Genomic DNA, 144,179 nt, shown 5'->3' with positions numbered 1-144,179 from the left:
AAACCCATGTTCAATAGACTGGAGCAGCCCTAATCAAGGCAAATTTCAGAAAAACACTAGGGATCTTTTAGGGGAAAAAAAAACAACACTGAAAGGAAGAGGAAAGGACTAGACTATGTATATGGACTTAGTAGGTGAGAAGAGAGTGGAAAAGGGATGGAGATCATATTTCTGGGCTATTAGAATCCATTCCCATGACCTGGGCATTCTGATAACACTGATATACCCTGGACAAAGTGATTTTAAGTCACATGAGTATGACTTAAAAATTTTAGATATAAAATGCTCTAATCAGTGGTACATTGGTAAATTTTTAACAACTGGCTCTCGGGGAAAAAAGGCATGTTTGCACATAAGTACATATGCTTATTATAAATTTTACTGATATAAAGGATGTGTGTCATATAATTTTTAAATAATAATAAAGCATACAATATTCTTTATTGTAAATTTCATACAGCCTTTGGATTCTCACAGGATGCTTTCTTTGATTTCTGTTGAACAATTGTGTCTGTAGCCAAACTAGCTGCTGCAAATGATGAATGAGGGTAGTTCTGATATGAATATCAGAACTTGTATCTTTGTTTATGCAAATGAACAGAAATGAAACAACAAAAATATATATTGGAATTTCTCTCATTTGTCAAAGATGTGAGTGACTTTAAGTGGATAATAGTTCTCCAATACTGAAAGAATAGTCTCTCAATTTTTTTATGCTATTCACAGTGTAATTGCTATAAAGACTTTTTTTTTTTTTTTTTCTTTTTGCGGTACACGGGCCTCTCACTGCTGTGGCTTCTCCCGCCACGGAGCACAGGCTCCAGACGCACAGGCCCAGCGGCCACGGCCAATGGGCCCAGCCGCTCTGCGGCACGCGGGATCCCCCCGGACTGGGGCACGAACCCGTGTCCCCTGCATCGGCAGGCGGACCCTCAACCACTGCGCCACCAGGGAAGCCCTAAAGACTCATTTTTAAGTTGTATCTGCATTATAAAAAACTTCTCCATCACTTTCTGAAATATAGACAATGCACAAAACAATCAGTGATTTATAGCACTTGCCTATTTCTGTAATAAAATTCTCCCACCAGGGTCCATTTCAAAGCTACTAATGTGACGTCACTGAACACAGAGTAGAGGTGTACACACTACACAGAGTAGCACACGGGTATACAGACAGTCCCAGACTTATGATGGTTCAACTTACAATTTTTTGACTTTATGATGGTGCAAAAGCGATACCCATTCAGTAGAAACTGTCCTTTGAATTTTGAAATTTGATCTTTTCCCGGGCTAGTGATATGCGGTATGATCCTCTCTCAAGATGCTGGGCAGTGGCAGGGAAGCAAAGCCCCCGGCCAGCCATGCAGTCATGACGGGAAACAACCCATACACTTAAAACCATTCTGTACCCAGACAGTCATTCTGTTTTTCACTTTCAGTACAGTATTCAATAAACTACTTGCAAGATTGAACACTTTGGTGTAAAACAGACTTTTTATTAGATGATTTTGCCCAACTGTGTGCTAATGGAAGTGTTCTGAGCACGTTTAAGGTAGGCGAGGCTAAGCTACGATGCTAGATGTATTAACTGCATTTTCAACTTAACGATGGCTTTGTTGGGACATAATCCCATCATAAATCAAGGAAGATCTGTATGAGATTTCCATCACATGATTATGGTAGACCTAGACAACAAGAAGAGCACAGGTTAGTAAAATGTAGTATAATAGGAAGTGATAAGTTTTCAGTGTGTCCTTTGCTTCTGGGACTGCTAATTTTATGGGTCAACTTGACTGCACCACGGGGTGTCGTAAGGCTCAGTGAAGCAGATTCCTCCTCAAGGTTGGCGGGCATCATCCAATCTGTTGAGGATCTGAACAGAACAAAAGGTGGAGAAAAAAGAATTGTCCTGGTTTTTCTTCCTGCCTGCCTGCTCGAGCTGGGACACCTCATCCCAACTTCTCCTGCCCTTGGACTGAATTACAGCACCAGCTCTCCTGGTTCTTCAGATGGTAGATCTGGGGACTTCTCAGCCTTCATAACTGTGTGAGCGAATTCCTCACAACAAAATTCAATTTCTCTCTCTCTTACATAGGTAGGTAGATAGATAGACATCTATAAATATAGATGTAGATATGTATTTATCATACGTATATGATAAATAGATATCATACATATATGATATATATCTATCATAAAGAGTGAATAAATGTAAATATAGTATGTATGGTATTTCTCTGGGGAGCTCTAATATAGGTTTTAATATAATGTATTTAATTATACATTTTTTATGGGTTGCTTTTTTAGTAATGGCTGTGTTTTACAACCAATGCTCGCTGTCTCCAGCATGCCACTGGTTATAATCCTTGTAGGTCAAGCAGTTTTACTATAAGAAGCCTCTATCTGAGCATGAGGTAGGGGAGAAATAAACCTAAAGAAACCCTTTTTCCTTGGAAGATTTGGGTGGAGTTTGTATCAGACCAGTGGACAGTTGGGGATATTGACAAGTCCTGGCTGCAGCAGGGCTACCAGCAACATCAGATGTGCAGCTTCATTGTAACACTTGTAGTTACAAACCCACCAATAATAGGGAAGCAAGGAAGAGGGGAAGACAGCCGACAGGAGCAAGCAGGGTTTTCTGGAAGGTTTGCTTGTTTCAAAACCTAATCTTTAGAAGTAGGTTTAAGTTCCTGTTCTCCCGGCCCAGGCATCAGTGGAAATGTGGGCAATTATTTTAATTGTTAAAAAAGGGTTTAGAGAAACTTCAAAAAGAAGTCTAGTCTTGTGTGACTGGCCTCAAGTCATTTCATTTTGGGCATTAAAATATGATGTGACCTTTTCCATCTCCATCACGATGCCCAGCTCTCTGTGGCAATGCTGTCAAATGACCAGAGGGAAGACTGTCTAATTATGTGAGGCTTTAACGTCTAGCACAGACCTATGGCAAAGCTAGAAAATATTCATTTTTGAAAATGACCACAGAAAATCCTCCGAAAGTTGCGCTTTTATTCATTGACATTGTGGTTCATTAAGCCAATAGATGAATGAAGCATTCCTTGGTGGCTAAATTCCAGTGTAAGCAATGCAGACTTCTTCAAATTAATGTTAAATGTGATGGTGAAAGGATTACACATGACAAAATTAAAAATGCTTAATAAGGGGCTTCCCTGGTGGCGCAGTGGTTGAGAGTCTGCCTGCTGATGCAGGGGATACGGGTTCGTGCCCCGGTCCGGGAAGATCCCACATGCCGCGGAGCAGCTGGGCCCGTGAGCCGTGGCCGCTGAGGCTGCGCGTCCGGAGCCTGTGCTCCGCAACAGGAGAGGCCGTAACAGTGAGAGGCCCGCGTACCGCAAAAAAAAAAAAAAAAAAAAAAAAAAAAAAAAGAAAAAAGTGGGGTTAAAACACATGTCACTTACCATTTTCCAATTCTGAATTGAGCCTGCATAATTCAGCAGAACATTTTGAGGTGTTTTAGTCAAAGGCTAATTTCTTTTGTTCTCCAAAGAACAGAGCTAAACAACAGCTTCATGGTCCTTAAAAATACACTAAAGATCAGGCTTAGAAAACATGCAGCTTCTCTAAATACATTTATTGACCTGTTGGCTGGAGTGGTAAAAATATAGGAAGCATAATGACAAGTGAAAAGCAAAATATATCTCAGGGCAACAGTGAGAATATGCAAGATTCCTGGCATGTTTAGATTTCTTGATTCTTGTCCTGGCAAGTAGCATCTCAATGAAGTGGATTTTTGGATTCATTCTCTGATCAAAAGAAAAAAGTTTGGAAGCCATGGTTATTATAAATTATAAAATATTATGTAATAATAATAAATATTTATAGAATTTAAAAAATGCTAACAACCCTACTGAAAGGCAATATCATTAGCTTCATTTTACAGGTGAGAAAACTAATTAAATAACTTAGCTTAAAGTCCCTAGTTTGAGGAAGAACTAAGAAAAGAATTGAAGTTTCCTGAGTCCAAGTCCAATTTTCTTTCCATGATACTAAATTGCCAATCTTGCCCAGTAATGGGGCATGCCCACCTATCATTCCAAGCCCCTAAAGAGTTGAATGGATGTTTTCTGTGATGCTATGCTTCTGGTCTCTGTGACAGAGGAAGAAAATGGGCCTAATGTCTAGCATTCCCTGCAGAGTGGACCACACCAGGGGTTCAGCTGAGTGCAATGATGCTTGGTGAGAGAATGAATGATGTTCCTCATCTTATGACCCCTCTGATCCTTTCCTTGAGGAAGTTATAGTCAATGGTTTTTGAGTCGATTATTCACTTTATAATCTCTCTGCAGTTTCCGTCCCAGAAAAGATTCAGGAAATTCAGGAAAGGGTGGGGATTTGTAAGAATAGCTCCTTTAATATAATTTATCCTGAACCTTTCCCCTATTTATAACTTTTTGTTCTTGTTGCCATTTTTAGATTTGGAGACTGTTTTTCACTGAAAGGAATATATTCAAAACAATTAGGTTTCCTAGTATAACTTATGTAGGAGTGTGTAAAACACAAAAATAATAAGTGAATTATGAATTATTGAGGCATTTTGAAAGGAATAAAATTGCTAAATCTTGTAGTGTGTTCTTAAATGTTATTTTCTGACTACGCTGCAAGTTTCAATGATCAGCACTTAAGAACAAAATTTGCTCTTCAATTGAGACCTTTTTAAATAAAATTTTCTGTTATATTACTTTATATTAAACTTATAACTATCTAATAGAAACTTATACAAATTTTAGCACAGATTACAGCAGTCCTGATCTAGTAGATGATAAAGTAGCCACTTTTCTCATTTCTATATTAGTATACACACAACTCTGAGTTATTTATGTTCATATTGATGGCTTTTTTCATTCCTGAAACTGAGTCATTTAAAAAATGTAAAATATATTGTGTTTTAGTGTATTGTAGAACTCAGTGTCACATCTTTCTTAAATCACATAGAAGTATGAAAATATTTGGAAACAAAGAAAGAAAAAAAAGTCTTACGTGTTATGGTTTACTGGTTTCTCCACAGTCATCTTCAGGTTTTAACATACAGGTCATGGCGTCACAGCAAGGATTGGCACATTCCTTTAGAGCACACACACAATGCAAAAGTGGGTTCAAGTATTTTTTTTCCTGTAGACTATGTGCACATAATTCTGGTACAAGATGACAGTGAAATTTCACTTTCTAAACTAAATTACTCTGCTATACAAATTCCAATGGAAATGACCAAGGAAATTTAATAATAGAAAAAATGCTGAGTAGTGAAAACTACCTCCTAAAAGGACAAAAATAGAATTATCCAAGAATTATCCCAAATAAATTTGCCCACGTGGTATTACATGTAAGTTAATTTAAAAGCTCAAAGGGCAATATTTCTATACTATTCAAACAGCTTGAAGATAGAGAAAAAAATTTTCTTAATCCTCAATTCATTTTACCAAGCCTGCATAATTTCGATCATGAGACTTGGTAATGAATATACACATACATACTATTCTCATTTATGAATATAAATGCAAAAACTTGAATAAAATATTAGTAAAACACTAGCTTATTAATATAACAACTCTCTATTACAAACTATGCAGAGGTTTTTTTGTCACCAAAAATGCAAGAGTGACTCAGCTCTACAGAATAAAGTAATATAATCCATCATATTAAAAGGCTGAGGGGAGAAAACAACTAATATTATAGTGATAGATGGCAAAAATTAGTACAAATTAGGTAGCCATTATTTACTTATTTAAGCGTATATTAGTAAACTATGAACAGATTATGCATCATTATGATAAAATCTATCTGATGAATAGCAAAAATATATTCAATAATATAAACTATAAGACAAGAATTATTTATAAGCTATGTAAAGCAACTATACTGCAATAAAAAGTAATTTAAAAAAATTACTCGTAGTAAGAATGAGATAAACATAAGTCTAACCTATTGTAAGGTATCACGTCATTTGTAAAATTTCATATCTCATTATAATTAAGAGAATATTTGCAATATTCTTTACAAATGATTGTTGCACCATGTAAACTTTTAATATAATTCAATAGCTTAAAATTTCTGAATAAATAAACTCAGGCATAGAGAGATTACATGCCTTCCCCATTGTCATAGAGCCTCTTAAAGTAATGGATAAGTCTTGGGTTGCAGTAGGCTTCACCAATTACTAGCTTTGTATCCTTGGATCTAGTTACTTAAATTTTCTGCGTCTCACTTCTTTTCTAAATTGGGAAAATAACAAACCTATTTTGTAGATTTGTTGTGAGTAATAAGGAGATTGTGATTATAAAAGCATTTTGCAGATTGACACATAAAAATTCTCTTCAAATAGTAACTCATTTTCTCAATCTTAAAAGTAAAAGAAGATTGCTAAGAAAATAGAATGCTTTCTTTTAGAAACCTAATCTGGGATTGCTAGTAAACATTCTATAGAGACATTCTTTAGAGTACACTGATGCCTTGAAGGGGTCAGATTTTTATGAAGATTAGCAGAAGTATAGTAATTATCTTAGACGTTCTATGTTAACCCATTTTCTACAGGTTTGTGTGATTTTTCTCCTGTTTTAATTTCTCCTCGTTTACACACTGGTTTGATGAGAGAAGGCCAGCTCTTTTTCTATGGAGAGAACTTACTTCTAGACTTTTAATTGTTATTGCTCAACAAATGACCGGCTGTGACTTTATGTGATTTAGGAATTTCTGACTAATATATTTAGGAAAGATCATAAGTGACATGTTATAGTTAATGATTTACTTCTTTACACTGAACTTCATACAATCATGTCATAAGTGTATCCTGGCTTTGAAATGCTTTTCAAAAGATTACTAAAAGCAGTACTGAAAACAAGTGCAAGCCTACTTTTTACTAAGATGTCAAGTTTGTCTTTAAAAAGAATTTCCAAAAAAACATTTTAAAGGAAGAAAAAGAAAACAGTATAATTCTTATGCAACAATAACTCTTTAGTAAATTTTTTAAACCGTGGATATTTTCATACCTCAGGAGAGCCACAATCACAGACTTCTCCTACTTCCAGAAGTTGGTTCCCACACACTGGTTTTATCATCATATTTTTAGGAACCAGTGTTTTCAGCAAGCATCTTGGTTTTTGAGATAAAATATATTTTTTATAATGTGAGCGACTGACTGTACTGAAATCCTTTGGGAATTTTGAACTGTAACCAGAAGAAAAATGAGAAATATCATGACACACAGTGATAAGTGAACATGAGAATCTGACTTGTCTAACGATATTACGTAGTTCAATGAAAATTCCAAATTTAGTATAAATGGGCCATGTTATATGTGGAGCTTCATAGAGCAGGCATACTATGCTGGTTGAAAAATTCTTTTCCTAGACACCCAGTTGTAGAGTTGGAAGAATTTAAATTCCCGTGTGGATTCACTTCTGTCCTAAAGGGCAGCAGTGATGAGCCTCGCCATTTGTTATCATTCACTCATCTTGCCGAGGGCTAAGAGGTAGGCGATAATAACAATGAATAGTGAAAGGAAATAATTGCAGAATTAGAGGTTCTATGGACATATTTATCTTTCTATTTATGAACACTTCAAAAGCAAGGTATGTTTTTTCATTTTTCTATCCCAGGTCCTTGCAAAGTGCCTGGAATTAAGAGGCAACTATTAATAACATAAAAATGAATTGATTGGTGATGGGGATTTATAAGGATGTTGTCATCATCTTAATTAGATAAATAGTTTTAGCAAATATATTATTTTAAGCTAAAATTATTTTAAGTTAAAATAACATCACTATACTTATAAGCTCTATCTTGGCATATTTGGAGATCTTAAATAATGAACTCTGCTAGCTGGTAAATCCTATACATCAAGAAGCTGGAGGGTGGGGATTTCCCTGGCAGTCCAGTGGTTAAGGCTCTGCACTTCCAATGCAGGGGACACGGGTTTGATCCCTGGTTGGGGAGCTAAGATCCCACATGCTGTGCGGTGTGGCCAAAAAAAAAAAGAAAGAAAGAAAAAGAAAAGAAAAAAGAAGCTGGAGGGTGAATTAGCAGGAAACAGCCCTACATAAAAAAAAAAAAATTTCCATCCAACTATATAGACTGCATCTGAATTCTTTAAGATTTAAGAAATATTTTTTCTCTAGGGTGACAAGGGCTCACCTCAGATACTCATTCATCACACAACTCCCAGAGAGACACTTGGTGTTATATGGAACATCAGGCATACCGAGGACATGACCCAACTCATGTGCCATCACTCCTGCAAGAGAGACACTATTCTTTCTCTTACCCTGGAAAAAGAATAGAAATATCTATTACTTCTGATTTTATTCAGTTATTTGTTAATTTTTGCCAGTGTTCAGTGTTACAAAAAAATAATTTGACAGATGAAAATTATTGAATCATTGAGCTTCTTGCCCTGTCATTGGTTATTGAAAATTGTTGCATAAACATTTGAAATGATTGCCTCCTGGGAATCTAACCATTGAGCCAGTGCTCAATCAATATTTGCTGAATTAATGATGAATTCTTGATAAACCATGGTTAAATTATGGTAATTCCATTCTTTATAAGAAGTACTAAAATACACCATAGTATGTACTCAAAGACCTCCAAAAACTATTGCCGTGATGCCTATGACATTGGTAGTGTTTGGCCATATGACACCAGCATGCACTTTGTCTGACCTTCCTGGCCACAGATACTAGGGATGATTAATTTGAAGTTGCCTTGGGCCCCAGAGGGCACCTGGATTCCCTTTATGTCCCAGTCTTCCTGTTCTCATTCCCTAACACAAACTAAAGAATGAAACCTCTGGGATAGTCAATGTGAAGAGATATTCTGTTTCATAATCCAAGGAATCTTCAGTGTAGTGATCTAGCAGGAGGTTCATTTCTACTTTTATTTACTGACTCAGCAAATATACATTGTGCTAACTCTGAATAAGGCATTGTGCTTGTCTTCCTGGAGGTTATAGAACCTCATGGAGCTATATTTTTACAAACCTCAATAACGGCAACAGACGATGGGGAACACAAGGAATTCAAGGCTGCCAGTCCTGTAATTCGATTTTTGAAGCCAACTCCACTGTGTGAAAGTTACAGGTACATTGTCACAATTTGAATCTTTGGAACCATCAGCTTTTTTCAACTATGTTTGAGATTTCCCTAGTTCCCCTATCCTTTTCATATTCATGAGGCCCCCGAAAAGCTTCTGCTGTTCTATAGCATTATAATGACCACAGCTGGCTATCCCACATCCAAGAGTCGATTTTACTGTTCTGACATGGGTCTCCAATAATCTCACAGGTGAACTGCTATTAGTAGAACTTTAGGCTCTCTGACAACTGATCAGGGAGGTAGAATTGAACAGGAATGTTTGCCAAGAAACATTTGGGATAACTATCTTCTCTGCCAAAATAGGCCTGGCCCTGTCCAGCATGTGCTCACCTGAGTAGCTGAGCGTGGTCATGGATCTTCATCTTCCCCAGGTTAGAACGATGCCAATCCAGAAAGTTTTTAAAGGTGACAGCTGTGTTGGGTACCACGTTTATCTTATCACCATCAGACCAGACTTCCATACCTATCAAGACCACTTGAACATCTATGGTATTATAAATCTGTGGAAAGAACATTTTTCTTCATGAAAATGTTTGAGATTTCTTTTTTTAAAAGTTTTGATTGAAGTATAGTTGATTTACAATGTGTTAATTTCTGCTGTACAGCAAAGTGACTCAGTTATATATATATATTCTTTTTCATATTCTTTTCCATTATGGTTTATCCCAGGATATTGAATATAGTTTCCTGTGCTATATAGTAGGAGAGATTTATTTAGTATTTTAGATATTTTACTGACCACAAGTGATGCATAAATGTATCCGAATTTTGAAAATAGAAAACCTAGAAGTTGCCTTTGCTACAGTATATGTGATTTTACCTTGATGTTGATCATTATCTGCTAAATTTCCCAAAACTGCTGGCCTTAAGCCATTGTGACTCTCCCAGCTCCTTATTTGGTGAACACATAGGGAAGCCCTAAGCTCCTGTGTGGAAATATATGTTTAGAGAACAAATATCTTACCACATTGAGTAGGTTTATCACATCAAACACAAAGCTTCTTATCAAAGTTACATTCCTGTTATACATGTTATACTGTAAAACACAAAATGCAAAGAGTAATTAAAACCACAAATTAAAGTGAGAAAGCTGATGGGGTACAGGATTTTACATTCTAAGAAAAATTACACGTTTCAATGTAAATAAATGTCTATTCATTCCACGTCTATCTTATATAAGAATCTATTTCAACAAATTCTAATTCAGATGTAAGAAGTTTTTGGCAGGAGAACAATTTGGCATTCATATAAAATTTCAATTCAAACTAAGTTAAATAAATCAAATTAATTTCAATGTTTTTAAACCAATTTAATATTATTAAAATTTGGTTATAAAGCAGTATTTGAGAGTTAGAAGCACAGATTCTAGTATTTTTGAGCATATGAACATAATTTGTAAAGTACATATAGTTTTATGTCTATATTTATGTATTATAGTGAGAACTTTAAAAAGATATTAATAACCCATTCTTTTATGTTTCTAGTTATTTTGGTTGTTTTACTGTTGCTATCTGGCATTAAGTATATTTCCAATATCTGAATATTTTGGCAGAAGATTTTAAAGGGGGGGATGAATGAAAACTATTTTTGACAAAGCAGGTAGAACAGACAAGACAGTCAGGTGGACAGGCTTTGTATTTTCAGCTAGAATAGTTTATTGCTTGTGTCCACTTGATAAGAAAACTTAAAAGTTGACTTAACTGGCCAAAAAGTACTTATATTTCATACTCACAAAGGCATTATCCAGCACCAAAAAGAGATAGATGTATTTCTCAGCCTGAAGAAAGTCTTGCTTTACAAAGAGTGAAAGAACATTGTTAATATCTTCAACCTAAGACATTAAAAAGCTTACAAAGAGATTTAAATAAGTAAAGAAGGGTTGGGCTTTACTCGTACGAGTCATTGCTGGGTGCACCAGTGTTTCATACATCATTGCTGAAATGAATGTTGGTCGGAAAGCTTCACTCACCTCTGGCCTTTTGAGTGACCTTGAGGTTCGAATAAGGCCCTGTTTCCTGCCAACATTTCTTATACCACAGGTGTGATTAGCTGGGTCTAGCTCCTCCTGGTTGTATATGAGGACAGCATGTTCTTCTTGGTCTGTGCTTTTCAGAGGCTTTATCATGTATCTCTGATTGTGATGTGTGAAGTATCCCCTGCGAGATACACAGGCTCATATTTCAAGATTGTCTTCCAGAGTCACATCCACTGACCAGAGTGGAGGGATACCTCTTCCTCAATCCCAAACTCACACATAGAGTTTTCATTTGTAGGCCTTGCAGCTAACTTTTGCTAACTTAAGTTGTACTCAGTATTTGTCAGTACTAAAATAGAGCCTATTTTAATTACCTAGAGAATTCTGAACAAGAAGTACTAAGATGAAGCTATCCCAAAGAATTTGGAATTTACACCATAGTTTATTTTCACATTTAGCAAATATTTCTTGGCAGTTTCCAGACATATAATGGAAAATGCAGTAAAGGCATGTTTAGATACCAAGAACCCCAGAACAGAGAAAGAATGGTGAGCAGATCAGCCAGAGGAACAGTTTATAATTAGTATTAACTTAAAGATTTTCTCTTCTTAGAAGGAAAATTAGTTCAGAAATACAAAGTAAATCCATATGATGGAATATTAGAAAGCCAACACAGCTGTTAAAAATTACATCTATGAAGGTATTTTATGATCTGGGAAAAGGCTTATGATGTCATGTGGTATGTCCCAGGTTGGCAGAAGAATCATGTATATTTTATTTCATATTTCAATCATGTAAAAGATATATTTGTCTATATGTATAAAAGGCAGCAACCATGACAAAATGTTAATAATAGCTATACACAGAGGTAAAATTTTATGGTGGATATTTTTGTATTTGTGCTTTCTCACACGTTAAAAATTTTCCCTAATTGGCAAGAATTATTTTAGTAAACAGAAATACCACACAGACAGACACACACACATACCCATACACACAAACTTCTAAAAATTATGTTCAACCATGACAGTTGCAGGGTAGAATCTTTAAGAAAATGAAACAGGTGGTTTTGAGGAGTGAGTGGTAGAGTGGGTGATAAACATGAAAATTGGTCCAGATATCATCAAGCTGCAGAATGTAGTACTTGTTTAAAAATTGCTAACTTTAACTTTTACTAGAACCGCAGATAATGAGTGCAAGGATGATACATTATTCTTCACTTTAACCACATATATTCAACATTTTATCGATGGAGACAATTTTACCAAGATAGTAAGAAGATATGGTGTTCAGAAAGACTCAATCTTGTGTAACAAAATGGTGCTTGATGTTTAACATTTTTGCAAGTGGCACTCACCTCAGCCCATCACAAGTACAAATGCTGGCAACAGAATCCTTTTCATTTAGGACGTGTCCTTTATAGTAGCAGTGTTCCTAAGGTTGGAAAAAATGTGTTTGTTTGTTTTTTTTTTTTAACTACAAAAATAAACATATCACAGTTGTGTTGAAAGCTCTTATCTTGAATATGTAGGAAAGTTCTTCAAGTAGTGGCTGTGGCCAGACCAGCTCCCAGAAACAAAAACACTGAGAACCTCAGTGGTTTCATGAACTACTCCATGGGGAATTTGAATCTACATGGACTCATGGCAAGAGTGGATGCTGCGTTTGAGAAGTAGCCAGTTCCCCCATGGGATCTATAGCACTCCTCAAGAGCTCTCAGGTTTGAGTGTCAACTTTTGAGAATATAGTTCCCTTATGCAAGCTCCACTGTGCATCACATGTCAATAAAATGAGGTATTCATTTTTCCAGATTCTAGAGTCCTCAGGGGGCCACATCACCACTCCTGAGCCCCTCAGACTAACTGGTCCAACTCATTATTTTAACTAGTGTGTTAGTGGCATCCCTTTACCAGCATCCAAAGCCCAGAGAATTTATCTACAACTAGAGATTCACACATGGTTGGCACTTCGTAGAAGCAAAGTAATGGGTCACTTATGTAGAATGATCCAAGAAAGCTAATGAATAAACTCTTGCTCAAAATAAACTGACTTGCCTCAGGGTCTGAAAATCCATCTGTGTCTTTCTTTCCTTTGTAAGAAACCTTATCATCATAAACATTTTCTTATAGACGACTTGGAAAAGGTACCACATTAAGATATCACTGGCCATTCACACTTGAGCATGAATAAATTTATCAGATATTTTCCCCAGAGGTCAATGTTAGCAACAATCCAGACATCCATGAAATGAGAGTCTTGACTTGAGAAGGGAATGGAGAGTCATTCTGTGGCATAAGTCTTGTCTGTTTTTTTTATAGAAACATAGATATTTGGGGCACCATGGAGGGTGGCTCTGAGAAACTCATTTAGCTTGGTAATACTCTATGAATGAATCCTTTTATATTCTCTTCCTGTTTTTCCCTTGGCCTTGATTCTCTATGTCTGATATCTATACCTTGGCATTATTCATATGATGGTAGTTTAACCAGATAAAAAATTATATTAATTAAATAATTGATATACCTTTTCTGATCTCAGGATAAATGCATACATCATTAGAAAACAGTAAACAGCGACATGAATGACCTTTCAAGAACCTAGGGGACAATATTTCTAACCTATTGATAAGATGGTTTAAGGGAAAGCAGACTTTTGGTTGCTTCTAAAAATGCAACACTTGGAAGCCTCCTACTACTCCTATCTTTTAAAAAAGATACAATTTTTTTCATCTGTTATCTCATTGGTCTTAGATGAGCATCCTGTTTTCAAGTCCTTTAATTTTTTTTAAGTTGCCCTTGAACCTATGAATCTTATGATGTAAGCAGCAGATCCAAGTAAGAGTCCCAGAAAGCATTCCGAACCTACCATGTTCTGAGGGCTTGTTGTGATTTTCTCTCCTCTGGGTGAGTAATATGTTTCAAGGTAGTCTGGCCCCAGGAGATGCCTGTAGAGAGCAGAAAGCTGCATGATACTCTCATGGTGGTAATAAAGGCTAATATTCCTGTAAGATCATCAGTACTAAAGGAATGATAATGTCTACAGTGAGAAAGAGCTGGCATTCTGACCACTGGTCCTTTTCCAATATCAGAAGTCTGCTCCTGAAGCAAACCAAAGCATTAGTTATACCTCTTAGATCTGAGGAAAGAAATACCCTGAAATACTTTTCTGATAGAAAAATCACATAGGAATTTTTCTACCTTCAAATGGATTATTTTGGGATTCTTTGAACCAAGGATATAGCCTCCAAAGGATCTCTGTAGGGTGTTGGGCTGTAAATACACATGAAGGACCATTGCATTCAGGGAGAAGTTTACTGACTATTATAGAACTTGGTGGAGCCCCATACCCTGGGATCTATGTCAAACTTGTGTGCCCTGAATGAGCATTAGATATATGTTATTATAAAAGTAATGGAGGAGAGGACCTTCAAGATGGCAGAGGAGCAAGACGGGGAGATCACCTTCCTCCCCCAAAATACATCAAAAATACATCTACATGTGGAACAACTCCTACAGAACACCTACTGAACGCTGGCAGAAGACCACAGACTCCCCAAAAGGCAAGAAACTCCCCACGTACCTGGGTAGGGCAAAAGAAAAAACTGACACAAAAGAATAGGGACAGGACCTGCACTTCTGGGAGGGAGCTGTGAAGGAGGAAAAATTTCCACATACTAGGAAGTCCCTTTGCAGGCAGAGACTGTGGATGGCAGAGGGGGGAAGCTTCAGAGCCACAGAGGAGAGTGCAGGAACAAGGGTGCAGAGGGCAAAGTGGAGAGATTCCCCCACAGAGGATCGGCGCCGACCAGCACTCACCAGCCTGAGAGGCTTCTCTGCTCACCCGCCGGGGTGGGTGGGGGCTGGGAGCTGAGGCTCCAGCTTCAGAGTTCAGACCCAAGGGAGAGGACTGGGGTTGGCTGCGTGAACACAGCCTGAAGGGGGCTAGTGTGCCACAGCTGTCCGGGAAAAAGTCTGGAGCTGCCTAAGAGTCAAGAGACCACTGTTTTGGGGTGCACAAGGAGAGGAAATTCAGAACACCGCCTAAATGACCTTCAGAGATGGGCGCAAGCCACAGCTATCAGCGCAGACCCCAGAGATGGGCATGAGATGCTAAGGCTGCTGCTGCTGCCACCAAGAAGCCTGTGTGCAAGTATAGGTCACTATCCACACCTCCCCTCCTCGGAGCCTGTGCAACCCGCCACTGCCAGGGTCCCGTGATCCAGAGACAATTTCCCCGAGAGAACATATGACTCACCTCAGGCTGGTACAGGGTCACACTGGACTCTGCCACTGCAAGCTTGCCCTGCATTCCATACCTCTCCCTCCCCCTGACCTAAGTGATCCAGAGCCCCCAAATCAGCTGATCTTTAACCCCCTCCTGTCTGGACGAAGAAGAGTCACCAGAGGGCGACCTACATGCAGAGGCGGGAACAAATCCAAAGCTGAACCCCAGGAGCTGTGCGAACAAAGAAGAGAAAGGGAAATTTCTCTGTGCAGCCTCAGGGGCAGCGTATTAAGTCTCCGCAATCAACTTGATGTACCCTGCATCTGTGGAATACCTGAATACACAACTAATCATTCCAAAATTGAGGTGGTGGTCTTTAAGAGCAACTGTAGACTTGGGGTTTGCTGTATGCGACTGACTAGTTTCTGATTTTTATGTTTATCTTAGTATAGTTTTTAGTGCTTCTTATCATTGGTGGATTTGTTTATTGGTTTGGTTGCTCTCGTCTTTTTCTTTCTTAATTAGAAAAATTTTAAATTTAATACTATCTTTTTATTTTAATAACTTTATTTTACTTATTCTTTTCTTTGTTTCTTTCTTTTCTCCCTTTTCGTCTGAGCCATGTGGCTGAGCGGGTCTTGGTGCTCCAGCCGGGTCTCAGACCTGAGGGGGGAGACACGAGTTCAAGACATTGGACCACCAGAGACCTCCTGGCCCCTCATAATATCAATTGGTGAGAGCTCCCCCAGAGATCTCCATCTCAACACTAACACCCAGCTCCACTCAACGACCAACAAGGTCCAGCACTGGACACCCCATGCCAAACAACTGGCAAGACAGGAACACAACACCACCCATTAGCAGAGAGGCTGCCTAAAATAATAATAAATTCACAGACACCCCGAAACACAACACTGGATGCGGTCCTGCCCACCAGAAAGACAAGATCCAGCCTTATCCACCAGAGCACAGGCACCAGTCCCCTCCACCAGGAGCCTACACAAACCACTGAAACAACCTTACCCACTGGGGGCAGACACCAAAAACAATGGGAACTACGAACCTGAAGACTGTGAAAAGGAGACCCCAAACACAGTAAGTTAAGCAAAATGAGAAGACAGAGAAATACACAGCAGATGAAGGAGCAAGGTAAAAACCCACCAGACCTAACAAATGAAGAGGAAATAGGCAGTCTATCTGAAAAAGAATTCAGAGTAATGATAGTAAAGATGATCCAAAATATTGGAAATAGAATGGAGAAATACAAGAAACATTTAACAAGGGCCTAAAAGAACTAAAGAGCAAACAAACAATGATGAACAACAGAATAAATGGAATTAAAAATTCTCTAGAGGGAATCAATAGCAGAATAACTAAAGCAGAAGAACGAATAAGTGAGCTGGAAGTAAAATAGTGGAAATAACTGCTACAGAGCAGAATAAAGAAAAAAGAATGAAAAGAATTGAGGACAGTCTCAGAGACCTCTGGGGCAGCATTAAACACAACATTCAAATTATAGGGGTCCCAGAAGAAAAAGAGAAAAAGAAAGAGACTGAGAAAATATTTGAAGAGATTATAGTTGAAAATTTCCCTAATATGGGAACGGAAATAGTTAATCAAGTCCAGGAAGTGCAGAGACTCATACAGGATAAATGCAAGGAGAAACACACCAAGACACATATTAATCAAACTATCAAAAATTAAATACAGGGCTTCACTGGTGGCGCAGTGGTTGAGAGTTCACCTGCCGATGCAGGGGACACGGGTTTGTGCCCTGGTCCAGGAAGATCCTACATGCCGCGGAGCGGCTGGGCCCATGAGCCATGGCCGCTGAGCCTATGCGTCTGCAGCCTGTGCTCCGCAACGGGAGAGGCCACAACAGTGAGAGGCCCGTGTACCGCAAAAAAAAAAAAAAAAAAAAAAAAATTAAATACAAAGAAAAAATGTTAAAAGCAGCAAGGGAGAAGTAACAAATAACATAGGCGAGAATACCCATAAGGTTAACAGCTGATCTTTCAACAGAAACTCTGCAAGCCAGAAGGGAATGGCAGGAGATATTTGAAGTGATGAAAGGGAAAAACCTATAACCAAGATTACTCTACCCAGAAAGGATCTCATTCAGATTCGATGGAGAAATTAAAATCTTTACAGGCAAGCAAAAGCTAAGAGAATTCAGCACCACCAAACCAGCTTTACAACAAATGCTAAAGGAATTCTCTAGGCAGGAAACACAAGCGAATGAAAAGACCTACAAAAACAAACCCAAAACAATTAAGAAAATGGTAAATGGAATATACATATCTATAATTACCTTAAATGTAAATGGATTAAATGCTCCAACCAAAAGACATCGACTGGCTGAATGGATACAAAAACAAGATTTGTATATATGCTGTCTGCAGGAGACCCACTTCAGACCTAGGGACACATACTGACTGAAAGTGAAGGGATGGAAAAAGATATTCCATGTAAATGGAAATCAAAAGAAAGCTGGAGTAGCAATTCTCATATCAGACAAAATAGACTTTAAAATAAAGACTATTAGAAGAGACAAAGAAGGACACTACATAACAATCAAGGGATCGATCCAAGAAAGAAGACATAACAATTGTACATATTTTTGCACCCAACATAGGAGCATCTCAACGTAAGGCAAATGCTAACAGCCAGAAAAGAGGAAATCGACAGTAACACAATCATAGTAGGGGACTTTAACACCCCACTTTCACCAATGGACAGATCATCCAAAATGAAAATAAATAAGGAAACCAAGCTTTAAATGATACATTAAGCAAGATGGACTTAACTGATATTTATAGGACATTCCATCCAAAAACAACAGAATACACATTTTTCTCAAGTGCTCATGGAACATTCTCCAGGAAAGATCATATCTTGGGCCACAAATCAAGCCTTGATAAATTTAAGAAAATTGAAATCGTATCAAGTATGTTTTCCATCTACATGCTATGAGACCAGATACCAATTACAGGAAAAAAAGTACAAACACATGGAGGCTAAGCAATGCACTACTAAATATCCAACAGATCACTGAAGAAATCAAAAGGAAATTAAAGAACACCTAGAAACAAATGACAATGAAGACACGACCACCCAAAATCTATGGGATGCAGCAAAAGCAGTTCTAAGAGGGAAATTTATAGCAATACAATCCTACTTCAAGAAATAAGAAAAATCTCAAACAACCTAACGTTACACCTAAAGCAGTTAGAGAAAGAAGAACAAAATCCCCCCACAGTTAGCAGAAGGAAAGAAATCATAAAGATCAGATGAGAAATAAATGAAAAAGAAAGAAGGAAACAACAGCAAACTTCAATAAAATTAAAAGCTGGTTCTTTAAGAAGATAAACAAAATTGATAAAACACTAGCCAGACTCATCAAGAAAAAAAGGGAGACGACTCAAATGAGCAGAATTAGAAATGAAAAAGGAGAAGTAACAACTGATCCTGCAGAAATACAATGAATCATGAAGGATTACTATAAGCAACTGTATGCCAGTAAAATGGACAACCTGGAAGAAATGGACAAATTCTTAGAAAAGCACAACCTTCTCAGACTGAACCAGGAAGAAATAGAAAATATAAACACCAATCACAAGCATAGAAATTGAAACTGTGATGAAAAATCTTCCAACAAACAAAAGCCCAGGACCAGATGGCTTCACAGGTGAATTCTATCAAACATTTAGAGAAGAGCTAACTCCCATCCTTCTCAAACTCTTCCAAAAAACTGCAGAGGAACTAACAATCCCAAACTCATTTGACAAGGCCACCATCACCCTGATACCCAAACCAGACAAAGATATCACAAAAAAAGAAAACTAGAGGCCAATATCACTGATGAACATAGATGCAAAAATCCTCAACAAAATACTAGCAAACAGAATCCAACAGCACATTAAAAGGATCATACACCATGATCAAGTGTGGTTTATCCCAGGAATGCAAGGATTCAATATATGCAAATCAATCAATGTGATAAACCATTTCAACAAATTGAAGGAGAAAATCCATATGATCATCTCAATAGATGCAGAGAAAGCTTTTGACAAAATTCAACACCTGTTTATGGTAAGAACCCTCCAGAAAGTGGGCATAGAGGGAACTTAACCTCAACAAAGTAAAGGCCATATATGACAAACCCACAGCCAACATCATTCTCTATGGTGAAAAACTGAAGCCATTTCCACTAAGATCAGGAACAAGACAAGGTTGCCCACTCCCACCACTATTAGTCAACATAGTTTTGGAAGTTTTAGCCACAGCAATCAGAGAAGAAAAAGAAAGAAAAGGAATCCAAATCGGAAAAGAAGTAAAACTGTCACTGTTCGCAGATGACATGATACTATACAATGAGAATCGTAAAGATGCCACCAGAAAACTGCTAGAGCTAATCAATGAATTTGGTAAAGTTGCAGGATCCAAAATTAATGCACAGAAATCTCTTGCTTTCCTATACACTAGTTATGAAAAATCTGAAAGAGAAATTAAGGAAACACGCCCATTTACTATTGCAACAAAAAGAATAAAATACCTAGGAATAAAACTATCTAAGGAGACCTTTATGCAGAAAACTATAAGACACTGATAAAACATATTAAAGATGTTACAAACAGATGGAGAGATATACTATGTTCTTGGATTGGAAGAATCAACATTGTGAAAATGACTCTACTACCCAAAGCAATCTACAAATTCAATGCAATCCCTATCAGATTACCAATGGCATTTTTCACAGAGCTAGACCAAAATATTTCACAATTAGTGTTGAAACACAAAAGTCCCTGAGTAGCCAAAGCAATCTTAAGAAAGAAAAATGGAGCTGGAGGAATCAGGCTCCCTAACTTCAGACTATACTACAAAGCTACAATAATCAAGACAGTATGGGACTGGCACAAAAAAGAAATATAGATCAATGTAACAGGATAGAAAACCCAGAGGTAAAACTCATGCACATATGGTCACCTTACCTTTGGTAAAGGAGGCAGGAATATACAATGGAGAAAAGACAGCCCCTTCAATAAGTGGTGCTGGGAAAACTGGACAGCTACATGTAAAAGAATGAAATTAGAACACTCCCTAACACCACACAGAAAAATAAACTCAAATTGGATTAAAGACCTAAATGTAAGGCCAGACACCATCAAACTCTTAGAGGAAAACATAGGCAGAACACTCTATGACATAAATCAGAGCAAGATCCTTTTGACCCACCTCCTAGAGAAACGGAAATAAAAACAAAAATAAACAAATGGGACCTAATGAAACTTAAAAGCTTTTGCACAGCGAGGGAAACCATAAACAAGATGAAAAGACAACGCTCAGAATGGGAGAAAATATTTAGAAATGAAGCAACTGACAAAGAGTTAATCTCCAAAATATACAAGCAGCTCATGCAACTCAATATCAAAAAAACAGACAACCCAATCCAAAAATGGGCAGAAGGCCTAAATAGATATTTGTCCAATGAAGATATACAGATTTCCAACAACATATGAAAGGATGCTCAACATCACTAATGATTAGAGAAATGCAAATCAAAACTACAATGAGATATCACCTCACACTGGTCAGAATGGCCATCATCAAAAAATCTACAAACAATAAATTCTGGAGAGGGTGTGGAGAAAAGGGAACCCTCTTGCACTGTTGGTGGGAATGGAAATTGGTACAGCCACTATGGAGAGCAGTATGGAGTTTCCTTAAAAAACTAAAAGTAGTATTACTATACGACCCCACAATTCCACTACTGGGCATACACCCTAGAAAATCATAATTCAAAAGTGTCATGTACCACAGTACTCATTGCAGCAGTATTTGTAATAACCAGGACACGGAAGCAACCTAAGTGTCCATCAACAGATGAATGGATAAAGAAGATGTGGCACATGTATACAATGGAATATTACTCAGCCATGAAAAGAATTGAAATTGAGTTATTTGTAGTGAGGTGGATGGACATAGAGTCTGTCATACAGAGTGAAGTAAGTCAGAAAGAGAAAAACAAATACCATATGCTAACACATATATATGGAATCTAAAAATAAATAAATAAATAATGGTTCTGAAGATCCTAGGGGCAGGACAAGAATAAAGATGCAGACGTAGAGAATGGACTTGAGGACATGGGGAGGGGGAAGGGTAAGCTGGGACGAAGTGAGAGAGTGGTATGGACATATATACTCTACCAAATGTAAAATAGATAGCTAGTGGGAAGCAGCCGCATAGCACAGGGAGATCAGCTCGGTGCTTTTGACCACCTAGATGAATGGGATAGGGAGGGTGGGAGGCAGACACAAGAGGGAGGGTATATGGGGATATATGTATACATATAGCTGATTCACTTTGTTATACAGCTGAAACTATCACACCATTGTAAAGCAATTATACTCCAATAAAGATGTTAAAAAAATAAAAATGCTTTACAGAACAACAGCAACAAAAAGTAATGGAAAGTCACACCAAGGTTTCAGTTTATCTGGGTGAAAAATATTTTCAGTAAATTCCGAAAGCAGCAGGGCATCAAGTCATTCGTGCAGCTCTCTTTGTTTTACTCTTTGCATATAATTTCCTAGGGAAACATCAAACTTCTTAGATAATATTAACACCAATATTAGCATCTAATGTTCAATATGCTTCATGTCTTCTATGTCAAATTACAGTATATAGAGTCTAAAGAAGATTTATTTTTCCACATTCTCTTAGGTATAATCCAGTGATTAGACTGTCAGGAAATACAACTTACTTGGCTTTTTGTAGGCAAAGAATGACTTCTTCTCCGTTTAATATCATCTGATACTGAAGTTCAGGTTCATATCTTCCCTAAAAATATGTAATAATGATAATTTATGAGTCTATCTAAAATAATTATAATAATATAGGTAGCTGTATAGAATAATAATTACAAATGTAATAGAAAGTTAATATCTATAATACATTTAAAAAATGTTAATTAATGAGATAATATGATTTCTCTATTATAGACAAAAGGCAATTCAGGGGGGTCAGGGGGTGAGGGTAGGGAGAAGACATGGGTTTGGTGGGCTTGGCAAGGAATGTCTTCTCCTAGAAATACTGCCGTTCTGTCCTCTTTTTTTGTTGTTGTTCCCCCCACAGACTTGGAGAAACACCCAAACTGTTTTATTTTTTCTGATCCAGTGTGGGAGTTAACTCCCTTCCTGCTGCTTAACTGTAAAAGCATTTAGAAAAATCCTATGCCCTCTCCTGGCAAAGGGGAGCATTCGTGTAAATGGGCTTCAAGACTGAAGTACTAGATGTTGACTGTGACATCACTTCTACTAGTAAAAAGGTCCTTTACTGTCTCTTTAGATGACAGCAAAATCCCACGGTCATCCCATTGCTTACCTCCTTGCCTTGCTTCTCTGTCTGGTTGTTCTGTATCTCTCTTTTGTGTAAAATGTGTAGTTTTTTAGGATGAACTACTTCATAGGGCTCTAGTTCAGGAGTCGGCTTTATGGCTATTGCTAGAAAAAGAGAGGTAATACTGACAAAATATTTAAAGGTTTTTGTTGGTTGGTTTCTTGAAACTGAGTGGAAGACAATTTCCATTGAGAAGGGAAACATTGAGAAGAACAAGTTACTCCTCCATTTCAGCTTTGATAACAAAGAATTTTTCTTTAGTTTTCTCTCCCTATTCTGGAAAGATGTGACAATGATGAAACAATTCTTTGGAACTGTCAATATATTAGTACTTACCTTGAGCTTGAACGATGAGCCAGAGGATGGAAAGCAGGACCAAAGACATGCTGGCTGTAGGTAGCTGAGACGTCCCACACAACATGAAGATTTGGTCTCCCCAGCTGTCCAGTTTTATCTTCCCCTACTTCTCTTTACAAATTGAAAAAAAATAATAAGGATAAAAACCTAAAACCTTCTTTGGAAGATTGAGTAATGTTTCCTAATGACATGGGGAAGCTGCTAAGAAATTGCAGTGTCAAGATTATGAGAATGTTCCTCATCTATGAGAAGTGTTTATGTCTGTGGTTACAGCTTAAGGAGTCACATCTGGACAGCTGCTTGGCCCTGATGCTCCTATAGTAGTGGGAAAGTACCAACTGAGGCTGAGATGTGTGTGCATATGTTTACATATTCATTAAATTCAGCCATTGGTCATGCCATGTGGTAATGTTATAGAAATTGATCCATACTTTCAGAAAATATTTCAGTAGTCTGTACATATTTTGAAAAATTGGCACAGAGAAAACAATCTGTAAAACAAGCACCAGGCAAAGTTTTATAAGCTAGGATATTATAATTTCTCTGACCCTCACTTTCCTTATCTGTGAAAAGGGGATGATGATAATGATACCTACTCTAAGTTTCTTATAAAATTCATACAAGGTAACACACACACATGCACACACACACGTAAAACTATAAGGAAATGTGCAAATGTAAATTCTCTTGACAGGGCTAGCCTCAAATTATACTGCATATAAAGTATTTTTGAAACGCACTATGAGTTCTACTGAAGGAAAATAACTTTTTCTGATTACAAAAATAATACATTTTCATGGTCATAAGCATCAAATCAGTATACTGAGGGAAAGAAGTTGGTCACCCAACAGCCCAACATCAAGAAGTGACTTCTGTTAACATTTTGACAACTTATTTTCATCTCTCTTCCATGCACTAGTAAAAGAAAGGAAAGAAAAGAAAATTAAACTTTATAAACTATAGTTCTTACTGTAGAAAAGGTTTGGGGAACCTGTTATTTTTTGCATAGCATTATAGCATAAACATTGTCATCCTATTGTATATTAATATGTTATTTTAATGACTTTAGAATATTGCCTTGCGTGTAATGTTTTGTATGTCGTTATTTGTATATTTCTATGATTTTCTGATTCTTTTGGATAACTTACTAGAAATGGTATTATTTAGTTAAAAAGGTAGAACAATTTGAGTTTCTTGGTATACATTGATCTGGTAATTCTCAGATAATTAGCTCCAAATTACACCCCCATTTGCAGAGTTTTCCCAATCTAAAAATCTGTGCTCTTTAACTACTGAGTTTAGTTTTTACTGATATATTTGGGAGTTTGCTAGCATTGGACTGTAAGTTTTATAGTTACCTCTCCATGTTTATGCTTCTTTTTGTTCTTCTACGTTCTGTTGTGTCATTTAAGCTTTCTCTTTAACTTTATATATATATATATATATATATATATATTTATATATATATATATATATTTTTTTTTTTTTTTGCTGGTGCAGAAGATCAACAGTCTACATATATCCTATAGTAGTTACCATTAAAATTTCACAAAATATAATCTTAACATCTCTACCGTCAAATAGTACAAGACCTTGGAATGGTGTAACTCTTATCAACATCTCACCCCTTGCCATCTTACATGTTGTTGTCAGGTATTTTAGCTCTACCATGATTTTCACCCCTAAGTTAGTCATTATCATTAGTTTGTGTTTTATACAGATAATACTATTTGAAATTACTCACAATCATACCACCTTCTTTGCTTATAGATCCTTTTAGCATTAGTATTTTTAAAATGTCTTTATAAAACATATTCTCTGACAAATCATTTCTTAGAGTAAACACTACTGTTTTTTTAAAAATTTTTTCTGAGAGTATTTATTTCACCCTATTCTTTAATGGTGGTTTAGCTGGGAATACAGTTTTAGAATGACAATTAATATCTCAGCATTTGTAAGCTATTTTACTGGGGTTTTTTTTTTTTTTGACAACTAGTGTTGCTGTTGAAAAGTCTGCTTTCAGACTATTAAACACCACATTAATATTTGGTTACTTATACAGCTAGTATTTCAAGATAAGTTAAATATTTATTGAGATCATGTTAAATTTGAGTTTATATTAAATTAATGCTACAATTCTGGGCATTTCAAGATGACCCTGATACTATCCTTAGTATTGTGATAGTCCCGTAACAAAGTCTAATAATAGAGATTAATTTACAAATAGGTCAGTTTATACAAATGGTAAACATTATGATTGAGGCTTGTGCACTACATTCAGGTAGATTTTAGAATACATCATTTGGTGCGCAGAGAGAGTCAGATAATATTAGCTGGACAAGAAATCGGGGAATGAGCATTCTGTGAGAGAAAACTATGTGAGAAAAGCCATGGATATGTAGGAAATCATAATATGTGTGTAGAACTACAATATGTTCTCCATGACTTGAACATAACATAAAAAGTAATAGGTATATGGCATAAAGCTTTTGAGATATTCAGGGGGCCAAGTTATGGAGAGACAAATGTTAAAGGGCTTAAAGAAAATGGTACCTATCTGAGAAATATTTAGCTCATAAAATTGTCACACTTGCTAATTGATTGGATGTAACAACTAAGGAAGATAGAAAAATCTGGAATGAGTTCTAAGGGGCAGCTTGAGCACCTGTGTGAATCTTATAGATGACATCTTCCCATTTGGTCAGTTGATCAGACTGTTTACTTATAACCATTAAAGGCAGGATATATATCTCCTGGTGTATCTTTCAAGAGCACAGCACCTTGAAGATAATAGATGTTCAAAAATATTCACATTCAATGAAAAGAAGTTTGTAAACTGAACTGTCTGCCTGAGATACTAATGCTGTTTGTTAAATAGTTGAATATCAGTCTATAAATTAAAACTGTGGAAATAATAGTGAAGAGATTGTTTACTTGATGCATCTGGAGGGAATGAGGAATGACATATCATGTACCCTTATGAACACAATATCCAAGGATTTACTAAACATAGGACTTAATTTATGATCACAAAACTAAGAAATCATGACCAACGTCTTGACCACAGAGAATTTTGTTCCAATAAAAGTTAACAACATTCTGAAATGTTTCATAATAAAGTATACTTGATGACTGGGGAAGATGTTTTAAACAGTGTCTAACTAGAATGAAAATAGAACAGCAACATGGATGAAAATTACAATAATCCCTTAAAATGTGAATATTTTACATACATTCTAGTAGTCACTTCAAAGATTGTGATTCCCATTTTATAGATGACTCAAAGAGACTTACTTCAGATCATCCAGAAGGTCTGTAATATATGTCTCCTAAGTCACTGACATAGGAGAAGAGTTGCTTGATATGAGAACTAAAGTATTTCAAACATCTTATTGTGGGAGGGATCCATGATGGCTTCAATTGCTTCAAGGAAGAAGCCCATTCTAAGAATATGAGAGGATAGGAATTAGTGGGTTGGGTGAGAGATTTGAGATGAGAAGAGAGGGTTTAGAATAATTAAATGTATATATATGTATAAAGGAATCACTTTGCTGTACAGCAGAAATTAACACAACATTGTAAATCAACTATACTTTAATAAGAATAAATAAATAAGTACTCAGAATAATTATTCAAAACAATGGAAGGGGAACTGACTAAGGAAAGGTAAAAAGATTGTTTAGTTAGTATTAATGAAACAACTAAGGTTATAAATCACAAAGAGTTAGAGGTACAAGAGTTTCATATTAGACAATAGATTAGGTACCTAAGTTATCTGAAATGATAGTAAGGCTTGATACCACTAGAGTTAAAGTTTTGCCTTGCAGTAAGATCCAAGAACTATAATGTTAGTATGCTTATGGGTCTTTAAATATTAAAAAGTTCTAAAGTTATAGCAGACTTTATTGATACAGAGAAGTACCACATGCGCTACTAAAGGTCATTCTAAGGGTAGTAACATGTAAATCTTAAATCTCAGTGGCTACACACAACATATAGTTCACTTAAAATCCAGTCAGCAGCAAGGGGCTCTGCTCCACACAGTCATTCGGAGACACTGGATGATGGAGGCCCCGCCATTTTCAACACGTAACTTTCAGTGTTACCATGGACATCAACATCCATCTGAAAGATGGAGGAAGAGAAAGAGTGGAGCATTTATGGAGCTAGGCTTGGAAATAACATCGCATCTTTGGAACTCCATTGGCCAGAACTTACAGGGTCACATTTAATTGTAAGGGAGGCTGGGACAATAGTCCAGCTACACGATTCCAGAGGAAAGGGAAATGGGTTTGGTGGACAGCTACATCACACAGCTTTAATGTGTATTTGTTAGCTATCATCAAGTTGTTAGATGTCAAAGATAAGTAAAAATAGAAGGTGACAGCTGAGCAACATGAAACTTAATGGAAGTAAAAGTGAAAATGCAATCGTTTAAAAGCCATCTTTGGTGAACTAGCAGTTTTCCCAATTAATGTGGGAAATATGTTGGAAATATCCCTAAAATGCATGCAAGGTAACAAGGTCATTGAATGGAGAGTGGGATTTCAGTTATGACAGATAGTAAAGAGATTGAAGATAAGGGGTATGTATATTTTCAGGTGAATAAAGTAAAAGGAATGAGAGAGGGTTCAGTTGGGTTTGCTCATTCATTCAACAAATATTTAGAATTGCTTATGTTCCAGGCTTTGTATAAGGGTTTTGGGAGGTGAGATTCAACAGTATAATTGTGAGGAAAATTACACTGAACAGTAAGTGGAATGGTGCATGAGGGAAAAGAAAATACAGAATTGGGTAAGAGAAGAGTATTTTGGGTATCAACCAAAGAAAACTGCCAACTGTTGCAGACTAGGTTATATCAGACCAGTCCTCCACTAGTAATATGTTCGTGAGCTAGAGAAAAAAATGTATAACACCTATTAAAACGAGTTTGAGAATAGCCAAATAATAAGTCTTGGAATTAGGTAAATTGATCTTTTCACTTCTTCCTTTTCAATATTGTTTTAGCTATACTAATTTCTATGCCTTTCCCTATAAATTTTAGAGTTATCTTGTCTGTATATAGAAAAAATCCTCATGATATTTTGATAGGAATTGTGTTGAACCCATGTATCAGTTTGCAAAGAATTGACATGTTACTATACTAAGCCTCCCTAACCATGAATATGGAAGGTCTCCCCATTTATTTAAATCTTCTTTGATGTACTTCATCAGCATATAAATCCTATATATGTTTGTTAGACTTACACACATGTTTAATTTTTTAAGAAACTGCAAATGGATTGTAGTTTTAGTTTAAGCTTCCTTGTTTTCATTAGTAATATAGAGAAATAAAACTTATTTTTATCTCGTATCCTGCAACCTCGTGGAACTTACTTATTCTAGGATTGTTTTGTAGATTCCTTGAGATTTTCTGTCTAGACTATCATGTCATCTGCAAATAAAGTTTTATTTTATCTTTTCTGATCTGATTCTTTCCCCCTTACTTGCCTTGTAGCACTGGCTAGCACTTCTATTACACTGATGAATAAGAGTGACAAGAGCAGATAGCCTCACCTTGTTCCCAGTTTTAGGAGAAAACACTGAGTTTTTCATCATTAAATATAATTAAATATAATATTATATAATTAAATATTAAAAAATTGTTAGAAGTTCTTTAACAAATTAAGGAAATTCCCTTCTATTCCTTTTTACTGAGGGTTTAATCATGCACTACAGTTGAATTTTGTTAAATTTTTCCTTCATTGATTGATATCATCATTTGATGTTTCTTATTTAGTCTATTAATGTGATTTTTAAATACTGGCTTTTGTTTCCAGCATGTTAATAGTTGCTCTTTCATGCATCTTTTTAATGACTGGTTTAAAATCTTTGTGAGATGATTCTATAATCTCTGTCATCTCAGTGTTTTCATCTATACTGGCTGATTTTTGTTTTGTTTTTTAATCACTTAATTTGAGATACCCACTGTTCTTGGTATAATGAGTAATTTCTTATTAAAACTTGGGCTTTGGAGATATTATGCTTTGAAACTCTAAATATTACTTAAACTTTCTGTTTTAGCTGACTTCTTCTAACACCTCTCTGGCAGGAGAAGGGGGACCCTGCCTCATTACTACCTACTGCAGGTAGAAATCTACATTCTCCACTCTAACTCAACTGACACCTAAAGGTGGGAATGCTTCTTATCATTCCTGGGTAGGAGAGGGGGTTCTGGCTCCCCACTAGGTTTCCACTGACACTACCCTCTCTGGAGAGGTAGGAGCACCTTGTTACTGCTCCCCACATGGTCTCCATTGACACCTCGGTTAGGGAAGGTGGCCTTGTTACACCCGGGAAGTGATGAAAATCTTGACTCTCCATTAAGCTTCCTCTGACAACCCTGCAGCAGTGAGTGGAGGGAGCCCTTCATTTTCCCCAGGTAGGGGTAGAAATCAAGGCTCTCTACCTCATTTCCACTGAGACTAAGGGGAGTGGGCTGTCATGATCATTACCGCCTGGTGAGAATGAAAAAAGCGCAGGCTTCCACTTAGCCTTGTCTGACATCACTCCCAGTATGGTGGGTCAAAGGGTTCATTCAGCTTTTGCTGATGTAGTTGGAGTGTAGCCATAAATATTTGTGTAGTGTTTGGCCGGAGTAGAGCATTTAAAATTTTCTGTGTTGCTAACCTGTCTTATTCCTGGTTGTTTGACTAAAATGAACAGACTTCTGTTGAGGATTTTCTTGTCTGTGTCCATTGACATTTCCAAGTTGATGGCTTCTTCAGATACAGTCTGGGTAAAAGAAAACCCAGGGAACTCACCATTATGTCCTTACTTGCAGCCCAAGGTCCTAGATGTTCTGTCTTCTCTCCACCTTTGAGTCTTATTATGTTTATTTTATATATATTCCACATACGGTTTTTAGTTGTACTTCATGTGAGAAATAGGGAAAAGTACACCTACTCTGTCTTCCAAATTAAATTGTTTTTAAAGGAATTTTTCCGTTTTATCTAAGCTGCTGAATTTTTACTGTAAAGTTTTCGTACTACTTTGTTATTATCCTTTTAACATCTAAAGGGTCTGTTGTGATCACTCTGATTCTTGATATTTGTAATTTCTGCTTTCCCTTTATACTTGATATGTTTGGTAAAAGTTTATCAAACCTTTACCAAATTTCTCTTTTCAAATCAAATTATTCCTTTGTTCATTTCTTTATTATTTTTTGTGTGCCATTTCGTTTTTTCTTATTTTTTTAAAGATTGTTTTGATGTGGACTATTTTTAAAGTCTTTATTGAATTTGTTACAATATTGCTTCTGTTCTATGTTTTGATTTTTTGGCCATGAGGCATGTGGGATCTTAGCTCCCCGACCAGGGATTGAACCCACACTGCCTACATTGGAAGGCAAAGTCTTAACCATTGGACCACCAGGGAAGTCCCTCATTTTTTCTTAATTTTTATAAGTTTAATTTTAATTAATTTATTTTCTTTTTAATTTTTTATTATTTGAATCATTGATTTTAAATTTCTAACATAAGCATTGGGAAGCTATACATGTCTCAGCACTATCCACTATTTCTTTTATTTGAAAGAGATAAAAATATCAGTTAAAAATATCTCCTAATTTTATTTTTGTTATTAATTTATGAGATTTTGAAGCATGCTGCCTAATTGCAAAATATTTGGAGCTTTCCAATATATCTCATTTTAATGAAATTCTAATATATTACTGTTGTGTTCTGAGAAAATTTTTGTAACATTACAGTCTTTTGAAATATATGAGACATTCATCAACATATTAGTGAAAAGTCCATGTTCTCTTAAAAATCATGTATTTTCTGTGGTTATGAATATAATACTGTACTCATTATTAATTAGGTCATACTAGTTGTCTAGTTGGTAGTGTTGTTCGAGTCTTCTATAACTGTACTGTTAAAATTTTCCAGGTTGTTCCATCAATGCCTGAAAGAGGTATTTTAAATCACCTACCATAATTGTGGATTTACCTATTTCTACCTTAATGCTGTTTAGTTTGTGTTTTGTGTATTTTTGTTTGTTTGTTTGTTTTGTGGTACACGGGCCTCTCACTGTTGTGGCCTCTCCCATTGCAGAGCACAGGCTCTGGACATGCAGGCTCGGCGGCCATGGCTCATGGGCCCAGCCGCTCTGCGGCATGTGAGATCTTCCCAGACCGGGGCATGAACCCATGTGCCCTGCATCGGCAGGCAGACTCTCAACCACTGTGCCACCAGGGAAGCGCCATGTTTCGTGTATTTTTAAGCTTTATTACTTGGTGTACAACATTTGAGATTATTATATGTTCATGATGAATGTCCCTTTTTATTTCCAGCTGTATTTCTTGTATAAAATCTATTTTTTCTGATATTTATATAGCCACACTACCTTTCTTAAAGAGTGTTTACATGATACGTGTTTTTACAGTCAATCCTACTTTATAGTACTATTGAGTATATGTCTCTCTGAATGTAAATCAAATTTTAAAAAAACTTTTTCTGGAAATATTTTCTCTACTTCATTTCTTTAATTTACTGATTTGTTGCTTCAATTCCATACATTCCACAATTTATTCTATTTTATTCTGTATCTCAAGTATGAAGTTCTTCATGCCTAATATTTTCCCTTATTTTTAAAAAATCTTTTCTTGTTTTATATTTGGAGTAACTTCTCTTATGCCTATTAATATGTTTATTGTTATTTTTGGACCCTCTCTTCTAATATATCTGCTTAGGCTGCTTTATTTTAGGTGTTTTGCCCATTTTCATTTTAGGTATTGTTATTTTTTGGGGGAGAATATGCTATTTTCCTGTTTCTCTTTTTTTTAAATTTTTTAATTTAATTTTATTTATTTTTTTATATAGCAGGTTCTTATTAGTTATCAATTTTATACACATCAGTGTATCTATGTCAATCCTAATTGCCCAGTTCATCACACCACTATCCCTATCCCCCCGCGGCTTTCCCCTCTTGGTGTCCATACGTTTGTTCTCTATGTCTGTGTCTCAACTTCTGCCCTGCAAAAGCAGATCATGTATACCATTTTTCTAGGTTCCACATACATGCGTTAATATATGATATTTGTTTTTCTCTTTCTGACATACTTCACGCTGTATGACAGTCTCTAGATCCATCCACATCTCAACATATTGACCCAGTTTCGTTCCTTTTTATCGCTGAGTAATATTCCATCGTATATATGTGCCACATCTTCTTTATCCATTCATCTGTCGATGGGCATTAGGTTGCTACCAGGACCTGGCTATTGTAAATAGTGCTGCAATGAACATTGGGGGTGCATGTGTCTTTTTGAATTATGGTTTTCTGTGGGTATATGCCCAGTAGTGGGATTGCTGGATCATATGAAAATTCTATTTTTAGTTTTTTAAAGAACCTCCATTCTGTTCTCCATAGTGGCTGTATCAATTTACACTCCCACCAACAGTGCAGGAGGGATCCCTTTTCTCCACACCCTCTCCAGCATTTGTTGTTTGTACATTTTCTGATGATGCCCATTCTAACTGGTGTGAGGTGATACCTCATTGTAGTTTTGATTTGCATTTCTCTAATAATTAGTGATGTTGAGCAGCTTTTCATGTGCTTCTGGGACATCTGTAAGTCTTCTTTGGAGAAAAGTCTATTTAGGTCTTCTGCCCATTTTTGGATTGGATTGTTTGTTTCTTTAATATTGAGCTGCATGAGCTGTTTATATATTTGGAGATTAATCTTTTGTCCGTTGATTCATTTGCAAACATTTTCTCCCATTCTGAGGGTTGTCTTTTCATCTTGTATATGCTTTCCTTTGCTGTGCAAAAGCTTTTAAGTTTCATTAGGTCCCATTTGCTTATTTTTGTTTTTATTTCCATTACTCTAGGAGGTGGATCAAAAAAGATCTTGCTGTGATTTATGTCAAATAATGTTCTTCCTATGTTTTCCTCTAAGAGTTTTATAGTGCCCAGTATAAAATTTAGGTCTCGAATCCATTTTGAGTTTATTTTTGTGTATGGGGTTAGGGAGGGTTCTAATTTCATTCTTTTATATGTAGCTGTCCAGTTTTCCCAGCACCACTTATTGAAGAGACCGTATTTTCTCCATTGTATATCCTTGACTCCTTTGTCACATTAGTTGACCATAGGTGCATGGGTTTATCTCTGGGCTTTCTATCTTGTTCCATTGATCTATGTTTCTGTTTTTGTGCCAGTAGCATATTGTCTTGATTATTGTAGCTTTGTAGTATAGTATGAAATCAGGGAGTCTGATTCCTCCAGCTCCATTTTTTTCCCTCAAAACTGCTTTGGCTATTTGGTCTTTTATGTCTCCATACAAGCTTTAAGAGTTTTTGTTCTAGTTCTGTAAAAAGTGCCATTGGTAACTTGATAGGGATTGCATTGAATCTGTAGATTGCTTTGGGTAGTATAATCATTTTTCACAATATTGATTCTTCCAATCCAAGAACATGGTATATCTCTCCATCTCTTGGTATCATCTTTTAATTTCTTTCATCAGTCTTACAGTTTTCTGCATACAGGTCTTTTGTCTCCCTAGGTAGGTTTATTCCTATGTATTTTATTCTTTCTGTTGCAGTGGTAAATGGGAGTGTTTCCTTAATTTCTCTTTAAGATTTTTCATCATTAGTATATAGGAATGCAAGAGATTTCTGTGCATTAATTTTGTATCCTGAAACTTTACCAGATTCATTGATTAGCTCTAGTAGTTTTCTGGTGGCACTTTTAGGATTCTCTATGTATAGTACCATGTCATCTGCAAACAGTGACAGTTTTACTACTTCTTTTCCAATTTGTATTCCTTTTCTTTTTCTTTTCTGATTGCCATGGCTAGGACTTCCGAAACTATTTTGAATAATAGTGGTGAGAGTGGACATCCTTTTCTTGTTTCTGATCTTAGAGGAAATGCTTTCAGTTTTTCACCATTGAGAATGATGTTTGCTGTTGGTTTGTCACATATGGCTTTTATTATGTTGAGGTAGGTTCCCTCTATGCCCACTTTCTGGAGAGTTTTTATCGTAAATGCGTGTTGAATTTTGTTGAAGATTTTTCTGCATCTATTGAGGTCATCATATGGTTTTTATTCTTCAGTTTATTAATATGGTGTATCACATTGATTGATGTGTGTATATTGAAGAATCCTTGCATCCCTGGGATAAATCCCACTTGATCATGGAGTATGATCCTTTTAATTTGTTGCTGGATTCTGTTTGCTAGTATTTTGTTGAGGATTTTTGCATCTATATTCATCAGTGATATCGGTCTGTAATTTTCTTTTTTTGTAGTATCTTTGTCTGGTTTTGGTATCAGGGTGATGGTGGCCTCATAGAATGAGTTTGAGAGTGTTCCTTCCTCTGCAATTTTTTGGAAGAGTTTGAGAAGGATGGGTGTTAGCTCTTCTCTAAATGTTTGATAGAATTCACCTGTGAAGCCATCTGGTCCTGGACTTTTGTTTGTTGGAAGATTTTTAGTCACAGTTTTAATTTCATTATTTGTGATTGGTCAGTTCATATTTTCTGTTTCTTCCTGGTTCAGTCTTGGAAGGTTATACCTTCTAAGAATTTGTCCATTTCTTCCAGGTTGTCTATTTTATTGGCATAGAGTTGCTTGTAGTAGTCTCTTAGGATGCTTTGTATTTCTGCGATGTCCGTTGTAACTTATCCTTTTTCAATTCTAATTTTATTGATTTGAGTCCTCTCCCTCTTTTTCCTGATGAGTCTAGCTAATGCTTTATCAACTTTATCTTCTCAAAGAACCAGCTTTTAGTTTTATTGATCTTTGCTATTGTTTTCTTTGTTTCTGCTTCATTTACTTCTGCTCTGATCTTTATGATTTCTTTCCTTCTGGTAACTTTGGGTTTTGTTTGTTTTTCTTTCTCTAGTTACTTTAAGTGTAAGGTTAGATTGTTTATTTGAGATTTTTCTTGTTTCTTTAGGTAGGCTTGTATAGCTATAAACTTCCCTCTTAGGACTGTTTTTGCTGCATCCCATAGGTTTTGGATCGTTGGGTTTTCATTGTCATTTGTCTCTAGGTATTTTTTTATTTCCTCTTTGATTTCTTCAGTGATCTCTTGGTTATTTAGTAACATATTGTATAGCCTCCATGTGTTTGTTTTTTTCCCTTTAATTCATTTCTGATCTCATAGTGTTGTTGTCAGAAAAGATGCTTGATATGATTTCAGTTTTCTTAAATTTACTGAGGCTAGATTTGTGAACCAAGGTGTGATCTCTCCTGGAGAATGTTCCATGCACACTTGAGAAGAAAGTGTAATCTGCTGTTCTTGGATGGAATGTCCTATAAATATCAATTAAATCTGTCTATTGCGTCACTTAAAGCTTCTGTTTCCTTACTTATTTTCATTTTGGATGATCAGTCCATTGGTGTAAGTGAGGTGTTAAAGTCCCCTACTATTATTGTGCTACTGTCAATTTCCTCTTTTATAGCTGTTAGCAGTTGTCTCATGTATTGAGGTGCTCTTTGTTGGGTGCATATATATTTTCAATTATTATATCTTCTTCTTGGACTGAACCCTTGATCATAATGTAGTGTCCTTCCTTGTCTCTTGTAACATTCTTTATTTTAAAGTCTGTTTTATCTGATTTGAGTATTGCTACTCCAGCTTTCTTTTGATTTCCATTTGCATGGAATATCTTTTTCCATCCCCTCACTTTCAGTCTGTATGTGTCCCTAGGTCTGAAGTGGGTCTCTTGTAGACAACATATAGATGGGTCTTGTTTTTATATCCATTCAGCAAGCCTGTGTCTTTTGGTTGGAGCATTTAATCCATTCACGTTTAAGGTAATTATCTATATGTATGTTCCTATGACCATTTTCTTAATTGTTTTGGGTTTGTTTTCATAGGTCCTTTTCTTCTCTTGTGTTTCCCACTTAGAGAATTTCCTTTAGCATTTGTTGTAGAGCTGGTTTGGTGGTGCTGAATTCTCTTAGCTTTTGCTTGTCTGTCAAGCTTTTGATTTCTCCATCGAATCTGAATGAGATCCTTGCTGGTAGAGTAATCTTGGTTGTAGGTTCTACCCTTTCATCACTTTAAGTATATCATGCCACTCCCTTATTGCTTGTAGAGTTTCTGCTGAGAAATCAGCTGTTAACCTTATGGGAGTTCCCTTGTATGTTATTTGTCTTTTTTCTCTTGCTGCTTTCAATAATTTTTCTTTGTGTTTAATTTTTGCCAATTTGATTACTATACGTCTCGGCATGTTTCTCCTTGGGTTTATCCTGTATGGGACTCACTGCGCTTCCTGGACTTTGGTGGCTATTTCCTTTCCCATGTTAGGGAAGTTTTCGACTATAATGTCTTCAAGTATTTTCTCTGGTCCTTTTTCTCTCTCTTCTCCTTCTGGGACCCCTATAATGTGAATTATTGCTGCGTTTAATGTTGTCCCAGAAATGAATGTTGTTTTCATTTCTATTCATTCTTTTTTCTTTATTCTGTCCCACAACAGTGAATTCCACCATTCTGTCTTCCAGTTCCCTTATCTGTTCTTCTGCCTCAGTTATTCTGCTATTGATTCCTTCTAGTGTATTTTTCATTTCCGTTATTGTATTGTTCATCTCTGTTTGTTTGTTCTTTAATTCTTCTATGTCTTTGTTAAACGTTTCTTGCATCTTCTCGATCTTTGCCTCCATTCTTTTTCTGAGGTCCTGGATCCTCCTCACTATCATTTTTCTGAATTATTTTTCTGGAAGGTTGCCTATCTCCACTTCATTTAGTTATTCTTCTGGGGTTATATCTTGTTCACTCATCTGGTACATAGTCCTCTGCCTTTTCATCTTGTCTAACTTTCTGTGAATGTGGTTTTTGTTCCTCAGGCTGCAGGATTGTAGTTCTTGCTTCTGCTCTCTACCCTCTGGTGGATGAGGCTATCTAAGAGCCTTGGGCAAGTTTCCTGATGGGAGGGACTGGTGGTGGGTAGAGCTGTGTGTTGCTCTGGTGGGCAGAGCTCAGTAAAACTTTAATCCACTTGACTGCTGATGGGTGAGGCTGGGTTCCCTCCCTGTTGGTGGTTTGGCCTGAGGTTACCCAACACTGGATCCTACCTGGGCTCTTTGGTGGGGCTAATGACAGACTCTGGGAGGGCTCACGCCTAGAAGCCCTTCCCAGAACCTCCACCGCCAGTGCCCCCATCCCCACGGCGAGCCACAGCCACCCCCCGCCTCCGCAGGAAACCCTCCAACACCAGCAGGTGGGTCTGGTACAGTCTCCCCTGGGGTCACTGCTCCTTCCCCTGGGTCCTGATGCGCACACTACTTTGTGTGCCCTCCGAGAGTGGAGTCTCTGTAAGTCTGATTCTCTAGGAATTCCTCCTCCCATTGCCGGACCCCCAAGTTGGGAAGCCTGACATGGGGCTCAGAACCTTCACTACAGTGGGTGGGCTTCTGTGGTATAAGTGTTCTCCAGTCTTTGAGTCACCCACCCAGCAGTTATGAGATTTGGTTTTACTATGATTGTGCCCCTCCTACCATCTCATTGTGGGTTCTCCTTTGTCTTTGGATGTGGGGTATCTTTTTTGGTGAGTTCCAGTGTCTTCCTGTCAATGATTGTCCAGCAGCTAGTTGTGATTCTGGTGTTCTCACAGGAGGGAGTGAGAGCATGTCCTTCTACTCTGCCATCTTGGTTCCTCTTCTCTTTTGAGTTTTTATGTAAACAACTTTTGGCAGTAGCCTTTTTAAAAGCCTGCTAGTGTTGGAGGGGCCTACTGCAGAGGCGGGGGTTGGCCCTGTCCCACCGTGAGGACAAGGACACCAGCAGCAGAAGTCCCAGGAAGCACTCCCTGGCATGAGCCCCTCCAGAGTCTGCATACATTTGCTTTTTATTCTCTTGTTTTTCCTTTCTTGCCTTCTTTTGGATATTCAAATTTTTTTTAGTGTCACATTTTAGTCCCTGTATTTGGATTTTTGGCTATATCTCTTTGTAATAGTTTTTTAGATTTTTTTCTTGTTTGATGCAGACCTTTATATAATTACATTAGTCTTAGCTTGTTAATTATATTGTCCACATCACCTATATATTCTTCCTAATTTTTTGTCTGTTTGAACTATTCATAATCAAAAGGAAGATGTTGAGACCTCTTACAATGAAGGCAAGTTTATCACTTTCCCCTTGTGGTTCTAGAAATTTATTAGGTGTTCAGATGCATAAAATACTACATTTTACTTTGTACCTTTTAAAATTATACAATAACTCTCTTTGTTCCCTACCCTCTCCATCCCTAATATTGCTTTTTTGCCCATAAAGTATATATTCTCTGATAATTAGATACCCAAGGTTTCTTTTTTATTGTATTTGCCTGATATTTCTATTCCTGTCTTTTCACTTTACATGAAATTATATTTTAGATGTGTCACTTTTAAACTATGCATATTTGCATTTTTATTTTTATTCAGCTCATCCATCTTTGTCTCTTAACTTGTAAGTTTAGTTTAATATGTTTATTGTTACTATTGGTATTTTTTGTCCTTGTTTTCATCTTTTCAAATTATTTCTTACTTTTTAAATAGTGATAACTATTTCTCCCCCCCAAATAAGACAAGAATTCACCTCACTTTCTTATCCTTGCTCTTCCCAAGTCTTACATTTTATTGATATCATCTAGACTTACACTGTCCAAAAGTAGTTACTAGCCACATGTGTCTATTAAGATTAACATTAATTAAAATTAAATACAATTTAAACATTCAGTCCCTAAGTCATAGAAGCCATATCTCAAACATTCAATAGCCATGTGGCTAGTGGCTACCATTTACAGGGTGAAGATGTAGAACTACTTCCATCATAACAGAAAGTTTTCTTGAATAGAATTGATCCAGACTTTCAAATCAGGGCAATTATGGATATACTTTTGGGGAGGGGGCCTATAACTATTTTTGTTTTAGGATACATACATTTATCAAGATGTTCAATCATCTCTGCTTCATATATTTCTTGTGGTGTACTCTGGATTTTTTTTTTGTCTCATTATTAATTTATCCAAAAGGCTTTTCAAGTAGGTCTTTGTGTAGTCAATTTCTGTAACCCCTGATGCTTGAGAATATTGTTGAATCAAATCCTTATAATTAAATAGAGTTTGGTTGGGTATAAAATCCTAGTTCTAAGTTTTTTCCTTCAAAACTTTAAAATTGCTATTGTATTTCCTTCATGAATCTATTACAGCTGTTGGAAAATGCGAGGTCAATGAAAATCTTTTATTTTTTTTTCTGTGTTGATATGCTATTTCTCTTGGAATCACTGGATGTTTTTTCTCTGTTTTTGATATTCCTAAATTTGTCATAAATTGCTAAGGGCAAGATTTTTTTTTTTTTAATTTTTGTTTCCCTTCCCCTTTGACTCTCCATGGCTTTTCTCATATGGTGCTCTTTTCTCTTTAAGTCTGGAAAAATTCATCTCCATTATTCAAATATTTACTTATCTCCCCTTTTTGAGATATCATTTTTTCTGGGATTTTCTATATTTGGACTTAAGCATTTTTACTTCTACCCTCCATAATTTTTGCTCTCCTTTTTTTTTAAAAAAAATTCTTCGTAATTTTTTGGTTATTTCTGGAAAAAACTTTTTATTTGGTCTCTGCAGTTTACTGATTTGTTCCTCAATTCTATCTATTCTACTTATTTATTCTGATTATTCTGTCTATTTCAAACTATTAAGTTTTCTTATGTCTCATATTTTCCCTTGGTTCCTTTCTTTTATGTTTTCTGTTTTAGTTTCATATTTGAACTATCTCCTTTACTCATATTAGTATGTTTATTATTATTTTTTGTCTCCTCTCTTCTAATATTTTCTGCCTAGGTTGGAATCTGTAATCCAACATATTGCTTGTCTTTGGAAATGTTTGTTTCCCTAATGTGTTATTTTCTGGCGTCAGCTACCTCATTTTTACACAAACACTATTGCTTATTCTACTAAGACATGCATATCGAGAAGGACAGCCTCAGATATTTTAGCTAGAAAAGGGAGAAAGTGGGAAGTTGATGCATATCTCACAGGGTGGAAAATCTCAAATACAAGGAAACAAGCCAGTTACTCCCCACCCACAGGACAGCTCTCAGACCTTCACCGTTTGCCCTAGAGAAATAGCATTAGTAAGATAAACTCTTCAGATGTTACTTCCTTTGTCAATTTAGAGCCGGTGAGGTGAGAAAGCAACTGTTAAGATTTAGTCTCATTTCCTCTGGAATCATACTGCTCAGGGTTTCTTACTTGACCTGATTTTATTCCTGAGTCCACCAGGACTAATCCCAGTTGGAGCAGATATAATACACAACACTGTGTATTCAAGGCAAATCTGGCAAACAGCCAGAGAAGCTCAATACATTCTGTTCCTCTTTTACCCTCTCACAGATTTCCAAGCTGCCTCCTGTTCCAAGCCAAAGCAGCACACAGAAATCTACAACAAATCCACCCCACTCCCACATTATCTGGGGAAGTCTTCCAGCTTCCTTAAGTTCTCCTGGGACTAAAGAAATAGCCAGATGTGCCACATCAGCTTATTTCCTTGAAATGACTGGATGATTTTTAAATGTAAACAAGATATGCATGTTTTCTTTCCTCACTAAATTTACCTAGAATTAGATCATTCAGCTGAATGGATCCTTTAAAACCCCTTTCTAATTACAAAACCTATTTCTATCAGCCTAGCTTCCTTTTTCCCTCTTTACTTCTCCATTTTGTGTTTTAAGAAGAAAGCAGAAGTCTAAACCAAACAGCTCGTGTATCTTTAGTTGTGAGACCCACCTATTGCTAATGGAGGTATTATTTGATGTCATCTGAGTCACGGCATGGAAGATTTACCATCTCAAGAGATATTAGAAGGACTCAAATACAAGTTCTATTATGACATTATCTTCAGTTGCAACAAAATAAAAGGTTCCTGGATCAGTTCCAAAGGGTATGTTTGGCAAATAAGCATATGAAAACACTCAACATCGTATATCATGAGGAATTGCAAATTAAGGCAACAATCAGATACCACTACACACCTACTAGAAAGGCCAAAATCCAGAGCACTGACAGTATCAAATGCTGGGGAGGATGCAGAGCAACAGAAACACTCATTCTTTGCTGGTGGGAAAGCAAAATGTTTCAGCCACTTTGGAAGACAATTTGGAGTAACCCTACAATCCAGCAATCTCTTTCCTTGGTATTTAGCCAAATGGATGAAACTTATGTTCACACAAATACCTGAATATGGATAATTATAGAAGCTTTTTCATAATTGCCAGAAATTGGAAGCAACTAAGATATCCTTTAGCAAGTGAATGGATAAATAGACTGTAGTACATCCAGAAATGCAATTTTATTCAGCACTGAAAAGAAATGAACTATCAAGAATGAAAAGACATGGAAGAAACAAATGCATATTGATTGCCACATGACAAGCCAATCTGAAAAATGTTACATACTCTATGATTCCAACTCTATGACATTCTGGAAAAGGGAAAACTTGGGAGACAATAAAAGGGTCAGGGGCTTGGGGGTGGGCAGGGGAGGAATGAATGTGCAAAGTAAAGACAATACTTCGTATGGTACTATAATGGTGGATATATGACATTATATGTTTGTCCAACCCCTAGAATAGACAACACTAAAAGTGGACCCTAATGTAAACTATGTACTTTGAATAATAACGGTGTGTCGTAGTTTCATCGAGTATGACAAATGTACCATCTGGTTGGGGATGTTGATGGTGGGGAGGCTGTGTGCATGTGAAGGGGGCAGGGGTTCCATGGGAACTCTCTGTACCTTCCACTCAATTTTACTGTGAACCTAAAACTGCTCTAGAAAATAAAAGCTTTCTCTTTTCTCTTCAATCATGGGAATGAACCTCAAAAATTTAGTGAACCATGAATGTGTGCGGCAACTAATCAGATTATCCCAATTGCTTTGGGTTCTGCTACAGTTGCATATATTTTGTTGTTTACACTTGACATCCTTATACAACTTTCTTATTCAGTGACCACCAAGGGAGAAAATGATAGCTTCAAATATAAATATTGAATTTTCAATATTGTCTGTAGCCTTTGTTTCTAATACTTAACTTTGGCTTCCTTTTACTTCAGTTAAAGCCCCAAAGTTTTTTATCAGTTGGAATGAAATATCAATACCAATAAAATATCCTATGTTTATAATTTAATTACAGTGTATTGGATAAGAGGTTGTGATGGCTGAAAAACATATATATATTAAAATATTTTTGTAATCTAATAACTTTTCCTGTTCCTGATGCTAATTTCCATGAACAAACAAGACCAGTTAGGATATAGGTAGCAAATGATGGCCGAGATATTCCCATTAAATCTTTGGTTCTTAGTGAAGAGTACACATCGGGATCACCTCTAGAATTTATTAAAAATCTGATGTCTTGATTCCTTCCTCCTTTGTTTAGATTCTGTTGGTGTAAAGTGAGGTCCTTATTATTTTAAAGTAATATAGATGATTTCAATGCTCACCTTTGGTCAAGACTCATTATTGCAGGAGAGAGAATATTGTAATACTCTCTCTAAATATTTTAGTGACCAAAAAATATCAATCCAATGAGGTTAGAAATGATTTTATAGAAAAACAATAGATTCAGGTTTCCAAATAATCAATTGAGATAGGAACATTTATAACTAATGATTGTAAAATGATATAAAATGTAACCAGTGTCACTTGGTGTAAAGCCATCCAGTTTTCAAATATTAAATTTTCTCAGTGGCAAATTTAAATATGCTATGAATGCACATTTAAAAAAACTTTGAGTACTCTTTTTAATTTTAAAAAAATTTTTATTGAAATATAGTTGATTTACAATGTTGTGGTAGTTTCAGGTGTACAACAGAGTAATGCAGTTTCATATGTGTATACATATATATATATATTCTTTTCCATTATAGGTTATTGCAAGATATTGAGTACAGTTCTCTGTGCTACACAGTAGGACCTTGTTGGTTATGTATTTTATATGTAACAATATGTGTGTGTATATATATATATATATATATATATATATATATATATAATATAATATGTATATTTTAATCCCTAACTCCTAATTTATCCCTCTCCCTGCTTTTCCACTTTGGAAAACCCTTTGTTTCCTAGGTCTGTGAGTCTGTTTTTATTTTGTAAATAAATTCAGTTGTATCATTTTTTTAGATTCCACATATAAGTGATATCATATGATATTTGTCTTTGTCTGACTTACTTCACCTAATATGATAATCTCTAGGTCCATCCATATTGCTGCAAGTAGTCTTAAAACAGGTTAAAATATCTATTTCACTTGTTCAGTGATGATATGAGATATTAGCATGAGAAAGATCAATTATCTGGTTTCTCAATTCATGGTTTACAGCTTAGTTAGAAATAATTACTCCATTACTGTGACAAGTAATGGATTAAAGTCACTGGTGAAAAGGTTGGGTCAATGAGCTGAATTAAGCCTACACATTCCTCCCTTTTGGGGTTCTTTTCCTACTGGGTGTGAGTATAGCGTGGGTTAGGGCAAGTAGTTGAGAATCTGTATCTGTGAAATACCTGGGGGATACCAGTGTGAGAGCCCAGGAAAAAGGCAAAGTCAGGTTCTCAAGTTTGATCCAATAATGATACCACCATGAAAACTCTCAGAAACAGGAAGAGCTGTGCTCCTTCTGATTTTTATGTATTTGTTTGGTTGGCTTTGCTCTGTTTATGTAGTTTTATTATCCTTGTTGATAGTATGTTTGTTTTTATTTTATGGGGCTATCCACTCTCTATCAATCCTGTTTACTTCTCTTGTTTGTTTACTACTTTGTCCTTCAGATAGTTTGGAGTAAAACTTAGAGCTCATACTTATCAAACTGTAGGGCTGTATGTTTTATATTCACTGGTCTCATCTTACCCATGGCTCTGGTTTCTGGAACTTTCTTGCTTTCTGTTTTCTAATTCTCTTGTTTCTCTTCCTTTTGTTATACTTTTTGAAACCTCCACAATTTGTGTGTGCACAGTGTGTGTGTATGTTTAATGAAGGGTGGTGCTACTGTAAACTATATTAAAGAGGACCCTTAAAAAAAAAAAAAAAACGCGCTTTAGTTCAGGCTAACCTCGATAAACCTGATGAACATGACTTCATACATGCTACTGTTGAATCTCATTATCTCCCTAGAATGCCCCCTTCTTCTTGTTTTCCTTTATAGGCCTGACAAACCTGCTATTTTAAGGTTTTAAATGGCACCTCCCTGAGAAATTTCTCATGCCCTCCTTTGATAAATATTTCCCCCATGGTCCCTTGTGCTGTTATTTTAGCAATAAATTTATTTCTATATTTATTTACGTCAGTCTTTAGAACGAGGCTGTGTGTCCCAGGACAGCAGGGAAAGAGGTTAATCTTTTCTATCCCAAAGGTCAACATAGTAAATTAACATTTTTGCAATGTTTGCATTAAAGAACAAAAGAAAACGTAAGTGTAAGTTGCATAATGCTAAATCCAGAGTCTTGACCAAAGACTTTTGTTAAGGACTTTTTGCAGTACTTACCATTTTCCAGGCCTCTGTGCTATCAATAGCGGCAAGAATGGGAGAGAAAAATTAAAAGTTATTTCAAAAGGAGTAGACAGCCACTAGGGGCATAAAGTTTGACACCAACATCAGATAAATTTTTCACTGGTAACACTGTAGAAAGGAAATTATAGCGGGAGATAAAGGGGAATTTCTCTACTTAGTACTATAATGTTAATGTGCCTTTCTGTTCAAAATAGTTTTGCCTGCAGACAGTGTGGTTGTGTAGAAGGAACTAAAAACTTGGAGTCAGAATAGTTGGGTTTTGAGACCCCTATTTCAACAACATCCTAGCTGAATAATCTGGAGAAAAATAACCTACTCTCATTTTTATTTCTGTTTTCTCATCTGTAAATGAGGACAATGTAAGGATTAAGTGAAGACACACATGCACAACACATACACACAGGCTTGCATAAATTATATTGTACTCTACAGTTGTAAACTTTTATCATTACCCTGTGATATTCTAACTTTTTAAAAAAAATCACAAATTTACAATCAGGTGTGATTTCATTTTTTTTTCTAATAGTTTTGTGGATTTCAGTGCTGTTGATTTCCCTCAAATATCAATTCCAGGTCATTTTACATGGCAGCCCCAAATCTAGGACAGTGTTTGATTGATCCCAGAAGTTCTGGCTGAGATTTAGAGCTAATGGATAGAGGAGGAATAAAGGTATGGATGACTAAACTCTAAAAGCACTTCATAGACGCAACAAAACCACTAAGAAAAATAGAGGCTCACCAATGAAATATCTACACATAATAAGTAACTTTGCCCTACTTCCTGCTCAAAGATGCATGAAACAGTAGCCTGTACAGAGAAGGGCTCCACCTTTGACAAATCCAAGAACGGAAGCATCTTATGGGTAGATCCATGACAGATGGACATTATCTGCCCTTCTAGACTATGGACATCTCCCTTCTTTTCTCTTTTTCTTTTTATGTTTTTCATACTACCTTTACACATTTCTTAGAAAACCCTCTTTAGATATTGGCAATTCGTGAATTGTTAATTGCATTTCATAGGAAATTTAAAGATGCCCACAGAGTTCAAATTATTTACTAAGTCTAAAAGGCTAGTTAATGGAAGAGCTGGGGTAACTGTCTCTGCTTTTATCCCTGTGTATTGTATATTTCCCCCACATAACATATTTTTTAAAACTTTTCCTTATTCTTTTCTGAACATTTCCATTAAATTTGCTCATGACTTTCTCCGAGTCCCCATCTGACACTTCAGCTTTTCACTGGGTCTGCTCGGCCTGCTATTGACAAGTAGGACTAAAGGAGTCTGCCTAGAACTGGCTGCTGTAGACTCTATTCTAATTATAGTTATAACATGTCCCCAAAGACACACAAACCTCAGTGGGCTACTTCACAGCAGTTGGAGTTTAGAAAGCCAAACAGGTGACACACATTGACTTAGAAGGGAAAATGTTATATACTGAGTCATTATGTACTTGGCCTCTGAATCAGGGGCTTTCTCTATGAAAAATGCAACAATTTTTGCAGTTAGAGGCTGCAGTCACCTTCATCAGAAGTTACTGGGACATCAGGAGGAGACCATTATCTATAGTCAGGTTGTTATCACCCTGTTTTTCACTTAGACAAACTTATCAGCTTCCTTTAGGTCCCCATCAGGGTTGTACACTAAGGACTTCAACACTCAGCTCATGCAGATGCTTGGTAAGGCTAGGAAAGCAACCTAAGACATGGTTCTTGCTAAGAAGAGGCTAGCAAGACCCTTGCTTTAAAACAACGTTCTAAAATACTAAGAATAAAGTGAGTAACATGATCAATTCAAAAGTATGTTCACCAAGAAGCAACGTGTAAAAAGAATTAGTGGGTTAGGAGACAAGCAAGCCTGAAAACAGTGATAATGTGCATGAGGATGTGGAACCCCAGAAGTTGCCTCCAGCTGTTTTAAGGAGAAAAATAAATATATTAAAATGATATTAGGCTCTTAAGTCTTTTAAAGGAATCACATTCTGATATATTCTACAACATGGATGAACCTTGAAAACATTGTGCTAAGTGAAATAAACCAGTTACATGAAAGAAAAAAAATACTGTATAATCCCACTTATTAGGGTACCTAGAATTGGCAAATTCATATGGACAGAAGGTGAAGAAAGGTTATCAGGCCTGGGGGAAGTAGTAATGGGAAGTATTTAATGGGTACAGAATTTCTGTTTGGGATGATGAACAAGTTTTGAAAATGAATAATGGTGATGGGTACACAGCATTGTGAATGTACTTATGCCACTGAATTGTAAACTTAAAATTGGTTAAAATGGTAAAATTTGTATATATATTTTCAGAAAAACAGCCAGGTTTAAGAAAATGGGCAAAGGAGCCTAACAGACATTTTTCCGAAGAAGACAGACAACAGGTATGTAAAAAAGTGCTCAACCTCATTGATCATCAGGGAAATGCAAATCAAAACCACAGTGAAATATCACCTCACACTTGTTAGGATGGCTAGTATCAAAAAGGCCAGAGATCAGAAGAGTTGGCGAGGGTGTGGAGAAAAGGGAAACTTTGTGCACTGTTCGTGGGAGTGTTAATTGGTACAACTGCTATGGAAAACGGTATGAAGGTTCCTCCAAAAAATTTAAAATGGAACCACCATATGATTCAACAATTCCACCTCTGGGTATTTATATAAAAAAATTAAAATCAGGGTCTCAGAAAAAAAAAAAAATCAGGGTCTCAGAGAGTTATCTGCAATCCCATGTTCATTGCAGCACTCTTCATAATACCCCAAATGTGGAAACAATGTAACATCAATGAATGAATGAGTTTTTAAAATGTGGTATATATGTAAAAAGGAATATTATTTGGCCTTTAAAGAGGAAGGAAATCCTGTCATATGCAACAACATGGGTGAACCTGTAGGACATTATGCTAAATGAAATAAGTGAATTATAGAAGGACAAATATTGCATGATTCCATTTATATGAGAGATGTCTGAAATAGGCAAACTCCTGGAAGCAAAGAACAGAATTGTGGTTGCCAGAGGCTGGGAGGGGAAAATGGGGAGTTGCCAATCAATGGGTATAAAATTTCAATTATGCAAGATGAATAAGAACTGGAGAGCTGCTGTCTAATATTGTACTTACAGGTAACAATACTTTGATGTACATTTAAGTATCTGTTAAGAGGACAGATGTCATGTCACATGTTCTTACCACAAAACATTGTTTAAAAATTTATTTTATAAAAAAGAGTATGGACTTCAACACCAGGTGTGAGAGAGAAAAGAGTTAAATTTTCACAAGGAGATACTTTCATAGTAAACAGCATACCATAATTTTCTTCTGCTTAGGGATTCAGTTTCCATAACAATGTTACTTATTTAGAAGATTAAGAATAGTAATATTGTAGTGTTGAGCAGAAGAGCAGACTGCCCAGGGGTAATTGCTAAGCAATGTCTATAGCTGTCATTGGCAAGGGAAGGTCTTTTTCTGGAAGCAGTCTATAGCGGTGATGATGAAGTGGAAAGCATGTGCCCTAATAATAGGAGCAGCTACGTTATTAGGATGGCTTCTGTCACAAATAAGAGCACATTTAACTTGAAATGGCTTAAACAATAAGAAGATTTTATTGGTCATGCAACAGAAGTCCCAAGAAAGTACACGGTGATGCAGGCGGTTACTAATCTACCAGTTCATGACATCATTAAAAGACCAGGTTTTATTCTTTTCATTTTTCTGTTCTATCTTATTCAGTATATCAGCCATGCCCTCATAATCACAACATGGCTGCAACAATACCAGATAGGATATCCAAATAGCCAGAAGGGACAAGGATATCTTTCCTAGAAATTCCCCAGCATATCTCCTGTCTTGCCCATTGGCAAAAAAGCGGGGGGGGGGGGGGGGGGGGGGGGATGGGGGTAGGGTGGGTTAATACACTTACCTCTAAATCAATCAACCACTGGTAAAGGAAATGAGGTTATTATGATTGACTTAGAGTGATGATAGAAATGTATCCAGGAGATGGCGTTAGGATTATCTTTTTTGTTTAATTTTTTATTTTATATTGGAGTATAGTTGATTTACAATGTTGTGTTAGTTTCAGGTGTACAGCAAAGTGATTTAGTTATACATATTCATTTATCTGTTCTTTTTCAGAGTCTTTTCCCATATAGGTTATTACAGAGATGATCTCTTCATGCATGCGTGAAAATGGAAATGCATATGGAAAACTGAACAAAATTTGGCTTCTAAAAAGCAAGAAAGGAGTTTTTGGTAAGGCAACCTACAATGTTTGTTTGTTCCATCACCAGTCAGCTAAGTTGATGGTTGCTGTGGGCAACGTGATTCCAGTGTTGACAAACCATTTGATTACTTTTAAAATGCTGGATCTGGATGTTTATGCAGGATCTCCCAAGTTTTAAATATTGGCAATACATTCAAAACATTAAAAAGTACTTTTTGGCCAAAATCATTGAGGCCAAATAAAATAAATCTGCAGTCCAGACACATCCTGCTGGTCAGCAGTTTACAACTTCTGGTTTACGTTATTAATTTATTTAACTAAAACTTAGTTAGAAAGTACTACTAAGTTTCTACTAAAACTACTTAGAAAGTAATGTTCACTTTAAGCCTACCAGTAACTGAATTATACAAATTTCTATGAAAAAAAATTAATTAATAAAGTCTTAATCAGTTGTAGTGAACTTCCAATGACACAGCTAATAAGAATTCCAGAAGATGATAATGTAGGGTAGGAAAAAGACATGATATAAACCAGAGAATGTTTGTATAATTTTCTTTGTAACTGAGGGTTCTAATTTGACCATTTCAGGGTTAAAACAGTTAAGCTATTGCTAGTCATCCAATGAGGAGTATACAATTTTCTCCCATCCTTTCCAGTTTCCTGTGATTTCTTGTTTTTTGTTTTCATTAGAGGGTGAATTAATTCCTACTGAATGAGAAAATCAAGGTGCTCAAAACCCTTTAACAAATATTAGTCAACATCACAGTAAAAAAGCTGGGGTGGGGGGTGGGAAAGGTTAGGAAATTCACCTAATTAGAGATTTCTGCTTTATAACTCTTTCTTTAGAGCCATCCTCTTTCCCGTGAGTACAGAGAACAGAAAATTTTAATTCATACAAAGATTATCAAGAGTATGTCTATCTTGAAAGTAAGTTTTATGTCTTCAAAGTATAATCAAGAAATAGTAAGGTCCTTGAGTGTCAAGAGCAATATTAGTACATTTCTCTTCCATCCAGTTGGTCCAGTCTTCTAAGCTGATCATTTACCCACCAATCCTTGCTTAGCTGTTACTTCAGACTTTCGGATTGGAGCCCTAAAAAAAGACAGAACTCTTAAATAATGAACTTTTCCTAAAAATTTAGATATTACATAACTTGGAACTATTAAGAAATTAAAATGATTTCTCTGTAGTCACTCTTCCTATTCTGTAGCTTGATACTTCACAGTGAAGGAGTGGAAACATAAGAGGGTAGAGAAAGGAGAGAAAAACATCACAACTGGAATTCAACTATCCACCTGGCCACTTATCAGTTGTAGAGGGTGGGGCATCAGGAGAAGAATTATGCCATGCTGAGTAATTTTTCTGTGGAGAATTTCCTCCATCTCACTATCCCTGGGTAATTTTTCTGAGAAAACAAAGAATATTGGGGTCATCATCACTGTCTAGCAAAGACCCTTCCTTACGTCTTTCTCTTGGTTTTTGTCCAAGCTCAGAAGGAAGACATATACTAGAACCCAAAATATACTCATATAGACACGGTCCTTAGTGAGCATCTTCTAGGAAGACATGGTTAGCACTTCTGTCCTTGATTCTAGAAGGGCTACAAGATTAGAATAGTTTGGTTATAGATCTCTTACCTTAAGTGTAGGCATTGGCTTATCCTTGAAAACAGCAGAGGAAAGTCCTTTTGTGTCTTTATGCTATATTAGGGACAAAAATAATGGGAGGGCGTTAGAAATGCTGTGCAGTTCCCATCTTTGCTATACTTATTCCCTTATTTAAATCCTTCCTACCTCCTTGTCACTTATTTTAAATTCTACCCAACCCTCAGGGTCCAGTACAAATTCCAACCACTTAAGTCAATGGACCTTCCTCTTACTTCCCCATTCCTACCCCATTCATTGTCCCCTCACCATACTTCTCTCAGTAGTATTGCCTGCTTTGGCACACGTAATATATGAGGAGTTAAGTGCTCCATATGCATATGACTTGTTTTCCCACCAAAAATGTAAAAATTATTGAAGAAAATGACCTTAAGTTTTAATTCTCATGTACTCACAACAAAGTACCAAGTATGAGGGGAATATGTTCAGGACCCACTTGAGCGAATGACTACCTGTTACTTCATGAGTGCTTGGCTTTTATTCTGGGTTTGCCTCCATGTGCTCCGTTTTTCATACCCTTCCTCCTCTAGAAAACTGTGAATAATATAGACCTTATTCTGTCTAGAATAAACAAGTACAGTCTAATTTATAATACAATTTTGTATCCTCCAAAATGAGCGTCTAGAAACTAACCTGTGAAGGAGACAGTTCAACTTCTACAGCAGAACCATTTATCATTTCTTAACAATTATGTAACAGTAGAACTATTTTTAACAGTAAAAAATTAATACCCATTCTAATTTGTAGATAGTGAGCAGGCCTTCTTTCTCAGATATTCCCCCCATGGGCTATGATATCTCAGGTTAGCTTAGCATATCCTGAAAGGGAACCCAGAGATCTGAAGACACCCTTCACATGGGGCACAAGAGACATTTAAAACACCGTCAGTGACCATCTGTTACTTACAAGGAAAGAGAATGACACAGATGTAGGAATCAGCGGTGGAGAAAAATCTGGCTTCGTAATGAGCTAGTAAGAAGGTTAAAAAAAAAAATTTTTAAATGGGGCCTCGAAAACAGGTGTGCTTAACGGAAAGGCTTAAATCACTTTCAGAAACGGAGAACTAGGCATCTTCTAAACCTGTACATTTAATTGCTTTCACTAAGGTGCGCACATGCAGTTCAGAAACAAGCTCAATGCCAACAGACATAGGATGAAGACGGCATTCTGTGAAGCAGATCGGTTCTCTTCTTTAATGAATTAGCTTTTCAGACCCAGTAACTCAGGTTGAAGGGTTAAATTTAGTAGCATAATGGAAAGGCAAGCTCGTATTTCGTCTTTTCAAAACGCTTTGCAGAAGAATCCATATTTTCTATGAATATTCACACAGATCTGAACGTTCTCCTGAAGAAATAATTGGGCATTGCGGGTTATGTCTTTCACTAGTATTCCCCTGAGGTGAGATTGGAAGGGATTTTTAAGAGACGTTACCAACTCACGACAGAAGCTGGAGGCGCATCCTTCTCTGCCAGGAGCTCAGGTGTGTCAAGCTTCATCTAAAAAGAAAACAATAAAATTTTTAAATGGGTTTATATGAAATCATGTGTGTGAAAACTTTGAAAATTGTAAAGCACTATAGAATTTAAAGAATGCTTCATTCAATAAATTTTAAAAAATGATCGGTGTCCTAATTTCAGCTTCCAAATAAGCACCCCTTCCTGATGTGAGCTCAGAACTAAGATGACACTAAGAGATTGGATGGAAAAATCACAGTGGCCCAGCTGCTGCATTCTGCTGTGTACAGAGCTATCAGAGATGGGTAAGTTTCCATCAAAAACATTATTACCAATGTCATTGTCATTAGGCAATTGCCACTTAAATTTTTAAACTTGCAGGACACAACTAGGGCATTAAGGATTATACATATTACAGGTGTTGTCATACAAGTATACATATTGTCATTATTGGGATATTGCAAAAGGAATAAGGAATCAACCTAGAATCCCACAGAAAGAGAGCTGGCATCTGCCCTCCCCTTTCTCTTTATTCTCTTTGCATTTTGTGAACCCCAGCAAAGCAGCCCCTGAATTGTAGAGAGACTCTTTTGCATTGAACAAAAGGCAAAGGTGAACTTTCTGAATGTGTAGTTCAGAGCCCACAGTCCTTGCTACATACTAACTAGTGAGATAGATTTGTAAAACACTGCTGAATAGAGATGACAGCTAGCTGGTCAGGACAAGACTGAGAGAATCACAAACTGGGACCCAGGGCAAACACAGTACAGACTATGGTTCACCTCTTGGGGTTGAACAGCCTTTGCCGTCTGTGGTTTCCTCTTCTGCTTGTGTGGCCCGGTGTCAGTGGTAGACAGTAGCCTGTATGTGAAAACATATCATATAAACTGACTTAGAAATTCCTTCCCTGTGAGAGGGAGATTCAAGAGATGTCTGCTAGTATCCTCTGCCCATTGTTTCATACTTGGTAATTGACTGGGTTTTCATCTGCTCCCTAGGGCATACTGCAGGTTTCCTTGTCTTGTAATTAATAATCATTACCACTAATTTTCTTTTCCATTCTCTACCAATCCCTGAAACCTAATAATGAAGATGCTGAATCCAACTTTTATCTAAATTATGCCATTTAATTAAAGATTTGTTTTATTCATTCAGTATTTATTAAAAGCCCATTCTGGGTGAATAAATCAATTTTTAAAAAATGCTAGAAAGAGACTGTAGTGTCAAGATTATCTTTGAAAGACTGACTGATCTATGTGCAAACCTAGACTCCATTACTTACTTTGTAAGACTTTGAACATGTTAGTTTATCTCCCTGAGCTTCTGTTTCCACATCAGTAAACAAGTGAAGTGCCTGACCTTGCAGGATTGTTGTGAGGATCAATCTATAACACCTTTTCATCTATAAAATGGAAATAATAGTAACTATTATTTCCTTATGAAGATTAAATGACATAATATATGTAAAAGGGCTAAGCAGAGTGCTTGTCAGAAAGCTATGATCGATACATTTTAGATACTGTATTTGGATAATGAGCATAAACATCTTTAATAATGAGAGTTATTATTAATTATAAACAGTGATTAATAGAAGAGAAAAAGGAGATCTTACTGTGAAGAATTTCCCAATAAAAAGAATAGCCTCTGGTCCAAGAAAAATGTATCTGTATCTTATTTCTGAGTATTTGAAGTAAACTAAAATTAAATTGGATAATTTGGGTCCTTACATTTAAAGTGAATTAGAGGCCAAAAACGTCCCCAAGGCAAGATAATGCCTACCTCTGGACTTCCTTCTGCTTTCCTCTGGTGCTTTGGTATCGGGTTACTATAGCAACCACCACAAATATGACGGCCACAGGGAACAGCATCCCAACCACAATGGAGAAATCTGCAGCCAGGAGAACGAGGGCCTCGTGAGAATATGGGAAGTTCACAAGTATACATCACACTGGTCCTTATTTCTTTATTTTATTTTTTTTGCGGCATGCGAGCCTCTCACTGCTGTGGCCTCTCCCGCTGCGGAGCACAGGCTCTGGACACGCAGGCTCAGCGGCCATGGCTCACGGGCCCAGCCGCTCCACAGCATGTGGGATCTTCCCGGACCGGGGCACGAACCCGTGTCCCCTGCATCGGCAGGCGGACTCTCAACCACTGCGCCACCAGGGAAGCCCCCTTATTTCTTTATCACAAACTCCGCCTACCTTTTCCCCAAAGGACATGCAGTCCCTGGAACATCTCTCATAGCCAGTAAAATGAAAATATATTTTGATAATGATTATAATATTATTTAGATAGATAGATAGAAGAAATTAAGAGGATGTCTAGGGAAAACATTTTAAATGAGATAGATAGGTAAAGCATCATACTACAGGGAATTCTTAGAAGGGATGGTGTTTGTAATAAATTGAAAACAAAGGGCTGAAAGAATATGAAGTAAGGAGGATGCGGAAGAGGAGGGAAACATTGTTTGTTAAAATTCAGCCTTGGAATAAAACCAGTGAAAAGAATCTGAAGACTTGAAATCATATTCCCCTTAGTAGCAAGAAGCTGAGACGTGAAAAAGAGAATTGATGGATAACTGATAAGATAGGACATAAGTGAGTGTCCTGCTGACGTTTGCTCTATAGTGGAATTATTATGGACAAAAAAATTATGTGACCTTGTGAACTGGGGAATGGTTCTAACAAAGTTTTTTGATTTATAGGGTGTTTTTTACCTACTAATCTAATGAATGAATGCAACTTCAATCTTTTGCTATCTCATGTATTCATTTCTCTTATAATAATCTGAAAGCACAAAGACCAGGAGGTACAAGTTTGAAGAGCAATGCAAACAGCTACTGCTCTCTTATTACAGAGATGGCGGAGATCAGTAAATGAATAATAAGAATGAGTTTTGCATAAATGCAAGAAAAGTTCACAAGTGTGAGCACACATGCGTGCAGAGAGAGACCTCAGAAGTAGAATTCTAGGTAAGATAATAACAGTTCAAATACCTAATACTCTCTACCCTCCATAAAAATTCCTACCCAAAAAGTCAAAGGAAATAAAGTTCTGAGGCATCTGTGTTAGAAACAGTATAGATGCGTTCAGAATTTTAAAAGTGTACTTGCACTAACAACAGAATCGTAGCTATTTTCAAAAGAGTGACACGGTCCAGAGGAAATAAAGAGGAACTTGGCAGTACTTCACAGACATCCATAGTTTGAAAGGATGTGGTCTAGAGGTAAACCCGGGGCATCAGGCAGATGGAGAGTATTATAAAAGGAAGCAGGTTTACAGTTGAAGATGTCAGTGATTGAACAAAAAATACAGCCCTTTCTGTTTCTGGAAATGGTGGTCTAGGAAATTTGGACTAGCTCTCTCACTAAAAACAACTAATGAATTTTAAAAAAATCTTCCTAAAAGCACAGAAGTGCTGAAGAAATAGGGGGAAAATATTTTGGAGTGAGAGAAAATTACTTTGGAGTGAGAAAGCAGGAACTCAGAAACACAGGAAGGAAAACGATCGTAAAAGGAAGCTCCGAAATGCGGAAAGGAACGAAAAGTAAATAAACCAAGAATGAACCTTAATGTAAACTGTGGACTTTGGATGATAATCACATGTCACTGTAGGTTCATTAATTGTAACAAATGTTCCACTCTGGTTGGGGGATGTTAGCGGTGGGAGATTGTGCATGTGTGGGGCAGGGATATAGGGGAAATCTCTGTACTTTCTGCTCAGTTTTACTGTGAACCTAAGACTGCTCTAAAAAGTAAAGTCTCTATTAAAAATAATAAAATGGAAATTTTTATGCTGGCCACGAAAAGAATATAAAATAAATGTATAATCTCCAAATTAATAAAAATAAAAATGAAGTGATTAAAATCCTCAGTAAGTCCATAAGAAAACAAGAAAGGAGAGAAAAAGGAACAGGAACCAGGCAGGACAAATAAAAAGCATATAATAAGATTGTAGATTACACCCAAATATATCAGTAATTAATTACATTTAATTTGAATGGACTAAGTTTTTAAAAAACGATTGAGACTAAAATTTTAAAATATATCTATTTTTTAAAATGAGAGACAGATATAAAACATGAGGATTCAGAAAGGATGAAAGTAAAAGTATGAAGAAAAAGTTATACCAAAGCAAAAGAGGCCAAGAGAAATATGGTACAGCTATCTTTTTCTCCAGGAACTGTGGACTTTAAAAGGCAAGAAGACTAGGGATACACAAAAGCATTTCATAATAACAAGTGTTAATTCACTGGGAAGAGCATGGTCTCAAAATATATAGGTACTGATAGAACCAGAAGTAATAGCCAAATTCAGTTACAGTGGGGATTTTAACACTCTTGACTCAGTAATTGGTACAACAAACAAACAAGATATCAGTAAGGGTTAATATATTACACACAGTTAACAAACATGGCGTTAAAAACATATGGAAAACACCGCACATAAGTGCAGAACACACATTTTTGTGTTCATAGACAGAACACTTACAATATGGGCTTATGCTGGGTCATAGAGCAAGTGTCAACAAATTTCAGCATATTCTCAACACAGTAGGTTTTCTGATCCCTATGGAATTATGCTAAGTATTAATTTAACAGAAGCTAGAAAATCTCCATATGCATGTATGTTAAGAAATATATGTCTGAACAGTTCAAGGGCCAAAGAAGAAAGCAAATAGAAAATAATTTGAAACAAATGATAATGAAAATACCAATTACGATATGGTCTACAAACTGAAAATTAATGAGCCAAAGATTCCTTTCAAGATTTTTCTTTTAAAGATGAAATAAACTTAAGGAAATGGAATTGTATAAAGTAGAAATTGAAATAGCAAAAAAAAAAATGTTAAAAAAGCAAATCATAAAGAATAATAAGTTTTAAAACTTTGTTAGGATAATATAAAAAAAGAGAAAAAACAATACTACAGATACTATTGATATTGAAAAGATAAGTGAGTATTATGAGCAATCTTAAACCAAAACATTGACATTTAGGTGAAGTAGGTAAATGTCATTTAGGTGAAGTAGGTAAATGTCTAAGAAAAATATAACATAGTAAAACTTGCATAAGAAGAAATTAAATACCTGAAGGGTCTTATAGCTACTAAAGACACTGAATCTTTAACTAAAATATTGTCCAGAATTCTAGGCCTACATGGCTTACTGACAAGTTCTACCAGATATTTAAGGAAAGAGTCTTCCATTCTTATACAAACTCTTCCAGAGAATTTAAATGAACGAAAATGCTCCACTTCATTTAATATGTCTAGCATAACCATGATACTCAAATTTAGCAAGTACAGGCATCACTCATGAACATGAAATAACAGCAAACATCATCCATCAGTATCCGTGAGAGCTATTTCCATGTTGGGTTTATCCAAAGTATGCACAGTTAGATAAATGTTCACATATCAATCAATTTATTTTGCAATACCAACAGAGTAAAGAGGTAAAAATCTTAACCAATAAATAAAAAGTATTTGGTAAAATTCTTAGCAAACTAGAAATAGAAGTGAATTTTCTTGATCTAATGAAGAGGATCCAATATGTACAGAATACCTTCAGATAACAGGGCAAAATACTGAAAGTCTTTCCTAAGATTGGGAAAGAAACAAAGAGGCTTGCTATCTCTAGTTCTATTCAGCATTGCACAAGACTACTACTCAGTGAAGGAAAACAAGTATGAGAAATTAAAATGGTGAAGATTAGAGAAGAAGCAAAACTGTCAGTTTTCTGAAACAATGATTGAATATGTAGAAAATCTAATGGAATCTACAAATAAATTACTAAAATTATTAAGAGAGGTTAGCAGACGTGCTTGATATAAAAATAAATATACAAAAATTAGTTGACCTTCTATATTCTAGTAATAGTTGAAAAATATTTTTTCAAAAAATACCATTTAAAAATACAATAAAAATTAATTTCTTATAAAACAAATCAAACAAAATATATGTAAAATTTCTGTGGTGGAAACCATTGACTATTATTGGGCAAAATTAAAGAAGACTAAGTAAATGGATAGATATTTCATGTCAATAGGTTTGGAATTCAATATTTTATATATGCTCATTTTCTGCAAGTAAATCTATAGCTGTAGTTTACACTAAATTAAAATCCCAACAGGAATTGTGTGTGTAACTTGAGAATCTGATTATAAAATATATGTGGAAATACAAAAGCTAACAGCCAAGACATTCTTGAAGAACAATGTTAAAGGACCTCCTATAAGATAACAAAATTATTTTAAAGATACAATAATAAAAGAGTGTTATACTGGCATAAGGATAGCCAAACAGGGCCACCAGCAAAGAACAGATATCCCAGAACAACACACGTGCATGGACACACGTGCTTTATTAGAAAGTCATTTATGATATGAATAACGGTGTGACAACTGGGCATCTATCTGAGATAAAAACGAAATTGAACACTTTGTTGACACTTGCTCTATGACCCAGCATAAGCCCATATTGTAAGTGTTCTGTCTATGAACACAAAAATATGTGTTCTGCACTTATGTGCGGTGTTTTCCATATGTTTTTAATGCCATGTTTGTTAACTGTGTGTAATATATTAACCCTTACTGATACCTTGTTTGTTTGTTGTACCAATTACTGAGTCAAGAGTGTTAAAACCCCCCACTGTAACTGTGAATTTGGCTATTACTTCTGGTTCTATCAATACCTATATATTTTGAGACCATGCTGTTATCTACAGTAAAGTTTAGAATTGTATGTCTTCCCAGTGAATTAACACTTTTGTTATTATGAAATTGCACACTTTGTGTGCATCACACACAAAATAATTCCAGATACGTTATAGACTTAAATTTGAAAAGGCAATACAAAAATCCTTTTTAGAATATATGGGTATACATTCATAACTTCAGGATAGGAAAATTGTCCTTAAAAAGGACACAAAAAGAAAAAAAACTAATCATCAAGGAAATGATTAACAAATTGACTACATTACAATTAAAAGCTTCTTTAGGGCTTCCCTGGTGGTGCAGTGGTTAAGAATCCTCCTGCCAATGCAGGGGACACGGGTTGAAGCCCTGGTCCGGGAAGATCCCACATGCCACGGAGCAACTAAGCCTGTGTACCACAACTACTGAGCCTGTGCTCCAGAGCCCGTGAGCCACAACTACTGAAGCCTGCGCGCCTAGAGCCCATGCTCCGCAACAAGAGAAGCCACCGCAATGAGAAGCCCACGCACAGCAACGAAGAGTAGCCCCTGCTCGCCGCAATTAGAGAAAGCCCACGCAGCAACAAAGACCCAACGCAGCCAAAAATAGATTTTAAAAATAATAATAATTTTAAAAAGCTTCTTTAATCACATGACATCACGAAGAGAGTGAGAAAACACAGAATGAAGGGAGTTATTTGCAGCATGTATAACTGAAAAAATAGCTTATATCAAGAATATATTAAAACTTACACAAGTTATTAAGGGGTCAGGGGAGACACCCAATAGAAGAATAAACAAAATGGCTTGAACAGATGCTTTGCAAAAAACAAAATCCGAATGACCAAAAAATAAGAAAAGATTTTATTATTATTATTATTAGTTATAAAGAGCAAGTCAACCTAATCCCACATTGAAAGAAGGATCGTACATACTGAAGAAAAACAGCCCAGGGAAATACAAGAGACAGGGTGAAAAAACAAAACAACTGGACTCAAAAGAAATAGAGATAATCTAGAGAACAAAGTGAACCTACAAAAATTATGTCATATTCTTAGAGTTTTATGAGGATATTATATCTAGTATACATTCAGTCAAGGCTGCTATGAAAATGGAACAATCATAAAGCAAGAAAATTTGGAAAATTAAAATGACAAATATAAAATTTCAAGAAATCTTTTTGTATGTAGCACAATAACATAAGAATGTGGAAAATATGATTAAAAAGTTGCTGTAGAAACTCTGGGGATTAATATTGTGGATTCAATATCTACAGAATAGGAACTCCAAGAGGAGTGGAAAAAAGACAATGAAATCTTACATAACAGGAAATAAAAGCTTGGAAGAGGAGAGTAATTTTCTCATAGTCAATGTGCAATATTACTTACTGAAGACCATGGAAGAACCACCGCAACCAGGAGGGGCCCATCCTTCTTTGCACTGACATTGGAGCTCGTGGTCACACACCTAGAGGAGCAACGATCCTGTTAGTTTTCTCACTGGACTAATCCCCAACCCGAGGGTGGATTCATCCATAATTAAGTCCACTCCAAAAAAAGAATAACCTCTGCTCTGTAGCCTTTCAACTGTCTACATAATGTATGAATCAGTAATAGTAATTTCAGTACCAGGTTCTTTGAAGGAATTTTTCATTGAATAAAACTAGTGAGGAGTTAGATAATAATTTTAATCATTCAACGCTGAAACATTATTTTAACATCATCCAAACTGTCTGACCCGAAATGACACAGGATTCAGCAAGCTTGGGGAAACATTGTCAAGACTTACAGCATGCCCTTTGCATTTAGAGGAGCAATTGGCCGATCTGTAAGTTCTTTCGACATCCACACATTCTGCATTAATGCAAACCTGAAAGTGATATGAAAAACACAAAGTAGACATGAATGTCCAGTGGTTTCAGTTCTGCAAACTGTTGACTCTTTGGTATTTAGCCTTGTATTTTTAGTTACTATTATTGTTATCAAACTTGCCTTTTCATTAGGGAAATCACCGAATCCTTTTGAAAATAGGAATATGGAATCTAGATCATTTTTATAATAAAATATTTAGGAAGTCCTCTTTAAAGAAGATTTCCTTACTTCACGTCATATCTCATGGGTCATCTTTAATGCACCTCTTTAGTCCAACTCTGAAGACTGAGAGCACTGAGCTAAGCATTGCACATGGTACAAGGTACGCATCCTAAACAAAAATACTATGGAAAACATGTTAATATCACATCATCTCCAATATTAAGATAATTATCATTTATGTAAAAATAAATAGTATTGTTACGATTTTTTTCATTATTATCATCAGAATGGCTATCATTTATTGAGACCATACCAATTTGGGGGAAATAAAATTTACCTAAATTTAACAACCTAGTGCTAAGCACATAATAGGTACTTATTAAATAACACTGAAGGCAAGAATGCAGTCATGTATACATGAATGGCATAAACGTTACTTTGAAAAACTGTGCTCCATGAAACACAAGGAGGCCTTGAGAAGCAAGCAAACAAAATGAACAAACCACCAGAACATTTTGAGTAAAAGCCACCATTAATCAATGTACCTTATTCTCTCCACACTTGGTTCCATTGGCTACTATGCTGATTTCTTGACTGCTGTCTTCAGGTTCAAATGTTTTACATGTCAGGAACGTTATTATATGTCCTTTCCGGAGCAGATAATCTGACCCACCATTACAGAACAACTTCCCACACAGGGCATCACTGAAGAAAAGCCGAAATTTGTTGCCTTTGAAATAGCAGGATCCAAAATGCAGTTTTATACAAATGTACATCAGCTCCCTATCGATATTTAACTAATGGTATTTCCCCCTAGGGCAGAGACTTCTAGTTCTCCTTTATACCAATTTCCCCCTTATTCTTCAGTAATAGAACCACTGAATATTAGCAAGGCACAATGTTGCTCAAAAGAAAAATCCCATGTCTCTCATATTCCCAAATTTTGGCCAGTTGCCTAAATTCTAGCCAATGGGAAGGAAGCAGAATCTTAACTGCAGATTCTTGAGGGTGGCCTTACGTGAGGGTATATGTCCTTTTCTCAATATTTTCTCCTTTTTGCTTACTGGAATATGACGGTTGGAGTTGGAGAAGCCATCACAGACTGAGAGAAACATTTGGGAAAGGAGGTCATACGTATGATGGAGCAAGAAGCTATAAGGAGGATGGATGTCTAACATCATGGAGGGCACCTAGGGAATCAGTTTCTGTCTTGTTTCAGCTAAGGTTATTTATTGCCATGAAGGGCAGCAGAATAATTCTCTCGACTGTAGTTGTATCGGTATAAGGCTGAGCCTTGGTTGAAACTCCAAGGCATTGTGTGTTACTGGAAGAACCCCTGCAAATTCAGATGAAACTGCTCAGCGCTCACTAAAGCCTTGCCTTCACTAGCAAGGGGAAGAAAGTCATCGCCAACAAAATTGGAATCAATTGCTTTATGCAGAATTTAGAGGAATGCTGTGAAAAACTCTTCGGAGAGTGGTAGAATCAGATTCTTCTGATGTCTCTGAGGCTTTTAGATAATACCATTGAGGAGTGGAGAAAGGCACGCATTCTCTCCAGACTTGAGAGGGTGTTTTTCTTGAATCATTTAGGTAGAGCTTTATGAGGAAGGCTCTAGGACACAGGGACTTTCAGGCTTACTTCCCACTACAGCCAAAGACTATCAAGAAGTGACCAGGAGGTCAGCCTGTGGGAAGAAATGAAATGCTTGTGCCTCTGGTTGCAGAAATTATCCAGTGTTCACACAAAGTTATACAGGACAAGGGTGTATACACTCTACAGAGGAAAGATGGAGTTACCCTAGTCTCTTTTCCCTGTCACAACCTCTCAGACTAAATATTGCCACACTCCCACCCCACTCTCCCACACATATTGCCTTTTACATAATTTTCCCTGATTTCCTGTAAAGAAGAACCACAGGGTATGATTATCTTTGAGGCTTAGACTCCCCAAGAGATGACCTTCTGTCCAAAATATAGTTTGTTTGGTAATATCTATCATTGAGAAAAATCAATGTTATTTTAATAGAAAATCTTTGAGAAATGCTGATTTTTTTCATTTAATCGCTGGTTACACATTAGTTTGTATGTGTAAAATTTGGAGCAGGTATAAAGTTTAATCTATTATCATTTGAATTTTAAAAGTCATCTTAAAATTGCAGAATCAAAGGAAAATATGTAGAAAAATCTCAAGTTCATTGCTTATGGTGTTCTATCATTTTTTTCAGACTATCAATACAAAAAGGACAACAAATTCTTTAGGTAAATTGTCAATCTTTCCCTTACTGTATTTTTTCTTTATAGAATGCCATGGCAAGTTTAAATAAAACTGTACCATCATCATATTGCTTATTTCTCTGAGTAGGTACATATTTATACACTAGAATCAAAATGAAAGACACTAGATGGAAAAGCACCTAAAGTATACTGGAGAGTCAGTGTGCAAATTTCCAGCCAGGCCCATTTAACTATTGCATGCTCGGTCTCAAACATTCATTCTATTTAACAACAGCTGTACTTGGTGTCCTTTGAAGCATCCATTATGAGAGATAGGAAAAAGTGGATCATTCCCTATTTGTCTTTTTAACTCAGTGCCTAGCCTAAAATATAGCATATAATAGTCACTCAATGAATGTTTATCAAATGAATGATGTCCAAATTCACTTTCTCTTTAAATGGGATAAATCAGAATGTGTCAAAATGAGCAGGAAGGTTCAAATAACAAGGCCACTTACTTTGCTTTACAGGGAATGCGTGTGTCATCCACTTTTCGACAGTACCCGTAACTTGACCCACCTTCATTCCTGCTAAAACATGACTTATCTGCAACCTGGGTTCCTGGGACCAGGCACAGTCAGTAGGCACACAGTTGAAAAGAAAAGAGATAAATAGTTCAGTGCCATAAAGGATTCATGAAACAGAAAACCAGCATGAGGAATACGATTTTAGCATCATCCCCTTGACCCTTCTTGGAAATATAGGTTGCACTAATTTGATATCAAGAGAGATGGCTGGAGTTAAAACAATCTTTTAGATAGCCTATTTTTGAATAATGGCTATCTAAATATTTGGAAACATCTGGATGATTGAAGACTTAGCTGGAAGAGCCGTAGTTATCGTAGTAGCAGCCCACAGGCAGATACTGGAATGTTATCCTGCTGGAGGGTGCAGCTGTGACAGGTACATGCTGTGCTTAGGCAAACTTCTACTCTGCCAGGCACAGAGATGAGCATCGCATGCTTAATTTCTCAGGTAATCTTCCTCAGATCCCCATCAACTGGGGCAACAGAACACAGTGGTTAAGAGCTCAGGCGTTAAGTAAGAGCTGTGTGATCTTTGGCAAGTGCCTTAACCTCTTGGTTTGCTCTGTGTAAATATGAGGATTCTATAATAGTACCTCCCCCACAGCGTTATTATGAGAATTAAATGAGTTAGTATATGTGAGCCACTGAGAAGAGTGCCTGGTCTGTAGTACATGGTTCAGAAAGAAAATGCTGGCTGAAAATCCTTTGTAAATAAATATACCTGGGTACCACTGCTAAGGAAAGGAGCACATTTTCTTTTTAGGTTGCACACACATTTTTCCAAATTCTCTGTGAAAAGACTGTACTAATTCATACTCTTACCAGAGCATATTAAACTAAGTGTTTTGTCACATCCTCACCAACACTAAGCATTAACTGTAACAAAGCTCTGCAACTTAACAAGTGTAGAAGATTAACTTGTCTTCATTTATATTTCTTACCATATTGCATGTGCTGATGCATTAATAGTGTTTCATACTTCTTGCTAGTGAGTTAAAATGATTTTAATGTTTATTAAACACGTGTACTTCTTTATGATGAATTGCCTGTTTCTTCCTTGGTCACATTTTCAATATTTGGAATTCCAAATGATTTAAAGGAGGTTAAAGACAGTGATTTTTCCCCCTTATATGTGTTATAAGACTTTTCAAACTTTGAAGACTAATTTAAAACAAATGTGTGATCCTTGTGAATTGTAAAATTTGAAATTTTATTTAGGCAAATCTATTTTTCTGGTCTTTTATAAAGGCCACCTTTAAATATATGATTTAAAAGTTCTTCTCTATTCCAATATTGGATAAATATATTCAACATTAATTCAATAGATCACTTGGAACATTTACTAAAGTCAGGCACTGTGCTAGGATACACTGGGAATAACAACTATGAACAAAACAGTGTCTAGGTAATAGAAAATTTACAGATTTGTAAGGGAGGCGATATTGAAGGGTCAGGCAAAAAGAAGAAAGTAATAGTTTTTATCGCAGTGATTTATAGCCAAGTAACAAAGGAGATGTTCAGAGCTTCATCTCTGTGCTGAAGATTTCCTTTCCCCAGGTTTCTGCCATATACTGAAGTTAGCCAAGGAAGTACAAGGTCTTTAACCAGCAAAGCCATCTTTGCTTGCAGCTGTAACTTAGCACGTCCATCTGCATTACCTATAAACTGGAGGAGAGCCAGAACCAAATTCCAGACCATCAGAGCACTTCCTGATGCACCAATGGTATCAAGCTTTCTCCTCAAATTGTGTCTCAGCTCACCCTGGCCTGATACAGAGGCTTCATTCAGGGGTTTTTCTAGGTTCCTGTCCATTTATTTCCCAGGTGTCTCTTTTTCTGGGTATATTGTCAATCAGTGATTTTTGTTGCTTTTGTTGCTTTCCTTCATCTCGTCTTATGTATATTTTCAGGAATTATGGAAAGTTTCCAGCATATGATAACCTTCCTCACATATTTTTAGGAATATGTATTTTCCCTGTTAAAAATTGTCCTTCAGCCATTTAAGTAAGAATCTGGAAATGTAGCAGAAAATGGTATGAAAATTAAATATATCTACACAATATACATCATATCCAGGAAGTCCAACGAATTGATATTTTAAAAATTGCTCTTCTAATCAAGTTATTTGGCATAATTTAAATTTGGGTTTAAAGTTTTTGAAGATTCTTAAGTTATGCTTTTATTTTTAATTTCTTTTTTATGGTGTAATCAGAGAATATGACCTTTAAAATTCTGGTATTATGGACAAAATAAACATTTTAAAAACTTTCGATTTTCCTCACTGCTCCTTTGCATTCCACCCCTATACACACACACACACACACACACACACACACACACACACACACACACACAATTGCAAGGGTCTGCTTAACTGGGAAGGATTTTGGTTAGAGCTGCCAGATAAAGTACAGGACATCCAGTTAAATTTAAATTCCAGGTAAAGACTTTTTTTCAGCCTAAGTCTCACCCAAATATTGCATGAGACATACTGACACCTAAAAAAAAATTGTTAATCTGAAATTCAAATTTAATTGGACTGTCCTTATTTTTATTTGCTACATCTAGCAAAATTCTCCAGGATTTTGAGCAGTGGCACAGTCTCTAAGATGGAAGAAAGGGACAGAATGCTACTTTGGCCATGATTAAACACTGTCACTTGGAGTGATACGATTTTCCTTTGTATGTACAAAGGTAGTGCCAGCATCACTGGGGTTTGTCCTCCTACCTGGTCCCCATAGCTTGGTGCACTGCTCCTCCAGGGTGGGGCACATCCCCATCAAGCAGTAGCCCTTCCCATTTTGGCAAGGGAAGCCATTGACCTGGAATCGATCATCCGGGCAGAGACCAGATTTGCCATCACACGTTTCGGGCAGGTCACACTCATCTTTTGCTGGTCTGCACACCTCACCAGCCTTTTTAAACTATAGGGAAATAAAATTGGAGAGAAGGCTTTTTTTTTCCACCTGACTTAACCCTAATATCTCAAATTGATTCAAATAACATTTTCCCTGTGGCCTTTTTTTGGCAACGTAGTTAGAGGCATCGTTCTGTTTTAGTTTACGTTTTCATTGTATAAGCTGAAGACATCTCCTATAATCTCTCTTCTGTTGACTTTGGCCAAGCCCTGAGTCTTTAAGCAATCAATATTTCTGAATTTGTAGAGCAAACGTTATAGAAATAACAATGAAAAAACACAGAAGAAAACTGAGCAATATCTTAGATGGAAAGAAGGAAGTTATTTCTCCCTTTGTTGAATGCATCTTTGACAAGCTTTTCAAGGAGATTTAAATCTGCAGCTTCAGAGATTTATTGGTGAAGTAAATCTTCCATAGTAAGCAAGATACATTTATAAGCCCAGATCAGCGTCTCTGAGACTTTCCCAGGCATAGAGTTTCCTAATCCTTAATTCCTTTTATTGTATGCGCAGATATTTCTTTTCAACTCACGTCTTTCTATGGAATGATTTATCAGAAGGAGGAAACAACCAAATATTCATTTCATGTGTTAATTCCATTGCAATCTATTACTGCGAGTCTTGCTCTTATGAGCTCAGAGAAACCTTAGGAAAAGAAATTCTGCCATTCATACAAATCTAAGAGGCCTGTGTGGATATTGGAAGCATACCCTTCTCTAGTTGAAGTGAGAAGGCATGCTCTCATATCATCAAAAGACTTTCCATATCTTTACGCTGGTGACAGAATGTGCCAAAACTAAGATCCGGCACAGCCAAATAAATAAATAAATATTTTTAAAAGAATCCAAATTTTCATCAGAGCGTATGAGACCCTCCGAATTCAAGCCCCCCCCACTCCAGTCAGACTAGCTTTCTTACCAGATGTCACACAAACCATGCTTATATCTTCTTTTCTTTCTTCCTTCTCCCTGCCTGCTCACTTGGAATTTTTTCTTTCTATTCATCTAAAATCTCCTCTGACCTCTTCAATGCAAATCACTGTTCCTCTTTTCTACATGTGGTAGGAAAAGAGCCCTGAATTTGGATTTGAAAGATACAGGTTTGAATCTTGGCTCTGCCAGTGGCTAGATGTGTACCCTTAGCAAATGGATTTAATCTCTCTGAAGATCCGTTTCCCGATCCAATATTAACTTTCTAAGGTCATTATGAACATTAAGTGAAAATATATGTGGAAACTATTACCCATATAATGGCCATCTGTCATTATAATATCTATCTGAGCATTTAATCATGTATCATACTTTCGTCTGTTTTAGTTATGTATGTCATCACCCTAAAGAAATAGCACCCTAAAGAAATAGCAAGTTTTTTGAAGTCAAATACTAGTTTTCTTTATCACTCATAATCTCTAACAAGAGATTAATAAATATTATAACAAGACTTAATAAATACTTGTTGAATACTACTTAAGTTCTCAAATTTTCTTCATTTTGGCCTCCTTTATTTCTTTCCTCTCCCTCCAACATTAAAAAAAAGAAAGAAACAAACAAAAAAAACCTATCTGAAACACTGCCTATAACCTGGCATGCCATCTGCACATTCCTTTTACAGATGGTTATTGGGCTTTTAAAATGAATGCAATTCTGTGTTAGGTGAACATGAATCAGACTCCAGACATTAAGAATCAGTCTAACTAAGAAGACACATAAACAAATAATCATAATAGAGAATTCTCTGCAACAGTAGAATGTAACATGCTGAACTCTAACTGGAAGAGAAAGTCAAAAAAGCCCCACAGAGAAAATGACACGGCATCCTCATCTTATGTCTTTTTCTAAGAATTTCACCCGGAAGTGACTTCAAAGGTTGACGATAGAGGAGCCCCTATATTATTAAAATTAAAAGCTTTTCCACTACACCATATTAAAGTGTGGAATAAAATTCATATTTTATGGCAAGACAAGGAAAATTTCAACATAAGAAATTGTCTCTCCCTCTGACCTCCTCTCTCCCCATACCGTGCACTGTGTGTCTGCATTAGGCATTGACCAGACCTCCCCCATCAGCAGAAATACCTGCTCAACCATAAAGACCAACATACTCCCAGCACCAACAAGATAACTCCTTAAAAGATAATGTTCCTTCTTGATCTTGTAAGGGGCCATAGTGATGCTTAGATATGGATTGTGTAAACTATCAATAATATGCCATTTAACGTACAGCCCTCTGTCTCAAAAAACTTACACAACTGTGCTTTGACTTCTAACTGGCTCAACAGTTTTCAGGGCTTTCTGAGATGCTCTTCCCTGGTTACAATCCTCAATTTGGCTAGAATAAAATTTTCCATTTCTTTCTTAGATCGGCTGATTAATTTTTTGCCAACAAAAGGGATATGCAAGCAATTACTAGATTTGGTCCAAGAGGGTCACACGGCATCGGAAGAAATAGCAGGTGGGAATAACAAAGCATTGGTTTTGGAACTGATCGTACTTGGATTTTGCCATTTAGTGGCTGTATTATTTTGTACATTATCTGTTCTGAGACTCTGCTCGAAAACAAAATTAAATAATAATATATACTTCAAAGGGCTGTTGGAGGATTAAAGAGCCCATCTTTGCAAAGTACTCAGTGAGGACTTGATAGATGGTAGGTAACATTATTTTATAGACAGAAAAATATTACTTTGCCTATTTCATTGAACATAATCCCTAAGATTTTAATACAGAAAAAACAAAGAGTAATCATAATTATTAAGATAGAGTAAAATAATAATCTTACCTGGCATTTTTCACAGCATTCCCCTACCACACATTGAAAATTTGCTTTGATTTTACATGTTTTTGCATCACAGCAAACGTTGGTACATTCCTAAGAAATACCAGAAACAAATGCAAATGTAAGATTACCTTTTGGTCTCATTTTAGCACAATTCATAATACAATTTATTCATCACACAGACCTTTCTTTGATACAGTTTGAAAATGATTTGGGGGAAAACTAAAAAACAAAAAAAAAAAGTTTAACTTTAGAAATACTGAGTTTATCTGAATTCTACTTACATAATTTTTTTATTTGAATATCTTTTCTAGTTCCCCCAATCTCCCATAGTAATACTGAACATGGTCTGTTTTTGGTGAAATAGGAGAGAAAACAAAAGAAAGGGACAGTTTTTTGAAAATCAAATTCCTCTAAATTGTTACAGAACATAATTAGTTCAGCTCATCAATTTTGTATCTATCCAGCAGTAAACTTAATCTCTAGAGCATGTACTGAAAATCTAAAAATATAGTTCTTTATTCAAGTTTGACATTTAATTCAGCTCTCTATAAAGCAGTATACTTTGTCTTGTTCTCCCCACCTTGCTTCTGAGAAATTAGGCATCTGTACAAGGCTTTGGGGAAACTCCTACTTTGGGAACCTCAGAGTGAGCTATTTACAGTTACCAATTTTTAGGGTTAAAACTCTTGCCCTGGGCTTCCCTGATGGCGCAGTGGTTGAGAGTCCGCCTGCTGATGCAGGGGACGTGGGTTCGTGCCCGGGTCCGGGAAGATCCCACATGCCGCAGAGCGGCTGGGCCCGTGAGCCATGGCCGCTGAGCCTGCGTGTCCGGAGCCTGTGCTCCGCAACGGGAGAGGCCACAACAGTGAGAGGCCCGCGTACCGCAAAAACAACCCCAAAAAACTCTTGCCCTTATTCAAACAAACATCATCTGGGAAAGATTCCTTTGTCTCACAGAGGGGATAAATGTGTAATCCTATTTTGAAGTACTGAAAGGCCAACCCCCCGAGAGCTTGGCCTGGTGCTCGCATTAGGTATTAATAAGATGGGGGCAAAGGTCCCATTCAGAATCCTGGCTGCCCTGTCAAGAGGATGGGACCAAGCCAGGCACTTCGAATGGTAAAAAGTCCTGAGTCCCAAAGTTGGCCTAACAAATGTCTACAAACAAACATTTACAAAATTACAAGAAGTGTGATGTTTTTAGTGAACCGCACGTTGATAGTTTATCTCTCAGCAATTGAAAAACAAAGTAGATCATTTTAGAAAGAACTTGGTGGTACCTCGCGGGTCCCACAGTCACAGTCTTCTCCCATTTCTAACAACTGGTTCCCACAGATTGGGGTGGATATGATATCTGTAGGCAGCGGAACGTTAAAGAGGCAATTGGATAATTTATCTTCCAAGAATTTTTCATAGCTGACACGGCTGCAGGAACTGAAGTCCGTAGGTATATAGAAGCTGTAAAGGTAAGGAAAAAGAAAATGGAATACAGTCACGCTGAGCAGATAGGGGGAAATATCAGGCGTTGGGTGTGATACACTCAAAACGTGACCCAAAAGATCAAAGGGAAGACACTCACCAACTGCTAAATCATGAGCTCTTATTTTTGTTCCTGAAGTAGCCCACCCGGGCAGGTATAAACACCTCCAGCTTAATGAACAAGGCAAGTATGGTCACATCTTAAAATAGAACATCCAGGCTGCTGTTTAATAAACTAAAAATCCTTCTAATTTATCCAGATAATCTCATTCAGCCTTCGGTCGTTTTGGTTTTGAAGTCTTAAAGGCACTAAAATTATATTTATTTACATGTTTAAGAATTCATTTTCCTTCAGAGGGATTTCTATTGACAGCCTCTCTTCATTCCACAAATAACAATGAGGTTAAAAAGGCAGTAGCCGGGCTTCCCTGGTGGCGCATTGGCTGAGAGTCCGGCTGCCGATGCAAAGGACATGGGTTTGTGCCCCGGTCCAGGAAGATCCCACATGCCGCGGAGCGGCTGGGCCCGTGAGCCATGGCCACTGAGCCTGAGCGTCCGGAGCCTGTACTCCTCAACGGGAGAGGCCACAACAGTGAGAGGCCCGCGTACCGCAAAAAAAAAAAAAAAAAGCAGTAGCCAAGGGGGTTGTGGGGGAGGGAAGGAATGGGAGTTTGGGATTAGAAGAGGCAAACTATTATACATAAGATGGATAAAAAACAAGGTCCTACTGTATAGTACAGGGAACTATATTCAATACCCTGTGACAAACCATAATGGAAAAGAATATGAAAAAGAATATATATGCCTACCTATCTGAGTCACTTTGCTATACAGAAGAAATTAACACAACATTGTAAATCAACTATACTTAAAATTTAAAAATTTTAAACTACAGTAATATATGTGAGAGATAGCATAAGATATGTAACTGGCATGCAGCCATATGCTATTTTGTGGAAGGGCATGGGAGACTAACCCTAGGTTGAATGAGCTGGGAGAGGGAAATACAAAAAGAGGAAATGAACACATAAAAGGGATGTGGGGTTCTTAAAAATAAAATTCCAGGGCAGTTTTGCCTAAGGTGTGGCAGGAATGTGTAATCTCTTTTCAAAGACTCTCGTCATCTTCCTATGAGAACATTCTTCTTTTTTTAAAAAAAAAATTTATTAGAGTATATTTGCTTACAATGTTGTATTAGTTTCGCATATACAGCAAAGTGAATCAGTTATACATAAATCCACTCTTTTTTAGATTATTTTCCCATATAGGCCATTAAAGAGTATTTAATAGACTTCCTTGTGCGATACAGTAGGTCCTTATTATCTATTTTATATCTAGTAGTGTGTATATGTCAATCCCAGTCTCCCAATTTATCTGCCCCCCCCTTTACACCCTGGTAACCATTAGTTTGTTTTCTACATCTGTATCTATTTCTGTTTTGTAGCTAAGTTCATTTGTACCCTTTTTTTAGATTCCACATATAAGTGGTATCATATATTTGTCTTTGTCTGACAGTTCACTCTGTATGACAATCTCTAGGTCCATCCATGTTGCTGCAAATGGCATTATTTCATTCTTTCTTATGGCTGAGTAATATTCCTTCGTATATATGTACCACATCTTCTTTATCCATTCCTCTGTTGATGGACATTTAGGTTGCTTCCATGTCCTGGCTATTGTAAATAATGCTGCAATAAACATTGGGGTTGCATGTACCTTTTCGAATTATGGTTTTCTCTGGATATATGCCCAGGAGTGGGATTATATGGTAACTCTATTTTTAGTTTTTTAAGGAACCTCCATACTGTTCTCCATTGTGGCTGCACCAATTTACATTCCCACCAACAGTATAGGTGGGTTCCCTTTTTTCCACACCCTCTCCAGCATTTATTGTTTGTAGATTTTTTGATGATGACCATTCTGACCCATGTGAGTTGATACCTCATTGTAGTTTTGATTTACATTTCTCTAATAATTAATGATGTTGAGCATCTTTTCATGTGCTTTTTAGTCATCTGTATGTCTTCTTTGGAAAAATGTCTATTTAGATCTTCTCATTTTTTGATTGGTTTGTTTTTTTGATATTGAGCTGCATGAGCTGTTTGTATATTTTTGGAGATTAATCCCTTGTTGGTTGCTTTGTTTGCAAATATTTTCTCCCATTCTGAGGGTTGTCTTTTTGTTTTGTTTATGGTTTCCTTTGCTGTGCAAAACCTTTTAAGTTTAATTAGGTCCCATTTGTTTATTTTTGTTATTATTTTCATTACACTAGGAGGTGGATTGAAAAAGATCTTGCTGTGGTTTATGTCAAAGAGTGTTCTGCCTATGTTTTCCTCTAAGAGTTTTATAGTATCCAGCCTTACCTTTAGGTCTTTAATCCATTTTGAGTTTACTTTTGTGTAAGGTGTTAGGAAGTGTTCTAATTTCATTCTTTTTTTTTTTTTTGCAGTACATGGGCCTCTCACTGCTCTCACTGTTGTGGTCTCTCCCGTTGCAGAGCACAGGCTCCAGACGTGCAGGCTCAGCAGCCACGGCTCACGGGCCCAGCTGCTCCGCGGCATGTGGGATCTTCCCAGACCGGGTCACGAACCCGTGTCCCCTGCATCGGCAGGCGGACTCTCAACCACTGTGCCACCAGGGAAGCCCCATTCTTCTTTAATTACATTTTTCTTCTAAAACTTCTCCATTACCACCACCCAATCTGAATTCACTGAAAATGTGATAAATGCTAATGATTTTATGAACCCAGATCTTGTGTAGCTAAGATGAGGATAAAGTGACACATCACCCCAACAGCAAAGAGACAGTATGTTTAAACTATGTCTCAGTTAATGAAAAACATTACACATAGATGAGGTACAAGGTAGTTTGGTATAGATACACATCCATGATTTTGTCCTGATACTGCTATTTAATAATTTGAAAGTTTGAACATGTCATTGAAGATGACAGCCCAGCGTGAATCCAAAACACAGATAAATAGCATCTTCCCAGAAAGGCTCACCTTAGTGCTCTGTCCATCACACATACTGTAGAAGGGCACTTGCAAGCATAGGTGTCATGAAACATTCCGAAGTTATGGCCCATTTCATGGGCCATGGTCCCTGCAGTGATGAGCATGTTGTGACTGTGGTCCTGAGGATGAGAATAGGGAGACAGATACTCTGGTTGGCAAACTGAATTATCACTCAGGACATAATTAAGTATTTTCACTGTAGTCAAGTGGAGTAGAGAGTCTGATTTTAGCTTCAGTTTCCTCACCTTACCCATCTCTTCCCCTCTCTCCTTCTCTTCCCTTCTCTCCTGTCTCTCACCCTGACTTTCTCTGCCTTTTTGTCTCTCTGTCTCTGTATCTCTTGCTGTCTCTCCCCCCAACACACACACCCCTTTGGTACTAAATCCCCATCACAAGGCATAAGGCTACTCTCTGTTCTTGTCAATGGGTCCCTATAATGAAAATTTTTGTTATTTCCTGCCATGGCGGATAATGACAACCTTTTTTTCAACAATAATAAGAAATTAGAATTTTTAAAAACTGATTTACCTCCCCCCTCACATTTGGATTGTTTTTCAAATTCTTTCCAATTTATCAATAATTGGAGGTCTTTAATGTATTTAGTTCATAGGGATCTAGACGTGCTCATGAACCTAGAACTTTAGAACCACTGGTACCTTTTTCAAATCTACTACTGCCAAAACTAGACATCAGTCAACTCCAGACTTCCCTTACTGCATGAAGTTCAGCGAGTAGCCAACTTCATTACCAGATTGTTTCTGATTAAAGGTGTTGGACCAGGACATCCAAGTTATCCAGAAGCAATAAAACAACACTAAAGAATCATTGCTGGTTGTAATTTCCCAGTAGGGATACAGGAATATGCCAATAACACCCACCCACAGAAAACTGATTCCCTTATGTACTTCATTTCAAAGAACAAAATAGAGAAGTCCATCAGGCACAGTACAAGGCTGGCAAACAAGGAACACGTATGTGAGACAGGAAGTTAACACCTACCACTCACAATATTGTTGCATCCTATTGAGGTGAACCTGGTAACCTTACTATCTATTAAGATGGAGAGTCTTCAGTGGGGACAAAAACAAACCAAACCATTTAAGAAAAAAAGAAATGTGTTTAAATAGACACTTTCCAGATTGCCTTATTTGAGGTTCCTTCAAATTTAGCGTACCTTCCTTTAAATAATTATTTTCATAACTTAAATGGTTTTTTCTACTGGAATTACCTCCATCCTCTCTTCCCCTTCAATCCAATCCAAGCTCTGAGGTTCATTTTAACGGAACTTTTCCTGACCACATTACTCTTCATCAACAATCCTCTCCTCTGGATTCCTACTGCAGTTTTAAGTCTATTGGGTTGGTCAAAAAGTTTGTTCAGGTTTTTTCCATAACATCTTATGGATGTTACTATCATATATTATTAACTATTGCTTTAAGTGGGCTAGTTTCTCTTCCAGTTTTATGGTAGGCACTTTCAAGCTTTAAAATACATATTTTACTTCCTCCGTTTATGATAGGAAGCCTATCATAAACCTAGACTCATAAGATATATTGGGGAGATATATACATATTCACTGACGGGAGAAGTAGCAACAACCTATAGCAGAACTGCCGACCTGTTACAGATAGGGCATGAGTTTAACACACACACACACACACACACACACACACACACACACACACAGCCCCCACACAAAACTACAAAAACCTCTACTCCTGAGAGAGAGGCGCAGACAAAAATCCTGAGTCTAGGATCCTATATTGATATCAAGTGAGGTTTTCTGCCATTGCAGGAGGGCCAGCAAACTCTCTTCCAGGAATGATCTGCAAAAGTCAGAAAGCAGACTTTTGCTGCCATTGAAAGGACGCAGGATCACTGAGAAAGCCTAGCTGCTGAGACCCAGGGCCTGATGAAAACTGAAATTAGACAAAGTCAGATGAGAATTCCCTGACCCCTGTTTCTCATCACCAGATAACAGAAAGCTGGACAGAGCATCCCACCCAAACTTATTGTAGTCAGATTCACAATTTTCTAGAACCAATCCTAGAGCTGAGGTCACAAGGCAACAAAGCTGAAATCTAAGGAAAGACAGGCTGGCACCTAGTGGGAGAGGTGGACGTGAACTTCTGTTTACCTGGGGCAGACACTACCATATGCCAGTAATAACTCATACAAAACATTAAAAACTGATGTGAAGTGAGAGTAGCATCGACATATATATACTACCAAACGTAAAACCGTCACCTAGTGGGAAGCAGCAGCATAGCACAGGGAGATCAGCTCGGTGCTTTGCGATGACCTTAGAGGGGTGGGATAGGGAGGGTGGGAGGGAGGCTCAAGAGGGAGAGGATATGGGGATATATGTGTACATACAGCTGATTCACTTTGTTGTGTGACAGAGGCTACTGCAGTATTGTGAAGCAGTTATACTCCAATAAAGAGCTATTAAAAAAAAAGTGTGGTGGAAACACCAAAAAAAACGCCCAAAAAACTGATAAATGTTGATTGTGGAATAGCAAGAGAATATGCAAAATGTGAGGAATTCAGAAATTAGAGAAATTCCCACGTATTCACAGATTTTTCTCCACATGACGTCACTAAGTCAGAGTTCTGGGAAATCCTCCATCATGGTATTGACCTGGGGGAGCAGAACAGCAGTAGCAAAGGCATGAAACCCCTTCACAATCCTTCTCCCTTCTCCCTGTAATGGAGCAAACATGACCAGCACCAGGGTGAGCTAAGTGCCTCACTTGGCTTACTCTAGTCCTAGCCCTAACTAAGGTCTTAAACTTCTAAGAGAAGGGCAACAAATCTTGTCACCCTTAACGCACTGGTGAAGTCTCAGTGCAACTGTGAAAAATAAAAAGAAAGGGGAAAAAAAAAAACCAAAAGCAAAAAACCTCTACCACTGGAGGAGAGGGGCAGAAGGGGCAGGAATGCCTGCTGGGTTTACGTCACTAGAGGTCTCTACCATCTGGCAGTGGATCAGAATCACTGGAAGGACCCATGCCAGAAACTAAGAGATGCAGGACTTCCCTAAGACTGAGCTTAATGAGAACAAAAGGACATGCCCTCCTCCCACCAAAAGTCCAGCGATCATCCAGCAACAACAACCTATGGATGGGAGATGGATGACAGCTTAGAGACTCCCTGTGAGGTGCAGGAAAGCCCCAAAGATGAGTGTGGAACACACAGTGAGAAAGACTCTGGCAAACCGTCCTTCATTCTAAACACAAAATAACGTGAGAGGAATTTAACATCTGTGATGCACTGAGATGTCCATACCAATCAAAAAATCCCGAACCCAGCTCAACTCCTGCTAGATTGATTCAGATCTTCACACTGAAGTCCTAGAAGAAGGAAAGAAGTGATCATTTCCAGGCCAAAAATTATTTACCTCAGACTATTGCCTTTCATGAGAGGCCTAACTTTCAACAAAAAGTAATAAGGCCTCACCCCCCAAAAAAACAATACCTTGCCGATCAACAGAACCAGACTCAGATTATTAGTGCTATCGGAGAGGCACTTTAAAATAACTATGATTAATGTGTTAAAAGCTTCAGTGGGAAAGATGAATATCATATAAGACTGGATGGAAAATTTCAGAAGAGAGTTGGACACCATAAGAGAGAATCAAATGGAAACACTAGAATTGAAAAAGACAGTAACAGAGATGAATAATGCCTTCCATAGGCTTAACAGTAGATCCGGAATAGCTGAGGAAAGAATCAGTGGATTTAATGTTTCAACAGAAATTACCCAAATGGTAACACGAATTGAAAAAAATGATAAAAAGGAAAAACCAAACAAAATGAAACAAACATGGAGATACAAGTTTTGTGGGGTAATATAGAATGATCATACATATATGTTCAATTACTTATACGTAATTGAAATCCCAGAAAGTAAAAAGGATGAGAATGGAAGAGAAGAAATATTTGAAGACATAATGGCCTAAAATTTTCCAAAATTAATCACAAATACCAAGCCCCAGGACAAAGGAACACTAAGTAGGATAAATTACCTCTCCCCACAAAAACCCCTTAGTTATAACATAATTATAATTATAATCAAATTGAAGAAATTAAGGACAAAGGAAAAATCTTAAAATCAGAAAAAAAAAAAACACCCACACACATTAGAGAGGAACAAAGATAAAGTTTACAGCAGATTTCTTGTTAGGAACTCCAGCAGACAGTGAGATCACTAAAAGTGCTGAAAGAAAAACACTATCCACCCAGAATTGTCAACCCAGTGAAATATATATACAAGAATGAAAGAGAGATAAGGTCATCTTCTTACAAAAATGGAAAGAATTCATGGACAGGAGACTTGTATTATAAGAAATATTTTTTAAAAAATTCTTATGGAAGAAAAAATACATTATGCCAGATAGAAATTTTCTCTCTGCAAAGAAAGGAAGAATGTTGGGAATGTAACCAAAATAAGCACCAGTAAAGATAAGATAAATGGAAAACTAATTTTTTCTCATCTTAAATTGCACAGCAAGATGACTTTTAAAGAAAAATTAGCAACAGTGTATATTGTATTTATAGTATATGCGAAGTTAAACATTTGATAAAAATAGCACAAAGGATGGAAGGGAGTAATTAGAGGTGTTCCCTTGTAAAGTCCTTATACTATATGTGAACCAGTTAATACCATTTCAAGGTAAAACATACAAGCAGAGATGTATAATAAACCCCAGGGTAACCATTAAAAAGAAACAAATCAATAAAAAGCTAATAATGGAGATAAATGAAATTTTTTTTAATATACTCAATCCTAAAAAGGCAGAAAAAATAGAAGAGATGGCATAGGAAACATCTAGCAAAATGAAAGATTTTAATCCAACAATATGAATAATGATATTACATATAAATTATTTAAACATACCAAATAAAAGACAGAGATTGTCAGATTAGATAAAAAATAAAATCCATGTATATACTATCTAGCAGAAACCTTCTTTAAATGTAAAGAAATACATATGCTAAAAATAAAAGTAAGGAAGAGGTTGTATCAAGTACACTATAGCCACAAAGTATTGGAGTGATTATACTGAATTTGGACAAAGTAGACTTCAGAATAGGAATATTTCAGGGAAATAGAGGCACATAATATGATAAATGGATCAGTTCTCCAACAAGACATGACAACTCTGTGTATTCACTTTACAATAGAGCTTCAAAATACATGAAGTGAAACTTACAGAACTGAAAGAAGAAACAGACACATCTACAGTTCTGCCTGGATACTTAAACACTCTCTCCATAAACGATTCAAAAGAACTGAACACTATAAGTCAACCTGACATAACTGACAATTACAGAACACTCCAACAACAGTAGGACACATTCTTTTTGAAGTTCATATGGGGCAATGACCAAGAACAAACCTCAAAAAAATTTAAAATATCAAAATTCTACAAAGTATATTCCCAGACTATTATGAACTAAATTGTGTCCTGCCCACTAATTCATATGTTGAAGCCCTAACTCCTAACATGACTGTATTTGGAGATAGAATCTTCAAAGGGATAATTAGGTTAGACGAGGTCATAAGGGTGGGGCCCTAATACAATAAGACTGATGTCCTTATGAGAAGAGGAAGAGACACCAGGGGTAAGTGTGCACAGAAAAACGGCCACATGAGGGCACAGCAAAAAGGTGATCATCATCAAGCCAAGGAGACAGGCCTCAGATACCTTGTCACCTAAAGCTACTGACACCTTGATCTTGGATTTCCAGCCTCCAGAACTGTGAGAAAATAAATTTCTGTTGTTTAAACCACACAGGCGATAGTATTTTGTTATGGCAGCCCCAACAAATGAATACACAGACCATGACAGAATAACAGAATTAAACTAAAAAGTCAATAATGACAATTATTACAATACACATCTAAATAATACATGAGTCAAAAAGAAATTAAGGGGACTTCCCTGGTGGTGCAGTGGTTAAGAATCTGCCTGCCAATGCAGAGGACACGGGTTTGATCCCTGGTCCAGGAAGATCCCACATGCTGCGGAGCAACTAAGCCCGTGTGCCACAACTACTGAGCCTGAGTGTCACAACTACTGAAGCCTGTGCGCCTAGGGCCTGTGCTCCGCAACAAAGATAAGCCACTGCGATGAGAAGCCCATGCACCACAATGAAGAGTAGCCCCTGCTCGCTGCAACTACAGAAAGGCTGCACGCAGCAACAAAGACCCAACGCAGCCAAAAATAAATAAATGAATAAATAAATTTATTAAAAAGATTAGCAAATATTTTTAACTTAATGAAAATGAAACCACACGTATCCAAAAAACTTGGATGCAGCTAAAGCAGTGCATAGTGGGAAATTTATAGCATTAAATGATTATATGTGAAAAGAAGAAAACCCTCAAATTCACAATCTAAAATTCTTCCTTAAGTAACTAGAAAAAGAGTAACAAATTAAATGCAGAGAATGCAGAAAAAATCAATAATCAAGACAAGAGCGGAAATCAATGAAATTGAAACTAGGAAAGCCTCAGTAAAGCAAAAACTGTTTCCTTGAGATCAATAAAATTGATATACCTTTGGCCAGACTGATCATGGGGAAAAAAAAACCCCACAAATTACTAATATGAATGATAGAGGGAAAATCACTACAAATCCTACAGATATTAAAAGGATAGTAATGGAATATCATCGACAAATATATGCCAACTTAAATGGACAACTTTCCTTGAAGACACAAACTACCAACGCTCACTCAAGAAGAGATAAATAACCTGAGAAGTCCAATATCTATTGAGGAAATTGAAAATGTAGTTTAAAAATTTTCCACAAAAACATGCCAGACCCATATGGTTTTACTAGTGAATTATACCAAACATTTCAGGAAGGAATAATACTAATTTTACTCAAATATTCCAGAAAATCGAAGAGTTGGGAGCACATCCTTTACCCTGACACTTGCTCTAATAACAAAACCTGAAAAACACATTACAGGATAAGATAACTACAGACTAATATCCCTCATGAATATAGATGCAAAAATCCTCAACGTATGTTACCATGTTGACTCCAGCAATATATACAAATAATACATTATGACCATGTTGGGTTTATACTGGATATGCAAGATTGATTCAACATTTGAAATTCAGTCACTGTTTTTTACCATGCCAAAGGACCAAAGGAGAAAAACTACATGACCTTCTCAACAGATGCAGCACAACAGCATTTGACAGGCTTGAGCTGTAGAACCAACAGTTTAAAAACAAACCTGAACAATGCCAACAGAATGATACGGAGAGCACATTGTAGACATGAAAGCAAGGCCCACAGTTGTTCCAGAAAATTCACTTGCCCTGCGAAAAAGAGAGAAATTGATAAAGCTTATGACTCTAAGTATATTTTCTATAGACAATTCATCCAGAACCCTAACTAATTAACAGAGAAACTCACATCGTGAATCATCACTCAAATATTTCCTTCAGCAAGTTTGCAGAAGGCATTTTTAAAAATACAATGGTTTTCATACCGCCTAAATCCAAGCATCTGGGAGTAATCACTTTAATATTTTATATCTCTTATTCATGATTCTTATATTTTTCATTGTGGAATTCATCTCTTGTCAGGAAATAAAGGGGGATTTTTTTTCTAACAAATATTTTGCTTTATATATACATATGTATGTATAAATTTATATAAATATATAAATTAAGATGAAACATGTTTCACCTTAATTTATGTTCTCCTCATGTATTTTTATATATGTTTACTTTTATTTTAGCACTGTTTTAGCTGTAGCTTGATTTAAGTTTGGGCTCATTCTGTAAGTATTTGTGTTATTGAAGCATTTATGCATTTGCAATATTTGTCCTATTGGAGCGACATTTGAACCACTTGCATTTATTTATGTAGATGATATATTTGGTCTTTAGTAATTTTAATTTCTATTTTGGTTTTGTTTCATTTTTTCTTTCAACTTTTAATAATTCCATGTGCTTTTTTGTTATTATTATTCTGTTATTATTGTCTGTTAAGAATCTGACCCTGGTTTGCATCTAGAAATTTGCAAGTATGCATCATTTTTAAAATTCCCTTAGTAGGTGCATTTACATAAAAAGTTGAACCTATATTTTCCCACTTATCAACATAAAGAATGGCAAGTACACATTCTGCCATGAAAAATGAGGAAATGAGAGAACTTCCTGCCACTTTCCATTCCCTATGGAGATTTCAATATCTGTTATTCTGTAATGATATTTTGTATGATACATGATATTTTAAAGATTTATGGCATTTATATTCTCTTTTAAAATTATATTGTGAAATTATTTATACTTAAGTCTACATTTTTGTGGATTTAATTCTTACTACCAGCTCATTTATAAAAAATAAAATCTTCCTCCATTATGGGATTACCTATTTTGGTTTCTCTTTTCAGTGGATAGAGTATATTTGGACTCTAAGATTCATACCCGGTTATGTCCAGGTATAGGTATATTTTGTTAATTTGTCAGGTAAATGGTAAGGCTTTCAATTTACACATGAAAGGACAATTATTTCCTTCCATCCTTATCTTTTTAGTTCTTTTATCTTGTTTATTCTGGTCTATTCAGGAAATCTACTCTTGATATTGGATTACTATTTTTTATCTATACATCTGTCATCTTGTCTATAATTTATATTTCTCTACCCTATTACTTCACAATACTGGATTCAACTACCATTTTAGCTTTGTCCTGGGACCAGTCTGGTAAGAGTTGAATTCCCTTACTACTTACTACCTTCGAGACCCTGGAAAATCACCAAATCACTCCCCAAAATGAGCTATGTCTTGTGGTGGGCCCCTGAGTCTGGAACTCATCTTTCCAAATTAAGGAACTGTGGCAGCTAGCCTTCAAAGATAACCCAATGAGCCAGCCTTGTGGTATTCATATCCTGTGTAGCACCTTCCCTAAAACTGGATAGGTCTATGACTTGTTCTTGACCAACAGAATACACCAGAAGTGATGTGTGATTTCTAAGACTGAGTCATAACAAGCCTTGAAGTTTTCTCCTGGGCCTGTTAGAATGCTTCTTCTGGGGAAAGCTAGTCACCTTGTTAAGATATCCAGAAATCTGAGACTGCCATATTGGAGGAAGTCCAAGTTAGCCACCTGAAAAGCTGTATATGCAAAGAGATGACCAACCGGCACCCCAGGCAAGGCACTAGACATATAAATGAAGAAGACTTATTTTAAGTCTGTAAGTTGCGGGCTGATGCATCATGCAGTCATAGATAACCAGCACAGAATATTAATTAATTCTGACAGGACCTAGTCCACTTATTTCCCATGACACCCACTGTTTTCTTAGGTAGTGAAACTCAAGTAATTTTAAGTCACTCTTTGTTGCCATCTGATTCCAGCTGCAAACCATCCGGGCGAACTGTCTTGAGGCATATGCTTAGCAGTCTTTTGTCATTTATAGCTGTTGGATTTATTTCCCCTATTTTTTAAATTAGTCACTAATTAGTCATTTTGTCAGGATGGCAGAAGCATGGGATTAGAATATCATGTTCAATTTTCCTTCAGTCCTAGAAGTTTGTCCTGATTGGTGCGTACAGCTAATCCATTCTTTTAAAACACTGAATCTAAATCCCTCTTGCCATTATCTAAACCCGCCTTTCCTTTCTGTTATACACAATCAAAACAAACAAACTTGTTATGAATCATTGCTCACTTACTAGCCTCTCTCTTAAAAAAAAGAAAAAGAAATCGTTGGAACAAAAGTAAGAGCACATGCAACATAAGATCCAAATGAATACTTTTTAAACTTTTAACGTTCTATGTGTAAACCTGTAACCTGAGATACCATTTGCTTTGCCAAGGCTTTGAAAAATGTCTATGGCAAATACCACAGAACACACAAAGGGGAGAATCTCTACATACGTGATTAACTGAGTAACATCATGACGCTTTCTTCTTAGGAGGACACCCCCCCTCCATTTAGCAAAACTTTCCAAGGTGAGGCTTGCATTGGGGGATATCTTTATCTTATCCTTGTCATTCCAGATTTCCATCCCAATTAAGGCAACATGAATATTGAGCTTTTTATAAAGCTGTTGAAAGAGAATAAATGGCAAAGTAACAACTCATAATGGTGTTATTATCTTTTAATATTTTCAGTGTACTTTAGATTTTGAAACTTATTTACAACAGCACTGTAAAAACCTTCTTTCCAAACATACTTGTGAAATGGAAGTTACCATCTCTTTTGGCAGACACTAGCATCCCCATTTGTAGGCAAGACAGGCACCCTTAGATATTTTAGGTCTATAAACTCCCTTTTTTGGGACAAAGGGTCTATTGAAACAAACTTTTCCTGTTTGCAACCTCAAAAAATATTATAATTTCCTGCTAGTAGTTCATGACTATGACTTTACTATAAATATATTTCCTCAAATGCTATGTTACTTTCTCAGAGTCATAATTTTTCAGAATTAGCAAGCTTGACTCGGTGCTGATTTGGACATCAGAAAAGGAGCAGGCTACATGAAAAAGTCCTGCATATGTGAGTTACAATAAAGTAAGGGACCTCTAATACTTGAAACTGGACTGAACCAAATAATCTACAATGCGTATAGAATAACCTTTAGAAATAACTAGTTAAGCTTATGAGAAAATACACTTACTCTAAAGATGAAAACTTAAATTACTACTATAGTTCATAAAACTGCACAGTGCTGGTCAAAGAGTACAAGCTTCCAGTTATAAGATGAGTAAGTTCTGGGGATCTAATGTACAACATGGTGACTAAAGTTAATAATACTGTATTCTATGCTTCAGAATTGCTAAGAGAGTAGATCTTTAATGTTCTCATCACAAAAAAGAAATGGTGGAATCATGTGACGTGATGGAGGTGTTAGCCAACCTATTAGGTGAGCGAACCTAATCACTTTGCAATATGTAAGTGTATCAGATCAACACAATGAACTCCTTAAATTTGCCCAATGTAATATGCCAATTATATCTCAATAAAGCTGGGGGAAAAAACTACACAGTTACAGGCCTTCTCCTGGGGCAACTTTCTGCTGAGAAACCTGAGGAGATATTTTTTCAAAAAAAACAAGAAAACAAGAAAAGTGTTGAGGAATGCAATTATCATCAAAAGCAAAGTAAAAATCTAATCAGATTAAAATCTTGCCTTTGGGCTTCCCTGGTGGCGCAGTGGTTGCGAGTCCGCCTGCCGATGCAGGGGACGCGGGTTCGTGCCCCGGTCGGGGAGGATCCCACGTGCCGCGGGGCGGCTGGGCCCGTGAGCCATGGCCGCTGGGCCTGCGCGTCCGGAGCCTGTGCTCCGCAACGGGAGAGGCCACAACAGTGAGAGGCCCGCGTACAGCATAAAAAAAAAAAAAAAAAATCTTGCCTTTGATTTTTTTTCCAACTTCCTTATTCCTCTCTTCTTTATCTTACTCACCTGACAAAACTCCAATCCCGGTTCAAACAAACTCTCCCTTCTGTCTCTCCTCCATCAAGCCCCGAACACAGACAGGGGAAAACAAATGTCGTCGGCTGCTTTCACTTAGAAGCCATGACCACTAACCTCAAGTGATCTGAACCACCCTCCAGCAAACCTGCTGCATTTCCAAAACCCATTCACTCTCACAACCTTCTATACATTTTTTCATGCTTGCTCTTCTTTCTCAAAAATTCTGCCACCTTCTTTTAAATCCTCACTTTGAACAGATGTCCCTGCTGCCAAATTCATCGAAGAGCATAGATGCAACCAGAAGAGAATCTCCACAAGCTCCCACCCCGTCCACCCACTGGTCTACACCTGTTCAAACAGCATGTGCTTCCCCTTCCTCACTATCTGAATGAACTGGGAGCCCAAGGCCAACTTCTCCATGCATGGACTGGACCTGCCATCTCTCCCCAGATCAAAGAGATTCCTCCAAAAATTATTCCATCTTTTTTTCACTGTCAGTGTTTAGCCTTTTGTGCAGTGGTTCTCATCAGCATATAAAGGATGCCTCATCGTGGCGGGACCGGAATTTCTCTTTATGATTCTTCCTCCAATGACTTATGCCCCATTTCTCTGCTTCCATTTATAACAAAACTTCTGTATTTGCTGTCTCTAATTCCACTTCTTTCATTGTCTCCTGGACTCCCTGGAATCATGCTTTTACACTCCACAGGAACTTGCTACATCCAGGAGACCAATAACTTCTACTTTGTTAAATCCAGTGGCCAGTTCCTGGTCCTCAGAACATTTCACATCATTGCTCATGTCTTCCTTTGATAGATTTTTGTTTCAAGTAGCTTCTAGAATAACAACCTCTCCTGGATTTCCTCCTATCTCACTGTCTACTCCTTGGTCTCACCTCCACTCTCACCTCTTCCCCTCTTACTCCTCCTTAGAGAAGTACTTCAAGTATATATCTTTGTGTCCTCTTCCTACTTATCTACACCCATTCCCTTGTTGATTTTACAAACATTTTCTGCAAAGGTCCAGGTAGAAAATATTTTAGGCTTTGAGGCCATGTGGTTTTGGTTGCAATTACTCACCACCTTTGTTGTTGTAGCAGGAAAGCAACCATAAACAATGTAAACAAATGGGCATCACTGTGTTTGAATAAAACTTTATTTTATAAAAAGGCAACAGGCCAGAGTTGGTCCACAGGCTACAGTTTGCTAACCTGTGTCTTATGCCATCTGTATGTGCTAAAGTCATAGATTTATATCTATGGACCTGGACCTGCCATCTCTTGCCCTGAACTTCAATCTAGCATTTCCACCTAGAAATTTTTATACAAAGAGATATCTCAAAGTTGCTGTGTCCAAAATGGAAAACCTAATCTTTCCTCTGATAGATTTCCATCATCCCCCACCATTTTTCCCCATTCTTGAAGTTGCTTAGGTCAAAACCCTTGGTGTCACCTGACTCCACTCTTTTTCTTATGCTTCTCATCTTCCACCCACCTCGTAAACCCAGTTGACTCTGTCCAGACATCAGATCTTCTCAATAGGTCTCCCATCACTGCCTTTTCTCAAGCTACCATCTTCTCTTGCCCTGAATTATGACACGATTCCCCTACCTGGTCTTGTTTCTGCCCTTGCTTTCCTTCAGTTTATTTTCAACAGAATGGCCAATGTAATCTTTTAAGAACACAGATCTGAACATGTCACACCTCAGCTCAGGCTTTCCAATGTCTTCCTCATTCGTTAAGAATAACAAAGTGCTAAATACCATATGATATCACTTATATGTGGAATCTAAAATATGACATAAATGAACCTATCCACGAAACAGAAACCGACTCACACACATAGAGAACAGACTTGTGGTTGCCAAAGGAGAGGGGGGTGGGAGAGGGAAGGATTTGGAGTTTGAGATTAGCAGATGAAAACTATTATATATAGGATGGATAAACAACAAGGTCCTACTTATAGCACAGGGAACTACACTCAGTATCCTGTGACAAACCATAATGGAAAAGAATATGAAAAAGAATGTGTATATATGTGTGTGTGTGTGTGTGTGTGTGTGTGTGTGTGTATAACTGAATCACTTTGCTGTACAGCAGAGCAGAAATTAACATAACATTGTAAATCAACTATACTTCAGTTAAAAAAAAGAATAGCAAAGTCCTTACGCAGACCCACAGGGCCTTCAGGTTCTGGCCACTGCTACCTTTAGATGTCATCTCCCACCCTAGCCCTGGCTTATTACAACCAGCCACAATGGCCTTCCCCTTATTCCTCAAACAAGGCAATCTAGGTTCTGCCCTCAGGTCCTTTGCTCTGCCTAGGGTCAGACTTCTCTCCCTTCCTTCAAGTCTCTACTCAAATGTTATCCTATTAGAAATGACTTCCCTAACACAGCACCCAAGATATCTCAATCTTTCTCCTCTCTCTCTCTCTCTCTCCCTTTCTCTCTTTTTAAAAACTCTGCTTTATTTTTCTTTATAGCACTTATCACCATCTTACATACTCTTTATTTGACTTGTTTGCCTCCTTGAACAAGGATGCTAACTTCCTGAAGGGAAGGATAACTCCTTGAAAAAAAGGGTATTTGTCAGTTTTGTCCCCCATTTTATTTCCGTAATCTAGAAAAGTACCGACACAAAGTAGGTGCTCAATAAATATGGCCAGTTCTTGGGGCTCATTAAGAGGAGTCAGCATACTCTTTGTGGTGAGAAGATGAGATATGACCTTGGTCATTGTACCCACCTTGGTTTTATTTCTATCCTCAGAGGATTTGCAGGACCACAAGTGACTCAGCCATTTCAACTAAGTAGGTAACCATATGTTCAACTAATAGGAAACTAACATATAGTTTAGTTTAGAACATATAGTTTAGTTTAAACTAAACTAACATATAGTTTAGTTTAGTATAGAAGGTTGTGAGAGTGAATGAGTTTTGGAAATGCAGATTTAAATAGAAATGATATAAAAATCATTTTTTAAAAGTTTTTAGAAATTAGATAATAAAATCACATTTAAAGAACCAAATCAACAGTTGTACAATGGAAACAGGCGTGGAAATCTAACCAATCTAAGTTGAAATCTTCTCTCTACCATTTCCTAACTTTGTGATTTTAGGCAAGTTATTTTGCATCTTAGAAACTAATTTCTTAGCTATAAATTACATTTAATAATATGTTAGCGTTGTTCAAGGATTAAATGAGATTAGGTATTGAAAGCTGCTATGTACCAGAGCTTGGCTTATTTTGTTTTTCGGTTGGTTGGTTGGTTGGTTTTCCATTTTCTTCCTTAGATTGGTTTTCTATTGGGATTTGTATGTCAGCATTTTCTTACTGGGTTTTAGAAAAATAAAAACCATGAAACAAAACCACCTCCTATACCTTCATGGACCTGAGAATAGTGTGGTGAGTATGTGAGATACTTCTCTATCATGTAATATTAATATTCAGTTAAGTTGCCAAAGTTGTGGTCACCCTTCAAGAGCCAGTAAGCAGTATTAGTCTTAGGACTATTGGCTTTTCTTCCCTGCTTCATGAACATTCATAGAAACACCCAATGGCACCACCTAGCAAATTGTTAAAATTACACTTAATAAAATATATCATACCATGCTGATGTAATTGACCATCTCAAACACCCTCTTTCTTATTTCCTCTTGATCTTGATTGTACTTTTTAAACTACAGACAAAATATAGACATTGATAGAAATGAATATAATTGGAAGGTAAGAAAAAGCAATTTCACTTTATTTTACTTATTATAACTAATGATCAGTTATAAAAGTTAACACTTAAACATTAAAAACAAAGCACTTCCTTATTTCTCTACCTAAATTAAAGCAGTCTGGCAGAAGAGATGATGTTTTGTCCCCTGAAGTATTAGCTCAGTGTAAAGCTCTAAGGAGCTATTGCAGACATATTTTCAGTTAAATACCATGGTTTCCTAAGCTGAGGAGCACTAGTGCAAGGAACAGTCTACTTATTTCAAAAAATATGAGCAGTAAGTGAATTTAGTATAATAAGAGAGGTCAAAATTTTAGGGTCCGAACTAACTTACATTATCGTAACACAAAAATTTTCCTTTTGAGAGCACACATGTGGACTTCAGGTTTAGAACAATCAATATATAAAATGCATTCTTATAAAAGAAGATTAACAATGAATATTACCAAAAAATCATCTTTTTCAGAAAATTCTATCCATTAGTTTTTTTTTAATTTTATTTACCACTCCCTGATGAGCATAAATTTTAATTTACCAATGATTTAACTACTTAACAGAAGACAAAGTGACAAAGGAATTTAATTGGAAAATAAGTTTGGGGCTCTTAAGACAATGAGAAAGGCACATTATAGTGCAAAAAAATCAGTTTATGCATATCATATTAGGTGTACATTCCTTAAAAGGTAAGATCATATCAGTCTAATTATATGTTATATTTCCTAGGTTCAAAACAATTTGTAAAAAAGAATAGCTCATACTCATTATTTTTAAAAACTTATCCATTATTTAATATCTTGCATAATAAATTTATGTAGTATAGCATTTTAAAAGACACATTTATGTGATATAATTACCTCACCATTATCCAGGACCAAAAAATATTCTATGTATTTATTTTGTTGCCAAGCCTTCTGGTCTTTGGATTTCTATAATAAACATAAAAAAGAAGATTACTAAGACAACATCTTTCCCTGCAAGAGTCATTCTTAAATTTTAAATGAGTAATTTTGTAAGAGTTGGTTGGTCTGGGAATGAAGGAAGACAATATTACCATTTTGACTCTAACTAACCATCCAGAATCATCTGTAGACAAGGCTCAGAATGTCAGAGGTAGAAGAGACATTGGTGATATTCTAGTCTGGCCCCTTCCTTTTTACCAAAGGGTGTAAAGTATTACACAACTGAGTGCTAAAAATAAAACCAAAGTCTTCATATTTTTTGAACGGTGGACTTTCTCCACTAGCCTGCTGTGAAATAGAGGCACGTTAACTTCAGCATCCTCCTAGGATTTTGTTTTGTTTTGGTTGCCTTTTATTCCTATCCCAGTGAATACACCCTCCTTTACCAATGGTGCAAAGTCCAGAGCCACCGCGGCACCCAGTCTGTCCTTTTCTTCTCAGACAGTGCTTGATCTCCTTCCCACATTCCAAGCCTCCCTATTTTCAGTTTCTTTCTCTCCACAAAATGAAACAAAAACAAAAAACATGTTTCACAGTAGATTTTTTACTAATCTGGGTTCTTGAACTCTTTAATCAGTAGAAATTGGTAAGAGGCCAGATGAGAAATTCAGACAAGGGTTAGATGCATGAAGTAGGTAGCTACTTGTAACCATCTGGCCTCTAAAGGCAAAGGCTGGAGATATACATTTGATGGTAATTAGTGAAGTTCCTATTTAAATAAGACATAGCACTGGATGAGATTACCTAGGAAGAATGTGTAGATAAAGTAAAGAATGGGACCCAGTATTGAGTTACATGAGGCCTCTAATATTTAGTGGTCCATCAGAGGCGGGATAACAGTGAGAGGAACTGAGAAGAAGTAGCAAGACCAAACAATAAGATGTCGTGAGAGCGAGGTTATTTGCACACAGTTACCAAGGAATTGAGACAGAAAGACTAGAGGCCTGTACCAAGCTAAACCAGGAGATCAACGTTCATAGGAACATATAGCTCAGAGTGATTCTCCTGGACTCTTAGATATCATACCGCTGGTAGAATTTAAACCATAGCAAATTGAATCCAACAGAGATTCTATTTTATTCAAACCTATTCTGTCCAGTGCTTATGCATTCTGAGGACATGTATCAGTAGAAGAGATGATTGGATGTGAAGCGTATCCTAAAGAAAATGAAGGTAATAATGACAAAGTTTTTGTGTATATATTTTATAGCTTCAAACACAAGCAATATTCATTTTCCTTCCGTTACCAGAAGCTGAATTCCAGGTATGAAAGAATATTCTAAGTTCCTGTGGGAAGATCTGATATTTACTTTGCCCACTGCTATATCCCCAGCACCTATGGCGGTACTTGAAGAAAGATTTATTGAATAAATTCATTCATGGAGAAGGCAGGGTATTTTATCTCAAAGCAGTAATAATACTTTACACCTTTGTTGTACGTTGTAGCATCACGAAAGCTGTCTGCTTCTAGGAGGCCAGCATTATATCGATGCATCTTTTTAACCCTTGCACACAACATGTTGTTAATAATAGTTGATCCTTACACACTCATTAAATAAATCGTCAATGTACAGTAAGGTTTTAATGTCTCTTTAACCTACTAGTTTCAATGACTGTAAAGTTTCAGTCAGTTGGAGCTACTAAGACTGGAAACCAGAGCAGCCAGGATGAGATACATGAGAGCACCGCAAATAAAAAATAAAAGTAGGCATACAAGAAGACTGGTGGCCGATGGGACTGCATTCTGATGAATTTCAGGTACCCATAACATGTCATCCATCCCACAGTTGCTGTTAGTCTTCTGTTCATCAGGATCGTGCTTGAAGAGTGCATGTTCCTGTTCATCCTGATTTGTGGGGCTTAAAGGTTCAATGAAGTACTTTTGATCTCCCTGACTGAAGTAACCCCTGAAAAACACAAGAATCTAAGCTTCCTAAAAATATTCCAGTTCTGAGCACTAAAGACTTGTCGACTTCAAAAAATGACCAATGCCAAGGCATTCCAAGCTCATGGCAGTAAAATACAGTATAACATTATAGCTGAAGAGACGCTTAGAGATTACCTAAACTTATTTTCTCTATGAGGAAATTGGACTAGTTGGGGAGAAGTAACTACTGCAGTCATATAGCTAACCTGTGTCAGAACTGGTGCTAGAATGGAAAATTCCTGACTCTCAGTCAAGTGTCCTTCCGATTCTCATGCCTGGTCTGCTCTAAAGATACACCGACAATAAAAGAGACTTTGAAGTCTTATAGATAGAGTTAAAATTCTGAGTCTATCACTTATTATCCGTGATACCATGGGAAAAAGACTTAAACTCACATAGCCTTAGTTCTCCACCTCTGAAATGGGAATAATAATATCTACCTAATAGTACAGTTGTAAAGATTGAAGGAGATAATACGTAAGGCACATAATCAATGAATATTATCAATTTCTTCTCGATTCTCTCTGCTAAAGCCCTGGGCTAAGATTCATTTAACCATGAATTAGGGAGCGAGCACCCATTATTCATTAGACACTGGAGCAAGGGCAGAAGGTAAAAGGGAAAGAGTCGTGGTCTCTCATCTCATGGAGCTTATAGTCAAATAAGGAAGATGGATGTGGATCGAATAATCACATTTGATCCACAAATATATACAATCATATGATGTATACGTAATACATGCAATTATGGCAGATAATTGCTAGGAAGCAAAAGTCTGAGAATATATAGCAGGGAGACTGGACTAAGCATACATGGAAGTAGAAGAGTGGATTGGGGAAATAAGTTAGGTGATTTATTGCAATAGTCTGCCTAAAGGATCATGGCAGTTTGGACTAGGATGTGGCAGTAGAGAGAGAATGTAGTGAATAATCTCAGGGAATATTTAGAACATATAATCAATAGGGCTTGTTAAATGGATAGAAAATGCGTATTTGAAAGGCAAGAAGTCATCAAGGAATCTAGGTTTCTGCATTAGGTGGTTGGTTGACTGTATCTTTTATTGAGATAGGAAGCACTGGAAAGACGCCACATGAGGGAGAATATCATTAGTTTGATTTGGAGTATATTAAGATTGAGATTTCCTTAAGATATCCAGATATGGAGAGATATGGAGATATGGAAGAGGAAGTGAGATAATGAAGTCTGGGCATCAGAAGAGATATCTTACTGTAGACAAATACATGACAAGTCATTAACATCCCAAGAGAAATGGATGTCATAGGCATGGATTGGACACACTAGAGAGAGTTTAGAGTGAAGAGAGGTGTTCCCATTCCCTAAAGATTCTGACTCTAAAACTGGGACTCAAAAACCTATATTTTGAAAACAAGCAAACAAACAAAGACAACTCTGCAAGCAATTCAGAGGTGTAATTTACAAACTACTACCAAGAAAAGCCATGTTTCCTTCAAATTTCAAAATTTTTGAGTCCTTAGAATTCATACTCAACTATAGTATAATTTATTATATTTGAGATTCTTTAGGTAATTAACACACACCCATCATCACAGGCACAAACAAACCATTACGAAGCCTTACCTTAGACCCCTACATGTGCTGATACTAGCATCAGAAACTTTTTCATTAATGATGTGTCCTTGGTAATAACAGTCATCCTAGAGAAAAGGGAAAAGGGGTTTGACAAAGGAAAAGTGTGCATGTACTTTAGACCCGCTACTAAATTTGAATTTAAAATCTTGAAACAAGATCTATAATGTTTTCAAATCATTTTATGCTGAACAACAAAAAAAATTTTTTTTAATTTATTTTCTTTTTTTTGGGCTGCATCGGGTCTTAGTTGCAGCACGCAGGATCATCGTTGTGGCATGACGGATCTTTCGTTGCGGCGTGCTGGCTTCTCTCTAGTTGTGGTGTGTGGGCTCTCTAGTTGGGGCACGCGAGCTCAGTAGTTGTGGCATGCAGACTTAGTTGCCAAACGGCATGTGGGATCTTAGTCCCCCAACCAGGGATCAAACCCTCATCCCCTGCATTGGAAGGTGGATTCTTTACCACTGGACCACCGGGGAAGTCTCCCTAAAAAAATTTTTTTTAAGCAGCCTTTTGTGGTTAAAATCTTTACCATTTAGCTAATGATCCCAAATGCTTAGGGGGCATTAACTAAACACTGTTGTAAATTTTGTTGTTGCAGAAGAAGGATAACAGGGATGAATACAGTCTGGGAACAAAACAACTCACAGGTATAAGTTTAAAACCTGAGCCCCCAAAACACCAGACATTCATTCTTTTCCTTGGCTAATTGCTCAGTAAAATTTCCTAACACTGATGAGCTCTTTCCAATGAATGGATTATTCAGTTTGTGCTGTTATTTCTTGATTTTTCCAAAGAGCGCCACCAGACTAACTAGATTAGTTTAACATCCCTGTATCCACTCGAAGCCAAACGCTCAGTCTTAGCACTTTTTCACACGGATGTACTTCAGTCAAATTCACCTTTCTACTTTGGAACAGGTGAGGTATTGGCCCACATAAACCTCTGTGCATTGCTATGGAAGAAAATGCTTGAAAAACTTCCTCAGAATAGATGGCAAGGATAAAACACTCCTCATACCACTTCGTCCTGTCTTCTTCTCTGAATAAGAGTCCAGAGTGGAAATTATTTAGGGAAAACACAGAATTCCACAATTCTACCATTGAGGAAATAGTCTTGAGTTTGAGAGACTACATGATCCTGAGAGGTGACTGGCACTGAATAAGAACACCGGATACATTTAATTCTCTACTTTTCAAATGAAAATAAGAAGCTCTTTCTGCCCACTCTCCTATAAGGAGTCCTTAAAGGCTGGAAAGGGTTACCATGGTGGTCAAGGAATACATTTGTTCTTGTCAACTGTAAAAATGTTAGAGGAGGGGGGGACCTTGAAGATGGCGGAAGAGTAAGACGCGGAGATCGCCTTCCTCCCCACGGATACACCAGAAATACATCCACACGTGGAACAACTCCTACAGAACTCCTACTGAAGGCTGGCAGAAGACCTCAGACCTCCCAAAAGGCAAGAAACTCCCCACGTACCTGGGTAGGGCAAAAGAAAAAACAGAGACAAAAGAATAAGGACGGCACCTGCACCAGTGGGAGGGAGCTGTGAAGGAGGAAAAGTTTCCACACACTAGGAAGCCCCTCCGCGGGCGGAGACTGCGGGAGGCGGAGGGGGGAGTTTCGGGACCGCGGAGTAGTGCACAGCGACGGGTGCGGAGGGCAAAGCGGGGAGATTCCTGCACAGACGATCGGTGCCGACCGGCACTCACCAGCCCGAGAGGCTTGTCTGCTCACCCGCCGGGACGGGCGGGGCTGCGAGCTGAGGCTCGGGTTTTGGTTTTGGACGGAGCTCAGGGAGAGGACGGGGGTTGGCGGCTTGAACATAGCCTGAAGGGGTTAGTGCACCACGACTAGCCGGGAGGGAGTTCGGGGAAAAGCCTGCACCTGCCGAAGAGGCAAGAGACTTTTTCTTCCCTCTTTGTTTCCTGGTGCGCGAGGAGAGGGGTTTAAGAGCGCTGCTTAAAGGATCTCCAGAGACGGGCGCGAGCCGCGGCTAAAAGCGCGAACCCCAGAGACGGGCGGGAGACGCTAAGGCTGCTGCTGCCGCCACCAAGGGGCCTGTGTGCGAGCACAGGTCACTCTCCACACCCCTCTTCCGCGGAGCCTGCGCAGCCCGCCACTGCCAGGTTCCGGGATCCAGGGACAACTTCCCCGGGACAACGCACGGCGGGCCTCAGGCTGGTGCAACGTCACGCTGGCCTCTGCCGCCGCAGGCCCGCCCCGCACGCAGTGCCCCCCCTTCCCCCATCCCCCAACCCCCGGCCTGAGTGAGCCGGAGGCCCCGAATCAGCGGCTCCTTTAACCCCGTCCTGTCTGAGCGAAAAAACAGACGCCCTCCAGCGACCTACACGCAGAGGCAGGGCCAAATCCAAAGCTGAGCTCCTGTGAGCTGTGAGAACAAAGAAGAGAAAGGGAAATCTCTCCCAGCAGCCACAGAAGCAGCGGATTAAAGCTCCACAATCAACTTGATATACCCTGCATCTGTGGAATACCTGAATAGACAAGGAATGATCCCAAATTGAAGAAGGGGAATTTAGGAGCGAGATCTATGATTTTTTTCCCTTTTCCTCTTTTTGTGAATGTGTACGTGTATGCTTCTGTGTGAGATCTTGTCTGTATACTCTTGCTTCCACCATTTGTCCTAGGGCTCTATCCGTCCATGGTTTTTTTAAAAAATTCTTTTTCTTAATAATTAAGTTTAATTGTAATAACTTTATTATACTTTACCTTCGTTCTTTCTTTCTTTCCTTCCTTCCTTTCCTCCTTTAGACAACGAATCACCCCAAATTGAGGAGGTGGTCTCTGGGAGCAGGATTTATGATTTTTCCCCCTTTACCTCTTTTTGTGAAGGTGTATGTGTATGCTTCTGTGTAAGATTTTCTCTGTATAGCTTTGCTTCCAACATTTGTCCTAAGGTTCTATCCGTCCCTTTTTTTTTTTTTCTAAATATTTTTTAATTCAATAACTATATTATACTTTATTTTATTTTTACTATATCATCTTTCTGTCTTTTTTCCTTCTTTCCCTCCTTCCTTCCTTCCTCCCTCCCTCCCTCCCTCCCTCCTTTCTTTCCTTCTTTGCTTCTTTCTTCCTTCCTTCCTTTCCTCCTTTCCTTCTTTCTTTACTCATACTTCTACTAATTCTCTCGACTTTTTCTCCCTTTTATTCTGAGCCGTGTGGATGAAAGGCTCTTGGTGCTCCAGCCAGGAGTCAGGGCTCTGCCTCTGAGGTAGGAGAGCCAACTTCAGGACACTGGTCAACAAGAGACCTCCCAGCTCCACATAATATTAAACGGTGGAAATCTCCCAGAGACCTCCATCTTAACACCAGCACCCAGCTTCACTCAACGACCAGCAAGCCACAGTGCTGGACAACCTATGCCAAACAACTAGCAAAACAGGCACACAACCCCACCCATTAGCAGAGAGGCTGCCTAAAATCATAATAAGGCCACAGACACCCCAAAACACACCACCAGACGTGAACCTGCCCACTAGAGAGACAAGATCCAGCCTCATCCAGCACAACACAGGCACTAGTCCCCTCCACCAGGAAGCCTACACAACCCACTGAAACAACCTTAGCCACTGGAGACAGACATCAAAAACAACGGGAACTACGAAAGTGCAGCCTGCAAAAAGGAGACCCTAAACACAGTAAGATAAGCAAAATGAGAAGACAGAAAAACACACAGCAGATGAAGGAGCAAGATAAAAACCCACCAGACCTAACAAATGAAGAGGAAATAGGCAATCTACCTGAAAAAGAATTCAGAATGATAGTAAGGATGATCCGAAATCTTGGAAGTAGAATGGACAAAATGCAAGAAACAGTTAACAAGGACCTACAAGAACTAAAGATGAAACAAGCAACGATGAAACAATGCCAATAAATGAAATTAAAACCACTCTAGATAGGATCAATAGCAGAATAACTGAGGCAGAAGAACGGATAAGTGACCTGGAAGATAAAGTAGTGGAAATAACTACTGCAGAGCAGAATAAAGAAAAAAGAATGAAAAGAACTGAGGACAGTCTCAGAGACCTCTGGGACAACATGAAACGCACCAACATTCGAATTATAGGGGTTCCAGAAGAAGAAGAAAGAAAGAAAGGGACTGAGAAAATATTTGAAGAGATTATAGTTGAAAACTTCCCTAATATGGGAAAGGAAATAGTTAATCAAGTCCAGGAAGCACAGAGAGTCCCATACAGGATAAATACAAGGAGAAACACGCCAAGACACATATTAATCAAAACTGTCAAAAATTAAATACAAAGAAAGCATATTAAAAGCAGCAAGGGAAAAACAACAAATAACACACAAGGGAATCCCCATAAGGTTAACAGCTGATCTCTCAGCAGAAACCCTACAAGCCAGAAGGGAGTGGCAGGACATACTGAAAGTGATGAAGGAGAAAAGCCTGCAACCAGGACTACTCTACCCAGCAAGGATCTCATTCACATTTGATGGAGAAATTAAAACCTTTACAGACAAGCAAAAGCTGAGAGAGTTCAGCACCACCAAACCAGCTTTACAACAAATGCTAAAGGAACTTCTCTAGACACGAAACACAAGAGAAGGAAACGACCTATAGTAGCGAACCCAAAACAATATAGAAAATGGAAATAGGAACATACATATCGATAATTACCTTAAATGTAAATGGACTAAATGCTCCCACCAAAAGACACAGATTGGCTGAATGGATACAAAAACAAGACCCTTATATATGCTGTCTACAAGAGACCCACTTCAGACCTAGAGACACATACAGACTGAAAGTAAGGGGATGGAAAAAGATATTCCATGCAAATGGAAACCAAAAGAAAGCTGGAGTAGCAATTCTCATATCAGACAAAATAGACTTTAAAATAAGGACTATTAAAAGGGACAAAGAAGGACACTACATAATGATCAAGGGATCGATCCAAGAAGAAGATATAACAATTGTAAATATTTATGCACCCAACATAGGAGCACCTCAATACATAAGGCAAATACTAACAACCATAAAAGGGGAGATCAACAGTAACACATTCATAGTAGGGGACTTTAACACTCCACTTTCACCCATGGACAGATCATCCAAAATGAAAATAAATAAGGAAACACAAGCTTTAAATGATACATTAAACAAGATGGACTTAATTGATATTTATAGGACACTCCATCCAAAAACAACAGAATACACATTTTTCTCAAGTGCTCATGGAACACTCTCCAGGACAGATCATATCTTGGGTCACAAATCAAGCCTTGGTAAATTTAAGAAAACTGAAATTGTATCAAGTATCTTTTCCGACCACAACGCCATGAGACTAGATATCAATTACAGGAAAAGATCTGTAAAAAATACAAACACATGGAGGCTAAACAATACACTACTTAATAATGAAGTGATCACTGAAGAAATCAAAGAGGAAATAAAAAAATACCTAGAAACAAATGACAATGGAGACACAACGACCCAAAACCTATGGGATGCAGCAAAAGCAGTTCTAAGGGGGAAGTTTATAGCAATACAAGCCCACCTTAAGAAGCAGGAAACATCTCGAATAAACAACCTAACCTTGCACCTCAAGCAATTAGAGAAAGAAGAACAAAAAAACCCCAAAGCTAGCAGAAGGAAAGAAATCATAAAAATCAGATCAGAAATAAATGAAAAAGAAATGAAGGAGACGATAGCAAAGATCAATAAAACTAAAAGCTGGTTCTTTGAGAAGATAAACAAAATAGATAAACCGCTAGCCAGACTCATCAAGAAAAAAAGGGAGAAGACTCAAATCAATAGAATTAGAAATGAAAAAGGAGAAGTAACAACTGACACTGCAGAAATAAAAAAAATCATGAGAGATTACTACAAGCAACTCTATGCCAATAAAATGGACAATCTGGAAGAAATGGACAAATTCTTAGAAATGCACAACCTGCCAAGACTGAATCAGGAAGAAATAGAAAATATGAACAGACCAATCACAAGCACTGAAATTGAAACTGTGATTAAAAACCTTCCAACAAACAAAAGCCCAGGACCAGATGGCTTCACAGGTGAATTCTATCAAACGTTTAGAGAAGAGCTAACACCTATCCTTCTCGAACTCTTCCAAAATATAGCAGAGGGAGGAACACTCCCAAATTCCTTCTACGAGGCCACCATCACCTTGATACCAAAACCAGACAAGGATGTCACAAAGAAAGAAAACTACAGGCCAATATCACTGATGAACATAGATGCAAAAATCCTCAACAAAATACTAGCAAACAGAATCCAACAGCACATTAAAAGGATCATACACCATGATCAAGTGGGGTTTATTCCAGGAATGCAAGGATTCTTCAATATACGCAAATCTATCAATGTGATAAACCATATTAACAAATTGAAGGAGAAAAACCATATGATCATCTCAATAGATGCAGAGAAAGCTTTCGACAAAATTCAACACCCATTTATGATAAAAACCCTCCAGAAAGTAGGCATAGAGGGAACTTTCCTCAACATAATAAAGGCCATATATGACAAGCCCACAGCAAACATCATCCTCAATGGTGAAAAACTGAAAGCATCTCCACTAAGATCAGGAACAAGACAAGGTTGCCCACTCTCACCACTCTTATTCAACATAGTTTTGGAAGTTTTAGCCACAGCAATCAGAGAAGAAAAGGAAATAAAAGGAATCCAAATCGGAAAAGAAGAAGTAAAGCTGTCACTGTTTGCAGATGACATGATACTATACATAGAGAATCCTAAAGATGCTACCAGAAAACTACTAGAGCTAATCAATGAATTTGGTAAAGTAGCAGGATACAAAATTAATGCACAGAAATCTCTGGCATTCCTATATACTAATGATGAAAAATCTGAAAGTGAAATCAAGAAAACACTCCCATTTACCATTGCAACAAAAAGAATAAAATATCTAGGAATAAACCTACCTAAGGATACGAAAGACCTGTATGCAGAAAATTATAAAACACTGATGAAAGAAATTAAAGATGATACAAATAGATGGAGAGATATACCATGTTCTTGGATGGGAAGAATCAACATTGTGAAAATGACTCTACTACCCAAAGCAATCTACAGATTCAATGCAATCCCTATCAAACTACCACTGGCATTTTTCACAGAACTAGAACAAAAAATTTCGCGATTTGTATGGAAACACAAAAGACCCCGAATAGCGAAAGCAATCTTGAGAACGAAAAAAGGAGCTGGAGGAATCAGGCTCCCTGACTTCAGACTATATTACAAAGCAACAGTAATCAAGACAGTATGGTACTGGCACAAAAACAGAAAGATAGATCAGTGGAACAGGATAGAAAGCCCAGAGATAAACCCACGCACATATGGACACCTTATCTTTGATAAAGGAGGCAGGAATGTACAGTGGAGAAAGGACAGCCTCTTCAATAAATGGTGCTGGGAAAACTGGACAGGTACATGTAAAAGTATGAGATTAGATCACTCCCTAACACCATACACAAAAATAAGCTCAAAATGGATTAAAGACCTAAATGTAAGGCCAGAAACTATCAAACTCTTAGAAGAAAACATAGGAAGAACACTCTATGACATAAATCACAGCAAGATCCTTTCTGACCCACCTCCTAGAGTAATGGAAATAAAAACAAAAATAAACAAATGGGACCTAATGAAACTTCAAAGCTTTTGCACAGCAAAGGAAACCATAACCAAAACCAAATGACAACCCTCAGAATGGGAGAAAATATTTGCAAATGAAGCAACTGACAAAGGATTAATCTCCAAAATTTACAAGCAGCACATGCAGCTCAATAACAAAAAAACAAACAACCCCATCCAAAAATGGGCAGAAGACCTAAATAGACATTTCTCCAAAGAAGATATACAGAATGCCAACAAACACATGAAAGAATGCTCAACATCATTAATCATTAGAGAAATGCAAATCAAAACTACAATGAGATATCATCTCACACCAGTCAGAATGGCCATCATCAAAAAATCTATAAACAATAAATGCTGGAGAGGGTGTGGAGAAAAGGGGACACTCTTGCACTGCTGGTGGGAATGTGAAATGGTTCAGCCACTATGGAGAACAGTATGGAGGTTCCTTAAAAAACTACAAATATAATTACCATATGACCCAGCAATCCCACTACTGGGCATATACCCTGAGAAAATCAAAATTCAAAAAGAGTCATGTACCAAAATGTTCATTGCAGCTCTATTTACAATAGCCCGGAGATGGAAACAACCTAAGCGCCCATCATCGGATGAATGGATAAAGAAGATGTGGCACATATACACAATGGAATATTACTCAGCCTTAAAAAGAAATGAAATTGAGCTATTTGTAATGAGATGGATAGACCTAGAGTCTGTCATACAGAGTGAAGTAAGTCAGAAAGAAAAGGACAAATACCGTATGCTTACACATATATATGGAATTGAAGGGAAAAAAATGTCATGAAGAACCTAGGGGTAAGACAGGAATAAAGACGCAGACCTACTGGAGAACGGACTTGAGGATATGGGGAGGGGGAAGGGCGAGGTTTGACAGGGCAAGAGAGAGTCATGGACATATACACACTAACAAACGTAGTAAGGTAGATAGCTGGGGGGAAGCAGCCGCAAGGCACAGGGATATTAGCTCGGTGCTTTGTGACAGCCTGGAAGGGTGGGATGGGGAGAGTGGGAGGGAGGGAGACGCCAGAGGGAAGACATATGGGAACATATGTATATGTATAACTGATTCACTTTGTTATAAAGCAGAAACTAACACACCATTGTAAAGCAATTATACCCCAATAAAGATGTTTAAAAATAAAAAAAAAAAACAAAAAAACAAACAAACAAAAAAAATGTTAGAGGATCTATTAAGAAATGACTACTGTTTCTGTTTTGTAAAAAAGTTCATTTGTATCATTTTTTTTTAGATTCCACATGTAAGTGGTATCATATGGTATTTGTCTTTCTCTGTCTGACTTACTGCACTTAGTATGATAATCTCTAGGTCCATCCATGTTGCTGCAAATGGGATTTTTCATTCTTTTTTATGACTGAGTAATATTCCATAGTATATAGGTACCACATCTTATATACACTATTATATATAAAATAGATAATCAACAAGGACCTACTGTATAGCACAGGGACCTCTACTTAGTATTCCATAATAAGCTATATGGGAAAAGAATCTGGAAAAGAACAGATATATATATACATGTATAACTGAATCACTTTGCTGTATACCTGAAACTGACACAATATTGTAAATCAACTATACTCCAATATAAAATAAAAATTAAAGAAAAGAAATTACTACTGTGAAAAAAACATCGTTGCCATAACACCGTTTCACTTTCACTAATTGGCAATGACACTGCTTCTGAGTGTGTGGGTCACACGCCAATTAGCAATGAATTTAGGATACTCTGTCTTACCATGATCTGTGGGCTCGTGGTGACCTCCTTTCCAGTGGAATTATAATATGTTTCCGTGTAGCCGGGTGCAAGGAGACCCCTGAGGGTGGGAGGAAAATGTCACGTTTACTCATGCTAATTGCAAACTCCAGTGATCAAAGGGAGAGCTTTCCCTGGGTGTGGAGAAAAGTTTTACCTCTTAGCCCCTCAGGGCAAATCCAAGCGTGAAAGGGATGCTTAAACTGGAGAGAGTGGGAAGGGCAGGGACATTCCTAAGTAGTGTGGAACAATGTCTGTTTCCTCATCAGACTCTGCCTGTTAGTCTGAGGAGAGATTTGAGGAAGAAATAGAACTGAGTAGGGCAAAGTTGATAAAAATGACTGAAAAGAGCAATGTTCTTCCCCACAGCTAAGGATGACTGCCTTTTTCACCCAGTCCTTGTCAGTTACCAGTAACTGTTAACAGTTGCAGCGGTGGAAAGTGTATTGAAAATTGACTTGCACTTGGTAGTGTGGGCTCTTTCAGCATTCTCACTGAGCTTCCTAAAGTTCTTTCAATTATCCACCAGCAAACAGGAGTCTGAATATATTTTTAAAAGAGGCAGGGCAAGGAGAAAAGGAAGCAACTAATATGTATTCTATACCATCTGTATCCTGGCTGCTGGGATAGTCCTTTTACACATATCATTTAATCATCTCAACAATCCTACCAGATAAATATTACTCTCCTTATTTTTCAGATGAGATTAAACAGTTCAAGTGGCAAAGAATCCTATCCAGATTTGCCTGAATTCAAAGCCTGTACTATTTCCATTGTACCACACTGTTTCCAAACTCTCGACAGTTGTGGCTTTTTGCAAAAGGTGATAGTCTATTTGAGGGGGGAAAAAATTCTCATTGCCCTATACTAAACAATTGAGGGATTAAAAAAACTTGAAAGCATAGAATTAGGAAGAAACTACTTTGGATATAGTCTAGATATAGGATGATCAAGATGTGGGTGAGAGCTGAGGTAGTGAAATTTGAAAAAGAATGTTGAATTTCAATGAACTGAAGGAAGAGAATGAAGGAATACAGGAAAATGTAATGTATGAGAAAATGGAGGGTTAGTGGTTGGCTGGGTAGAAACAGCACTGGCTTTGCAATCAGGGGACCCTGAGTCAGTTTTTACCACTGACTCGTTTTTTGGCCCTAGAGTTTACTTAACTTATGTATGTCTTGTTTTTCTGATGAAAATAGTCGCCAATTTTTTTAATATCTAATCTTTCAGTGTTAAAATAACAAAATGCAGTGATGCATGGGGGAGACTTAAAAATCTATGTGCTGTTTCACAGAAGTTGATAAAATATACGTCTGCCCGCACCTCGTTCATTGTGTTTTATGACTTCAACTGGCAGAACACTAGTAAACTGTTACTTTACTCAGTGTCTCTACCACTTCAGTACAAACAAATACTCGCGGAAGCCCTTGGGTCACTTGAGAGTAAAAGATGATTAGCCAAGGTTTGTGGGAGTCCTAAGTAGTAACAGACTCAGTTATCACACTTGCCACATGCTAACTGGCTGTTGGTGAGGATAGTATCAGAAGTAAAGACTCTTACTTGTTTTTCTTCAAGTAAAGCACTGCGATTTTTCCATTAACTGTCATTTCATACTTCAGTTCAGTTTCAAATTTTTCCTGCAAAAATGCACAAACACTTACTGGTGATTAAAAACATACACACACACAGATTCACTTGGCTATGTCCATCTGTCTCATCATTAGAAAGCAATGTCTGCTTTTCTTTAACAGTGGTCTCTATAATTCCAAATGTCTGCTTCTGCCTCTTTTAACAAGTCAAACAGCTGCCAACTGAATAGACACATTATCTGAGGCCTTTATACAAACCCATCTATCCATCCAGGCAGCCTCACATTCTACAAAGAAGATGTGAGTGTGGGTTATATGCCAGGCACTGCTAAGTTCTGGAAACTGGCCTCTGAGCAGGAAAAATTGGTACCGACTGTCAGAAAGCTTATAATATTGTGGAAAGACAGACCATAGAAGTGAGTTACATGATAAGGGGTATGAATCTGGAAGCAGGGTAGGATGTCTAACGTCTTAAGGGCAGGGAAAGGCTTTCCTGAGGAAGGAACATGTCAGCTGAGATATGAATTAGCCGGATGACACAGGGTGGGGTAGTTATTTGAGAAGTACTACTACGCACACAGACCCAAAGACCCGCAAGCCTCTCAACTGATGATTTGGTCTAGAGGTCTTCTCACTGCTACGTGGAGGGCAGAATATGGGCAAAATGACATGAATCTGTACCCTAAGGCAGGAAGAAGTCATCAGGAAGAAAACATAGTCTCGGGTGTTCAGAAAGAGAAGAAAATGTCACTTCTAGTAAACTGTGTGGAAACGGAGAACTATTTTTAAGTTTAGATTTATATATACAGGAGGAGATAGGTCTATACAGAAGAATTTTAAAGAAGATGTTATCAGGTGCTGAATTCTGACTTTGTCCTATAAAGCAGGGTTATTAGCCATGGTGACACGTAATATCTACCAATTCACTGGGAAGTACCAGGACATTGTTGTTATTAAAGAGATCCAATATGGCAGAGCAAACGTGATAGAGCACCAGTTATTATGGACTCAGTGATGCTTCCACTGCTGTGTTACACCTAAGGTCAAGCTGTCTTGTCTCCTCCCTCTCCTGAAGGAGAGAAAAGGACCTGAGCTCATCCAGGGACAATAGGAAGTTAGAGCCAAATGAGAAGGAAATCCAAATAAGAGGGGATATATGTATACGTACAGCTGATTCATTTCCATGTGCAGTATAAACTAACACAGTATTATAAGGCAACTATACTCCAATATTGATAAAAAAGAAAGGGGCTTCCCTGGTGGCGCAGTGGTTGAGAGTCCGCCTGCCGATGCAGGGGACACGGGTTCGTGCCCCGGTCCGGGAAGATCCCACATGCCGCGGAGAGGCTGGGCCCGTGAGCCATGGGCCGCTGAGCCTGCGCGTCCGGAGCCTGTGCTCCGCAACGGGAGGGGCCGTAACATGAGAGGCCCACGCAAAAAAAAAAATTAGAGCCATCTGGTCAGAGTATTGTGCAGGGATTTGCCATCTCCGAGGTCAGTTATTTCAGCTAAAATTTCCTTTAAATTTTCAGTTATTGAAGTGTGTCTCTGGTGTCAAAAATCTCAGACTATAAATATCCTACACTGTGGGTCTAGAGGAGGGGAAGCTGCTCTAACTCAGTTCACTTTCATGAATAACAGGAGCTGGAAAAAAGCCTGAGGGTTGAAAACAAACGTCATGGAGAATTGTTGTCACCACTTCTTGTTCAGGCTTAAGAAAGGCCAGATAAAATGAAAAAATTAGGAGGATACCAGATATGACCGTCCATACAGAAGAGCCTTCCAGATATCTGTTTTCTGTCAGCAGTGGATTTTAGTAGATTTTCAGATAAAATATTATTTGGAGGTTGTTTCAGAAAAGATAATTGGGTAATGGGAGTTTTAGCCAATACTATCATAGAGGGTACAGATGAAAGAAAACAGCAAAGAAGAAAACCAGAGACTATACGAAAGAGGGTGCACTGGGTAATGTTATAACTGTGCTTCTCAAGTAGAAGCTCATGGTGGAGAACAATGCCTGCTAATAAGAAGTGTGTCTTATTTGTATTCTATCTAGGTTCTGAGCTATGGGTTGGGAGAGGAAATAGGCACCTTGATTTGGAGAGTTTCCACTAGAAGGAAATGATTTGGAGCCCACTGAGTAAGATTAACTGGGCACAGGGACATATACATAAAAATTTCCTCCAGGAAACACCGTGGGTAAGGTCTAGTGGGTGCATTGGGACGGTTAGAGTCCTGTGTGGTTCTGAGATGGAAACAGAACTGTAGAGTCAACGTGATGCCTGTGAATACACAAGGGAAACCCTGTAGCCCAACTATTGTGATAACATACAGTAATCCGAGGCCTCTGAAAGCCTTGGTGGACCTAGCTAAGGCCTGACATTGTTCCCAATAGGGGAGGCACTGTGATGCCAGATATTTTTTTTTTTTTTTTTTTTTTTTTGCGGTACGCAGCCCTCTCACTGTTGTGGCCTCTCCCGTTGCGGAGCGCAGGCTCCGGACGCGCAGGCTCAGCGGCCATGGCTCACAGGCCCAGCCGCTCTGCGGCATGTGGGATCTTCCTGGACTGGGGCACGAACCCGCGTCCCCTACATCAGCAGGCGGACTCTCAACCACTGCGCCACCAGGGAAGCCCCAGATATTTTGTTTCAAGGCATGGACCAACAGCAAGATGATTTTGGCCTCTAAGGAAGCACGTGATCCGAAGACTGCAAGAACAGTGACCACCTTCAGAATGTAAGTTTCAACGTCAGGGACCTTGACTGAGAATGTGTTGACTATACATCTATGCAGGTTTATAGGAAATGTATTCCACTTACACTCATTCATTTGTCTATTTGTTTACTTACTCATTTGCTCACTTATTCGACAAACGCTTATTCAGGTCTCCTTATGCCATGTATGTAAAGTACAGTCAAGAATACAATCATGGGGCTTCCCTGGTGGCGCAGTGGTTGAGTGTCTGCCTGCCGATGCAGGGGACGCGGGTTCGTGCCCCGGTCCGGGAAGATCCCACATCCCACATCCCACATGCCGCGGGGCGGCTGGGCCCGTGAGCCATGGCCGCTGAGCCTGCGCGTCTGGAGCCTGTGCTCCGCAACGGGAAAGGCCACAGCAGTGAGAGGCCCGCGTACCGCCCAAAAAAAAAAAAAAAAGGAAAAAAAAAAAAAGAATACAGTCATGAATCAAATCTTTAAGATTCTGTCTTGGCTGTTAGTGCCTCCTCCAGAAAATGTTTCAGGGGATTACTTCATTCTAGCTCAAATCTTAAGTAATGTGGCCAGGTGTGAGGAAGTCAGGAAGATGGGCCATGCTCTTGGCATACCTGACAGGTAATGTTGGTGCCTTAATTCTCTGGTCCAGCAGAGGGCACAGTGGTATAATAAGAAGTACAAGAGTCCTCCTCTTCACTGCCTTGAGAAGTGATCAATCCAGACTGAGATCTGTGTAGATACAGGGATCCCCTCTGTCCCATGCACTCTAAATTCTAAATGTTTCAAGTAATTGCTAATCAATTATTTGCACAAGGAAGACCAAGAGTCTCAACACAGAAACCACAAAGTTAATTTCTAGCAACTTGGCTTTCACCTCAAAATATTCAGTGGAAAATGTAGTTGGCATTTTTAAGAGACTGCCAGAAAGCATTTGAAGAAAGCCATATTGACAGGGAATCCAATGCATATGGGTCCTATATAAATTTAGCAGAAACATTTTGTTGAGAGACAATTATTTTGGGAAACAGAGTCTACTCTGGGTTCTGTTGCTATACATGTGTTTGCTTTAGAAAAAATAATTTGTGAGGAACTTTGTCCAGTTGGGGAATATGAGCTTCCAGTGAGTTTCATCTTACAGTAGGTAGATGTAAAAGTTGTCATTTATGTCTCATTTATTTGTATTTTCCTGGCTCCCAGCAGAAGACTTCCAGGTGTAGGTAATTAGAAAATTGCTGTGGAATGAATCGTCATGTTTTAGCCCTCCTCTTTTGACTGAGAATGTATGTTTTGTCAAGTGGTAAGAATTCTACAAACTTTAATAGCCGACTCTTTTGAAAAAACAGAGGTAAATTTTATGTTCAATTATAGTAATTAATCCTAATTTACTACACATATATGCATTTATTCACCCACAGTATTTTATTTTTTACTTCAATTTTAGTGTTCACGGTTTTGTTTGTATGTGTGTATGTATAGATGATAGATAGAGAGAGATATATAAAGAGATGGATAAAAGAAGTTGCATCAAATTCTTTAGAAGTAACAGAATAAGTTATAAATTACCATAAATAAAGTTTACCCTCTGTGTGACCTTGGACAGTTAGTTTATTTCAACCTCCAGAACTTTAAAATCAAAATAAAGCTAGTAATAGAATGTTGGGTTATCGTGAAGATTAATAAAGGTAAGACAGGTTAAAAAACACAAATGTGTGTATGTATATATACAAAAATATGTATTATATCTACATATTAAATATAGTTATATATATGCGTATGTGTGTGTATATGTGTGTGTGTGTGTGTGTGTGTGTGTGCGCGCGTGTATTCAAAATTCTTTATTAAATCAAAAGCTGTACCTGTTGACCTGGATCCTTGACCTCTCTTTTATGCAGTGGATGAAGTCTTCTGGGATAAACCACTTCATAGTTTTTCACTCCAGGGAGTTCTTTTATAGAATTTACTGAGCAAAAAAAAAAAAAAGGTAGAGAAGATTCAGCTAAGCAGAACTAACATATGCTGTTCGGTAGTGGTCATGTTGATTGCGTTTCTGATGAATGATGCCACACGCAGGGGCTTTAACTGAGTTATGTGAGAGAGTTATAAAAGTGCAGACACCAGAAAAGATCAGCAAAATCAGAAGCCCACTCTTCCTCTCAGATCTTTAATATATATCTTCAGATATTCTCCCACTGAAAGTTTACCGGTGTTTCTCAGCTTAGTGAAGATATTTCTTTGGAATTTTCCCGCTTCTCTTTACCACTCTGTGTCCCCTAGGGGAAGGGAGCAAACAGTTCAGGCAAAAGCCAGGACAGGAGAACAGAAGCCAAAGTAATCCTCTAAGAACCTAATCAGTGTCAGAATAATCAAACTGAAGCACTCTGAAACTACACAGTGTCATAAAAATGAAATAACTAATGGATACCATTTCAGATTCTAATATATTTTTCTTGGGTTTTCCAACAGCAATATTTTACAGTAATGAAAGAAACGAAATCAGTAAGAAAAGGCTCCAATATCAGCTCCATAGAATGGGCTGACTTTTGCAGTACAGACATACCTTCATTTTTGAATACAAAACATGAAAAACATGAAACTTGGAGAAGCAGACAATTAGAACACTAGGACTGGCCTGGAAGGAAAACTTCTGAACCTGCAGTTAAATTGAAAGAGAATTGGAAAGATTCAACCTACTATTGGCATCTTGAATTCTCATTTCAATGTTGTTTCTAGAAGTTATTTTTTTCAGAGAAATTCAGTTTTCCCAAAGCTGATGCTGAATTTTCTATTTTCTTTTTTATTTGCCCACATGGTCCAGTCCCTGCTCTGTATAAAGAAGTGCCTGAGGAAATGTCAACAGACCAGCTCTTTAGAGGTTAAGGGGCTGCAGATCCACAGAGAATGTAGGTACAAGGGAACAGGGATCCACAGGATGGCCCAACCCAGCAGTTTCCTAACTGGAACTGGAAAGGCTTTAAATGACTAGAGGGTAATTCTAGCTCATTAAAATAGGCAAACCTAAATTCTGTGATAACATAAATTTATGTGATGGGGTTGATCTTTTAGCAAATAAAACAGTATTTTTCATTAGTCACTTTGCATGAATGTACACTTATCCCAGTGATGTTCCAGAGAATAAATGCTTATTTTTTCAAAGTTTCTTCAGAAACGAAAGTAGAAACTTTTCAAAATTCCTAGTGATATCAATTTTCTTTTATCATTTTAGGATGGCTTTCATTCTTCTGACCATTCAAGAGCCATTTGCATATCTAACTTTGAAGAATAGAAAAAGTGATTAAATTTGCTAAAAGCTCACTGGGTCAAAAACAGAGTGTTAAAGTGATGAAATGGCATTTCTTTCACTGGCTCAAGATTTACTGTTAAAAATAATTCAAAAACACTTAAAGCCGTGGCGTCAACACTAGACTACATTAACTTTGGGTTTAGTTTGGGTTTTTCAATTGTGAAAAGAGGGGACAGATTAAATGATCTTGAAGAACAGTTCAAGTAGTCTACAACTTTATGCAAATAAATACAGAATCTCCAATGATCTCTTTGAATAGGTGACGGTCATTTCAATAATGTTCTAATCAGAACCTTGTGATAAAATGTCTCATTACATAGCCACACTTCAAGAATTACATCACAAGTTCCCTCGGTCACTTACTTCTTACTTCTAGAGCTAATCACTGGGCATCTTTTATTTCTATTTAATTAATTTTTGGTAGAGGAAAATAATAATGTTAGTTTTAAAACAATAAGCGAGGTTCAAAAGCCTAAAGGAACAGTAAATCAGTCATTTTCTTTCCATCGAGTGAAAATTTTCCTAATTATCATAATTATTTCAAAATAATAAGATGCCAAGAGTAAGAAAATTACTCTTGCCAGAAATTAACTGATGGTAGCAATTCCGTACGGTCTCCTGTTACTCTCTAAGTACACCATAAGGCACCCGCATGCTGTCTGGTGGACTGTGTTCAATCAATGCAATTAGTCCCATTAATATGGAGCTCATGAAGCCGTATATTCACCAACATTGCAACCAGAGTAACTCTTCTAAAAATGCTGTATGAAACACACATTATTCTGATGGGAAATATTAGTCTAAGCTGCCCTCAGTTCATAAAATAATAACTACCCAACTAATTCTTTTTATAAAAGCAGAAAGGGATAACACTCACACGCTCCCCTTCAGAAGTGGTGAGAAGGGGACAGGCCAATCCAACCAACACAAGTTTTCTCTGATATACACATTGATCTCCATGCCTCTAGTTAGTATCTAAATGCTAATGTATCCCAGCTGACTATGAAATATGGAGTCTCAGCATGTAAATCAGTGGAGAAATTTCTTTCCAACTCTTTGTTTGATGGCCAAGCACTTCCAAATGGCAACCAAAACAAATCAATGAATAAACTAAACCAGGATATTTTTTAAAACGCCTCCAGCAACCTCTCACTTTCTTCAGTGTGAAGTGAACAGATTTCCAGCTTTTCACATTCTTGCAGCAGGGTACATTCTCTAAAGATAACAGATAGAATTTCCCTTAATGGCCCTTCTTTTTCTGAAACCAGGAAGGCCCTGAAAGGACGAGATTTGAGATACAACAAATTATACAGCAGTTAAAGAGAGGCAGCAGACCTAAGTGTTGTTTGGCTCATCATTCTAAGGCGTGATGGTGCCGTCTCCTCCCAGCTGTATAACAGCACACTAATTATTTTGAGGCCTGTGGAACAAACACAACTAACTATCATCCAGGGATTACACAAATCTGAGATGAAACACAATATGTTGCTACTAATTCACTTTAATACTCGCTTTTCTCTCTCCCACAGAACTCACAGGATGGATTAGTTTTGACTAGCAAAACCGGATCAAGAAAAAGAAAACTATTATTTGGCTTTGGGTTAGATCATTATTTTCACTGTTTATTAGTTTTAGAAAAGTGAAATCTTTGGGGGGGGTACTTTTAAACACTTTTTATTTGGCAATAATTTCAAATGTATACAAGAATTGCAAGAATAGGAATAGTACAAATAACGTCTTTATATCCTTCACCCGGATTTACCTAATTCACAGATCTACCCTATTGCCAACATGTTCATGAGTGAAAGTATTCTTGTAAGCCACCAATATTTTGAGGTTGTTGTCACTGAGATTTTGAATATTCTCAGTCTCTCACATATATACATATGTGTATATACACATACATATGTATATAAATATACATACACATACACACAATTTTTTCTAACCATTTGAGGATGAGTTACACTACATACATCATGGTTCTTTACCCCTACAAACTTGAGTATTTCCTAAGTACAAGAATATTCTCTTACACAGCCATAGCACAGCTCTCAAATTTAAGAAATTTAACACTGAGCCAGTACTTTTATCTAATCTACCATCTGTATTCCAGTTTTGTCAATTGACCAAATAATATCCTTTATAGCATTTTCCCCATTCCAGTGCAGGATCCACTCTAGGGTCAGGTATTTTATCTAGTTTTCATGTTTGTGGCCTCTCCTGTTGCGGAGCACAGGCTCCGGATGCGCAGGCTCAGCGGCCACGGCTCACGGGCCCAGCCGTTCCGCGGCATGTGGGATCTTCCCGGACCGGAGCACGAACCCGCGTCCCCTGCATCGGCAGGCGGACTCTCTACCACTGCGCCACCAGGGAAGCCCTCTTTACTCTCTTTTAATCTGGAAACTTCTGACCTTCCTTCCACCCTCCTTTCATCCTTCCTTCCAACCGTTTTCTTTCTTTCTTTCTCTTTCTTCCTTCCTCTATCTCTCTTTCTCTCTCTGCCTCCCTCCCTCTGTCTTTAGAAAAGTTAAATCTTGTTGACAAGATTAAAATACCAGACATTAGTCTGGATGGCTACTTTATCTTTTAATGTGTTTGGAGCCATTTTAGAGTTTAGCCCCTTTGTACATAATACTGATATTTCCATTTTTCTTCAAATCTGTTCAAAACTGTTGAAAGCAATGTCTTTCCAAACTAAACACATGATGTTAAGCCCTGAATCAGGGTTTATGCAATGACATGGACTTAAGTTCTGGGATTCTCTGTACCCCATCAAGCTACCCCATCAAACTATCTGGTGATTTTAAACTTCATGCAGTAAAAGTGAGTACAAACACTAAAGGAAAAAACACATCCTAATTATGTCTATCACTTTGGCTCTAAAGATCAAAGTACGTATACTCTTTGGGGTCTTCCAGTCGACTTATGAAGACAGGAAGAAATTGCAATTTGAAATAAAATAATTTCAAAAAGTACTGTACCCCCTGGATATCCTGCTGAAGTAAAGAAATTTCTCCTTACTTCTTCACCACCAAGCACCTGTCACATGCTTTAAATTTTTTTCCCTTTCCTACAATGAAATCTTATAAGTTATTTTTCTCAGGGGATTGTAAAGCTCATTACAAACAGTTGGCCTGATTTGACCTCATTTTTTAATTTCGCATATGTAAGAACCGGGCAGGAGTCATGGTTGGAGGGGCACATACTTATTCTCTGGATGATGGGGGCAGAGAAACAAAAAAAAGGAGGAGATGGGAAAATGGAAATGGCTTTATGTCTTACATTTCAGTGGGTATTTCATTTCAGGGTTATTTCAGGGACCATGGAGACATTCCTTTTTTTTTTTTTTGGCTGTGTTGGGTCTTGGTTGCTGCACACGGGCTTTCTCTAGTTGTGGTGAGCAGGGGCTACTCTTCATTGTGGTGCATGGCCTTCTTATTGCCGTGGCTTCTCTTGTTGCGGGGCACGGGGTCTAGGCTCGTGGGTTTCAGTAGCGGCACACCGGCTCAGTAGTTGTGGCACGTGGGCTCAGCAGTTGTGGCTCACAGGCTTAGTTGCTCTGCGGCATGTGGGATCTACCGGACCAGGGCTCGAACCTGTGTCCCCTGAATTGGCAGTCGGATTCATGGAGACATTCTTGAAAATACACAATGGAAAATAAAAAAGAGGGGGCAGCTTTCTGTTCCAGATGGAAGATACGGGAAGGCAGCTTTCTGTTCATCCCTCCATCCTCACAAAAGCCACTTCAGAACCTCTGTCCCCTTCTCACCAAGTATTCAGAGATGTCACACTTTGAGACATGACCTCTAAAAATGTTTTGTCTCTTGGGGCAAATGATGTGAATGCAAAGACAGGAGAACAGAATCAGTTAGTATGCCCAAATTCACCGAAAAGGCTATAATGTGGGTGGACCACATTGGTAGCTATGCTATTCTGTTAACAGACCCAGCTTGATCTTTATGCTGTTGGGTAAGGCTAGTACACAAACAATTCTTATGTTTCAACCAAGCAAATTGTCCCAGAGAGTGTTCAGTGATCCTACTTTTGGAGAATGTAGGGAAAGAAGATTTCTATTAACTTTGACTCAAAAAATAGGAATTTTAAGTCAATAATTTAAATTCCTAGCACAGTTCTATACCAAAAGATGTTAAGTTAGAACTTTCCCAAGTCTGAAAAACAAATCAGAAACCAGCGTAAAAGGAAAGATGCTTTTAGTGACAAAGTACTGAGTGGGCAAAAGGGGTAGGAGAATATTTCCCTACCTAACCCCATCCTTCTTGTTGATAATTTGTTCCCATTTCTAGGTCCCAGCAAACATTCTAAAGCCCAGGAAAAGGTTTACCAGGGAAGGAGTCTCACGCACTGAAGCTAACGTGCTGAATTTCAATAAGCTCTCGAAGTAGAAATAAACAAAGGAAATGTGTTAGCCAATCTAATTTAACCAAAATCTAATTGGAGAATTCATCAGAGATGGAGAGATATGCTAGATATAATTGATTATTAGGAAGTAATATTACTCTACTTTTGAATTCTTAAACTAAAAATTGCTGCTCACCATCTGGCACTACAAGAATGAAGTCACCTGAGGCTTCCCTGGTGGCGCAGTGGTTGGGAGTCCGCCTGCCGATGCAGGGGACATGGGTTCGTGCCCCGGTCCGGGAAGATCCCACATGCCGCAGAGCGGCTGGGCCTGTGAGCCACGGCCACTGAGCCTGCGCGTCCGGAGCCGCGTACGCCAAAAAAAAAAAAAAAAAAAAAAAAAAAAAAGAATGAGGTCACTAGCCACTGCAGTAGTTGACCTTCAATACACAGCCTGAAACAGGAGTTCAGGGCCGGCAAAGATCAGAAATGAGGCACTCTGTACTCTGGGAAAAACTGGCAGAACAGACCTTCAGATAATTAGATACTTTTAGGAGAAGATGTTATGAACCCAATTTCTTGCATTTTCTCATATCTAGAAAAGCTCTAAAATTATTAATGGAGACATCCGCTCACCGTGACTAGCAGCAACCTCCTGCCAAAATGTATGCTTGATTCCATGGATCCCCCTTCAACAAAACACATAATACTGATCTCCCTGCCCTACTTCTTCTGAACAGTTCCTCACAGTTATCTGAGAAGTTGTCTCCCAGGCTATAGTCCTCATTTTGCCCCAAATAAAACTTCACTCACAACTCTCACATTGTGCTTTTTCTTTTTTCAGTCGACAAATGTTTGATCTAACCAGCAAAATGTAAGTGAATGATCAACGTAAGTTCAACGGCAACATTGTTTTGATCAAGTAATATCACAGTGCTTTATAAACATGAAATGGGTCCACTACTTATTTCTAATTTGTCATATTTATCATCACCAATAATGAAAGGACTAAATATAAAAATGTGATTGAAAGGAATAGGACGAATCAAACTGGCCCCAATAATAATAACAGATACTTTCTGAAGCCTTCTGTACCGCAATAACCAGTCAAACCTGCCTCATCTTAACTGCTCTAAAAACTGACTAGGTTGATTTGGGTGCATTCCATTCTTTGATGCAAAGATCACATTCACTGTTTAGATGATGCTGAATTAAATTTCCCCTCTGATTTCTAAGTGTTCTCAGATCAGACATGTAAATACTGATTCAAGAAGTCTGCTTGCCTCTCCTTTACACTGAGTGTTTAAATCAGTCAGGGCCCCCCAAAACAACAAATTAAACCAGCTCAACTGGTTAGTAAAATTGGTTAAAAAAAAATACTGGGAGAAGATGAAAAGCAAGCAGTTCCCTGGGTATTTAACAGAACCTGAAAAGGAGTTAAACACCTACCCGGAAGTGGAGAAAGGAGGAAAGTGGCTGTCAAAAGAAGCCCTCGCCACATGCTGGGTGATCCTAGGAGCCTGGTGTCTGTCCTTCTGTCTCAAGCAGCCGTGCACTGGGTCTGTCCCTTCCTCTCAAGTGAGACAGAATGAAACCTCAGGGTTCATTCTTGTCTCTGCTTCAGGAAGTGTTTACTAAAGGTGTTGCACAACCTCAGAGCTATGGTCCTGTGACAATGGCACAGCAGGCGGAAGTTCCGGCCGCAGTCTGGCTCTAAGATCCCTTGATCCTACGCTATTGTTTCTCTTTCTTTCTTCCCCATGTTCCCCACTCAGAAGTAGTACATTTCCAGTAAAATACTATATTCCAATAAGCCACTGCAATAATGGCTTCAATGTAGCTTGATAAATGTGTGTATTTATTATGTGTATAATAAATATATGTGTATATACACACTACCATATATAAAATAGATAACCAGCAAGGACCTCCTGTATAGCACAGGGAACTATACTCAGTATTTTGTAATGACCTCTAAGGGAAAAGAATCTGAAAAAGTATATATATATTTGTAAATATATATATATATATATACACACACATATATACATGTATATATAAAAGTATATATAAAAGTATATATATATATATGTAGCTGAATCACTTTGCGGATCCCTGAAACTAACACAACACTGTAAAGCAACTATACTTCAATAAAAAAATGAATAAATGAAAATTAAAAAAATAAAAAGCAAAATAAATATATGTATTTGCTATGTTGGCAAAAATTTATTGAGAAGGTTATCCTCTCACATATACAAGTGGTTCAGTGAAGCAATTTCTGATCCAATCCCATTATTGTATAAAACTCTCTTTTCCAATTATTTTGTATCCTTAGCCTGTTCTTCCACAATGGCGATCTCAGGGAGCTTGAACTCTCATGAAATAAGAATGTAGGACTCTATAAGCTCAAGGTTTTTCAGCTCTCCAAGGGTATTCGTATCATCAATAACAACCAAGAGAAGGGGGTAGGGGGAAGCCTTTAAGACTCAAAAAATGTAATTTCCAGGATAATTTCAGCAGTTGTCAGAGGTGGTAGTGAGTCTAAGCTGGCATGCCCAGATATCACACAGTATAGCTAATATTAATTAGAGCTGCTTACCAAGTTCCAGGTCCTTTATACTAATTACCATATTGATTCTTCTGATACTCCTGTGTGATAAATATCATCTTATCCATATTTTGTATATGAAAAAAACTGGGGTTTAAAAAGATAAAAAATTCAGAAGATTAAGACTCAGTTTTCCTCATTTTATAGAATAAAAAGAGTAAGCAGCTTGCCCACAGTTACCTAGCTAGCAAGTGGTAGGAGTGGAATTTGGACCTGGTGTTGTCTGATCTCCTACTCACAGACTCTAATGCCTCCTACTTATGCAGTTGATTTATACACCCAGTTATATTTCTGTTGAGAAATAAATATACAATTCCTACTAAAAAACCCTGAAGTATTATTACAAAACCCATTCCTGGTCCACTAAAATTATGCATCATTTTATGGATTCTGAAGGACATTCTTATACTAGTGATTGCAATGAAAAGGGATATCTCTAAATGATAATACACATATTGGCCAACAAGCATAAGGGAATTTTTTAATCTAGTTATTGAACACTTCAGCCATCAGGACATCACAGGTGTCTTGTCTCTTCCATCCAAGTTCTACTGGTTTGTTTTTTTCAGGGAACAGAAAGAATACATCTGCTTTTAAATGATTACATGGGGGGGGACCTTGAAGATGGCGGAAGAGTAAGACGCGGAGATCGCCTTCCTCCCCACGGATACACCAGAAATACATCCACACGTGGAACAACTCCTACAGAACTCCTACTGAAGGCTGGCAGAAGACCTCAGACCTCCCAAAAGGCAAGAAACTCCCCACGTAACTGGGTAGGGCAAAAGAAAAAACAGAGACAAAAGAATAAGGACGGCACCTGCACCAGTGGGAGGGAGCTGTGAAGGAGGAAAAGTTTCCACACACTAGGAAGCCCCTCCGCGGGCGGAGACTGCGGGAGGCAGAGGGGGGAGTTTCGGGACCGCGGAGTAGTGCACAGCGACGGGTGCGGAGGGCAAAGCGGGGAGATTCCTGCACAGACGATCGGTGCCGACCGGCACTCACCAACCCGAGAGGCTTGCTGCTCACCCACCGGGGCGGGCGGGGCTGCGAGCTGAGGCTCGGGTTTTGGTTTTGGACGGAGCTCAGGGAGAGGACTGGGGTTGGCGGCTTGAACATAGCCTGAAGGGGTTAGTGCACCACGACTAGCCGGGAGGGAGTTCGGGGAAAAGCCTGCACCGGCCGAAGAGGCAAGAGACTTTTTCTTCCCTCTTTGTCTCCTGGTGCGCGAGGAGAGGGGTCTAAGAGCGCTGCTTAAAGGAACTCCAGAGACGGGCGCGAGCCGCGGCTAAAAGCGCGAACCCCAGAGACGGGCGCGAGCCGCGGCTGAGGGCGCGAGCCCCCGAGACGGGCGCGAGCCGCGGCTGAAAGCACAAACCCCAGAGACGGGCGCGAGCCGCGGCTGAGGGCGCAAGCCCCCGAGACGGGCGCAAGCCGCGGCTGAAAGCGCAAACCCCAGAGACGGGCGCGAGCCGCGGCTAAAACCGCGGACCCCAGAGACGGGCGGGAGACGCTAAGGCTGCTGCTGCCGCCACCAAGGGGCCTGTGTGCGAGCACAGGTCACTCTCCACACCCCTCTTCCGCGGAGCCTGTGCAGCCCGCCACTGCCAGGTTCCCGGGATCCAGGGACAACTTCCCCGGGACAGCGCACGGCGGGCCTCAGGCTGGTGCAACGTCACGCCGGCCTCTGCCGCAACGTCACGCTGCCTCTGCCGCCGCAGGCCGGCCCCGCACGCAGTGCCCCTCCTTCCCCCATCCCCCAACCCCCGGCCTGAGTGAGCCGGAGGCCCCGAATCAGCGGCTCCTTTAACCCCGTCCTGTCTGAGCGAAAAAACAGACGCCCTCCAGCGACCTACACGCAGAGGCAGGGCCAAATCCAAAGCTGAGCTCCTGTGAGCTGTGAAAACAAAGAAGAGAAAGGGAGATCTCTCCCAGCAGCCACAGAAGCAGCGGATTAAAGCTCCACAATCAACTTGATATACCCTGCATCTGTGGAATACCTGAATAGACAAGGAATGATCCCAAATTGAAGAGGTGGACTTTAGGAGCGAAATCTATGATTTTTTTCCCTTTTCCTCTTTTTGTGAAGGTGTACGTGTATGCTCCTGTGTGACATCTAGTCTGTATACTCTAGCTTCCACCATTTGTCCTAGGGCTCTATCCGTCCATGACTTTTTTTTAAAAATTCTTTTTCTTAATAATTAAGTTTAATTGTAATAACTTTATTATACTTTACCTTCGTTCTTTCTTTCTTTCCTTCCTTCCCTCCCTCCTTTAGACAACGAATCACCCCAAATTGAGGAGGTGGTCTCAGGGAGCAGGATTTATGATTTTTCCCCCTTTACCTCTTTTTGTGAAGGTGTATGTGTATGCTTCTGTGTAAGATTTTCTCTGTATAGCTTTGCTTCCAACATTTGTCCTAAGGTTCTATCCGTCCCTTTTTTTTTTTTTTTTTCTAAATATTTTTTAATTCAATAACTATATTATACTTTATTTTATTTTTACTGTATCATCTTTCTTTCTGTCTTTTTTCCTTCTTTCCCTCCTTCCTTCCTTCCTCCCTCCCTCCCTCCCTCCCTCCTTTCTTTCCTTCTTTGCTTCTTTCTTCCTTCCTTCCTTTCCTCCTTTCCTTCTTTCTTTACTCATACTTCTACTAATTCTCCCTACTTTTTCTCCCTTTTATTCTGAGCTGTGTGGATGAAAGGCTCTTGGTGCTCCAGCCAGGAGTCAGGGCTCTGCCTCTGAGGTAGGAGAGCCAACTTCAGGACACTGGTCAACAAGAGACCTCCCAGCTCCACATAATATTAAACGGTGGAAATATCCCAGAGACCTCCATCTTAACACCAGCACCCAGCTTCACTCAACGACCAGCAAGCCACAGTGCTGGACAACCTATGCCAAACAACTAGCAAAACAGGAACACAACCCCACCCTTTAGCAGAGAGGCTGCCTAAAATCATAATAAGGCCACAGACACCCCAAAACACACCACCAGACGTGAACCTGCCCACTAGAGAGACAAGATCCAGCCTCATCCAGCACAACACAGGCACTAGTCCCCTCCACCAGGAAGCCTACACAACCCACTGAAACAACCTTAGCCACTGGAGACAGACATCAAAAACAACGGGAACTACGAAAGTGCAGCCTGCAAAAAGGAGACCCCAAACACAGTAAGATAAGCAAAATGAGAAGACAGAAAAACACACAGCAGATGAAGGAGCAGGATAAAAACCCACCAGACCTAACAAATGAAGAGGAAATAGGCAATCTACCTGAAAAAGAATTCAGAATAATGATAGTAAGGATGATCCGAAATCTTGGAAGTAGAATGGACAAAATGCAAGAAACAGTTAACAAGGACCTACAAGAACTAAAGATGAAACAAGCAACGATGAACAATGCAATAAATGAAATTAAAATCACTCTAGATAGGATCAATAGCAGAATAACTGAGGCAGAAGAACGGATAAGTGACCTGGAAGATAAAGTAGTGGAAATAACTACTGCAGAGCAGAATAAAGAAAAAAGAATGAAAAGAACTGAGGACAGTCTCAGAGACCTCTGGGACAACATGAAACGCACCAACATTCGAATTATAGGGGTTCCAGAAGAAGAAGAAAGAAAGAAAGGGACTGAGAAAATATTTGAAGAGATCATAGTTGAAAACTTCCCTAATATGGGAAAGGAAATAGTTAATCAAGTCCAGGAAGCACAGAGGGTCCCATACAGGATAAATACAAGGAGAAACACGCCAAGACACATATTAATCAAACTGTCAAAAATTAAATACAAAGAAAGCATATTAAAAGCAGCAAGGGAAAAACAACAAATAACACACAAGGGAATCCCCATAAGGTTAACAGCTGATCTCTCAGCAGAAACCCTACAAGCCAGAAGGGAGTGGCAGGACATACTGAAAGTGATGAAGGAGAATAGCCTGAAACCAAGACTACTCTACCCAGCAAGGATCTCATTCACATTTGATGGAGAAATTAAAACCTTTACAGACAAGCAAAAGCTGAGAGAGTTCAGCACCACCAAACCAGCTTTACAACAAATGCTAAAGGAACTTCTCTAGACACGAAACACAAGAGAAGGAAATGACCTATAGTAGCGAACCCAAAACAATATATAAAATGGAAATAGGAACATACATATCAATAATTACCTTAAATGTAAATGGACTAAATGCTCCCACCAAAAGACACAGATTGGCTGAATGGATACAAAAACAAGACCCTTATATATGCTGTCTACAAGAGACCCACTTCAGAACTAGAGACACATACAGACTGAAAGTAAGGGGATGGAAAAAGATATTCCATGCAAATGGAAACCAAAAGAAAGCTGGAGTAGCAATTCTCATATCAGACAAAATAGACTTTAAAATAAGGACTATTAAAAGGGACAAAGAAGGACACTACATAATGATCAAGGGATCGATCCAAGAAGAAGATATAACAATTGTAAATATTTATGCACCCAACATAGGAGCACCTCAATACATAAGGCAAATACTAACAACCATAAAAGGGGAGATCAACAGTAACACATTCATAGTAGGGGACTTTAACACCCCACTTTCACCCATGGACAGATCATCCAAAATGAAAATAAATAAGGAAACACAAGCTTTAAATGATACATTAAACAAGATGGACTTAATTGATGTTTATAGGACACTCCATCCAAAAACAACAGAATACACATTTTTCTCAAGTGCTCATGGAACATTCTCCAGGATAGATCATATCTTGGGTCACAAATCAAGCCTTGGTAAATTTAAGAAAACTGAAATTGTATCAAGTATCTTTTCCGACCACAACGCCATGAGACTAGATATCAATTACAGGAAAAGATCTGTAAAAAATACAAACACATGGAGGCTAAACAATACACTACTTAATAATGAAGTGATCACTGAAGAAATCAAAGAGGAAATAAAAAAATACCTAGAAACAAATGACAATGGAGACACAACGACCCAAAACCTATGGGATGCAGCAAAAGCAGTTCTAAGGGGGAAGTTTATAGCAATACAAGCCCACCTTAAGAAGCAGGAAACATCTCGAATAAACAACCTAACCTTGCACCTCAAGCAATTAGAGAAAGAAGAACAAAAAAACCCCAAAGCTAGCAGAAGGAAAGAAATCATAAAAATCAGATCAGAAATAAATGAAAAAGAAATGAAGGAAACAATAGCAAAGATCAATAAAACTAAAAGCTGGTTCTTTGAGAAGATAAACAAAATAGATAAACCACTAGCCAGACTCATCAAGAAAAAAAGGGAGAAGACTCAAATCAATAGAATTAGAAATGAAAAAGGAGAAGTAACAACTGACACTGCAGAAATAAAAAAAATCATGAGAGATTACTACAAGCAACTCTATGCCAATAAAATGGACAATCTGGAAGAAATGGACAAATTCTTAGAAATGCACAACCTGCCAAGACTGAATCAGGAAGAAATAGAAAATATGAACAGACCAATCACAAGCACTGAAATTGAAACTGTGATTAAAAACCTTCCAACAAACAAAAGCCCAGGACCAGATGGCTTCACAGGTGAATTCTATCAAACGTTTAGAGAAGAGCTAACACCTATCCTTCTCAAACTCTTCCAAAATATAGCAGAGGGAGGAACACTCCCAAATTCCTTCTACGAAGCCACCATCACCTTGATACCAAAACCAGACAAGGATGTCACAAAGAAAGAAAACTACAGGCCAATATCACTGATGAACATAGATGCAAAAATCCTCAACAAAATACTAGCAAACAGAATCCAACAGCACATTAAAAGGATCATACACCATGATCAAGTGGGGTTTATTCCAGGAATGCAAGGATTCTTCAATATACGCAAATCTATCAATGTGATAAACTATATTAACAAATTGAAGGAGAAAAACCATATGATCATCTCAATAGATGCAGAGAAAGCTTTCGACAAAATTCAACACCCATTTATGATAAAAACCCTCCAGAAAGTAGGCATAGAGGGAACTTTCCTAAACATAATAAAAGCCATATATGACAAGCCCACAGCAAACATCATCCTCAATGGTGAAAAACTGAAAGCATTTCCACTAAGATCAGGAACAAGACAAGGTTGCCCACTCTCACCACTCTTATTCAACATAGTTTTGGAAGTTTTAGCCACAGCAATCAGAGAAGAAAAGGAAATAAAAGGAATCCAAATTGGACAAGAAGAAGTAAAGCTGTCACTGTTTGCAGATGACATGATACTATACATAGAGAATCCTAAAGATGCTACCAGAAAACTACTAGAGCTAATCAATGAATTTGGTAAAGTAGCAGGATACAAAATTAATGCACAGAAATCTCTGGCATTCCTATATACTAATGATGAAAAATCTGAATGTGAAATCAAGAAAACACTCCCATTTACCATTGCAACAAAAAGAATAAAATATCTAGGAATAAACCTACCTAAGGATACGAAAGACCTGTATGCAGAAAATTATAAGACACTGATGAAAGAAATTAAAGATGATACAAATAGATGGAGAGATATACCATGTTCTTGGATGGGAAGAATCAACATTGTGAAAATGACTCTACTACCCAAAGCAATCTACAGATTCAATGCAATCCCTATCAAACTACCACTGGCATTTTTCACAGAACTAGAACAAAAAATTTCGCAATTTGTATGGAAACACAAAAGACCCCGAATAGCCAAAGCAATCTTGAGAACGAAAAAAGGAGCTGGAGGAATCAGGCTCCCTGACTTCAGACTATATTACAAAGCAACAGTAATCAAGACAGTATGGTACTGGCACAAAAACAGAAAGACAGATCAGTGGAACAGGATAGAAAGCCGAGAGATAAACCCACGCACATATGGACACCTTATCTTTGATAAAGGAGGCAGGAATGTACAGTGGAGAAAGGACAGCCTCTTCAATAAATGGTGCTGGGAAAACTGGACAGGTACATGTAAAAGTATGAGATTAGATCACTCCCTAACACCATACACAAAAATAAGCTCAAAATGGATTAAAGACCTAAATGTAAGGCCAGAAACTATCAAACTCTTAGAAGAAAACATAGGAAGAACACTCTATGACATAAATCACAGCAAGATCCTTTCTGACCCACCTCCTAGAGTAATGGAAATAAAAACAAAAATAAACAAATGGGACCTAATGAAACTTCAAAGCTTTTGCACAGCAAAGGAAACCATAACCAAGACCAAAAGACAACCCTCAGAATGGGAGAAAACATTTGCAAATGAAGCAACTGACAAAGGATTAATCTCCAAAATTTACAAGCAGCTCATGCAGCTCAATAACAAAAAAACAAACAACCCCATCCAAAAATGGGCAGAAGACCTAAATAGACATTTCTCCAAAGAAGATATACAGAATGCCAACAAACACATGAAAGAATGCTCAACATCATTAATCATTAGAGAAATGCAAATCAAAACTACAATGAGATATCATCTCACACCAGTCAGAATGGCCATCATCAAAAAATCAAGAAACAATAAATGCTGGAGAGGGTGTGGAGAAAAGGGGACACTCTTGCACTGCTGGTGGGAATGTGAATTGGTTCAGCCACTGTGGAGAACAGTATGGAGGTTCCTTAAAAAACTACAAATAGAATTACCATATGACCCAGCAATCCCACTACTTGGCATATACCCTGAGAAAACCAAAATTCAAAGAGAGTCATGTACCAAAATATTCATTGCAGCTCTATTTACAATAGCCAGGACATGGAAACAACCTAAGCGCCCATCATCGGATGAATGGATAAAGAAGATGTGGCACATATACACAATGGAATATTACTCAGCCTTAAAAAGAAATGAAATTGAGCTATTTGTAATGAGATGGATAGACCTAGAATCTGTCATACAGAGTGAAGTAAGTCAGAAAGACAAAGACAAATACCGTATGCTAACACATATATATGGAATTTAAGGGAAAAAAATGTCATGAAGAACCTAGGGGTAAGATAGGAATAAAGACGCAGACCTACTGGAGAACGGACTTAAGGATATGGGGAGGGGGAAGGGTGAGTTTTGACAGGGCGAGAGAGAGTCATGGACATATACACACTAACAAACGTAGTAAGGTAGATAGCTGGGGGGAAGCAGCCGCAAGGCACAGGGATATTAGCTCGGTGCTTTGTGACAGCCTGGAAGGGTGGGATGGGGAGAGTGGGAGGGAGGGAGACGCAAGAGGGAAGACATATGGGAACATATGTATATGTATAGCTGATTCACTTTGTTGTAAAGCAGAAACTAACACACCATTGTAAAGCAATTATACCCCAATAAAGATGTTTAAAAAAAAAAAAAAAATATTTTAAAACTACAACAAATAATAAATATCCTTAATGGAAAAAAAAAAAAAAAAAAAAAAAAAAAAGATTACATGGTTTTTCTCCATTAATTCTGTACACATTCATTAGTATCTTATGCGTAGGACACTGAGGTCATGGCTGAAAACAATCATTTCCTTTGAGATGCTTACAGTCTGGTGAGGTAGATAGGCAAGAACAGTTACCATGAAGTTGTGCAAAGTGAGTACTGTCCGTATATCACAGTACCTTGTGTTTAGTGCTATGATAGATTTAGGCATAGAGGTCAGAAGTCAGAGGTGACCTCTATGCCGAAATCCTATCAGGGCAAGGAAGGCTTCCTGGAGGCAAGAACAATGAGATCAATGAAGAACCAACTGTGAGAAGTAGTGAGGAGGATAAACACATTAGTTTATGGCTGGTAATGTTTTGGTGTTTTTGGAGCAAAGAGTGTCTGGGGGAATGGGAAGATGTTGTGATATCAGCACAGGAACTTGAGTGGGAAAATACAGGTTCAAGTTCTTACTCTGCCACTTGCTTTATTACACTGGGAATATAACTTTCTCTTAAATCTTGATTATGGAGAAAGTTAAGTTCCAAAGTCATGTAGCAAATAACTTCCAGCATTCTACTTCACTGGACTTTATAAGGATCAAATGATAATATATATTTGAAAAGCGCTTGTAAAATGTTTACTTTATCCTCTATTCTACAAAAATTTCTCTTAGTTAAATGTCACCTAAAGAGAGGATTCTAACAAGATGATCCATTTTAATCATTTGATTAAAAATAGTGAGGAATGAAATCTGATCTGGTTACAGGTAAGAACATTACTACTTTGAACTGGCGTTCCAGATTGTGTAGTTCCTATGCATTGTAATGTATAAGACACTTGTAAAGCCCCTTCCCTTTAATATACGCCTGATGCCATATGAAGTTCATTGTATGTGGTGTCGCTAGTTCCTATTAAAATTTTTCGATGTATGTATCAACAACTCCAAGTCACATATGCAGAAACTGAGGTCCAGATGTATTAAGGGAGTTTTTGCAGGGACTCCAGCAGTGTGTAGCTTATGAAGGATTGTTTTTTGGTAGCGTTGGAGTTACTCAGATCCTATTCCATCCTTCAGGGCCACAGTCCACTGGGAGATGATTATCAGAAAAAGAAAATCCTTTAGGGATGCTGGCTGGGAAAGACTGATAGTGAAAGGACCCCACAGCACCAAGCAGGAGACAGGCAATGAGGATCAATGTAATGTATCACGGAGGATCTGGTCTTGAGCTCTGCCTTTTCATTGATGCTTTGGGAAGTGTTTCTTGGAGCAGAGTGTCTGTACCACAATAGGACACCCTCTCTTCTTGTTTTCCTCCCTGCTGCACACCTCAAAACAGAAACTTCTGGAGAAACAGACATAGATAAATGGGTAGGGGAGGTGTTCAAGGTTTAAAACACCTTATCTTTACCTCTTAGGAGAAGATGGACCTAAAACCGAGAGTGGGATCATGGGAAAAAAAGGACCCAATTATGGGTAGGTTACTAAGACTCATAGATTGTATCTGATTTAATAAATATAATCATTCTGCTGTGTTCTCTGTATGTTTATGTCATTCAAGGCTTTCAAAATTTCTTCAACAGTAATTATTTAAAATCATCAAATCATTTGAATGAGAGATCAGGTCTTGAACTCTGCCCAAGATGGGTTTTCACTGAAGCTCCAGGAAGATCTTACTGTCACTGTTTCACCTCCCAGGACCATTATAGCTCTGTCCCTATTCACTAAGGGCGAAGAGAAATAGCACACATGGAAGACTGTATTTTTCCTCAAAAGAACTTCACAAAAATCTCTTTTCACCCCAGAATTCTCACTATTCTTTCTGCTTTCCATTCTGATTAGTTCAAAGAACATCACGTAGAAAAAAGACCAAATGATGTTAGTATTGGAACTGGGAGAAAAGGATTATTCAGTCACCACCTACTTGACTCTACTCAGACCAAGGGGATGCAAAGTCTTCTTAGCAGGAAGAGAGAAAGGAGCAAATGTTTACTGTGTGATTAGAATGTGCTAGTTGCTTTGTATTAACATGAATCATCTTCACCACAACCTAGAACCTAGAGAAGGAAGTGTCATTGAATTATCAAAGACTTGATATTGATCTTTTCTTTTTTTTGGCCGCTCAGCTTGCGGGATCTTACTTCCCTGACCAGGGATCGAACCTGCGCCCCCTGCAGCAGAAGTGCGGAGTCTTAACAACTGGACCCCCAGAGAAGTCCCAGTATTGATCTTTTCTGAGCACGTGTGACAAATCTTGGGACCACGGGGTGTAGGATCTTTCTTCAATATGTTTTTATTTAATTAAAACATTCCTACACGGCTATGCTCTTACAAATTGCTTCTGGAACAGACAGAGAGGTACCATTCCTTCAACCCAAAGACACACTACAGGCTCAGTGAATACTGAGGCACCACCTTTGTTTTCCCTGTGCCCAGAAATGAACTACACGGAGCTGGCACTGAGTAAATTAAATAGCTTCCAGAGACGCTATTAAAGGATATGTTGTAGAGCCTAAGGGACTCAGGCGTTAACACGGCTGAATACATTCCTTCTGCCTGCTCTATACACATACTGTACACATGTTGAAAATTTATTGGATCACATCTCTATAACAGAACAAACAAAAATACAAACTTAGAGTTTAAAGGAAGACAGACTGGTCATCAAATTCAAGACTTTAAAATATTTTCTATTTTAAACAAGTAATTCAACCACTGAGAATCACTCTAAGAAAATTGTCTGAAATATAAAATGGGTTTTATGCATCAAGATGTTAATTACATTATCTATAAGGAATAAAACTAAATATCCAAAAATAAAAAGATGGGCATATAGTCAACTACATACCTACTCAATAAAATATTAAACCACTTACAATGAAATTTAATATTATGGGAAATTGTAACATTATAATATTGGAACAAAACTGAAGCCACAAATTTATATACAAAATAGTGACAACTACATAAAAATTTCAAAAACCTATTTGCAGTAAAAAAAAAAAAAAAAAAAAAGCAAAATAATTCCCAAATATTTAGAGAGGTGTTTCTGTATGTGCTGGGAAGATGAACTACATAAAAATTTCCAAAACCTATTTGGAGTAAAAAAAGCAAAAAAATTCCCAAATATTTAGGGAGTTGTTTCTGTATGTGCTGGGAAGATGAATGTTTTTACCTCTTTTCTTCCTGTATTCCTTAATTTTTAAGTAGTGGTTACTATTATTTTTATAATTTAAAAATTACATAAGGTAAACACAAAAATCAAAATATTTTTTCAGAACAGACCTATTCTCCCCTAAACTGAGCTCTCCTTGAGGATACATATTAGTCATCATTGCACCCTCAAGACCCCAAGAGAGTGCTTAGAAAATAGGAGCTAATGAATATATGTTTGCACATTGATTTAGTGATTTGGAGGAGGATCACTCAAAACACAAGCAGAGCCCCTGAACTACAAGCCATGAGCAGCTGAGTCTTAGAAGAAAAAAGAGAAAAGCGCTGTTAGTCTTTTAAAACCAGAACAAAGGTAAAGCCTTAAGGTTTCCTCTTCTAACTTATGTTCCCACCTGTGGTAAGTAGATAGTGTAACGCAAAGAAAGCAAGCTATTGGCTTTTAAGCTCTGTAAATACATTTTTACCTACGAAAGCCAACAGGTTTTTGTTATCTCCTTTCAGGTACTATATTTACATAAGATTTTACCTTAAGTTTTACTGTTATAATCAGCCAATAACTCCTCTCACCCTGAACCACCCTGAATTACTAGCTATTATTTAAGACTTGCTACATTGCATTAGGCTCTTTGTAACATGAAGTGACCTTTCCTCTCATCACACAGTATCTAAATTAAAAAGCAGTAGCTAATCACAGAGATTTATTGAGTCCAATCAAACTGATGCATCATTTGCATAATCTGATGTGCTTAACAAGCAGATAGGGCTGTCAGAACACTCTGTCTTCCAGGTGGAATGAGAATAGACATTGTCCATCTTTATATCTGTGATTCTTCTAGTTTTTCTGTGCTCCATGGCTGACCTACACTCTCCCCTACCCTTCATCTGGTATAAAAACTGAAATTAAGATCCAATAATATGTGTGCTTTGATATGGCAAAAAAAAAAGAGAGAGCCTGGATTGGCCTAACTACAAATTTCCCTCCCTACTCTATTTTTATGGATAAGGTCCCCTAGTCAAATAGTAATCCTTTCCAAAGGGACCAGGGAGGCTGCTTATATCTGTTTTGATTCATTATGTGTTGATTTCACATGTAAACTCCCGTAGGGAAATCTCATTCCTCTTATTTACAATCAAAGGTAGAGAAAGTTTTCTTATGGTCGTCCCCTCATGGTCTTCCTACACATGAAAATCCAGACTGACTGAAAAATCTTCACCATCCTAATTAAACTCAACTCCATCCAGTACAATGACTTTCAAGGCTGTACAGGACCTGTACTCTGACACTCGCACTCACCCCTCAGTCCCTTCTGGTCTGAGCTCATCTTCTTGCTCACTCTAATCAAGCCACACCGGATGACTCCATATTCCTTGAATAATCAGGCATAGGCTTGCCGCAGCGTTTGCTTTGACTCTTCCTTCTGCCTGAAATACTCTTCCCTCAGATATGTACCTGGATGATTAGTTCAAGTACTTGATCAAAGATTGCATTCTCGGGCTTCCTTGGTGGCGCAGTGGTTGAGAGTCCGCCTGCCGATGCAGGGGATGTGGGTTCGTGCCCCGGTCCGGGAAGATCCCACATGCCGCGGAGCGGCTGGGCCCGTGAGCCATGGCTGCTGAGCCTGCGCGTCCGGAGCCTGTGCTCCGCAACGGGAGAGGCCACAGCAGTGAGAGGCCCGCGTACCGCAATAAAAAAAAAAAAAAGATTGCCTTCTCAATGAGGTATAACTTAATCAGAAATTTCCATTTTTCTTTTCTGTAGCACAACTCATACCCTTTCTGTTTTATTTTTCTCCATTGCATTTATTACACACCAACATTCTACATTATGTATTTGTGTGTTTATTCATTTTTAAAGCCTTTCTCTCTTCCCCTTGAATGTAAATTCCATGAAGCAAGTAATGGTTCAACAAGTTAGCTCTAACAGTTAGAACTGTGCATGTTTTAGAAAACGTGCCCAATAAATATTTGTTAATGTTTTTTTAAATGGATGAATTTAAATTAAAAATTTAAAAATTGGAGCAAGAATTCTTTTATCTGTTAACATAAAATTCTGATGTATATTTTAACTTTAGAAAAGTTTTTAGTAACCCACTTGAGCCCCCATTACACACTTAACAGGAAACCCATTATATTTCTCTGTATACACCCTTCCATTCCCCAAATCGTTCAAAACTCTTACAGATTTACATAGCTGAAAGTACGTCATGCCTTTTCAAGATATTAAGCAGAGACTGAGAACTGGATTCTGATTGGCCTATTATTGCAACTGTTTTGTCACTGGATAGAAAAACTGGTCCATAATATAGAAGTATTTTTACAGGCTTTGAACCCTCCCTGGACAGTGATGGTGCTCCAAATAAGGCACTAAGGTTCTTAGTTCACATTGACTTGGTTAGCTATCGCTCACATTGCTTGTTCATGGAAGGATAGCTAGATTTAAAGGAAGTGGCAGCTTCATATTGCTTCAAATCAACTCTTCTCAATCAAACTTAAAACCTTGTCTAAAGCCCGTTCTCCAGCTTAAAGTCCCTTTTCCCACGTGCTATTTAATTCAGAGGTCTCTGTCTTTGGTCCTCATATCCTGAAGTATTCCCTGAGTTGCCCCACACAATTGTGGAGGCTGGCGAGTCCAAAATCTGCAGGGTATGCTAGCAGGCTGCAAACCCAGAAGAGTTACGATTGCAGCTCAAGTCTGCAGGCCGGCTACTGGCAGAATGCTCTCTTTCTCAGGGGAGCTCATTCTTTTCTCTATTAAAGCCTTCAAGTAAATGGATAAGGCCTATACATATTAAGGTGGGTAATCTCCTTTGCTGAAGTCTACTGATTTGCATGTTAATGTCATCTGCAAAGATATCTTCACAGGAACAGGATATCGTTTGACCAAATATCTTAGTACTGTGGCCTAGCCAAGTTAACACAGAAAATTAATCATACACTAGGCATATAGATTGGGATTTGACTCTTTCCTTCCAGAAAGCCCAGGGCTTTTAATTTAAATTGTCACTCTCTCCACAGAGATGTACTCCACATTGCGGCTATTTCATCATTGAAAAAAGACAAAAAAGAACTGGTTATACACTAATTCTCTAATCCTAGAAAAATGTGTTCCTGCTAGCCCTACATTTGCATATCAGAGAGGGCCCTCCAAGAGATTCTTTGCCAGCCAAAGAGGATCAACTCAGGATTACAAATCTTGGGCCCATTGTAGAAAGGAAGGGATAGCCACACAAGTAATAATTCCCAAAGCTGTGACAGGCTGATTAAAATGAACTTTAAACACCTGGAAGTGGAGGCTGAAGGCACTGTCCTTACTTTTATACAAACTGTATGGAAGAACATTGTTCCAGGAGTCATATTCAACAAATTTATTTATTTGTAACTTAGTCATCTACAAACTCTACTTCTGTGTCACATGCTTCTGGGTTGAGAAGTACTCTGTAAGCTTGATAGAATAAGAATATAGGACTGGGTGATCCTTTCTGATTTCTCTCTGGACTTAACCAAGCAAAGCTGCTAACCCATGCACTTATTAATGTGTGATCATTTATGCACTATAAGTATGAATTAAAACCATCCAACTAGTCATAAATTAATTTTGTGTTGAGCAGATCTTCTTAATAGGTCAAGAATAAAGCCATTTCTGAGAGTGGCTTAAGAAGAGAAAAGATAAATGCAAATGAATGCCAAGGAACTGAGAAGAGTTTGAAGAAATTCAGATTTAGAATTTAACTTATAAATATGTGATGGTTAATATTATGTGGCAACTTGGCTGAGCCATGATACCCAGATATTTGTTCAAATATTATTCTGGATGTTTCTATGAAGGTTTTTTTTGATGAGATTAACATTTAAATCAGTAGATTCTTTTTTAAACCACTTTATTGAGGTATAATTGACATGTAAAAGGCTGTACATATTCAAAGTATACAAGTTGATGTGTCTGGGGATAAGTATACACCTGTGAAGCCGTCACCACTATCAAGGCCATAGATATATCCAAGTCCTCCTAAAGTATGCTCCCACCTCCTTTGTAGATTATTGTTTATTACTAATTATTATTATTTTGTGTGGTAAAGACACTTAACATAAGATCTACCCTCTTAGTAAATTTTAAGTATACAATATTTTAGATCACTGTTCTCTACAGTAGATTTCTAGAACTTATTTACCACACAAAACTGAAACTTTGTACCCTTTAACCATAAACTCCCCATTTCCCTTCCCCCCCCAGCCCCTGATAACCACCATTCTACTCTCTGCTTCTATGAATTTTTTTTTTGCGGTACGTGGGCCTCTCACCGTTGTGGCCTCTCCCGTTGCGGAGCACAGGCTCCGGACGCGCAGGCTCAGTGGCCATGGCTCACGGGCCCAGCTGCTCCGTGACATGTGGGATCTTCCCGGACCGGGGCACGAACCCGTGTCCCCTGCATCGGCAGGCAGACTCTCAACCACTGTGCCACCAGGGAAGCCCTGCTTGTATGAATTTGATGATTTTAGATTCCACATATAAATGAGATCATTCTGTATTTGTCTTTCCATGTCTAGATTATTTCATTTAGCATAACCTTCTCCTGGTCCATCTATGTTATCATAAATGATAGGATTTTCGTCTTTTTTAAGCTTGAATAATATTCCATTGTATGCATATATAAATTTTTTAATCCACTCATCCATCAATGGACATTACATTGTTTCCATATTTTGGCTATTGTGAATAATGCTGCACTGAACAGGGGAGTACAGACATCTCTTCGAGACCTTGATTTCAATTGTTTTTGATAAATACCTACAAGTGCAATTGCTGGATCGTATGGTAGCTCTATTTTTAATATCTTGAGGGATCATCATACTGTTTTCTTTAGTTGTTGCACCAATTAACATTCTCACCAACAGCACACAAGTGTTGCCTTTTCTCCACATTCTCACCAGCACTGTCTATCGATTGTTTTTTTGACGATGGCCATTCTAACAGGTGTGAGGTGATACCTCATTGTAGTTTTGTTCTGCATTTCCCTGATGATAAGTGATGTTGAACACCATTTCATGTACCTGTTGACCGTCTGTATGTCTTCTTCGGAAAACTGTTTTTTCAGGTCTTTGCCCATTTTTTTATTGGACTGTATGTTTTTTTGTTATTGAGTTGTATAAGTTCCTATATACTTTGGTTATTAACCCCTTACCAGATATATAATTTGCAAATATTTTCTCCATTCTGTAGGTTGCCTTTTCATTTTGTCAATTGTTTACCTGTTGTGCAGTTTTGTTTTATTCGTTTTTATTGTTTTAGTTTGATGTAGTCTTACTTGCTTATTTTTGTTTTTGTTGCTTTTGTTTTTGGCATCAAATCCGAACAATCATTGCCAGAACCATTGCCAAGAATACTTTTTCCTATGTTTTATTCTAGGAGTTTTGTGATTTCAGGTCTTATAGTTAAGTGTTTAATCCATTTTGAGTTATTTTTTGTGTACGGTATAAGATAGGGGTCCAACTGCATCCTTCTGTGTGTTATTATCCAGTTTTCTCAAAACCATTTATCGCAGAGGCTATCTTTTCTCCATTGAGTACTCTTGGCTCCTTTGTCAAATATAAATTGATCATTTATGTGAGGGCTTATAAATGGATTAAACTAAGGTTCTGGATTATAAATTGTTAAGATAAAGGAACATCTAAAAAATATTACTGAAGGTTGGCGAAGAAGTATACACACTATGAAAAGTACTTTCTCCATAAAATAAGAGCAGAGTCATGTGTTAAAAGTAAGGGGTAGGGGCTAGGTGAGGGACTGGGGGAGCATGTTGGACATTGGGATTCATAAATCTGTTGTTGCAATTCCATCAGCGTGTATATGAGGAAACACCAGAACTAGAATGATGTCTTTCCATTCAAATTGAATATAGATAAAATAACCAACTTGAAGTCTATAAAAATATATGCAGAAATGAGGCAATGAAGTATTGTTCTCAAGTTTCCACAAAAAAAAAAGCATGCTTGTTAAAATAATTTTTTAAAAGATATATAAAACAATTTAGGAGTCATATGTTGCCCCCTGAAAAGTATATATATTTTGAATGTCTGTATAACAGGTGAAGAAAGCCATGAGAAGGAAAAACACTTACATGTGCAAAGAGAGCTACCTGTAATGAAAAAAACATGTAAAAGAACACCTGTGTCAGATGGCCATGTGAGCCTAGGGAGTTAATCTTTCTGCTCCAGACACTACAAGGCCCCTGGAGATACACAGAACATGATGGAACTTGGATGTCTTGCAGGATAGCTGCTGCACTGCTATTGGTCACACTATTCATGATTATTCAAGAGCAATAGGCAGTTAAAGAGGTGTTCTGTTTAGACTGAGAGTCAATAAGGCTGAAACTGTGTGTTTCTTGCTCAGATCTGCTTGGATCTCAACATTACAACTTTGAGAATTCATCTACACAGCCATAGTTCCAGGGCACGTGTTTATGCCTAGCAGTTTGGGCCCGAATGAGTTTCAATTGCCACTTCATGCAGACATAGAAAAAGTGATGTATGTACACCTATATATTAGTACGTGTGTTTTAGTATGTGGCTGAGGGTTTTGAGAGGAAGAATTATAGGTAAATAGATAGCTAGCTAGCTAGATAACATGCACATTATAGACAATAAATGGATGGATGGATGGATGGATAGATGGATAGATAGATCGATATAGAGGTAGATTGATATATAACTTACAAATTATCAATATCCTGGGCTTACTGGTGAGTTGTATGTTCTTTATATACTTAAGTTCTCTTAAAATTTTTCTAAAGTGAACATTATTAATTTTATATAATAAATTAGAAATCAAAAACTTTTTTTAATGTTCCAAAACTGGAGAATTTTAGAGTGATGAACAGGTTGAGGATGAAGCTATTTCTGAGAATGACATAAGGGGAAGATAAATGCAACAGAATGTCAAGGAACTGAGCGATAAGCTCAGCTTTTTTTATCAGATTACATGAACATTGTACTCACTTGGATGGTGGTAGAAACTAGGGTTTGAAAGAGGAAAATCTGTGAAAAGTGTGCTAACTTGTAGATGAATATGCAGAAGTAGCTGGGAGGCTAAGCAAATATAGAGTGCTGCCCAGCTTCAGAGGAAAAACGATTTGCACACATATAGAAGAGGAAAGATACCAATAGCTGGGAAACTTAGGAAAACTGAACACTGCTTCCTGCATACTTAGGAGGTAACAGAATGAGGACTGTCTACTAAAAAGCTACAGATGTACATTATCCTTGCTAGAGATGAATGAAGTGAAGTGATGTCAAAAGTAACACAGGTTTTGTAAACAATGCCACAGTCATTCCGGAAGGCACAATGGAAAGCCTGAAAAGAGAGCAGTGGTGTAGTGACAAGGTGGCACAAGAAGCACAGAGAAATTTCGAGACAAGAATATAGAAAAAAATTGACCAAAGTCGTTTTCACCTGGAAGATGACCACGAATGGAAGGACTTGAAAGAAAAAGGAACAGTTCGATAGTCAACAAGGACCTAATATATAGCACAGGGAACTCTACTCAATACTCTGTAATAAGCTATATGGGAAAAGAATCTGAAAAGGAATGTGTATATATATATATATATATATATATATATATATATATATATATATATATAACTGAATCACTTTGCTGTGTACCTAAAACTAACACAACATTGTAAATCAACTGTACTCCAATATAAAATAAAAATTAAATTAAAAAAAGATAAAGGTACAGCTCTAGGAGAACATCCTTGGAAGAATAAGTAGAATGCAGAATGGGAGATGAGAGCTTCATGTACAAATATTGTCTTGAACTATCTTCATAGATCACAGAGACTTGCAGAAGCAATCTCAGATGTCTCCAGTATGCAGTTCTCTAATGAATCACTGCCAGGGTTGCTTGACTTACCAGAGTTGTTAGGTGCAAACCTTAGCACGTGTCTTACTACATAGAGGAAAGGTATTTATCAGGAACAACCCTGTGAATGGGGTCAGGATGAATAGAATGAAACATGACCCACAGAACCCAAGGAGTTATCTGAAGTCTCTACATTGTTATTTCTTGTTCCTAGGAAAGAAGCTGGGTGGCAAGGAGTTAGAACATTTATAGTAGAAAAGCTGATTCGGAGAAATACTGATCTGCAGGTGAGCACTGTCTACGTGTGCAGACAAGTGGTAATGATATCACTGACCCAGATACCTGGAAAAATACATCACACGTTTACCTGTCAAAATTTTGTAAGGGGTCCCCAAACAGTCCTGTTCATGCTTTTGAGTTCCTTGATTAATAATTCTCTATTCATTTTAGTAAACACCCCTTCATTAAAGTGAGGACAAGGAGGGGCAAATCTTCACCAGAGTTAAATCATGAAGCTACACTATTTAAAAATCTTGTCCAGGGCTTCCCTGGTGGCGCGGTGGTTGAGAGTCTGCCTGCCGATGCAGGGGACACGGGTTCATGCCCCGGTCCGGGAGGATCCCACATGCCGCGGAGCGGCTGGGCCCGTGAGCCATGGCCGCTGAGCCTGCGCGTCCGGAGCCTGTGCTCCGCAACGGGAGAGGCCACAGCAGTGAGGGGCCCGCGTACCGCAAAAGAAAAATAAATAAATAAATAAATAAAAATAAAAGTCTTGTCCAGGCAGAGTAACAGACAGATAAATGAGATCGATTAGATAGTACAGAAATGGACCATAATATATCTATAAATTTAGTGTATAATAAGGTTAAATTTTCATACCAGTTTATGGTCCTCAATAAATGGTATTAATTAGTAGGTTTACTAATTAATAAGTCTAGCTAATTAACTATATAGAAAAGAAAAACATCGACTTAGAATTCCTGTCTGATATACTAATTCCACATTAATTAAAGATTAATATATAAAATATAAATAAACAGATTTTTCACCCATCAAATTAGCACAGATTTTTTAAATGATACTGCTTAATATTGCCAAGGATATCACTGCTGAAGGAAGGGGAAATTAGTCCAATATTTTGGATACGTTGCATACATTCTAATCATTTTCTTGGGTCTTATTCCAAAGTGTAAAATTTTTCTTATGCTGAGGGGATGATGATTCTTGGGCTTTAACATACATGGCCAAATAGCCATCTTGAAAGTGTTTTTCCTTATTATCATATTAACTCATGTTGAGTATAGAAGAACAGAAAGTACCAACAAGCAAAAAAAGAAAAAAAGGCTTTTAAAGGGTCTAATTTCTCCACATCAAAGACAAGTTCTCACCAGGGTATATTCATTTAGAAAATTTTCAACACATCTATATGTGCGTTACTTTTTCCAAAATGAGACCGTGATATTAAGTGCTATAGCTTTCTTTTACATTTGAAAATGTATCGTGAAAATCTCTTAAATGAATAGGTACAGTTCTGAAGCATCTGTATCGCTGCTCAGTGCTCCATTGGATGGATGCAGAACAATTAAACTAATGCACTTCTGTTGGGATTGCTTCCAACATTTCATTGTCACAGCGTTACAGAAAATACTCATGCAGAAGCATGTGAGCACTCTCACCATTTGGGGATAGACACACAATTTTATTAGAACACCTTTTGGTATTGTAACCAATTTTACTGATACTGGCAAATTGGAATGCAGTCTTGGATAGCTGGGCTGTTTGCTGGGAGAGTGTATGCATATATAAATATACATGTGTGTAAGTGTGTGTGTGTGTGTGTGTGTGTGCAAACACAACACCAGCGTAAATTAGTGATTTATAAATTAGTTCCACTCTTGCCAAAATAGGCAACACCTTTCACTGGAAACAAAAATATACCTGTTGTTGGCAGATCTCACGCTATTGAGTGTCGTGTGCTCACAGAGTCCCTATCAACTGAGAATTAATAGTCATAGTCATCTGAAAATTTGAAATCAACTAATTCTTAGCATGGTGACATTTTCCTGAAAGCACGATTTATTTTACTTACATTTAAAACCCTTAAGTACACCTTCTAAGAAGATGTGGGGTTTGGAAAATTCTGAAATAAATCTGAAAAGTGGGAGCTACAAAAAAAATCTCATTGAATTTTTCAGAACTTTGGCTTTTCTTACTTAAGTATAAATAAATTAGTAGGTGAATGTGTTTCTCTGTTCTAATTATTAATAGAAAATGACACCCCATTGATTTTCATATATTTTAACCAATTTCATTCATTCACTCCATAAGTGATTACTCATTACTTTCTTTATATTCTCACATTCCCTCTCTCTCTCCCTCTCCCTCTCATACACACACACACACACACACACACACACACACACAGCAGACACTAAAGAAACTACCTTCAAGAGGCTCACATAAGCTCCTAATCTGAGCATTTTTGAAAAAAAATAGAGCAAGGGAAGAAAGCAACTCATTTGCACCATGATGACACTCTGAGATCATATGACAGGTACTAACATGAATCTGCATACGTCATACAGCAGTCCTTTGCCAAAGATCACAAAGCAAGTAACAAAATAAGCACGAGAATTTGGTTCGCCCATGCCCACTGCTCAAGTAGAGAACGTTTTTCTTCTCTGAGAATTTATCATCAAGAATCAGCGACCTGAATATCATAAAATCAATGATTAAATAACACACTATGTATGGGAGAAGGTGGAGGAGAGAGGCAATATTTTCATTGGTCATGTTTTATTGATTCTTTCTGTCCAGGCAAGAAAACTTCTTATAAGAATAAACTAGGCTTAGGAACAAAATTGGGTCATTTGTAGAGAAGAGACATGAATGGACCTAGAGACTGTCATACAGGGTGAAGTAAGTCAGAAACAGCAAAACAAATATCATATATTAACACATACATGTGGAATCTGAAAAAGCTGGTATAGACAATCTTATTTACAAACAGAAATACAGACACAGATGTAGAGAACAAATATATGGATACAAAGGGGGAAAGGGGGGGTTGGGATGAATTGGGAGATTGGGATTGACATATATACACTATTGATACTATGTATAAAATAGATAACTAATGAGGACCTACTGTATAGCACAGGGAAACTCAGTGCTCTGTGGTGACCTAAATGAAAAGGAAATCCGAAAAAGACGGGATAAATGTATATGTATAGCTGATTCACTTTGCTGTACAGTATAAACTAACCCAATATTGTAAAGCAACTATACCCCAATTTAAAAAAAATGAATAAACAAGACTTAGAGAGGAAGAAGCAGGCTGAAGACATAAAGGGAACAGTTGTAATGATTGTTCATGACTTGGGTACAAGATTGAAGGCTGAAAGAGTTACCAGTGAGGAAATGAGGAGAGGACATTTAGAATTTAGAACTAATGAAAGGCAGAAGGGACAGGAAGGCCGGGGATGCTATGTGACATAAAGTGAGCTGATAATGTGCGTGGCGAGAGGATAATTTGGAGGAGAGGGAGAAGACAGAACCAAGCAAAGGAAAGACTGAGTTGTGAAAATCAAGCTTGCTTTGCACAATACACCATTATTAACCCCAACAGAAATGCTGCTGAATGTATCAGGGATCTGAGTTACAGAATAACTAGTTAGGTGAGCCTTCCAGCCAAACCTACTTATTTGCCTGATAAGAAAGCTGGAGTCAACAAGGCTAAGTTATCTTTTTTAAACGTCCCAGGAGGAAATAAAGTCAGTTCTCTCTCTCAGTCAAAAAAATTTCTTTTTTTTTTTTTGCTGCAAACCTTGGCTCCAATTATAGTATTTCTTATGAGTTCATTTAGGCAGAAATGGACCAGGGCCAGGGCAAGAGATTTATTCGCATGGACTGAGAGAATGTGCATTCCCTCCCCCAGCCCCCTACACACACAGTGAGAAAAAATACAGGATTTGAGGGCCTTGTGTTTGGAGATAAGGGTCATGTAAAAAACACACTAGACCCTTTAGAAGTTCATCTTACAAAACAAGTTTTTCCAAAGCCATCTGTTCCCACCATTTCTGGATGGGAAAGAGGGACATGTTTGCACACCAGAGGGTGTGGTTTGTACCAGATGACAAAGTGAGTCATGATTACTGTCTGCTTCTCTTTATCACATCTCATTAATGCTTGATCCCAGCGTAAATGGTGTAGCACTCAGGTCTTCTCCAAAAGCCCTACGTGCATATTAACCATGGTTCTATGCTCTTACTGTCACTCTAGCTTCGTTTCGGCCCGTCAGTGTTTACTTCAGGGAAACTTCAGATGGCATTTTGAGCAAACACATTTTGAGCAAACAGAATGAGGCACTCAGGAGACATCAGGTAGGTAATGTGAGCTCAAGCTACCCAGAAACCTGAGTTTTATTCCATTCCAGCCTAATAAACTGGGGTGTCACCCCTGAGTTCTGTCTAGCACATCACTTTTAAAAATTTGATTGGAGTAGAGTTGATTTACAATGTTGTGTTAGTTTCAAGTGTCCAGCAAAGTGATTCAGTTATACATACACATATATCTATTCTTTTTCAGATTCTTTTCCCATATAGGTTATTACAGAGTATTGAATAGAGGTCCCTGTGCTCTACAGTAGGTCCTTGCTGTTTTCTATTTTATATGTAGTAGTGTGAGCATGTTCATCCCAACCTCCTAATTTATCCCTCCCCCACAACTTTCCCCTTTGGTTACCGTAAGTTTATTTTCTAAGTCTGTGAATCTGTTTCTGTTTTGTAAATAAGTTCATTTATATCATTTTTTTACATTCCACATATAAGTGATATCATATGATAATTGTCTTTCCCTGTCTGACTTACTTCACTTAGTAGGATAATCTCTAGGTCCATCCATGTTACTGCAAATGGCATTATTTCATTCTTTTTTACCGTCTAGCCCATTCTTGAAACGAAGATCTTTACTGGTCCAGAAAGGACACTGGATGTCTTGGAGCAAAAGCTTTTATTCAGTTGCACAGAATCTTTTTTTGGCAAAATCAGAAAGGTAGCAATGCACCTAAAAGCATAAATTCAGCAACAGTCTAAAACATCAAGTTAGAAACAGAGAGCTTTTCTAGTTGTTTTTTCAATACTCTCTGTGATACACTGGAATTTTTTAGATATTAAGAATTGTTTCTACCAAAAAAGGGGGTAGGGGTGGTCCAGTTGTACCGGTTGGGTTGCTGCTTTATCCTCTGAGTCCCTTTTGCTAACCCAGAGCTTTGTACTTCCAGAAAAGAGTTCTGGATACAAGTTGTACAACTGATATAACTCCTCCTCCAGCCTAACCAAATGGTGGCCTAGCCTACCGTCCTGTGTCTTTGATTTGGGATAATGTATGTGCGAGCGTGCATGTGTGTATTTGTACCGAGAGATATCCCAACACCTGTCTTAGACTCACCGCAAGACTTGAGCTCTGCTCTAGACCTAAGTCAGTATGAAGAATCTTGCCATCCAGGAAGAATTTTCACAAATAACAACTACTTCCTTACCTTCCCGCCAAAATCTGAAAACTAACCTTTGCTTAAATTCCCTACTATTTTGTTCTGAATACCTGATTCACTGGCCACCTGAATTCTTTACCAAATCGTATTCTGTCCCCTTTACCCATCTCTAGAGTCCCTCTTGCAGCCAAGTCACTTTCGTGAGCATCCTTTTTTTCCAAAAGTCCCCACAAAGAGACCATGTTCTGTACCTAAATCTGTAAAGATAACACTGTTTAAATTCACCATGGAATAGAAGACCCTACATAACTTATCTTCCCATAGGTGTTCAGCCTTACTTCCTATAATTCCCAAAGCAGATCCCTTCTCTTCAGGCTAGTCCAGCAGTCCTTTTCTCATGTATATGTGGAATCTTAAAAAAAGAAAAAGTCAAACGCAGAGTAGCAGAGAGTAGAATGATAGCAACCAGAGAATGGGGGTGTAAGAGAAAAGGGGAGATACTGATCAAAGGGGACAAACTGTCAGTTATAAAATGAATACATTCTGGAGCCCTCATGTTATACATGGTGACCAGAGTTAATAATGATGTATTGTACACTTTAGACTTGCCAAGATAGTAGATCTCTCTCTCTCTCACACACACAAAATGATAACTATGGGAGGTGATGGATATGTTAATTAGTATGATTGTGATAATCATTTCACGAAAAAAACTGCATGTTCTCTAGAACATGAAGTTGATAAACACAGGAAAAGAATTATATCCCATCTGGAATCATTAAAGTTGGTCTGAAAGAGAGGATGGCAAATAGCCAAGGAATGTGGAGGACATCCTCTCATGATCAAAGCGGGAAGTGGCTGGACGCCTTCAAACGTCCAGCTCAACTAAACAGAAGAGAGTAGATGAATGACAGCTTTATGGGTCACATCCATCTCAGTGGGGAGGAAAGAGTTTTGAATATTTTTCTTCTTGAAGACAGGCTTTGAAGAGGGAGGAAAAGACCATCAGAACAGAGTATTGAAATGGGAGGGAATGACTGGAACAGAATATTGTTAATGAAGACAAAATATTACAGAAAGGAGAGGCTGGAAATACTAAACATAAAAACATCAACTTTGCAGTTTTAGAGCAGGATTTACTTCCTTTGACAGTCTAGACCTGTGATTTTTATGTCTTCTTTGGTTCATAAAACCCTTAGATAATTTGAGGAAATCTTTGGACTTGGCCGATAAATGCAAAAAAAAAAAAAAATTAACAAAATTCTGCATAGATTTTCATGAGAAGTACTGAGCCTGTGAAGTCCATTTATTGATTTGTTTTCAAAACCAGTGTTCTAGAACGTACACTCATTCCTGGTATCAAAGGTAAGCTATAATAATGTTGGCAAGGAAGTTGTTCCCACTCTGTTGTAACTGCCAACATCACCCCCTCAAACTAAAGAGTGAGGTTTCACCTCTAAGAAGCCTCTTACATCTATTTTCTTTGTCAGGAAGACCCCACTAGGGAGGTGGTCCCGGAACATTTCACCCATTTCCTAGAACACTACCTCCCTAAATTGCATTTATTGGTCATCTTCAAAGCCTGAGAAATTCACTACGGATGGTGAGGAAGTGGCGAAAGTGAAGTAGACTTGGACTTGAAGATCTGGGTTCTGGCCTCAGAACAACTGTGTGACTTTAGGCCACTCACATAACCTCTCGACAGCTCAATCCTCTCACCTGTGAAATACCAGTCAGATAAGATGATTTTTAATTTTCCTTTCTGCAGTGTGGATGCGTCCAGAAGGTGAGACCTGGATTTGGAGGGTTTGGTAGGATTAATGAACAGGGGAGGAAGTCTATTCTGTATTTTTGGTGAACCTTTATTAAGTCTCCAAAGTGTGTTAACAACTGGCTT

General features: G+C 37.8%; 2 protein-coding genes across 4 annotated transcripts; both read right to left on the bottom strand.

Moving 5' to 3' along the window:
• Positions 1-1,530: 1,530 nt before the first annotated feature.
• ADAMDEC1 (ADAM like decysin 1) lies at positions 1,531-23,154 on the bottom strand. 3 transcript variants are annotated; one of them, XM_032635444.1, is made up of 14 exons: positions 23,043-23,138; positions 22,692-22,810; positions 22,072-22,148; positions 13,947-14,025; positions 12,439-12,515; positions 11,076-11,262; positions 10,839-10,898; positions 10,071-10,142; positions 9,437-9,606; positions 8,993-9,074; positions 8,148-8,278; positions 7,004-7,181; positions 4,998-5,081; positions 1,531-1,687 (listed from the first exon to the last, which is right to left on the bottom strand). In XM_032635444.1, the coding sequence occupies exons 1-13, from the start codon at positions 23,125-23,127 to the stop codon at positions 5,001-5,003; spliced, it is 1,398 nt and encodes a 465-aa protein (XP_032491335.1). In that variant the 5' UTR covers positions 23,128-23,138; the 3' UTR covers positions 1,531-1,687; positions 4,998-5,000. The 3 variants fall into 3 exon arrangements, with proteins under 3 accessions (XP_032491335.1, XP_032491337.1, XP_032491336.1); XM_032635446.1 differs by lacking the exon at positions 1,531-1,687 and adding an exon at positions 3,577-3,763 and having other exon boundaries at positions 23,043-23,154; XM_032635445.1 differs by lacking the exons at positions 1,531-1,687; positions 22,692-22,810 and adding an exon at positions 3,577-3,763 and having other exon boundaries at positions 23,043-23,128.
• A 26,450-nt stretch (positions 23,155-49,604) lies between these two features.
• Positions 49,605-116,316, bottom strand: ADAM28 (ADAM metallopeptidase domain 28). The gene is made up of 24 exons (XM_032635432.1): positions 116,198-116,316; positions 108,942-109,045; positions 104,343-104,419; positions 102,765-102,843; positions 93,318-93,394; positions 91,506-91,698; positions 89,687-89,758; positions 88,717-88,788; positions 83,571-83,740; positions 80,915-80,999; positions 73,644-73,774; positions 70,441-70,618; positions 69,161-69,250; positions 66,194-66,389; positions 63,398-63,500; positions 61,209-61,368; positions 60,419-60,499; positions 60,019-60,097; positions 53,719-53,827; positions 52,722-52,800; positions 51,925-51,981; positions 51,392-51,454; positions 50,459-50,521; positions 49,605-49,913 (listed from the first exon to the last, which is right to left on the bottom strand). The coding sequence occupies exons 1-24, from the start codon at positions 116,247-116,249 to the stop codon at positions 49,893-49,895; spliced, it is 2,391 nt and encodes a 796-aa protein (XP_032491323.1). The 5' UTR covers positions 116,250-116,316; the 3' UTR covers positions 49,605-49,892.
• Positions 116,317-144,179: the final 27,863 nt, after the last annotated feature.

The sequence above is a fragment of the Phocoena sinus genome, chromosome 6, assembly GCF_008692025.1.
Source record: "Phocoena sinus isolate mPhoSin1 chromosome 6, mPhoSin1.pri, whole genome shotgun sequence".
Taxonomy (NCBI): Eukaryota; Metazoa; Chordata; class Mammalia; order Artiodactyla; family Phocoenidae; genus Phocoena; species Phocoena sinus.
The sequence above is the reverse complement of the archived record's forward strand: the minus strand, read 5'-3'. Positions and strand labels throughout refer to the sequence as shown.

What these genes read in the sequence shown, in the direction of transcription:
- ADAM28 (XM_032635432.1), bottom strand. Translation starts at nt 116,249, where the DNA reads ATGTGGCGAGGGCTTCTTTTGACAGCCACTTTCCTCCTTTCTCCACTT. An exon ending in CTTTACTTGAAGAAAAACAA is followed by an intron (nt 102,844 to 104,342) that starts GTAAGAGTCTTT and finishes TCCCACCCTCAG; the next exon opens with GGGTCTCCTTGCACCCGGCT. An exon ending in AGCACATGTAGGGGTCTAAG is followed by an intron (nt 91,699 to 93,317) that starts GTAAGGCTTCGT and finishes TGTGTTTTTCAG; the next exon opens with GGGTTACTTCAGTCAGGGAG.
- ADAMDEC1 (XM_032635446.1), bottom strand. Translation starts at nt 23,127, where the DNA reads ATGTTGTGTGGGACGTCTCAGCTACCTACAGCCAGCATGTCTTTGGTC. An exon ending in GACCACGCTCAGCTACTCAG is followed by an intron (nt 9,075 to 9,436) that starts GTGAGCACATGC and finishes ACTTTCACACAG; the next exon opens with TGGAGTTGGCTTCAAAAATC. An exon ending in CGTCTGTTGCCGTTATTGAG is followed by an intron (nt 8,279 to 8,992) that starts GTTTGTAAAAAT and finishes TTCTTTTTCCAG; the next exon opens with GGTAAGAGAAAGAATAGTGT.